General features: G+C 50.6%; 16 protein-coding genes across 20 annotated transcripts in view; 8 read left to right on the top strand and 8 right to left on the bottom strand.

Moving 5' to 3' along the window:
* The first annotated feature begins 3,856 nt into the window (after positions 1 to 3,856).
* LOC128271275 (uncharacterized) lies at positions 3,857 to 11,253 on the top strand. The gene is made up of 8 exons (XM_053008732.1): positions 3,857 to 3,952; positions 4,095 to 6,092; positions 6,174 to 8,011; positions 8,112 to 8,491; positions 8,560 to 9,545; positions 9,607 to 9,804; positions 9,877 to 10,020; positions 11,010 to 11,253. The coding sequence occupies exons 1-8, from the start codon at positions 3,857 to 3,859 to the stop codon at positions 11,187 to 11,189; spliced, it is 5,820 nt and encodes a 1,939-aa protein (XP_052864692.1). The 3' UTR covers positions 11,190 to 11,253.
* A 37-nt stretch (positions 11,254 to 11,290) lies between these two features.
* On the bottom strand, positions 11,291 to 16,174 carry LOC128275497 (apoptotic chromatin condensation inducer in the nucleus). Of its 2 annotated transcripts, none has more exons than XM_053014015.1 (7): positions 16,022 to 16,174; positions 14,048 to 15,863; positions 13,761 to 13,968; positions 13,402 to 13,690; positions 13,204 to 13,316; positions 11,842 to 13,144; positions 11,291 to 11,743 (listed from the first exon to the last, which is right to left on the bottom strand). In XM_053014015.1, the coding sequence occupies exons 2-6, from the start codon at positions 15,859 to 15,861 to the stop codon at positions 12,899 to 12,901; spliced, it is 2,670 nt and encodes an 889-aa protein (XP_052869975.1). In that variant the 5' UTR covers positions 15,862 to 15,863; positions 16,022 to 16,174; the 3' UTR covers positions 11,291 to 11,743; positions 11,842 to 12,898. The 2 variants fall into 2 exon arrangements, with proteins under 2 accessions (XP_052869975.1, XP_052869976.1); XM_053014016.1 differs by having other exon boundaries at positions 13,402 to 13,687.
* A 525-nt stretch (positions 16,175 to 16,699) lies between these two features.
* On the top strand, positions 16,700 to 19,388 carry LOC128275564 (FAD-dependent oxidoreductase domain-containing protein 1). Of its 2 annotated transcripts, XM_053014114.1 has the most exons (3): positions 16,700 to 18,394; positions 18,469 to 18,635; positions 18,692 to 19,388. In XM_053014114.1, exons 1-2 carry the CDS (start codon positions 16,978 to 16,980, stop codon positions 18,606 to 18,608), a joined length of 1,557 nt encoding a protein of 518 aa, XP_052870074.1. In that variant the 5' UTR covers positions 16,700 to 16,977; the 3' UTR covers positions 18,609 to 18,635; positions 18,692 to 19,388. The 2 variants fall into 2 exon arrangements, with proteins under 2 accessions (XP_052870074.1, XP_052870073.1); XM_053014113.1 differs by having other exon boundaries at positions 18,469 to 19,388.
* On the bottom strand, positions 18,668 to 19,729 carry LOC128275565 (calcium load-activated calcium channel). Its single transcript, XM_053014116.1, has 4 exons — positions 19,589 to 19,729; positions 19,434 to 19,511; positions 19,176 to 19,350; positions 18,668 to 19,109 (listed from the first exon to the last, which is right to left on the bottom strand). Exons 1-4 carry the CDS (start codon positions 19,647 to 19,649, stop codon positions 18,872 to 18,874), a joined length of 552 nt encoding a protein of 183 aa, XP_052870076.1. The 5' UTR covers positions 19,650 to 19,729; the 3' UTR covers positions 18,668 to 18,871.
* Positions 19,730 to 20,377: 648 nt separating this feature from the next.
* On the top strand, positions 20,378 to 22,152 carry LOC128271918 (probable 26S proteasome non-ATPase regulatory subunit 3). The gene has a single exon (XM_053009600.1). It carries the CDS (start codon positions 20,529 to 20,531, stop codon positions 22,020 to 22,022), a length of 1,494 nt encoding a protein of 497 aa, XP_052865560.1. The 5' UTR covers positions 20,378 to 20,528; the 3' UTR covers positions 22,023 to 22,152.
* A 2,607-nt stretch (positions 22,153 to 24,759) lies between these two features.
* Positions 24,760 to 28,124, top strand: LOC128273876 (rho GTPase-activating protein gacF). Its single transcript, XM_053011937.1, has 4 exons — positions 24,760 to 25,614; positions 25,947 to 26,099; positions 26,178 to 26,375; positions 26,445 to 28,124. The coding sequence occupies exons 1-4, from the start codon at positions 24,760 to 24,762 to the stop codon at positions 28,122 to 28,124; spliced, it is 2,886 nt and encodes a 961-aa protein (XP_052867897.1).
* A 4,831-nt stretch (positions 28,125 to 32,955) lies between these two features.
* LOC128274059 (dynein axonemal assembly factor 6) lies at positions 32,956 to 33,631 on the bottom strand. The gene is made up of 2 exons (XM_053012145.1): positions 33,529 to 33,631; positions 32,956 to 33,470 (listed from the first exon to the last, which is right to left on the bottom strand). Exons 1-2 carry the CDS (start codon positions 33,629 to 33,631, stop codon positions 32,956 to 32,958), a joined length of 618 nt encoding a protein of 205 aa, XP_052868105.1.
* A 3,728-nt stretch (positions 33,632 to 37,359) lies between these two features.
* Positions 37,360 to 42,132, top strand: LOC128273988 (cysteine-rich venom protein-like). The gene is made up of 6 exons (XM_053012068.1): positions 37,360 to 37,468; positions 38,136 to 38,272; positions 40,632 to 40,777; positions 41,072 to 41,272; positions 41,803 to 41,892; positions 41,970 to 42,132. The coding sequence occupies exons 1-6, from the start codon at positions 37,360 to 37,362 to the stop codon at positions 42,130 to 42,132; spliced, it is 846 nt and encodes a 281-aa protein (XP_052868028.1).
* Positions 42,133 to 45,774: 3,642 nt separating this feature from the next.
* On the top strand, positions 45,775 to 58,475 carry LOC128271092 (protein phosphatase PHLPP-like protein). Its single transcript, XM_053008529.1, has 9 exons — positions 45,775 to 45,980; positions 46,101 to 46,314; positions 47,306 to 47,597; positions 47,667 to 48,007; positions 51,195 to 51,496; positions 55,136 to 55,289; positions 55,356 to 55,517; positions 55,578 to 55,731; positions 55,792 to 58,475. The coding sequence occupies exons 1-9, from the start codon at positions 45,775 to 45,777 to the stop codon at positions 58,473 to 58,475; spliced, it is 4,509 nt and encodes a 1,502-aa protein (XP_052864489.1).
* Positions 58,476 to 59,596: 1,121 nt separating this feature from the next.
* LOC128271091 (LIM/homeobox protein Lhx3) lies at positions 59,597 to 91,377 on the bottom strand. The gene is made up of 7 exons (XM_053008528.1): positions 90,975 to 91,377; positions 61,044 to 61,218; positions 60,713 to 60,915; positions 60,454 to 60,649; positions 60,232 to 60,380; positions 59,975 to 60,166; positions 59,597 to 59,898 (listed from the first exon to the last, which is right to left on the bottom strand). Exons 1-7 carry the CDS (start codon positions 91,375 to 91,377, stop codon positions 59,597 to 59,599), a joined length of 1,620 nt encoding a protein of 539 aa, XP_052864488.1.
* A 4,450-nt stretch (positions 91,378 to 95,827) lies between these two features.
* On the bottom strand, positions 95,828 to 97,610 carry LOC128273186 (3,4-dihydroxyphenylacetaldehyde synthase-like). The gene is made up of 3 exons (XM_053011112.1): positions 97,522 to 97,610; positions 97,153 to 97,387; positions 95,828 to 97,090 (listed from the first exon to the last, which is right to left on the bottom strand). Exons 1-3 carry the CDS (start codon positions 97,608 to 97,610, stop codon positions 95,828 to 95,830), a joined length of 1,587 nt encoding a protein of 528 aa, XP_052867072.1.
* Positions 97,611 to 101,076: 3,466 nt separating this feature from the next.
* LOC128275259 (aromatic-L-amino-acid decarboxylase-like) lies at positions 101,077 to 107,015 on the bottom strand. Of its 3 annotated transcripts, none has more exons than XM_053013699.1 (6): positions 106,889 to 107,015; positions 106,603 to 106,662; positions 104,955 to 105,040; positions 102,722 to 102,956; positions 102,405 to 102,654; positions 101,077 to 102,337 (listed from the first exon to the last, which is right to left on the bottom strand). In XM_053013699.1, exons 3-6 carry the CDS (start codon positions 105,032 to 105,034, stop codon positions 101,466 to 101,468), a joined length of 1,437 nt encoding a protein of 478 aa, XP_052869659.1. In that variant the 5' UTR covers positions 105,035 to 105,040; positions 106,603 to 106,662; positions 106,889 to 107,015; the 3' UTR covers positions 101,077 to 101,465. The 3 variants fall into 3 exon arrangements, with proteins under 3 accessions (XP_052869659.1, XP_052869660.1, XP_052869661.1); XM_053013700.1 differs by having other exon boundaries at positions 106,603 to 106,659; positions 106,889 to 107,012; XM_053013701.1 differs by lacking the exons at positions 106,603 to 106,662; positions 106,889 to 107,015 and adding an exon at positions 105,175 to 105,183.
* Positions 107,016 to 111,217: 4,202 nt separating this feature from the next.
* On the bottom strand, positions 111,218 to 114,082 carry LOC128269724 (pre-mRNA-splicing factor ATP-dependent RNA helicase DHX16). Its single transcript, XM_053007118.1, has 3 exons — positions 112,781 to 114,082; positions 112,594 to 112,708; positions 111,218 to 112,526 (listed from the first exon to the last, which is right to left on the bottom strand). Exons 1-3 carry the CDS (start codon positions 114,080 to 114,082, stop codon positions 111,247 to 111,249), a joined length of 2,697 nt encoding a protein of 898 aa, XP_052863078.1. The 3' UTR covers positions 111,218 to 111,246.
* A 217-nt stretch (positions 114,083 to 114,299) lies between these two features.
* LOC128275048 (cysteine desulfurase, mitochondrial) lies at positions 114,300 to 116,275 on the bottom strand. Its single transcript, XM_053013423.1, has 3 exons — positions 116,103 to 116,275; positions 115,870 to 115,946; positions 114,300 to 115,678 (listed from the first exon to the last, which is right to left on the bottom strand). Exons 1-3 carry the CDS (start codon positions 116,191 to 116,193, stop codon positions 114,512 to 114,514), a joined length of 1,335 nt encoding a protein of 444 aa, XP_052869383.1. The 5' UTR covers positions 116,194 to 116,275; the 3' UTR covers positions 114,300 to 114,511.
* Positions 116,276 to 116,577: 302 nt separating this feature from the next.
* LOC128275049 (sorting nexin-21) lies at positions 116,578 to 118,299 on the top strand. Its single transcript, XM_053013424.1, has 3 exons — positions 116,578 to 116,657; positions 116,805 to 116,917; positions 117,094 to 118,299. Exons 2-3 carry the CDS (start codon positions 116,812 to 116,814, stop codon positions 117,945 to 117,947), a joined length of 960 nt encoding a protein of 319 aa, XP_052869384.1. The 5' UTR covers positions 116,578 to 116,657; positions 116,805 to 116,811; the 3' UTR covers positions 117,948 to 118,299.
* LOC128271090 (annulin-like) overlaps positions 117,969 to 118,326 on the top strand; it is an 11,791-nt gene continuing 11,433 nt past the window's right edge. The window contains exon 1 of the mRNA XM_053008527.1: positions 117,969 to 117,986. Within this exon, the coding sequence (XP_052864487.1) occupies positions 117,969 to 117,986 (18 nt within the window). The remainder of the gene's footprint in view (positions 117,987 to 118,326) is intronic.

Raw genomic sequence — 118,326 nt, 5'->3', positions numbered from 1 at the left:
CTCCTGCCAAGAAGAAAGGATCGTGTACGCTCTAGTGAAGGTCTGTTCGTGGTGAACCTATTAAAGTGTGAATTTGATGGGCAATGTGCGTCAAACGTGGCGTTAAATGTCCCCCCTGGTGGTATTCTTCCCATTGGAAATGTTCAAGCCGGGCGGCAAATGTCGGGAACATGACAAAGTGTCCGTCGGGGCATAACACACACTTCCGGGTCGTGGACACTCTCTCCGATCTCGGGTTGCGATCGCGCTCCACATTTCATTTGCCAACTTGTCATGCTGTTCTTCTTGTCGGCTTATGTTTATCGTACCAATCGGATTGGTGTACTTGAGAACACAAGAAACGTAGTGACGAGATGTTAATCCCTCGATCGAGCTGACTCACACAAAGCCGTCGATCGCGGTCGAAAGACGCAAAGTCGTGAACTTCTCGGCGGTCATGATCGCGCACAGTTTGCGATGCGCCATGTTTCGGGTGATAAATAGCACGTTAGTCATCGTGACAAGTTGAAGAAGAGGTTATTGTAAAAGTGTGATGTTCTTCAAAGTCGCCGTCGCCACTGTACACTTTTCTGTTGGAAAGCGAGATAGGCCGACCGTCCTGAAACCGAAGTGAACCCGTGCCGTGGCCAAACCATCTCCACGCCCGGTCTGCCTGATGTTGGGAGATTATTTTTAAATATGCAGCTCAACCGGCACAGCTCGGCTGCAGTTCGGCGGCGCCCGTAAGAGTGGCGCGGATCGACTTTCGCCGACGCCAAGTTCCGGATGGTAATTTTGTGTAGTGCCTGTCGCCGGCAACCTACTCGCGCTCCCGATGTGCAAACTTTTCCACCACGGCACGTGCAGACTCACGAGAGCTTGCATTTTCCTGGAGCGCAGCGCCAGAAGCCGAAGGGAACAGCTGCCGCGGCGCGCGATGACATCAAATTATATTAATATTGAGCGGAAACGGTGGCCTGTCACGCTCGCATTTGAGTAATTGGTTGATCGTCTTAGCGGAGCAGCATGGGCTGGGCCAGAAAGGAGAAAATTTGTTTACTCTGCAGGCTGTTCACCTCTTTCGCACCACATCGCAGGATGTGACAGATTTGCCGTGATGAAAATGGTGGCCAGACAGACTGCACAGTAAGACGTCTGGCATGAAAGCAAAAGCAACCATTGGCAAAGGCACTATGGGGAAAGGGCAGTCATAAGACGACCTAAAAGCGATCATTGGAAAGATAATAGATCTTTGTTTGATATGAAAATTGTGAGGCAGTTAACTTGTTAGGAAGCAGATAGTATCGATATGAGTTTGGATGGAAAAGTAAACTAATTACTAATGAATAATTTAGTGTTTCTAAAGTAAAATGTTGAGTTTTATCAAAGCAAAAAAGGAGGTTAAAAAAGTCTTCCAGGGATTCTTCCAAAAACCATTTATGTCCGCCTCCCCAATACCAATTCCCCATAATGCACTGGATCGTGTGAGCGCTCGTAATAATCTAAGCAAGCATGAAGAGCGATGATTTTTTACGTACATCTTTTGTACCAATTATTTTTATAGTAAAATTCTGTTTTCTGTTGAGTTATGAGTTATGATAATTTTACGGGGGATTTTGATATGCTTTCTTCGCAGGGCTGCCAGGTATATGGCAAGCGAAAACGACGTTAAGCCCCTGCTTCAGTTATGGAGAACATAAATTTGAACCCAACCGTCAACATCTAATTCTGATTTGATTCGGCTGCACCGTCCTTTCACCGTGGCGATGCATTTGCTTCGCGCCGTGAATATGGTTGGATTTAATTGCCTCGATGAGTTACAGCAGCTACACGCTACACGGACCGGAATCTCAGTTCGGAGACATTTGAGAAAAACGATGATTCTGTCAGCACGGGGTACTGTGCACTTCCGTTGCCGGGTGTTTCCGGCGTTTCCACTCGTTTTTGTGTCCGCTCGGAAGCACAGAAATCTAGCTCCACTTAACTCGTTACATTTTACGGCCCCGTCAACGACGGCACGGGGCGTTAGAGAAGCGGACGCCGATAATGAGCTGCAGGAAGCGAAGCAAAACGTTCCTCCTTCGCTGGAGGTCCCATCTCGGTTGAAGAAAATGGCCTCTAATTACACATCCTACCTTCAGTCAGTGTCGAATAATTGAAGGGCACCGTAGTGGGACAGATTAATAGAGTTCCCGCTGGACCCGGTGGATTGGCGCTAACAGCCAACAGCGATGGTCACGATGCAACTAATGGAATCTGTTTGCCACGCGGAAGCGCCAGGCGGAGAAATACCAAACAAACTTGCCATTCAGCTGTAGGCGATGGAACACAGTTTACATCTTCTCGCCCTGGGGCCCTCTAAGCTCGGTTCAAGCAATTGAGAAATTCCATTCGGTCTATTTTAAACCAACAACTTGGCTTCTCCGTCACAGTCCCGAAATAACGCTAGACACACGGGTTAGAGTACATCCATTGACACACAGGCGGGCCACGGATCGTGCTCATTGCTTCTCGGTGCAGTCCAGAAACCGCCAGGCTCCGGCGGCCTGGCGTGCTGATCGTGCCCTAATGCTACATCGGTGTTTACCATCTTAACGACCTCAACTGTACGTTCGAGGAGGTGGCCGATGTTTATACCAAGGTCCACCGCTCGGGTTTGCGACGGGTCATGCTTCGCGTTACGAAGATTCGCGCAATTACCCGACCCGTGTGTTTGTTTATCCCCGTGGCCATGAGAGGGAAATATCGTTCACCTAACACCTTCTTTGGTTTGGATAAATAAATCATAGTCCGAGTTTCGTGGCTTTTGGCCACTAAATCCCTTGGTGGGTTAGGGCCGAAAAAAGGTTTTGGAATTTCCTCGTCAAACAAGGAAGACATCGGAAGACAAGCGGAATAAAGAACTGGAACTTGAAGCAACGAAGACCCACCACCCAAAGGGAAATCCGTGTATGGGATTCGTTTTTATAATTTAACACTGTCATTGCATCCGTTACTGGTGTCGTCGTCGGATCCGATTGCAGGGTGGCCGGCTTGTTTGTTGATGGACTACGTAGCGAGGGAGGGAATGGGTCCCTCGACGGATACGCGCTCCATCGGGCCGCCGGCATGTGACACTTCGTTTACGCCGTCTGGGGAATCTTCTTCTCTGGCTTAGGGCGGTTTTTTTGTGCGGCCTCTACTCGGTCTCGGTTTGAGTTCGCCGCGCTTTCCCGGATCCCGTGACTGGACTGGAGCATGATGATTCAGGATGTGGTGCGATTTCGATCTCGAAGGAAAACTCTCCGGCCATAAATCAATGCTGGCCGCGCGGTGGTTGTGGAGTGCAAAAACGCTGCCACAGGGACTAACGCGAGTGGCCTTTGGCAACCAAACAAAGGCCAAACCCCGTCGTTTTAGCTTAACATTCCATGCAGCGCGCCATGGTTTGGGCTGCGAATGTGAGTTCAGTGCGTCAAAGGGTAATGAAGGTTAAATTATTAGTCAGTTTGCTCCGTACCACACGCCGGGCCATCCTTCCGAGGATCTTCACACGGACGGACGGGAGGCGGATGATTTGTGGTGTGGCCAACCGTAGTGAGCATCACTCAGCCAATCTCTGCTTATCTTTTCCTCTCTACAGCACCATCAGTAACCGGCACATACACCATACTGGCCGCGGCGATTGCTGTTCCAAATTGACGCCATATCGCCGGACGGACGCCTCGGACGCTGCTCAATCACGATCTCATCTCGCGCTCAAGTCTCAAGTGGACGGGGACCTCCCTTGGGTGGATGGGTTCGGCGTGAGTGCTTGGCGGGCTTAATAGAATAATGCACCGCCCTGATTCGCGGTCCGAGAGGGACTCCTGCCTGGGCCAGCGGATTCGCGTGTAATATGACCAATCCATCTAATGGCGGTGCATCCAAAGTGCTCGTGAATGCTAGTGCTGGAAGCAAGGGAGCAGCCGGTGGAAAGAAGAAATCTTTGCAGGTAAAAGTGACCCCGAGAGGAGGTCTTCCCCGATACAAATCGTTCCATAATGTGCTCCGGCACCCCTCCGGCTCCGGTTACTCGGTGGCTCGATCTATCTTTAACGCACTCGAAATGCGCCATTGCGGCATTTTATTTTTAGTCCAAAAATGTTCCCGATTCCCGTTCGTCAGCCCCGGGCGGACCGTCAGCGCCAGCAGCAGCATCATCGTCAACCACAACGTCCTCTGCCGGTGGCGGCTTTCAGTCGTTCTTCCGCTGGTTCCGTCGCGATGAGTCACGGGCGCTCGCTCGTAGCACCAGCGGATCCGAAGTCACACCGGAACTGCTTGACAGGCGCGTTCCTTGCCGGCAACGACAGCCACAGCCTCAGAGTCCGTCCTCAGCGACCCGACCAGGAGCGGCGACTCCGGTCGCTGTAAGCAACGTGAGCCGCGAGACGTCAGTAACGAGCAATGGTACGCACAGTTCTTCGCCCAGCCCGGGGCCAGTGATCGACTGTAACAACCTTTCGAAAAGTTCGAGCTGCGACAGCATTCTCAGTACCGCCACGAACGGCTTTGCGTTCGTGCCACCGAATTGCTACGAAGCGGTGCTGGCCGGTGCTCGCGTCCGGGAGCCACGCACGATCCAACCGGGACCGTACACGGACAGCTACAAACGGCGCTGCTGGCAGCGCGATTGTGCCCGAGAGCTCGATCGAAAGAACGAGCTGACGCTGCGCAAAAAGTATCGCCTCTTTGGCAGTTTGCGCGACAGTCCCAAAGCCACAGATCAGCAGGACGCCACACTTACGCGCGCCAATCAGCGGGCGGTCTACGCGGACCTTAGTCTGCCGACCGGTTGCAGCAAGGTCACCGGGGCGGCACCGACGGCCTGTGAACGGAGTGACGCAACGGACGACGAGCCGCACGTCGGTGATCCCAACTTCCGGCGACATCGGCGTACGGTAAGTGACAGCTCGAAGGATCGACGAGCGGGTGCGTACGTGCACGTGAAGGGAAAGAGGAAAGCACCCCCACCGCCCCCTCTGACCCTGGACCCGCACGGTAGCGGTACGCTGACCCGATCGTCCACGTCGACGAACTACTACGGCGGAACCCTGTCGCCCGGATCGACACTCTCGCGTAAAAAACGACCCGCACCGGCACCACCGTTGGCGTCGTCGCCAACGCTCAACGAAGCATCGTCGAGTACGAGTCTGCTGGAGGACCGGGAGATCAAGGCGATCATCGAAGGACGACCACTTCCTGCCCGGACACCGCTTGGCGACCCGGACCCGATCATCATGCCGTTCATACGACCACTGTCGCCACTGCCCCCGGTCTCCGAGGAGCGCGCGCCACCCGGCGGACTGACGGAGGAGCAGAAGCAACAGTTGATCGACAATATCCGCCGGGTTCAGGCGGTTCCCGGGCCACCGCGGCGAGATGCATGCGACGATGTGATGAAGATGGAGGAACAGTTTAGCCGTACGAACGGAACTCGGTCGCCGATCCACGACTACCTGTACGCGGAAGCGATCGCCAGCTCCCGAGGGCCAGCGCCGGCGCCAACGACAGCGGCCGCTACACCTACTTCACCGATCTCACCGAGACCGTGGTATAAGCGTCCCATCTCGGGCATGCGGCATCAGGAAAGTTCGCTGCCCTTTAAGCGTGACATCATTCTGAAAACGATCGACAAGCGGAAGCACTCCTCGAAGGGGGACTCTGGTGACGCTGACCTGCCGGAGGTTGGCTACTGCCGGAACTCGCTGGTCGCTACCGGGTTGATCGAAGGCGGAGGAGGTTCGCCTTCGTCTTCGCTCGGCGGAGGAGGAAAGTTTAATCTGTTTTCTCGAATCACCGAAAAGTCGGACGACACGAAGCGACGGGAACGGGACGCGGAAAAGCGCCGATCCGCCATCGGCATTCCGAGCATCAGCGAGCTGGATCGGGAAGCGGCCGAGATTATACACAACGAAAGCTATCGAAGCGGAGCCGGGGCCACCGAGAAGCCGCAGTCGACCAAGGAACTGATATCAAAGTTTGAGGCAACGATCGTGCCGACAGTCGGCAAGGTAACGGTCAGCAGTACGTTCGTGGCGCGGCGAGACTTCTTTGGTGTGGTGGAACCACAGAAGGTAGTGGCGCCGGCGGTCGATACAACATCCTCAACCAGTTCCTCGCCTCCGGACACAACGGTTTCTACCTCAGTTCCGGTGGGCAACACGGCGAAGGACACGAAGAAATCTTCGCCTTTACCGACCGTGGCGCCCCAAGTTACTGGCCCGAAGAACGAGCTCTCGAAAACGGGAAGCGATAAGAACCTGCTGGGTCTGTGGATGTGCCCGTACTGTACACTGGAGAACCCGAACTGGCGCATCATTTGTGAGGCCTGCGAGCGGATTAAGCCGTACGACAGTAAGCTAAGCATCCTCGAAGAACCACCGCTACACCCGAACCATCCCCTAAGGCGTCCGATTCCCGATGCGCACCGCGCGAAGCCCCAGGTAAGCGGTGAGACTGGGCCCACCACGACGACGACGACGGGTGGGGACGCATGGGACAAGAAGACGGAACAGGTGCTGAAGTACTTTATGCCAAAACCATCGCCAGGGCCGGCGACGAACGGTACGCTGCTGGTCGGTGTGGCCAACGCTGGAGATGATCGAGCCGCGGTCCTGGTGCCGCCGCCACAGAGAAAGACACCCTTTGGCCAAACGAAACTGCTGGCCTCGCCGAAGATGGGCATCAAGAGTTTGATGAGCCGTGCCGTCGGTGGACAGGGCGACACGGCGGCGGCCGGCACATCGTTCCGTAATTTCAACGCCATCCCCGAAGCCTATCAGAATGGCACCGGCGGCAGCAACAAATTTGACGATCAGAAGCTTAAGGAGAGCAAACCGATGGAACGGGACATGGGAAGCGTTGCTCCGCTGGCTTCACCAGAACCAACGGAGGACGGCGGTGCAGTGACCGTAAGCAATCATCGGATGAACATCGAAGAGATACGGAACGCCCGGATAGCGCGGTTCGGAGTGGCTCCGGACACGGACCGTGGCACTGCCAAACCGAAGGAGCAGCAAGACCAGGAAGATCTCGAAAAGGAAAAAGAACGTCTACGGGAGATGATCCGCGCGATGAACGCGAAGGCTCTGGCGGAGAAGTATCCCGTGGTTCAAAAGCCACCGGTAGCGGCCAACACGAGCACGGGTGGCAGCGCCAACACCAGCACCACCAGCACCATGAAACGAGACTCTCCGTTGGTGCAGCGCAAGAATGGACTGACCTCCGGAATACCGATCAGCACGAAGAGCCTGAGTCCACTACCGCGGCGTAAGGGCGAAAGTCCTCTATTGGCACGCAAATCACCGGCTACCTCGGGCGCTATCGAGGACCCGGGGACGAAAAAGGAACCCCTGACTGTGAGGGAACTGGCACCGGGGTTGTCTCCCAACACCGGGGCAATCCGGAAAACATCATTCCCGAGACTGGGCCCGGAGCCAATCGAGCACACTGAGGGTAAGATCATGAACCAGGACCAGCGAGCTGCTCCGTTCGGAACGATTCCGGAAACGGTGGCCGAACTTAGTCAACCGCCGCCACCGCCGCCAGCAACCTTCGCCGCCGGTGGACCTTCGTTGGTGCTGACGAACGACATTCAGGGAATTCACTACGAGCCGATGGATGAGCAGCAGTACACACGCAGTACCACGCACCAGCAGCGAGTGGGCGAGAGTGCGATTCCGCTGTCCCCGCGGTTACAGGATCGCCACCGGAAGTCACTGCTCGAGAAGCAACAACAGCACGACGAACGCGTCCGACTGATATCGGATCAGTTGCGATCGCAACAGGGCGTCGAACGGTTCCGCAGTACCCTAGCTCTGGCCGGGTACCCGGGCAGCAACATGGGCCGCACGGGTACGCTAGCACTGAACAAGCTGCTCCGCAATCTAGAGCAGGCCATCGGTGACGGTGCCCACGATCGAGCGGCCGAGCTGGCGATGGATTTGGCAAAGATGAAGGTCTCACTTTCCGTCACTCGCCAGTCTCCGCAGGGCGCCGGGTCGGAACGGCCAGGCTCAAGCGGTTCCAACGGCAGTCTGACTGATGTTAGGTAAGCAGTAGCATGTAATGTGAGCATGTAACGGTCCCTGATCGGTTATTCGTTGCAGTCTGAACGTCTACATCGACGATAAGATGTCTCACAAGGGACCGCTGCGCATGAAGATGGCCGCCTTCGGTACCTTGGGGCAGCTAAAGCAGAAGCTCTGCAACGACTATCAGCTACCGGTGGCGGTGCAGCGTTGGCGCTGGGACGATCGTCCGCTGGAGGAGGATGCCAAAACTCTGTTTGATTACGGGATTCAGACGAACGATCAGACTCTGCACGTTTACCTGGTTCAACCGGCGCCCACCGGTGGACAAGCGATTGTCGATCGACAAGCAATGCCGCAGCAAACTTTCAGCAGAGCCGAAGCAAAACTGCTGTCCGTGTCTTCCGAGTCATCCGACGGAGAGCATTCGGATACGCAGAATGACGATACGGTTCTGGGTAAGCGTCCGCGCACGGAGTATGCCACACGCCGAGCGATCTGTAATGGTTCTTGTCTGTCTTTGTAGGTGCCGCCGCGTTACCGGTGGCCGCACCCAGGGGTAAACTGAAACCAGAACCAATTCTAGAGGAACCAGCCAGTCAAGAAGGATGGGTGTGTCCGATGTGTACACTGATCAACGAACCTCAGCGGCCTGGTTGCGCCGCCTGTTCCGGGGCCCGACCGTCAGCCAGAAGAGTGCAACCGTCCATCACAGTCACGCCGGAAGATTTGAAACGATTTCTGGACGAACAACCACCACTCGGTCCCGGTCGAGTCCAAACGACGACGACGACTACGACGGTTCAGCTGCGAAATCCTCCGCCAGAAACGCGCAACGATCTTAATCGAATCTCGGCGAACCGCAAGTCGTCTGAGATTTTCAACATTCTGCTGGACGAAAGTAAAGCGGTGTCCGCGCAGCCGGGTGCGCTACCTAGCCCTGCGCCAGTTCCGAAACCTCGCACCACCACCACGCCCGGGGATCTCGTACGTCCGGTGCACATCCAGGTGCCGGAGCAGAGCCGAATCGTGATGACGGCTTTCACGTCGCACCGCAGCCCAAACATTACGCGCAGCCAGTACCGGGGGGTGGATAACTTTAATCCCAACTCGAGCGGACTCAGCAAACCGGAACGACCGATCATCAGCACGGCCAGTCCGATCGTGCGGGCGGTGCTACTGAAGCAGAGCCACGCAGAGCGGACGCAGTCCGCCGTGAATGTGCGCTTCGGGCGCAATGGGCTCGCACTGCCAGAGGACGGCACGGAAGTGTTGCCCAACCACTACACGGAACTGGTGAACCTCGACAATGCCGATCTGATCGCGAACATCGAACCGTTCGAGTGTCCGATCTGCTTCGGAGCGTTCCAGCCGTACGAGGGTATCGTGCTGCGGGATTGTCTGCATTCGTTCTGCAAGCAGTGCCTGATCAGCACCATCCAGTACGGCGAGGATGCGGAAATACGCTGCCCGTACAGTGATACCGTGTACAGCTGTGAGAGTGTGATACAGGTGCGTGTATCGTACGATCATCGGGAATTTCGAATGTTAATGAATGGCTCTTACTTGGCAGCAACGGGAAATCAAAGCGCTGGTCAGCAAGGAACTGTACGAGGCGCATCTGGCCAAATCGATCCAGCAAGCGGAAAGCACGATCGACAACACGTTTCACTGCCGAACGCCCAACTGTCGCGGTTGGTGCATCTTCGAAGACAACGTAAACCAGTTCAAGTGTCCAGTTTGCACGATCGTCAACTGTTTAACTTGTCGGGTAAGCAAAGCTAATTGAACCGTTGACCGCTCCGCTTCTTTAAACGGCTCCGGCGCACAATTCTTCACACAGGTCATACACGATGGACTCGACTGTAAGCAGTACCAGGACCGAATGAACAGTGACTGTGATACTAACTTAGAAGCAAGACGCACCAAAGCGATGCTGCAGGAGATGGTCGAGAAGGGAGATGCCCTGAACTGCCCAACCTGTCAGGTACAACGGAGCTTTTGTTTTGAATAATCAACTGTCACTTTCCGGAATATACTCGTACTAAGCGGTTTGCACATTTTTTGCATGTTTGGTGTTCAACGTTCGAGATCAAAGTAGCTTGATTTAGTTGCGGTGAAAAATTGCAACCTTTACCACTCTTACGGCGGCCATTGGACAACTGTTGGCGTGAGAAACTGGAGGATGTCGGCGTTGCCTGTTAAGCCCTCAGGTTCGAAGAATGTACCACAAACCAGTTACGACGAGCTGCTAGAGCTGGAAAATTACGTCTTGGTTGCCAACAAAGAACCGATCGAGTGTCCGATCTGCTTCGGATCGGTCCAGCCGTACGAGGGTATCGTGCTGCGGGATTGTCTGCATTCGTTCTGTAGCGAGTGCCTCGTCGACACCATCCAACACAGCGACGATGTGGAAATACGCTGCCCGTATCGGGATAACGTGTACAGCTGTGAAAGTGTCTTGCAGGTACGGAAGGATCAGTAGGCAGCGACTTAAAGTGTCTAATCAATTGTAATCATATCGTCTATTCATGCTTTCCAGCAACGGGAAATCAAAGCTCTGGTGAGCAAGGAAGTGTACGAGGCGCATCTGGCCAAATCGATTCAGGTGGCGGAAGCCTCGATCGGCAACACGTTTCACTGCCGAAAGCCAAACTGTCGCGGTTGGTGCATCTTGGAAGGCACCGTAGACCAGTTCAAGTGTCCAGTTTGCACGAAAGTTAATTGTGTAGCTTGTCGGGTACGCACCATCGACCGTGTTGGTTGACCATTTTTCAACGTTTTATTGTACGTTTCGTTGTTTCACATAGACAATACACGAACCGAATATGGCAAAGAACGACAAAACCAGCGAAGCAATGCTGCAGCGGATGGTCGAGACGGGTGTTGCTATGAGATGTCCAACCTGTAAGGTAATGATTCATCCCATCATTTATTTGTATGACGTTCTATATCATAACGCCTTCCGCACTGTAGATTGTGGTAACGAAGATTTCTGGTTGTGACGGGATCACGTGCACCATGTGCAAAACCGAGATATGCTGGGCAACGCGTGGACCGCGCTGGGGACCAGCCGGCAAAGGCGACACTAGTGGCGGTTGCCGCTGCGGCTTTGATGGAATCAAGTGCACCCCACAGTGTAAGAACTGCCATTGATGTTATGCAAAAATATCAATATTTCAGTTACAACGAAAAGAATTTATGTTACACTGACCGATAATCAGTAGTTGTTTTGTATTGTTTATTTGTATCATGTGTTACAAGTTAATTGTTATTTATTCATCAATTCATCAATCTGCTCCAATATCATCAAACACTCTTCGTGGAGCACACAACGCATGCACTTGGCTTGCTGGGATTTTCTGGTACTACTTCCGGCGAAAGAAAGTGGTGTGCGGTAATCTAGTAACCATAGGTCCGTAGCTTTGAAGAACACGGCAAACACAAGATGCACTCCGCGGAGGCAATATACTGTGTGTCATAGTGCATTGAACAACCTTCGGCAATCGCATCGTTCCTATTATAACACATTTTTTTGTGGTTGGTCGAAAAGAATCGGCGTGGGCTAACCTGGGATACTGGCGATCATGTCTGTTACCAAAAAGGTTCATCCTGGACATTCTGTAAATTCATCTTCCGCACTGTCTTTCCTCTATAGTGATTGCCGCCAGTAACTCTCCCAAACAACGGCCAAGGATGGGTCCGACACGCTGTGCATGGGAAAAGAAACATAAAAACAGAAAAAAATATTGAAGACAGGTTCGTTCGCTTATCGTTGCTATGTACCCACATGTTGGTTGCTACGTACCCGTTGTTCCGTTGCTGTGCATCCTGGATACTCTAGAAGCCGCCTACTACCGCTGGTGATCGTGTTGATGATGGTTTTACTTTGCGATGCAATCAAATATAGTGGATTTTTACAGCCAGCACGCATTTATCGAAGATATATCGTCCCGATTGAAGTTCCTGTACGGTAAACCTCGCAGCACACACACAGACACACACCAAACGGAATTCTCTCGCAACAGGATTGGTGCTCCTTCGTGTTGTCTGCCACATTGTAAAAGGTTTATGTTTAAGCTGTTTTGCGACCACCATCGCCCTATAATACAATGGAGTGGTCAACGCCTTCTCATTATCTCACTACTCCATCCGTTGGTTATTCTCTTTTCTCTCCCGCTGTCCACACTTCTGCTATCATTCGCGATTTGTATCGCAGACATGCTGATCATCATGGTGACGATCCGACAGCTTCCGGTCGACAAAAAAGGAAAGCCGCCCAAATCTTATGTAATCTCTAGAATATTCTTATCATACAATGAGTTCAAGCAAAACACAGAGGTATAGGGCACGATCGGGGACAGTGTGCATGTGTTGTTCGGGTGGGTCAAGGAACCCAAAAAGAATTCGCGCAAAAGCAGAATGTCCTTCGCTCCAACACTAAGCGGCCAACCTCAACCTTGCACACACTAACCGCATTAAAATAAAGGTTTATACATCCAAAATTAACCATTTACAGTACATAAGAATCTAGCAGAGTTGTCAAATGTTGGTTCTTTGAATCAACTCATTCAAAGGGAAGTGGAAATATTGTAACAATATCTCCTACGTAAAGTATCGAATCGGATCAGTCTGTGTCAAAAAGAGTGTAGAGTGCCAAACGAGAGTAAACAGGACTGCGTTCGGCTCGTTCGCTTCTCACACACCCCACAGCTTGCAGACCCTTTTGGAGCGAGGACACACCGCACTCACCGCCAGCCAGTGCAGTGCCGGATATGCGTATCCGCCTGCACTCTTTCGGCAATCTCCCTATGGCGCCCCAGAGCCCAGAAGGAAAAGTTTTAAAATTCTGTTGAAATGTGTGCTTATCTGTGCCGGCGACGTCCACCGTCGTCGCGGCTGCGGTCACGGGAACGTGAGCGACGCCGGTCCCGCTCACGCTCGCGGTCCCGCTCACGGTCCCGCTCACGCTCACGGTCCCGCTCCCGTTCACGTCGTTCCCGTTCCCGCTTGCGTTCGCGTTCACGTTCTTCTTCCAGCTTGCGCTGCTCTTCCAAACGGCGCTGGTGCTCCGCCATGTTCTTCCGACGTTGCTCTTCCTTGACGGCAATCTGGAAATGGTACCAATAGAATTCGCTTGTTTTGCTGTGGAGCTTAACGATGTCCGTACCTGTTCGGTCGTAAGTGGCAACCAGTAGATGCACGGCGCTGTTTTTGTTTTTCGGAACAAATCATCCAACAGCCTGATCGGTGGCTCGTTCTCCTTTTTCTTGAACTTTCTCGCTAGCAGAGAGAGAAAATGAAGACCCCAAAGGCAGGGTTGTAACCATCGGTTTTACATATTCCCGAGTTATTGCGCCAGACATACCTGGCGACATGCTGCTGCTGCGTCTTCTTTCGCGGCCAAACTCACGCTCCAACGAACGTTTGCGGTCCGCGCCACGATCGCCAGCGAGACCGTCCGCCCTGTTGCCCCGTTCGCGTCCCTCGTCGAGTCGACCACGTTCGTTCCGCTCTGCACCCTTCTCCCGGTGTCGCTCGTCCGTCAGCGTGCCGGATTCGCGATCGCGTCCCCTTCCTTCCCGATCCCGTTCCGGGTCGAACGCATCCTTCTTTCCCAGATCCCACTCGCGCACGGGCCGTGCCGGTACTTCCTGCTGAATGGTAAATAGTGCGGTTGGATTACGGAGATCGGTCTCCCGGTTTCTGGGTCGCGGTCGGTTTTACCTCATCCTTCTTGGACGCATCACGAAGCCAACCAAACTCCTTACTATTCTTCACTCCCTCCACCGTCGCACGAATGGCGCCATCTTCCAGCGTAGAAAGGATAGCTTTGTCCATCGCTTCCTCGCTGCCGAAATCCACCAGCAAACACTTTGGATTTGAAACCGGCCAGCGGATGCCGTGCAGTGCGTGCCGTGTTTCCGTAGCTTCACTGGAGGTGCATAGAAAGGTAAAATTAGCCAAAAGGTTAGCAGTTATTTACCCTCCTCACCCGTTCGGGGGACACTTACTCTTCCGTTTCGTACTTCACGTAGCACTTTGACTTGATCTTGTCGATCCAGAAGCCATTTTCTACGATCTTTCCAGTGCGCAACAACAGTCCCTTCAGTTGCAGTACCGTAAACGGACGCACCAGGTTCGTAATGTACAGAATATTGCTCGTGTGATGCTTGGCCGGGCTTGGAGGCCGTACACTGAGGTTGGCCGCCACCGCTCCCCCCACCGGCACGCTACCGTCATCGCTCACGATGCTGATTTTGCGTGTGAGCGCTATCTTTTCGCCAACCGGCGCCTTCTGCTTCGGTAGCACCGGTTCGGTGCTTGTGCTGTCCGTTTCCATGGCAACGTTTTCCATTTCAACCGATTGCGAAACGCGTCGTCGGGCCGGTGGCTGCGCAGGACGCTTGCCAACTTCTTTCTCTTTATCGTCTTCCTCCGTGCTTGCTGCGCCATCTGCGCCGGCCTCAGTTTCGGAAGAAGACTCAAGCTTTACGTCAGCAAGCGGAACCGGTTTCACGTCCGAGATGATACTTTTCAGCGAATCGGTTGATATAGTGATGACCGCGGGCTTAGTGTCTCCGCTCTTGGACGACAACCAACGGCGCTTACGCTGCAACGGCTTCGGTTTAGGCGATTGCTCCTTCGTCATATCGTCAACATTTGCCTCCGACATGCTGTTGTCGTTGTCTTTGATTTCTCCCGCCTCCAGTTCATCTTCGGCCTGTGCCACCGCCACAGGTTCCACCGTTGCTTCAGTGGAAGCCGTGGTCACCACTGGCACCGATGGTTCATCGTTCGGACGTGAGCTGAACCGAGCTCTACGGCGCGGTTGCGGCTGAGTCGTAGCTTGCTGCGACAAACAACCGGTAGCCGTTTCATTGGCAACCTCTTCCTGGTGCTTCGGTTCTTTCTGTTCAGCCGCAGACACTGCGATCGACTTCTCTTCACCCGAAGCAACTGCTGCATCATCATGCTCTGCGTTCGCCGATTCGTCGGCAGTATGTTCCATCGCACTGTGCCGGTGGTCCGGTGTTGACTCCTTGGCACTCCTGTGCTCTTGGTGACCACCTTCATCATCTTGGCCACTTTCTTCGGAATCGCTTTCTTGCCTTGTTCGAGAACGATTGTTAACGATCTCTTTGCTATCATCATCTGCGTCCCGTGAATCTGCCTGCTTGCCGTCGTCACCTTCGCCACCATCATCTTCATCTCCATTTCTATGACTTACCTTTTCTTCGGCTGCCGATGCCTTCTCCTCCACACTTGGAGCTTCCTCTTCGCTTTCCTCGCGCTTAGATTCACGAACAGCGTCCGGCTCGTCGTGTTGCTCTACTGTCTGCCGCTGTCTTTCGGGGCTGCCCTCCGGAACCGGATCTGTCGACTGTTGTTGTTGCTTCTCCTCTTCTTGTGGTACCTCTTCGGGTATAGCTTCCATCGCCACATCCGGTAGCTTTTGTGCCACTTCTTCCTGATCCGGATTGTCGCCACCGTTTTCATCGGTTTGCTCCTCGCCTACCGGTTCGTGTGTCTCCTTTTCACGACGGCTAGTGCGGCGACCTCGAGACGGTGGACGCTCTTCGACTTTACGTCGTGGTGTGCCACTGCTGCGCCCACGACCCTTTCCGGTAGCACCTCTCCGGGAGGTGCCTTCATCGTCGGAGCTGCTATTATTTCTATCATCCTGTGCAGCAGCGTACTCCCGAACATCCGGCTCCGGTTCCGGCTCGGGACTTTTCGATGGGGATCGGCGACCCCGACCCCTGGTTGACCGGCGCGGAGTAGCCTTTTCCGGTGTGCTTACACTGGCACTCGCCTTACGACGCATCACTACGACAATCGAATTAAAACAAAGTTATTAAGCTGCGTTTGGCTGTCAAACTATGCATTTGCATTTTCGACAATGTTTGGCTCTTGGTAGGCACGAAAATGCTGCCACCGGCGGCCATGCAACGCAAACCTCGCCGATGCGTGCGACGCGAAATTACCTTCTCCTCAAAAGCGTTTCCCTGCACTGTTGTTTGGCTTATTTCCACTCAATGTATCGAACCGCCGTGGTTGCGCATCCAACAATAAACGGTTTTCCGGAGGAAACAACCGAGATAGTGTTCAGTTTTCCAATCAATCGCAAACCACAATTTTCTTCACGGCACCGCCAAACTTCATGGAAAATGTGTCTTAACCTTCTGCTCGAATGCTTCTTCGAAACGGGTACGCGATAATGCTGCTCGAAAGCTATAAACAAACTGCTCGACTGTGCGATGTCAGCCCGGAAAAGACCTTTTTGCTTCGAAAATGTCGATTTTGGACAGTTAATTTTGTTAGAATCAAAGTTATGATAAAAATGAGCGAAATCCGCTGGTATATTTAAAAATAGAACGTAAACAATTCAATTTTTTCACAAAATCTCATCCTTAGATTAGGGCAGCTCAAATCAATTTCAAAAATCGTATTTGCAAAACTGGAAAATAAAAATAAATGCTTTAACATGCTTGTTTTGTTCCGCGACACACTTGCGACGCGGTATAATATCATTTTTTGTGTTATTCACACTCGGGCGTAATTGTTGCCTACATTAAATTATCTAGCTAAAAATCGTCAACATTGTGACAGCTTATATAAACAGCCGTGTTGTGGTTAAGTAACATAAACAAATCAGGCCGGCATTTAGTCGGGATCGAGAAAGATGAATTGAAAAAGTTAGCATTTATCCCGTTTCGAACAGCTTACTGTTATCTGCCACACGTTTCTCACACTGCGACGGAATAATATTAGTATCTGCTGAGACGCAAACAATTGGCGCCTCTCCAGATGGACAAATAGAAGCCAATTCATTAAGCTTCATAGTGATAAGATAAGTGCATGTCGTCGGTAAAATTGCACGGTTGAAGTCATAGCTTGTCAATTGCGAACGTTCTATTGTGGAAAGTAGTCCGAGGTTATTATGTTTCGTGCGTTGCAACGGCGTTCCACAAAGCTAGGCCTTCTGCGCCGAGCAGAGCGGTCAAACTCGTGTTCAACCTCGCGTTTGTACAGTTCATCCTCAAACAAAAACAATGACAAGAGTTTCGCCGAACGGGTGGAAGCAAACCAGGACAATCCGATATCGCGGACGCTCAAACTGCTTGGCAATGATATGCAACGGGTCAAAAAGTTCATCCTGCCCAAGAGTGCTTCCAAAGGATCTTCGGAAGAATCGATCGAAAACTATCTCGAGCGGTACCGGAGGGACAACTTTCAGTCGCACTGTGACGTCCTTGTGATCGGTGGCGGCGGAGTTGGTTCCTCGATCGCTTACTGGCTGAAGAAACGTGCCCGCGATGGCCTCAATGTGGTGGTGGTGGAAAAGGATGCGACGTATGGTCAGGCGTCGACCTGCCTATCGGTCGGAGGGCTGAGACAACAGTTTTCAATCGTGGAGAACATACAAATGAGTCTGTACGGGGCGGACTTTATGCGCCACAGTAACGAGTACCTTGGCCCTGAAGTCGATTTGAATTTCACGCCCTACGGCTACCTTCTGCTGGCGAGCGAGGCCGGGGCGGAGCAGCTGATGGAAAATTCGAAGCTACAGAACACGCTCGGTGCCAAGAACGAACTGCTTACCGCAACCCGATTGAAGCAAAGGTTTCCCTGGATGAACACCGAAGGCATCGCCTTGGGATGCCACGGACTGGAGAAAGAGGGCTGGTTTGATCCGTGGGCGTTGCTGTCCGGATTCAAGAAACGGGCCATCGAGTACGGGGCTCACTATGTGGAAGCGGAGATGGTCGGTTTCGGGTTCCGCCAACAGCCGGATATTTTGGCCGATGGAATCGAAGAGGGTTCGTACGAGGGCATCGACCGGGCATATCTGAAGATGAAGGACGGCGAAATGCGTGAGGTGAAGTTTGCCATTGCCATCATCGCAGCCGGAGCACAGTCTGGCGCCGTGGCACGGATGGCTCGGATCGGAACCGGCAAAGGCATGCTGTCAGTTCCGCTTCCGGTGGAACCGAGAAAGCGGTTCGTTTATGTGTTTCAATGCGAGAATGATCAGGGGCCGGGCATCAACACGCCCCTTACGATTGACCCGAGTGGAACGTACTTCCGGCGTGACGGACTCGGCGGAAACTATCTGGGCGGTAAGAGTCCGCTACCGGACGAGGAACCTCCCGTCGATACGCTGGATGTTGACCACGGGTTCTTCGAGAAGACCGTCTGGCCCAATCTGGCCCATCTGGTGCCGAGCTTTGAGGCGATCAAAGTGAAAAATTCTTGGGCTGGATATTACGAGTTCAATACCTTCGATGAAAACGGGATCGTCGGACCACATCCGTACTATAACAACCTGTACATTGCTACTGGCTTTAGTGGACATGGTAAGTGGACGAGCGATTGCTGCTCCCTGGCAGAAAATGTTGAAAGCGTTGATTGTTTTCTATTTCAACTCCAGGCATCCAACAAACTCCGGCCGTGGGACGGGCCGTTTCGGAGATGATCATCGATGGAGGGTTTCGGACGATCGATTTGACTCGGTTTGGTTTCGATCGAATTATCATCGATCAACCGATGTACGAAGCGAACATTTTCTAGTCGTTCTACTGTTAATACATCTACAACGTTGGTTAAACAAAACACATGGCTATCGATTAGATTTTTGAACCAATTTATTACAGGTCTTTATCTCATCTAACGACAAACAAGGTGTACCGGCAGCTAGAGCAGTATCGCACAAGAGTATCTATCGTAATCGAGTAAGCCGGGCCCGATCGCTTTTCCTGACGTCACGGCGATGTAACATGGGAGTGCGAGCAAATCTTATACACTAAAAACAGGCTTTTCAGAGGGCGGCTGCCTTACTTAAATTGTCCTGGAGTGGGTCCGAAGAGACCTCCAGCTTGCTTGCTTGCAGCCCGCGATGGTGCAAAGCCAAGCATTTTTTGTATGTTCTGTCGAATCGACATCGTGCAGAGGATGTACAGGAAAATAAAGGAGCATTCCGTGTAGTCATCGCCGGGCAGATTTCGGTGGCTCAGTCCCTGGATCCAGGAAATCGGCAGGAACGGAAGACGGGCCACAATTCGGCCGTCGAAGCTGAAGGAAAGGTGGTCAAGAAATTAAGAATTGATAGACGTTTTGGGGAGCACAACAGCTGCTTACATGCTATTGAACATGCTGAGCAGGGCGGTGAAGGCAAAACCGATAGCAAACATCGATTTCATTTTGACTAGCGACAGATCACGGTTGTTGTTCTTCAGTTTTTCTTCATCCCGTTCAATTTTCTTCTTGTGGCTCTTGTCCAACGACTCTCCAAGCGTTTCTTTACGTTTCTCCACTGCAATAAAACAATCGAGCGATTGGGCGATAAATATGCGAAGGTTTTAAAAATCATTGAGTACGAAAGTGTGGAACACGAACATTTCTTGCTTTGTTTTTCTACTTCGCCCTTCAGTTTCTGGTACTTTTCCGTGCGATAAACCAGGACCCATGTGAGACCTAAAATGAAAATTGACTTCCTTAATGCATTGCCTTGAGTTCTTTAATGCACGATGCGTGTATTCAATTAACTTTACCTTCGCCCAATAGTGCAGTGAAAATCGAGATAAAGACGATTAGCAGCGTATCAGACCACATGTTTATAGGCAAGCGGATACTGGCAGGAAGACTATTTTTGGCAAATAAATAGATTCCCAAAAGCCGACTGATTAGTTCGTAAATTTGCCTATTAATTCGTTTCTGTAAACACACTGATTTTGACAGTAGCCGTCAACGTCATTCGCTTACTCATAGAAAACATCGATTTTAATAAACGACCTGCTGAAAAGCCTTTTCGATAGCATTCATTGAAGGATTTGATAAGTGCGATGATTCACACAACGATGTGAATAAGAAGCCAAATTATTTGAAATTTTGTTACTTTTTAAAGGAAAACTTTTTAGCCACTTCAAAGTATTCCTCTGTAACGATTTTTCTGCGCTAAACCTAGAAATGCAAAACATTCATTCATTAGTGAAACACAGCAACACTCCTACTAATCAATCCGCGGTTAATCTGATTACTCACTGTAATCCTAACAGACTGTCAACCCAATTTTCTTCATGTCTGATTCCGAACTAACCAAAAAAATTTACAACCAATGATGCTGTGAAAATTAATTTTACTGTACTGCACAAAAGAAAAGCCTTTGTCGGCATACAACTCTTTCAGGCTCGGCTCATTCTTGAAGCCCCAACTAAGAATGGATATCTGGTCCGTTAAGTAACAACTCCGCCGTGTTGTAAACGCAGCGTGCGCCGTTGTCAACGACTGCTCGAAAATCCATGACTCGACACAAACCTCGTTCGGTTCAGTGTCCATCGACACAAAACACAGAAAGAATCGTTCTTCATCATCGTCAGTGTTGGGTTAAAGATCGTACAAAACTACGAAAATAGTCCGGCAAACCTTCCGATCGGTTCGGTGATAGTAAATCGTTTCCCACAAGTCGCGTGTACTCATTCGTCGACCATCAGAATGGTGACCCAAGCGGCAACAACGTCGTCTGCCGACAGCCAGCCCATCGTGGACGTAGAGATGGAGAGTGCCGAGGATGCGGAGGCAGCGAAGAAAGACGCAGAGTTGCTAGCAGTCCAGGAGATTCGTGACCATGCCCGACAGATCGACAAGGCGGTCGTAAGCAAGGAGCCACGGTTCATTCTGCGCGTATTGCGATCACTTCCTACGACCCGCAAGAAGCTGGGCCTCGTAGTCGTCCGCTCGCTGGCGGTGCAACTGTATCCGGCCGGATCGGAAAGGGACGGCATTATGGCATACATCGAGGACTATCCGGCTGGGGCACAGGAGCCAGAGCTTCCGCGTCCGCGGGCGGCAATCAAGAGTCCCGTGCCGGAGGTCGATGTGTACTTCCATTTGTTGCTGCTGGTGCGGCTATTGGACAAAAATGAGCTGCCAAAGGCAACCAAATGCTCGCAGGATCTGATTACGAAGATTGTGGGACAAAATCGCCGCTCGTTGGATCTGATTGCGGCCAAATGCTACTATTATCACTCGCGCGTAGCCGAACTGAACGGCAATCTGGAGAGCATCCGTGCGTTTTTGCACTCCCGGCTGCGTACGGCCACTTTGCGGAACGATTTCGAAGGCCAAGCGGTGCTGATAAACTGTCTGCTGCGCAACTATCTCCACTATTATCTGTACGATCAAGCGGATAAGCTGGTGAACAAGTCGGTATTTCCGGAAACGGCCAGCAACAATGAATGGGCACGTTTCCTGTACTATCTCGGGCGAATTAAGGCAGCCAAGCTAGAGTACAGTGTGGCCCACAAGCAGCTGGTGCAAGCGCTACGCAAAGCGCCTCAACAGGCGGCCGTTGGCTTTCGACAGACTGTACAGAAGCTGGTGATCGTCGTGGAGCTGCTGCTGGGCGATATTCCCGAGCGTAAGGTATTCCGGCAGGCGGCACTACGCCGTTCACTTGGACCGTACTTCCAGCTTACGCAGGCCGTCCGATTGGGAAACCTGCAGCGTTTTGGAGAGGTGCTTGAAAACTTTGGCGAACAGTTCCGCCAAGACCACACCTTTACACTGATCATACGTCTCCGACACAACGTGATCAAGACCGCTATCCGTTCGATCGGTTTGGCCTACTCACGCATCAGCCCGCAGGATATCGCACGAAAGCTTGGCCTCGATTCGCCCGAGGATGCCGAATTCATTGTGGCAAAGGCGATCCGCGACGGTGTCATCGAGGCTACGCTCGACCCCGAGAAAGGCTACATGCGCAGCAAGGAAAGCACTGACATCTATTCCACGCGCGAACCGCAGCTCGCCTTCCATCAGCGTATTTCTTTCTGCTTGGATCTGCACAACCAAAGCGTGAAAGCGATGCGATACCCACCCAAGTCGTACGGCAAGGAGCTTGAGAGTGCCGAGGAAAGAAGGGAACGTGAGCAACAGGACCTCGAGTTGGCCAAGGAGATGGCCGAAGAGGATGATGACGGATTCTAAACGGGGACAGGTACAGGAAGCGCCAATGTGTTGTGCCCAGTCGCCGGTTCACCCTAATGTAATCTGTTTGCTTTTTCCCTTTGCTACCCCGAAATTGCAAATGTTTCGCGAGAAATAAATAATGGTACTCATTGACCTAGCCTTATATTTTGTTAGTCGTTTTGTTTACGTGATCCCGTAAAGATTCGGGTGGTGTCTATGGAACTCCGCTGTAAACAGCATTAATTCGAAAAGTGAAAACATGAAGAGTAACTTAAATAATATTTCTTGCAAGGTTCAATTTCTTTCTAGCATCTATAGCGATAGTACATTTAATTTACAGTCGACATTGAATATGTAAACCGTTTGTAAAGTTTGGTTGTACCGCAGATCTATTGTTTTTGGTGCATAGTTTTCAAAAGCGTTTCTCGTATAGAGCAAATGCTGTTGTCAAAATGACAGTCGACAAGCAAACTGTGCTGTGCAACATTCAATTCAAGCTAGCGTCAGAATCGGTCTCTCGCGGCTGTGAATCGGGCAGTCGGGCTGTCGGTCGGCTGAAAAAGGCTATAGCGCACGGTATTGGTTGAATAAGGCAAAGTGCGAACGGTAGGGACACCGCAAAAGAGAGGCAAGCAGAGAGAAAAAGGGAAAAATTATCCGAGACATTTCTCGTCGCCGTGCTGCGTTTTTTCTGGTCGCCCATTGTGTGTCACCCAAGGTTGTTGACGATTGTTGGATCTGCGATCTACGAGTTTTCCGACTGTTTAGCACAGGGAAACAGGAAAAAGAAATTGCGTGCACCAAATGCGCGTAACGCCGAATGCAACGCAACGTGAAAGAGGTGAGCCGTGCCGCGACAGAGCCCCGCGAGCTTGGGAAACTTCTTCGACGACCAGCGGCGGCCACTTTTCTGTTTGAGAAAAGCGGCGACCAACGGGACTCCAAAGACTATTCGCCATAAACCGAGTGCCCCAAGACGAGTGCGAAAATAGCGGGTCACACGCCAGGCCAGGAGCGGAACTGGCGAGTCGTTGACATTGGTATAAGTGAAGGAAGAGAAAAAAACACCATTCGTCATCAACAGCGGAAGCAGCAGGGGCACTAGGGCGGTGCGTTCGGAACCTCGAAAGTCGTCGTGTGGACGGTCAGTGAGGGCTCGGGACCGATTCAGGAAAAGTCAGTGATTAGCGATAAGCGAAAAAGTAAACGCCGTGCAACCGTGCATCGATTTTGCCCCGATTGCTGCGAAAGATCGCAGTAGCCCAACCTTTGCCACATTTTGACAACTAGCGCGACGGGGCCCAAGGGTGCCGTCTTTTGTGCAACACCCGCAGCTGAACTGGCCACGGCAAAGCCAGAAAAAAACATAGTGGGTGTTTCCACCCCCCCGTGTGTTAGAAGGCCGATCCTTTGTCCTCTTCCGGTATCCGAATATTGGCCCCACGATGGTGCCTACGGACTCCATTGACTGTGCATAGATTCTGTATCCCTGTGCGTTTGTACTGTGTCGTGTGTTTGTGTGTGTGCATTCGTGTGGTTGATTTTTTCCCAAAGATTTATTTTCCCCGAGCGCAGTGGTTGCGAGGACCCCCTGAGAAGAGCCAGTGTCATCAAAAAGTGAAATAAAACTGCACCAACATAACCACCGCCACGCGCTCTCTCTCGTGTGTATCGCATTGAGGGATATTGGCGTGTTTGACCATTTCTCCGTAAATGATGGTTTCGCAAGATAGGCAAGAACGAAGTAAAGAATTGAGTTTCGTATAATTTGGCGCAAGTGTGTCACAATAAAAAAAATCGGTTGCTCATTCGGATAAAGAAGAGAACGTTTTCACTCGCTCAACCCTCTCGCTGGGCTATGACACCACCTGCCTTGCGATTCACCCTCCAGAGTTAAGATCCTGCGCCGGTGGCTTCACCGGGCAATTCGTCATCGACCGCAACCCGTCGGGGGGCTTTGGAACCGTGTGGAACTTTGTTGATATCTTTTAACGTATACCCACGTTCGGTGATCGGTACGCACAATTGTAAAGTGCACTCTGTGGCGGCGAGCGCTGCTAACGTGTTCGTATGCTGCACGCGTTTCCCGCGTGTACGTGTGTGTGCGTGCGCCTGTTCCCCGTTTACTTGGACGTGTGTTAGAACGTTCGCACGGACGCGCGCTCCCTCGCTCGTGTGATCGTACGCGCTTTTTGTGTGTAAATGGAGCGAAGGCTATCGACGCCGCGAAAAGAGCACAACGCTAAGCATCGTATTCCATGAAGGCGCGACAGACCGCGAATCAATCGTCTCAATCGGCCAGGTAGAGAGAATAAAAACAATCATTCTGTGTTCGGTTCGGTCACTGAGAGGGGCCCGCAAATGCAAGCCACAAGAATGGCCCCTATGCCGAAACTGCACTACGCGACATTCAGCATAGTTTTGTCTGCACCGTAGGAGGATCCTCTTCGCCAACGCGCGCGCCAGCCTTGGCCGGTCGCAAGTTTTGTACTTTTTCAGAAAGTAAGCCAGCGCTCGGCGGTCTATCCAGCGATCCCATCGGAGACAAGCGTCTCGCTCTGTACATTGCAAACAGTATTGGGAGCGGATCGCAGAAATCGTACGATTCCGGAGCGCAGTGGACCAACCACAACCTGCGTTGAGTGACGACAACGACCATTTCGAGCCCTGGGACCGGAGGCAGGTAGCGAGTACTGAAAAGGCAGCAATACCGACCCCACCCCCCCTGCGAGTAGAATCAAATGTGTTGCTGGAAATGATTTGTAAGGAGGACGTCGTCAATTGGTTCAGAGATCTGAAGAGTTACAATAGGATAGATACCATGTGCGTCCTGTTAAACATGTGCCTTCCGTTCGAGCTCCGCTTCCTCGGGACATACCTGGAGGAGCTGGGCCGGCGTGACGCACCGGAGCTACGGGGGGCCGAACTGAAGGTGAACAACCCCCAGGAGTTCATAGCGGACATCGCCTCAGGAGAGCCGACGGACCGGCGGATCCGGCGCAAAATGGCCCTCTTCTTGGCGCTCTTCCGCACGTGCAACCACACGTACGCCAACGAGCTGTTCAAAACGCTCGAAGGCTGGGGCGCCCGTGGTGACCTGCAGCGGTTGTTCGAGGAGGACGTCTTGCAGGAGCTGCTGCTCGTGTACACAATGGCCACCAACCATCCGGTGTTTTCGTTCGAGCAGCGACTGCATTGTGGTGAGATTTTCACCAAGCTGAAATCCTGTGAGCCAAAGCCTGCGCAGCGGTCATATCAGCAGCAGGACTCACGAGAAGATTCGCTTGAGCACCAGCATCAGCCATCGCATCACCAGCACCAGCAGCCAGTTACTCAGCATCAGCATCACCAGCAACAGCAGCAATCGCGGCACCAGTCAATGGATTCGTTGCATAGCAACAGTCCGCAGCAGTCGCCCATTCAGCAGCAGCAACAGCAACAGCACCAACCGGTGCACCTGCCAAATTCGACGCCACCGCCAGCACCGGGAACGGCCACCCTGCACCCAGCACTGACCCCGAACGCTCCGATGTCAATGCAACTTGCGCCGCAAAGTGGAGCGACCACCACGATCGCTCTCAGCTACCTAGGACAACCCGGTTTGACACAGGTAATCAAACAGATCCCCCTTCAGTTTTTGCAGATGCAATCCGTCTTTTCCAATGATCATAGACCGCGATTGTCAATGAGGTCAAAAGTCAAATCGATCACGCAGTCTTATCAATGGCTCTTTAATGGCACTCCGTTCGTGTAGTATTCGCGATATCATAGTTCCAGAGATCGCTGGAGATCAGTGGAGATCTCATCGTCTCATTCAAGATGCGAAACACGAATGATTTAGAATGGCCATTGCTCTTCGGCATCGGATTGTGGGATGTCTCGAGGCCTCTGACGGAGTGAATATTGATTTTGCGTGATTTGCCGTTTTTTTCTTCTCCGCAGATGATCACAAACGATGGCTCGCTGACGACCCATTATATGGAGCCATTGCCCCAGCCGACGCAGTTGCCACTGCAACACGATTTCACGATTCCGCCTCCCGGTTCACTTGCCACAGGCGTGCCTGCCCGGTGGGCACAATCCGTTTATCAACAGGTGAGCGATGACATTTCATTTCCAAAGGGGGGATCCTCGTCTAACAAGGTGTTTCCTTTCGATGTACCCGGCCCACAGTTATCCCACCCACCTCCGGCGTCTTCACCGCATTTGAGCAATCCCTCCTCACCGATACACAGCCGGACCGCAAGTCCGACGCGGATTCATCCTAACAGCGTGCAACACCGAATTAGCCGGAACCAACAAAACGACCAACAGCAACAGCAACAACAGCAAAGCCAAGTGCAGATGCAGAGTTTAAAGACTGTCGACGAGGTAGTACAATTTGACGGCTCCAGATTGCTGCAGGCGGAACTGAGAGCCCAGTTTGATGTGTATTTACAGGACCAGACAATGTTGATGATGAGCCAGATGCAAGTGCGGAATGGTATGCGGCCGACACACAGCACACTGCCCCGGCCGTCAAAGCAAAGCTACGTTAGTCAGCTACCGCCATATCACCATCAGCAGCAGCAGCAGCAGCAACAACATCATTCCCAACGGGGTGACGGTACCAGCGGAGGAAGTGGGAACTATCCTTCGCTGAGGGACAGGGACATCATAAATCATCAGTCAAAGTCGACCGGCAGCGATTCGGGCAGTTCGATCGGATCCGATGTCTCGCCACCGGAAACACCGGGCATGGTGTCCGTGAGTGCTGGCGGCGGCGGCGGAGGCGGTGGTGTGCTGCACGCTCGTTCTTCCAATCGGTCCAACATGCGCAACGTTAATGGGCGGCTGGAGAAGCTGAACTACTCTCAGCACCAGCAGCAGCAACAGTTTGCGGGAGGGGATCAAATGGTGACAAGCGTGGGTCAAAATTTTCTCATTACCGGCACGGTTAATGGTGCTGCGATGAGCAGCAATGGCAACAATGGCGCCAGCGGTAGTAGCGTTGTGTCCGGTCCGCTTCTGATTAGTCCTGCTGCTGCCGCACCGCCACCTCCGCCCGGTTCGACCGGAACGGGTCTGCTGTTCAGTACGCAGCCGTTTGCCACCGGTCCGTATGCAGGCGGTGCCACCGGCTACCAAACGGTGTCCACTGCGTCTCACCTGGTGCAGCAACACCGGCAGCTAACGACGGCCACTCTCCCGCACGGTAACTCGTTCCGGCCAGCGCCCTACCCACCGGCGATGCAGCAAAGCACACACGAAGGCATAGTGTACCACTATCATCCGCCTGCTGGGGCCACGGTGCCACCGAGTTCTTTACCGTTCCTCCCGACGCCTCCTCCGCCTGGTCCTGGACCGGCCAGCTCGACGGCCAGCACTCAAACGTCCCTTCCCAATTTACGATCATCCCCGTCACAACCGTCGGTGGCGGTGGCCACCTCGCAGCAAGCGGTCGTCAGCTCACTTGGTTTGTTACCAGCCAAGGGGACTGGCACTGAATATGGTGTCACCACACCGACGTTACCGTTGGTCGGGACAGCCTTTGGAACCGGGGCGGCCTCTTGTTACAACTGTGGCTCCCAGAAGCACGGTGGTCTCGATTGTCCCGAGGCTTCGATGGAAGACATGACACGCAACTCAAACTTTACGCTCGACTACAACACCACCTCGTCCGGACCGTCGTCGGTAACGGGCAGTGGTGGGACACTGGGAGTGGCCAGCAACAACAACAACAACAACAACCTTAATCCTAGCACCATAATCAGTCTGCCGCCACCAATCGATCACGCGCCGGCCAGTCTGGATCGGGACAACAGCACCAGTAGCAGCAGCAGCAGTAGCGCCAGCAGTAGTAGCGGTGTGAGTAAGAGCAACAATAATGCCAACAGCGCCAACAACAACGGAAACAATAGTAGCAATAGTAGCAACAATAGCAATAACAGTTCGCTAGATGTACCGTCGAGCTTGACGTCGGCGTCGTCCTCCTCGATGGCGGCGGTGGGTGAGCCTACGGGCGTTAGCGGTGCGCCGGCAAGTGTTGCAGCAGCAGCAGTGGGTAGCAATAGCAGCAGCACCGGCAGTAACACCACCAACAGTAATAGTAACAATCTCGTTAACGCCAGTGGTAAGTGATAATCGTGGAGGACCACAGTCCGATGCGGCGGTGTAGTAATGCGGTTTAACCGATCCGCGCTTGTGACAGCAGCATCTGTAGCCGCGGCAGCAATGATTGTCTCGTTCATTCAATCACTGCGTTCAGCTTCTTCCACGGTACACGACGACGGAACGGCAGAGACGGGAGAATGACCACCGGTTCCGACTTGATCCGATCGATGCCAACAAAGTGCTTTGCAGGCACCCCACTGCTTGTGACAATTTTGTTTTTATTTTCACAGAAAATAACCGACAGCAACCAGGGAGAGAGAGCATCTTTCACTTGATGAGGAAGATTGTTCCTTCGTGCACGGTGCGAAAGAGGGACATTTTAGGGTAATGGTACATGATAGTCAATCAATACTCTCTTGAAGGTGACCAATGACCGACGAGCGACACACAGTTGTGACGTAAATTTAACTTCGAAAAGTAAGCTCCAAAAAGTTAGAAAGCATTAGGGGCAAAGTCAGCCAGTCAGGGTTGTAGTATGATTTTGCATGGGAACCACTGCTTCGTGGTTTGTGTCGTGTTCGAAAATGGCGGCGACCAAACGTCTTGCGGGGATGACACGTGTTTCGATAGAATAGGACGGGTTGAGGGTTCTTTTAATTTCTGCGCCATAAAATGAACATTTTAGAACACTAACATGTCCTCGAAATCATTGTGAATTGTAATAATTGACCTAAACGATTGGAAAATGTGTGTGTGCATTTTTAGGCCACCATCCGGGAATCGAATGCAAGTCGTAACGAAAGGAGCAGATAGTCGCGTTGTGGACATATGAGTCCAAAGGTTCCCTGCAGAACTCAGTTCGGGGCTCCTGTTTCGTAAGGAGTCGTAATTGCTTTTTGAGCTTATTTTATTAGACTTATGAGACACACACGACGCATTACAGAGACACAGGTCGATCAGGAATCAAGATAGTGTGGCCGACAGTTGTTTTTTTATCCCCATCTTTTATCGTTTACCGTTCAATAAATTGACAGACGTTTTCTGCCACAAATCGGACACAGCGGAGCTAGCTACTCCGTCGACAGTCGACAGTTTGGAAATTTTATTCCCGAATGTTCATCTTTGGATGCTTCTTTGCACTGAGTTCGTTCGGGATAGTGCACCGTTGCTAGGCGACAAGTTAGTTGCTTTTCTCGTGATAATGGTGCGTGTGTCGATTTGACTGAAGAACTAAAAGTTCATACGAAGCATATACTGTGGAAATCTCTTCACAAAATGCAATATTTAATACAATGCAAGGCTCATTTTCTTTTCGTAGCTTCTTGGCTCTGGCTTGGACAACTATCTTCTACTGTAAACGAGAGAAAGACAGAGAGAGAGAGAGAGAGAGACAGATTTTGTTTGAGTTGACAGTGCGCGGGTGTCGTTGCTGTTGTGTGTGTTGCAAAATTGCATAAAAGCTTGTTAATCCCGTTCGTTCTTGACTTTCGGAATCACAACAAGCCGGCGATGAAATATGTGTACGTGGCTTTAAAACGAGGATCTAAAGTTTAACTTAGAGTGTAGAATGGGCGGGATGGACACACTTGGAACGCACTGTGTTTGTTACTTACTGACGCACCGATATGCAATCGCGAATGTATGAAGAAGCTTTGCGAATGTATGGCGTGTAGTGTAGCAAAAAGAAAAATGTTAACTGTAAGGTCATTTAAACGTGAGTTGTATTAAAATTAAACAAAAACCACACAACACAATCGCGCCCTATCTGCGCTCTCGTTTAGCTTCTGAAGCTAGATTTTTTGTGGACTTAATCCGGAGTAAAGCATGGCCCCGGTTGGATCCATGGGCCACCACAACCAATTGAAGTGGAGTGGAAACTATTTGCGACAGGAAACTGTAACCCAGAAAATCACGGCTGTCACGAAAAAATGTAACAAACATTCAGAGCGCACCGGAAAGGGCCGGAAATCAATCAATGCGATTAAAAGGTATACTTAAAGTAAAACGCACGGCGGCAGAGTTAGAGCGATAAGCGAAGCGGAACAACACGAGAAACGTTGGTTGATGGGAGATTTTAGTTAAATTCGTATTTGAAATTTTAGACATAATCCACGATTGCGCCGCCCACAGTATGAGCAGACACCGCAACCCGGGAGAGGTTTGCCGAAATGGTGGTTTTAAGAAAAAGTTAGTCCATAGGAAATAGTCACTTACGCCGAGCAAGAGGGTGGCGCATAAGCATAAATCCTTCCTCCACAGGTTCGCGCGCACGCAGCCATCTGTCTGAATGGTTTCCCGTAAATGTAGCCCTCCTCGTGTCGTACTGTACCGTTTGTGGGCCCGCTCCAAGTCTTGTTGGTTGTTTTTTAGCCTGTTTCTGTTCTTTTGCAACCCTCGCCAATTTGATTCGCCCGTTCGTGGTGAAATTCCAGCATCAGATGCTGTGGCACTTATCATTACCTTCGTTGTCGTTATGCTGTGTTTCCCCCAACACGCTGTTCGCTGGCGCACACTTTCATCATATACGGCGGCGAAACGAAATCCAACAACCATCCGCGTTCGGCCCCATGGAATTGCCGTTTTGTCATCTGCCTACCGATCCGTGCGTTATCTTGTTAATTCGTGAACCGATTATTTCCCCTCTTCGTATCGTCTAGATAGAGCAAATAACCATGCCCATAAGATAGGTGATTGAAAATCTTGAAAACGTAAAAAACAATGAGAACTTAACAATAACAAACAATACACATTTATTATCCCAAAGCAAGCCCAGTAGGCAGGTGGAAGTGGAAGCAAACACAAGCTGTAGTTGATCGCGTTTTGTGTTCATTCCTGTTCCGCTAGTCCGATCAAAGCGCTCCGCTGTTCGCCTTCGTGTGTGCGTGTGTGTATAGACTTCAGTTAAACTTTAGCGTTTAGACTCGACCGTTTTAGAGTTTAGTTAAGAGATACATAAGGAATGATCAGAGCAAACGACGATCGCAAACGGAACCGATTATTGTAGAGTATTGTATGTGTACCGTCTAATCCGAGTTGATTTATTTTATTTACTTCCCTAAGTGTGTAAATAGGCGATTTAATGTGTATGTACGTTTGCTAACCCGGCGGAAGGCGACGATAGATAGGGAAGCGATATTAGGTCGTATGGAAAAGGGCGCACCGGACTGGAAACCGGAACGGAAAAACTTGTCCCTTGGATATTGTGCGTGCACGCCACACGGATCGAATGTGCAAAGGAGAGTGCGTTTCTTCTAATCACAAATTGTGTGACTAAAGCAGTAGACTTATCAGAAGCAGACCCCTTGCCTAAAGGTGGTGAATGTGGCGTTCGATTGGAATGGCAATTTTATCTCTTTTACACGTACTACACACGTTCACGCGAATGTTTGGGTAATGCAAAAACGAGAAAAATGGCAATTGGCCCCGCAATGACCATGATGTAATCAAAAGATGTTAAAAAGTAACTTAACCACAGGCAGGGCGATGTGGGAAGCTTTAGGTTAACGAGCCATGAGCCGAGCATGCATTGAGAGTGCACGAGATTTGCGTGTGGCCGCGTGTCTACTATACGAAGATTGAAGCGATCGATGGTGCTGCTTGCAAATTGTGTCGGTTTTAATCCGTGCCCGAAAGTTTGTGATCGATCGAGACGTCGCGTGGTCGCGGAGATTGAAGGCAAAGGGAAAATTATTTGTTCCCCAGGAGAGAAGCAAAGTCGTGAAAATGGTTTAATCGATAAGTCAGTGTAAGTGGCGGAAAATCATATAGACTAGAAATGATTGTGAATAGTTCAAAAGGCGAATATAAAAGTGCGGCAATGCAAATGAAACGGACAAATAAAGGAAAAAATGGAAAATGATAAAGAGCATATGAAAGTCAGGCAAAAAAAAATAGAAACTCTCATAACACTCGGAAGTAGTGAATATAGGCAAGCGTAAAATAAATCGATAAAAATTAGTCTATTATTGAAACAAAAAAACAGTGTATTTATATATAAAATTATAAATAAAATAATTTAAACAAGTTAGCAAAACAGCTTCAACGGGTTATACTTTTTATTCTATTCTTCTGTTCAATTATGGAATGACCGGTTTTAGTATAGCATGACTGTAGAAGTATGAAGAAAAGAATGGTTCACAAGTGCTCATAAAAACGACCATGATTATGCATCTTCGAGTTGGTCAGTAAATCCAGTCCACGGACGATTTGAAGTATTTATTACACATTCAGCCAGGGCATAGAAAGGAAGACTGTGGTTTCTGTGGTCCCCCTTTTTGTCGGTGGTTGCGGACAACAAGCGAGACTGTGAGGTAAGACCAGAAGAAAGAGAACCACAGGTATCTGCAATGAATTGACCTATTTAAATTTAATGGTACCACGGGCCCCTTACGCTATCGAGGCGCTATCATTCAACTGAATGATGGCCCACTGAATCAAATTGTCGCCGTGATAAACGTCTTGCGCATGAATCAACCGGTAAATGGCCGTATGGATGACTTTGAAATGAATCTATGTAACTAATTAATTGACTAGTGCCCTTTGGTAGACTTTTACCTCGTCTGTGACAATGATATTTGATCATTCACGCGAACGCTTTTGTTCTGCCAATTAAGTTCGGCGAGTTCATTACACGTATAAAATGTCACCCGTAATTGAGTCATCGCACGAAATTTGAAGCAACGTAAATTAACTTCATTCCTATGGACGTTGTGGAGGGCCGTATACAATGAAAACAGATTACCTGGTGCACTCTGTGAATGTTTTGTGTGTACCAATCAGTCAGACGAGTTTATTACGTGCTTCAATTGCTAAGATTAATGGACAATTTGTTAAAGGCACCGAAGGCTATCGGCGGTTGCTAAAAGTTAACGAAATCCAATTCCCGCACCATTCGTAGGGTAAGGCGAAGAGTTTTTTCATCCGACAGCCACGCTGCGTTACCCTTGTCCGGATCGATCCTGTGCGGCAGCACCAGATCAAGTCGATGTTTGGGCGTTGCCACGACGATTCGCTGCTCCTTGACCGCTAGCTCGATGTGATGTATGCCGATGGCGGAATCGTCGCCAGTCAGGAACACATCGACGACCATACTCTCACAGCTGGCCGTGCTGGGCGATTTGCAACCCATCTGGAGGTAGATATCTTCGGTGGCCACCGTTTGGCGGTACGAAACTCTATACTCCGGTCGCTTGCGAGACTCAAACACGGCTCCATCATCCTGCTGCTGTTGCGATTCCCAGTCTTCAATGGTTTGCGGTTGCGTTTCTGTCGGTTTCTCAAGCGGAGCATACGTTGACGGTGCAATGTGCTCCGCAGGATCGCCCACAGGTTTCTTTTTTGGTTTAGCAGTTGACTCTCCGATATCACCAGGACCTAAAAGTATCGTTGACACATAAACGACACGCAGTGAAGGTAAAGTTTCCGTACCAACCGAACTGTGGCCCATCTTGCTCGATTTCTTCCTCTGATGAATCGTCGTCAGTGTTTTTAAATAATTTTTGAAGCATTTTGATATTCTCACTACCTAGGGACATTTTTGATAAATTATGGGAACGTACCGAATATTTTGACTCACTTCTGCCAGTCAACTACGTTCGCTCATATCGATAAAACAGTCAAAAGCGCGCAGTGCCTGTAGAATGCCAAACACGGTATCTAGTTACCATCGGTCGTTTCCAAGCCTTCCGACGCATGCGTTAGTGATGAAAAGGAATTTCATTCATTCATGTTTTTCATCTTTTGAATAAAATTAAATTACTTTTAGTTTCTAATGAAAAATTTTGTTCTGTTCTTAGAGGTGAATTAATAAACTTTTATTGTTTTCGACACATACTGCTACTTTTAGATAGAGGCGTGGCAAATGTTGATCGATGGTTGCCTTTGTTGCCGACTGTATTAAAGCTATTGGCTCTGCGTGTTGTTCAGGGTTTGCAGATGATGTCGTTTACGCCTCCACTGTGTCGCCCACCTGTGCCGTTAGCGCTCTTTTAGGATTGATCTCAAGCGTTTAAGTGATCGACGTGAAGAAAGAGCGGAACTGGCGGAAGGAATATATTTGAGACGATTCGCATGTTTGCTGCTGTTGCTGCTATTGTGATCGAAGCAGGCGTCCCGGCGTTTTTAAGTGTCCGTTCACGATCAATTCACCCCGATCGCGCGCTTTATGTTGGTCGTGTGTCGGTCGGTCTCATATGTTGTATTCGTCGTCGTTGTCGTCCGCGATCATCTCGATCGCGAGGTAGTGGGGTCGTGGTCCGATGGCACATATTTTGTGAGATATTTTTTCGCGCTCTCACATTTAAATCAGTCCACTTCCCGACGTCTGTCGGTTGAGACGTCGTCTGTCCGTCTGCCAAGCATCACGCATCAGCGTCTTTCGGTTCGCAACCGAAAGAGAAGAGCGTGGTTCTGTGTCAGTGAACTGTTGATCAGTCAATCCTTTACTTCGAATTTCTTTGGTTGATCATAAACCTGAAGCAGTTTGTTAAACGAAATTTCGCACAGATCGATAGTATGTTCGATGGTGTAATAGTGTGACGTAGTCGTGCGAGTACCCAAGTGTGATGGCCGTACACTGTCCAGACACTACGTAGCGTTCTTCAAGACCGCTGTTGCCGAACATTGAACCGAGGAGGATCGGATGAGGAGTCAAGTTTCATCTTGCAACTTTTCTTCAGGGTGACAAACACAATTATCTGAAGGAATGAGTCAACCGCCAACGCCGTCCGTTCTTGTCGGTCCAGTCGTCTACGAAGGGGCGTAAGCGTAGCACGCGCCGCAAGCCGTTCGATTCCTGATCGATTTGTATCGTACCTAGTGCATTCCGCATTCGATGCCAAACTATGATCATTACGCCGTTATCTCTATTGTGTTGAGTGGACTAAGATAGGTGTTGTTGATTAAAGTTGATTAAAGTGTTCGATTTAAACAATCTTCGTAAAAGCCTAACTAGTACCAGTAGTTATTTGAGAATTTGTGAAGATCATATTTACAGCCAGCCTGGGAAATTATTTTAGGAAAGTTTCAAAAATCCTGTAAGTATCAGCTTCCTGCATCGTGAACTATTCGTGGACTATGAGACATTCCCACCCAAAAAGGGCGGTAAAAGACCGGTCACCCAACGCATGATTTACCTGTTTTTAAAAAGTAGCAAATATGTTGTTTAAAAATATCCCATTGAACGATTGAATCGTGATCGCGATCAGTGCATAACATATTCGTTTCATGGCGGCTCTGTTATGTCTTTAAAGCGGAGCCATACCATCGTTCAAAGGTGTTGAACAGTCTACACGATATAATTTATTGGTCGAAAATGTATTATCGTATTTTATTCTGTTAGGTGGTCTGAGGCCAACGAACGTGGTACGTATGGAGACGCTAAATTGCAGAGAGCTGCTATCCCTGACCACTGTCACTGGGACTGTCGGTGGTGGTGTCTGCTGCATCACTCAACACATCCCAGTCCAGCTACGGGGCTGTTGTTTCCCATTGTACCGCTTCTACTTCCGCACGAGCTACTGTCGTGGTCAACCACAGCATATATTCACGGATTTGTGCGTGAATCACGGTCTGCAGGTCTTTGACGGAGGAAGAAGAATCGTCCAAAACCATTCTTGTCCGGACCGGGGCTCGACCAAATGCATTCGAGTGAGATTTAACGACTTAATTATTAATACGCGTGAGTGTTGATGAAATTTACGACCACCTCACAGCCGATGGGCACCCGTCGCGTTTCTTGGCGATCGCTCGCACCATCAGCGAGTGCTTCTGACCCCACGTTGTGGTTGATGTCGCGATCAGTTCAGGTCAAGGATGTGGCTCTTCGGCTCGCCGGCAGCACGTTAGCGGCGCATTGTGGCCCAGAATAGGGCGTATCTAAATCCGCTGAATGTCTATTTGGACTCTTGATTGAATTTATGGGCGATCATTTTTGGGTTCGGCTTATACTTGCCTTCTCCAAGTTCCTTCTTCGACCACATCAAATGAAGATTATGATGATGATGGCGAATATATCTTAATTAGTCGTAAAAATAATTTATCGCGCCCGAGATTGGGTCGCTCCGAAGAGCCGACTGGGTGCTGCGTGCAAGTCGGCCACTTGAGAAAACAGTCGTTAAAACAAAGAGCAACAAACCAGGCCAAGCCCTCCCGGTGGGGCTATCGGATCCAAAAGAATGCCCTTTTCGGTCGGTTCTACTTTGTTCTACCAAGACAAATCCTTGGTCCTTTGGCTGGATTATGTTGTTTTACGGCTACGCGTGCGCTTTTCGGGAAACTCGATCGAGACGCTGTCTTTCAATACAAAAGTTTCATTTTAACAAAATAGTTACTGCTGTTAATCAGTACATAGACTGCCTGTGCTTTTGCACTACTCCACTCACCGGAAGCAATCGCATCCTGGAGGAATAGTAAACGACCCGAAGCGAACATCAACACCGGTGCCCATAAACAGTGGTCAGAAAGTGAGCGACGAAAGAACTTCTTTGAAGAAAAAACCAGAAAAACAAACGCCGCGCGATCCAAACCGTGACTCTAATTCGCGTTCTCGTGGCTCGCGGGACGGGGTTCCGTGACGGAGTGTGAACGATGAATGCTATCGAGCCAATAACTCAACTCCCACGTGGCCCCCGCATGGGGACCTTCGCGTATGCCACCTTTTTAGCGACACCCGGGAGTTGACAGATCGCTCCGCCGTGACATTGGTCCGGTTTCTCACGCCAACCATCTGTTTTTCGCACACGGAGAAGACGCGGCGGATCCTCAGTTACTTTCGGCACCAGTGGCCACGGCGGCCACCATGTGTGTGTCTTATTTTCCGCTCCACTTATAGCATTTTCGGGGGCTCAACACGCGCGAAAGTGTTGAGAATCATGTCCTACTCGATAACCGATCAACCGAATTGGGAACGAGGTTGGCGACGCGAGGGTCGATTCTCGGAACACTGTTCCGATCCCGATCGAGTCGTCGATCGCATCCTCGCTGGAACACGACACACCTTCTGTGTCGATTTCGGTTCGGTGCGTGCGAATTAAAACACGCAAAACAGACTCACGTCGACAGAGCGGGAAGCGGAACAGATCGTTTCGATCGTTGATCAGCAAACATGATCACGATTAAGGAACGTGCGTCACGATGTTAGGGTTTTGCTTCACCGACCGTTCACCGTTATTCTTGAATCGCTCGTTAATCGTTCCAATTTCGGGCCGTTCTAATCTTTTCAGCGATCAGCCAAATCCGTGGAAGCAGCTTCTCTCAGTGCGCGATGATTGTACGGTGGCCAAAAATGGTACGACCCGCAGGCTGGCTCCTGATGTCGGTTGCGCTGTTCGTAGTTTGTTTCGATCTGTCCGGTGGATGGCGATTCGATAGAGGTGAGTAAATTTTTGGGGTCCATATTTTAGGCGTTCTTCAATCCCAGGCAGCCCTAATCATTGCGACAAAGGAAATTATATGGAATACTATTATGGCTAATCAGAAACAATAGGAAAACAATAACAGAATTTGAATTTGAGAAATAATCGATTTTTAAAATGCCGCGGAATTCTTTCTTGATTTGTCAGCGAAAGCGTTGACCCGTGGACACGAGGATCCATCTCGACCCGACGCCGGTGGTCACGCAATGTTCCCGCATCCATTAACATTCATCTCATACCCGTGCCTGGCCATGTCGCCCGTTCTAATGCCGGCTATTCCATGTTATTTATTTCCCTCGTTCAATCCCTGCCCTGGTTCCTGCTGGTGGCGGTGATGCGCGCTGGTGATTGACGTGGTTAAAAAGAAACGTGGAATCGAACCGAAGGCACATCTGCACACCGCCACCTAGCAGGACTTCAGCCTCCCTCCGGGCGATGTTGCTGTGTACGCAAATCATTTCTTCTTTCTTGCGCTCAACATCTTGAAACACCCGTTCGGGACGGCCAAAAACCAAATCAACAAAAAACGAAGCAGAACAGAAAAGAACCATAAATCCCGGATGAAAATTTTAACAGAAAGAAAAAAAAACCACTCATATAAATCTCAACCCGGTCCCGTCCACAGTGCCCAGACTGTATGGAGACAAGCTGCCGACGAAAGCCATTTCGCCGCGGTTGCGCAAAGTTCAAAGGCGGATTGTGATGCTACACGATCACTACCGCACCAAGGTGGTGCCACCGGCCGCGAATATGTTAAACATGGTGAGTAATCGAGTCGGGGGTTGGGCTGTGAGATTCTCACTCTCTCTTGGACCAGGAATAACACCCCAATCCCGCACTGTCTGTCACAAACTAAGATCATAAAGGCTTCTCCGTGATCTGTCTACAACGGTGTGAATATTCACGGCAACGTCTGGGAAGAGGTATCATTTCCGCATGATCTCATTTTCTAATAGTGTGTCACTGATGCCACTGCGTTGCATAAGGGGCTGGGCAGAAATAAATTAATTTGGTTTTCGGAAATGAAGCACACGCTGATCGTCACCGAAGACGGTTGATTTTACTGCTTGACCGTCGTAGCTCGTCGTGGTTGTTTATTTAACCCGAATGTTTAGCAGATTGGTGACCCTTGCTACAAGGCAAATGCCTCGTACAAAATGTTGTTTATTAGGCAAACATATTCGATGCTAGTTTGCTTGTGTAGTCTTACGCTCTCAACTTTTTGCCAGGTCCAGGTGATTTGTGTGTGGTTCATGTTTTGCACAAAAAAACCGAACCAGCGGTGGATTATGTACTGATCTCTGCGGGAGATTCGAAAACGTTTCTATGGCTTGTAGCAGTTTTTCTAGCCTGGAAGCTTCTAAAGCATAAATGTTGCACGGCTTGTCAAAAACCGATAAATTATTGGAAGTTCATTCAAATCGATTAGAAATTTGTCATGCATACTCGCCGACTCCTAGTCGGTGGGCCCGTTCCAAACCCAGGGGTTGGAATCGGAAGCACCGGGACAGATATGGTAAATCGGCACAATTAGAAATGATTTAGGCGATCCGAAGCGGGGCGCGGTGTTTCTTGATGTGGTTACGGGCAGAAAAATCGGAAGATTTGAATAATTCCAAAACGGGTGCTCCGAAATACGTGTTTTAAATCGAACCGGCCGGCTGGCTGTTGGTCTCATCTACATAGGATTATTTGATGGTGTTTACAGGAGAAGATAAAGAAAAGGATTTCCTATGTAGCCCCCAAAGAGCTAACAAAGCTCACACGGCTCCCAAAGACACACTGGATCGCGCAGCGCAAGGAGGAGAACAAGAAACATTATTTTCAAGCCCGCGATTTTGCGACTCTGCGAAACTCAATAACGCACCGATTAATATGCAAATCCGTATGTGACAACAGTTATTCGAGTTTCGAATGTTGCCGAGCGACAGTTCAATCGATCGATAGTCGACGCGAGCGACTGCCTCGATGGCCGAAGAAGACTACACGTGTTTAGAGGTAAATTTATTGTGATAGCTTAATTTTTCTTCCCCCGTGGCTGGGTTAATGGTTGTTACCGTGTTGGGCGCTCAGTTGGGCGCTCTAATCGATCGTGTGTAGGGGGCGAGTGCGATGCAGTTTAGCGAATCATCAGCAGAAACATAACCCACGCTAATCCCATTAGTGAATGATGAAAGTCCTGGCCCGTAAGTAAGGAAACGGAGAACCGAACCGACTGGTTTCCGAGAGTGAAAAAACTGGTTAAACCTTTTTCGAAACTCACTCAGGCAATGATCTGACCAAAGCAGCAACTCTTGAGAGACAGCAGATCAAGCGGGACAAATGTTTCACACCTTCTACTGAGTGTGGCCCAAACGTTGAAAATTATGCAAAAAAAACAAACTATAATGATGAATATCTAATGAGAGACCGTAACAGAAAACGAGAAACAGATCTTACTTACGGTGGAGATGCATCGGTCCGCCTTATGCATGAATGCTTAGCGAGAGCTGATTGGCACGATCTCAGCACAGAAGGCGGACACTTGTGTGCCAAAATAAGCCTGCGGCTGCGACTCATTTTGTCCGCTGATTTATGGGATGCGTGATCACGTGCGCAGTGTAATGGTGATCTCTGCTGAAGCTCTGTTATTTGATCTCCAACTTGCCGCCAAACCAAGGTTTTTGCGTCTTCGTTGCGTCGGTTTGTCGGACACTCCACAATGTTTCTTTAATCTCAACTGAAACGCTTCAATTACGGCTTGTCCACTTGTGTGGCCCCCTGACGACAGCGTTTTGGGGACTGTGCCAGGTGTCCTATTTGTGAGAATCCGGCCCAAGTAACTGCAACAGCCGGGAGAGCTGTTTTGCATCCAAATAGCCTGATCCGCGCTATCACTTCCACGGGCACGTGTTCAGATCGATCCAATAAAGATTCATCCATCGCGATGATCTCACTCATTACCAGTGTTTCGCTGCGTGATTTCGTGATAACCACGGGGTGATCAGCAGGATGGGTCTATTGAGGATAGTCGAATTTAGGATCTTCAACGTGACACGCAACTTCTGATCGAATTATGCCCGGTATTTCCTTCCGGGTGAAGATGATAATACAACTTTTCTTTCTCTTGGGATGATTGCAGAAATGGCACCACGGAGCGGCACGATCGGCGCAGAAATGGGCGAACCAGTGTCGGTTGTTGACCCACGACACACCCAAGGGTCGGTGGATCGACAGCTACGGAGCCTGCGGACAGAACATCTTCGTCTCGACGCACCGTGTCCCGTGGTAAAAGAAAGATTGCGATCGGCCTTTGTTGGGTTAGGTTGAGGATTTGGCCAAAGATGTGTGGCGGCACGACGTGGGACTTCCCCACGCACTAAAAGATTTGCGTGAACTGACCACAGGACCACGGCCCGCCTAGGTTTTCGCGACGGCGGTGGCGGTTGATTTTGATCGATTTCTTATTCTAACCGTTCCATGTTTGGCTCACTCACCGACCGTGGCGCCAGCGGGCCACTTAGTGCCGCCCCTTCTGAACGGTATCTTACCACACTTACCCATTCCCCACCCGTTTGACAGGTTGTTTGCGCTGCGGACGTGGTTTTTGGAGCGACAAAATTTCACGTACGGTTCGGCCAGGAACGATCTGGTTGCCGTCGGCCACTACACGCAGATGGTGTGGGCCGCCACGCATAAGGTCGGCTGTGGGTTGACCAAGTGCCCGCGGGGAGGCCCACGGGGGAAACCGTTCTACAACTACGTCTGCAACTACTGTCCCATGTAAGTACGCTTCATTCTGCGCATTTCGAAAGAAAGAGTTGGCCAAACAAGGCGAAAATGGTGCCAGAAGATGCTTCCGAAGCTCAAGGATCGTGTGTGGCCAATCCTCGAATGAAATTGCTCGATTTTATAGTCACGAATGATAAATCTTCACACGAACCATTCCGGGAATGGCCGTGAGTTTTTGTTTGCTTATTGATTCCACGATTCGACGGTCAACTAATGGCACGAGATGGGCGTTACGCGGGACCGTTTGTCCTTGGCGCTACTTGACCTAATTAATGTCGGTGTGTAGATGTGATTGAGCTTAGTTTGGCTTTGTTTTAGCGAAATGCGTTTTAAGTTAACCAAACCGAAAATGGCCCAGCCGTGTGGTCAAATGATTCGTTTCAACAGCCGGAGAAAGTTCGAAATTCGGAACAAATTCGGTATTTATCGCGAAAAGCTTTGCGGTCGGCCTGTTGAAACGAATCAATGTCAATGTTTATTTACACTTTGCAATCAACGTTTATGTTTATTTGGTTGTCCAGTGGAAATCACCAGGAGAAACTGGGCATACCCTACAAACGCGGCCGCCCGTGCGGTTCCTGCCATTCGCACTGCCTATCGCGCAGAACAAGGTGAGTTTCGCGGAATGAATTGAATGTTTCGATGATAAATTCGATTGAATGGTGCGGTTTATTTTCTCTTCAAATAGACTCTGTACGAACATCTGCACCACAGCCGATCTGTGGGCCAACTGTCGGGATCTGCACCGGACTTGGCCGGGGTGGCTCTGCAACACGGCCACACCAGAGGGCTTGGAGCGGCAAAGCAACTGTGCAGCAACCTGTACCTGCCCGGGAAAAATTCACGACTGATTTTTAATGGTGTCCGGGTGGAGAGGAAATAGGAAATCAGGTTCTTCTAGGCTGTCCGGAAGTCGTCCGAAACTCGTCGTCGTCGTCGAAGCTGGTTTGAGCTAAAGGTCACTGCTCGGGTTGGGATTAGCATTAGGATGCATAAAGATACGGGTGGGAAGTTCAATTCAATCAACCGCAACCACTGCACTCAGTTTGGCATTTTATTAGACTTACAGCTTGCGTGCTTCGTAGAATGTGATTGTGATCGAGAAAGTGTGGGGTAAAATTTTCAAAATTATCAATGTGATGTAAATAAAATTTAATGAACATACATTTATTTATGTAGTTTAATGTTGTTTTCTTCAGTTTAATGGGTACTTAAGCTTAATCAATCGATAGCATCAAAGTACCGTATTTTTCAATGTATAACGCGCACCTTTTTCCCAAGTTTTTTAGCTCTAAAATCTGGGTGCGCGTTATACAAGGGTAGTAAAAATTTTGTCTCCTCTAAACTTACAAATGTGCCCTTTTAGGTACATTTTTATGGTCGTATTCCGTGGTAAACATCTGTCAATCGTGGTAAACATTGTACCAAAATTGTTCTTTTCTGATCAAATGGAAGGAATAAACCTTTCAAATAAATGTTCAACCAATAAAAAATATAACCAAACTAACTTTGGTTTATAACCAAATGAAATCATGTATCGTTAAAGAAACACCCTGTAGTATGTCTTTTGCAATGTATACGCATTTTATCTTTAGTCTACTTTAGAATATTTATAGAAAAATATAGATTTTTTTTAGATTATTTAGCATAATACATTATTATCATTGGGTATCACATATCTGAAAAATGTACAATAAAAAACTTTTTTTCCAAATTTTTTCTCTTAAAATATGGGTGCGCGTTATACACGGGTGCGCGTTATACATTGAAAAATACGGTAGACTAAGGATGCAGGAATCTGCTTTTAAATGTCAGAAAATGGCGGACCAAGACCGTGATGGTCCAAACAGGGACTCTTCAGGGTAGTGCATTTTCCCTCGAACCAGGGTCAACGGCGAACCCTCATGGCACACACCGTCCGATGCGTGTTAAGTGAACTTCCGGTGGCATGAATCACACCACGCCGTGTTATGGGCTACTCTGTTAGAACGCGGCAAAAAGGGGCAAATACCGTCGTTTGTGTTGGTGGTGTTGGCGCCCTCATCCGATCATCACACTTGTGGCATTGACACCGCGTTCCGCCCCGCATTATCGCCCTCGCCTTCCGATGCAATGGGGGAAGACGACGAAAACGGTGGGGTTGCAATGTTCGGCGAGCCAAATGGTCCAATTCCCCTAGAGTCGATGTGCAGCATTTTCTCTACAAAGGCAGCATTGTTGTATTTTGCATTTTCCATGATTTTTTTCGGACTCTCAGACTTCGGACAAGAGTCTGACAACCAATTGGAAAAAGAGGATTAAATTTAGTATTTTTATAAAATTCATCGAAAGATGAAAAATGAAGAAGATTTCGGGAGAAGGCTCTCCATTTTCTTGTGGGCCACACAAGAAACGCCGCCGCCCAGAAGCGTAACACCGGGGACCCTTCCGACGGAGGATGGCATCGATCGTACGCTGACCTTGTATTGTGCGTTTCATTCCGTAGACCCCACCGAAGTTCCAACCCCACCGATGTTGCGGTTTGCCATTCGACCCCGGCCGGCGTCGCGCGTTGAAGTCCCCGGTAGCAGGTGGTTCAGTTTGGTGGGTTCGTGTTCTGTGCGGTAATGAAGTTATGATGCGGCCAAGCCGGCGACTTCGATGAGCGACTTGAGGCTTCGCTGGAAGTCGCTGATGCGAAACTCCTCTTCCGTCCCGGAGACACTCGCGGGGGCCGTACCATCGAGGGCTATCCGAGAGATGGTCAGTTTGTATGGTAATGCCGGATTTCTCACCATTCTTTAAGCGGTCCGGTAGTTTAAGAATTCACAAAACATAATCAGCATTCATTACGCCCGATGCAAAGATGGGGACGGACACAAGGTTGAAGGTATAGGCGCTGGTTCTGGGTCGCTGGGAAAGCGTTAGCCCCGGAGGGCCCCAGGTTCTCATTTTCACCTTGTGGGAGGTTCAGTATCGACCGATAGAGGACGACGACGTTCACGGGAAATGAGATAGATTTGTGTTTTGGAGTCGCAGGTCTCTGTTTCGAGTGAATGAATGGAACTACGCGACCGACTAGGGTCACTAGAACATTCCCACCACGTTCGTACGGCGAAGAAACAGATAACTTGCGACCGCGCGAGATGTGGTATGTTTTATTCAAACATATGCCGTCATAACTTGACTGACCGCAGGAAAGTCCGGCACCTAATTGGATATTCGCCCGTCGTGCCACCCGTTTTCTTTCGCACTAAGCTCCGAGTTGCGTTCGGTTAGGAATGGAAACGGCCACAAAACGGAAGGGGAAAAACAGCAATAAGCTCGGGACAAATGGTTCACTTAGGATATGACGAATTACTGCCAGAGTCCACGAGCGCACGGGAGCGAAACATTGTTGCTTCCGAGCATAATGCCATTTGTCGTAAAGTGTGGTTTAGAACGTAAATGGTTGTCGGAGAGTTAAATGATGTTGCTAATTTGTTCAAAACAAGATTGACCAAGTTTTTAATCGCAAAATCTCGATTCCCCTGATCCGTCATCCGACAATCCCTAGTTCCTTCAGCCATACTTTGATGCGCAATTCAAATTTCTATTTATTTTAGTTCCCTCGAGGTTCCCACATTTCGATAAAAGTGCTTCGTAATGGGGTCCCCGGCAGCCCTGTCAGTTTGGAGTTCCAGTTTTTTTTCGGGGCGCAAATGGGACCAAATAAAACTCCCTTTTTCCCGCAAAACTTCGTCGTCGCAAATTGCTGTCTTTCGCGGGTCCGTTCTTTTGTGTTCTGTTCTGTTTCATTATGTTACTGTTCACACACTTTTCTTACTCTATTCCCTTTGGCCCCGAAATGCAGGGCTATGCGGTCAACCTGCTGCTGCTAGGAAGACGCGCGGTCGTAATTAATGTCGGTTATGCTTATACCGGCCATGAGCGCTGCGCCACCCTTTAACAACTCACAGCTCGCCAGTGTTTTTATTATGCTACCCATCTATGGGCGCTTACTCTCTCTCTCTCTCTCTGTCGTGCGGTTTGTTGTGGCCATTTATTTTCACCTCTTCCACCCCCGGAGAAGAGTGCTTTATCCATGTCGCCGCACACGTACATCGCGCGGGTTAAGGTCCGGTGCAGGTGAAGCGTATCGAGAGTTCTGCATTTTTCTTTTTTATTAATTCACAGCCCGGTCGCATGCTTTTCTACCTTTCCTGCCTGCTTCTCTCCCTCTCTCTCTTTCTCGCTCTCTGTGTCGGTTTCCCTCACCTCGTGGGGCCGTGTGGACAGCCCATCGACTCAACGGCGGCCCCAAACAACACAGTCGCTAGTCGGTGGTCCGAGAGTTCGGTTCGAGAATCGGTTTTTCATCGGACATCGTGCGGGAAAAGCGGGAAAAGCCGTATTGTGTGCGCCGTGTAGAACCGGAAACAGAACCGGCGTGTGTGTGTGATGTGCTGTGCTCCGGAAACAACACGAAAAAGTGGAAATGCTTTCGGATTAGTCTTCGAGTGTCCGAGTTCAAAATGGTGCTGAGTACAAGTACTCCGATCGGAGGTGGCGCTGGCCGTTCGTTTAGACCTCGCACGCCGCGTGCCGGTGGGAAGTTGATTGTGGTCAGTGCAGATATTAACTACGATTCGGAGCCTCCGAACAACAACGATGGCAACAATAATCACGTGCTCAGTGTTCCCGGTGATGATGGCCCGGTGGCCACGGCCGGGGCGGAGTGGCCAGTCGTGGCGGGTGGTGATGAGGCAGACGGAGGGGCCAAGCGAGCCGCATACCGGTATGCGGATGCGACGCGACAGCCAGTGCCGAGTGAGCGGAGTGGCCCGGAGACGGTTTCGAGCTCGTCGGGGGTCATTATCGGTAAACCGGTCAATTTGATGCTGTCGAAGATGTCGCTGCTGTGGAACACGAGTGGCTGGCTGCGGATCTACTGTGGACCGGATCGTAGTGAAATTACCTCCGAGGATCGCAGTCGCATGATACATGTTGTCACGACGGCCACCACGCTCGACGTGGTCAAAGATATGAACCTGCCCGGTGACTACACACTGTGGGTAAGTTGCTCAGTCTCGTGCGGAGAAAGTGATCAGTGTGTTGCGACTTAGAGGCGGTAACAGCAATCCGAGGGTTGCACGTGGGACGAAAACTTCCAATCAAACATGAATGAGCTGCCAATGGTGCTTCCGTTTCAACACTGATTGATTGGTGGCGAGTGTTAAAATCAATTAATAAATGGGAGGCCCTAGAGGGACTGTAAAGCGGATCGGATCGGAAGATGGTTTTTGAGGGCTTTCTAATGAATAATGAAAACTGAATTAATTTCTTAAATCACTTATGGTTCTTTCGACCCTGCTACACAGCGTTTGGTAACGCCAAGAAGCACCGTAAGAAGGCACAAGATAAGTGGAAGAAATGAAGAGCCTACGATCGCGCTAACAAGCTGATACCTTTTGTGGGAACCATTGGCATCTGACATTCCAAAGCCTGCTGGGCTGCACTCATATTTGATGGCTCGTTAGAGGAATTGGCAAACGATCAAACTTTCAATAACGATAATAAACAATCCGGTGAAATAATGCGAACCTGTTTGAATAATTACGACCGAGCCAAGGTTCAAATCACTTAATTAGTTCCCTGACTCTATAATCTTGGCTAATCCAAGCCAAGCTTTTGGTTGAAATTTGCCAACTTCTGTGTACACACTAACGAGCCGCGTTGATAGAAAATCGACCATTCTGTAACCATTCACGTCGGGTTCCATCTCGGGGTTCAGCGTTGTGACGAGAGAATTACTGGGCCGCTCTGGTCTTCCGCTGACAACACAATGCTTCACAATCCGTATCAGCAACGCATCGAACGTGCATTGTTCCGGACAGCGGAGCAAAGTGAACAAACATTTCCCGGAATTTGCTCTACCGGCCGGCGCCTTGAAAGTGAAATTGCAAGTGCACCCTGAAGTTGTCCACCTGTCAATCTTCTTCATCTGTTGCTTCCGGAAAATGTTACGCTCTCTCTCTCTCTTTCTCTGTTTCTGCCTCATCATAGGTCCAAACGGGCGGTGGCAGGACGCGCCGGCTGGAGGAGAACGAGTACCCGTTGCTGGTGCAGGAGGAATTCCTCCGGTCGCTGGGGTACTTTGACGAGTCGCGCCGTGCCCGGCTCGGTATTGACCCGGAGTTGAAGCATCTGATCCGGTTCCACATAGGCCCGGCCGAGATACCGATGTGCAAGGGCGTGCTGCGTTCGGGCACGGTCGAGGTGCTCAAGGGGCTCGTGTTCCCGCAGTGGCGCCGCCGTCATCTGGCGATCGTCGGCAGCAAGCTGATCCTATACCCCGGTAGGTGAAGACCTCAATCAGGGTGTGATCTTGGCGCGGCCTCACGATGGACTTCTTCTCCCAATGCAGGTAATGCGTCGTTTCCGCCGGAAGTGTACGAACTGGCCGGAGCGAACGTTTTCGAGCATGCACCGTGCGACAATCGGCTCGTGATCAAAATCGTACCGAAGGGCATCGACAGTGGCTCCAGCTCCAGCGCCAGAGACAGCCTGGACCCGGGCTCGTCGATCACCAGCGTCGATTTCGCCGACGGTTCCGGTACGTTTGGCTTGTATCCCGGCTCGAGCGCAACCGGTGCGGGATGCTCCAGCCATCCGGCGACGGAGTCGGCCAACGATCGGGACACCGTGCTGTTTCTGGGCTTCCGCGAATCTTGGGAACGTGACCAGTGGAGCATTTGGCTTTCGGTGGTAAGTAATTCCCCCGTCGCTTTCTCTTGGAACGCTCGGCGAGTTCTACAGCCCGGCCGAGTTGGGAAGGTCGCGCCGCATTGGGTAAGGTGCATTCCGCGTGCAATGGTTAATGCGCTCGATGTGGTTAGTGCTTTCCGTGCGTTTCGGATCGGTGCGCTCCGAAGACGGTCCGAGAAGGGATGGAGAAGGGCTTGGGGAGCGCGTATATAAATACGGCCCGGCAAAATGTATATAAAAATGGACGCAATCTTCCTCGGAAGAACGAATCCGGAGTCGGTTAACGGCCGAAACGAAGCATGTTATGCTTCGCCCCCCTATTGTGCCCACTAGAAAAGGGGCCTTTTCTTGACCAACTTTGGGACCATTATTGGTCAATTACTCGTGTTCGCGCAAATTGAGCACTATTCTTTCGCAAAAACGGCGTTTTGCAGAGTACATGAATGAAGTCGTGCAAAAGGAAATTAATTCCATAGGCCAAGATGGTACCTTTCGCAATGGGGTTTTTGTGGACACAACCCGATGGCCGATTTGTTTGCAAGCTGATCGTGTAAAACACCTGTACGGGGTGTAATTCACAATATCGTAGTGCATGATCTCGGACACTTTTTGTTAGTTTGCATTTATATGGCTGTTGTTCGGCTGGCTAACTTTCATCGAAGAAGTTGCTCCAAGCTTTTGATTTTAACAACTGATGTAATTGTTTGCACTTTATTGCCACCATTTGCCGCGACCGCAGTCTAATGATGAAGCAGCAGCGGAAAGCTAGAAACTGATTCTCATTAGTAGAAACAACAATTTATAAAGCGTAGTTTTAGTGCATTTTCTCTTCTCCAGATCGCTTAGCATAAATTAGAGTCGGCGGGCACATGTGAGCATATAAATCCGAACCCAGCCAAGTTCGTTGTGGAAAATTGGGTTCCGAACAAAGGAAAAGCCCCTTATTCTATGTGCTCACGTGAGTCACTCTCTGACGGGCTCGCTTTGGCTCCCCGAAGACACGGGGTCGCTCGTTTCATAAACCAACGGCTGAAGCCAGTACATAGCGTTAGATACGCTTGGGAGCCTTCGGAGCTGGTGCTGCGGCGGTCCTGAACCGTAACGTCCACGCTCACGAGCCTTCCGATGATGATCTATCGTAAGATCTTTCGCCGGACAGTCGGCGGCCTCCAAAGACACCCCAATTTTCCACCAGCCCAACGCGAATGAAAGTAAAACTCGAAGCGTTTTCCGCATCCGCAAATACATGCGTGAGGCACTGGCCAGCTCTTTTTACTCCTTCGGAGAAAAATAAATAATCCCTCGAAGAGCGGAAATGGGTAAACATTTGCTTTCTCTTTCACCCACATCGAGCGTGGTTTTTTTCGGGGTGATCACCGTGCGTGACGAGCCGTCCATCGCCGTCGGAGATGATCGCAGGGGACGTTGAGCTTGATTGTGTCATAAGATGTGCAGCACATGATACCGTCGTGCGTCCTTCGCCGGGTTTTTCTTTTCGTTTTTAGTTGATTGATGCCGCCCGCGGTGCCATGTGCCGCCGCGGTGTTGTTGCGGTCGACGAAAGTTCCGAAGCATGGCTAGACGGTAGTAAATTAAATAACTTTGCCGTGCCCGAACCGAAGCACGCAAACAACGCGCGAGTGATGCGCAATCCCGCTCCGGCTCAGCCCGGCTGACAGAGCCATTGGCAAATCGGCACCTCTTGACAAATCTACGAACCGAACATGTTGTCCCAACGATTCCGAACACGCTACAGAGCTTTCGCTGGCGTCTTGTAGTACATACGCTGTTCATAAGCATAATGACAAAACTGCCCACATTTCCGCAAGCAGTGACGAGCCGGCGAACCGCAACTGCTGGCAAGAAAGGCTCATTGTACGCGCGCATTGCGTAAGGATCACGGCCACCCTTCGCTACGCTAATCGAATCAGATGGCGAATGGCTAATAATTCATGCTAATGCTTCCTTTCGGCGCAGCACAATTAACCACCAAGATGGCACCGACGAGTCGTCGCCACGTGGCATTGTTTACATTGGGTTGGGTGACTGTTTTTTAAATACCACGACCGACCGTTTGAGACGAAACGAAATTCCCTTGGCGTGTTAGTGGTTCGGCATCGGTGGCTCGACAGTCGGTGGCACCGTAACAAGCATGACTCATGCATGTTGTACTAATTAGGACACAACAGCATTACACAATCGCGGCCCGGACGGTACGTGCCACATAAATGATTTAATTCAAATAAAATCTCTCAGAGTTGCTCCAGCGCACTGGATCCAATTTGATCTCGGATTAGGCATTATTGCACTAAAGTGCTGCGTTCCAACGATCGAACTCCAATAGTCCATCCGTTAATCTTCCTTTCGTGGCACAGCGGAAGAATGTCGACTAGTAAGACCTATTATCCTTTATCAGTGACCGTGATACAGTAACTGGATTGGATTGCTCTCACTGAGCTCACTGAGCGTTCCATACCGAGGTTTGCGGTTGATATGGTCGCATGGAAGACGTCGTGTCAGTGCCTGGCGGAAGGAGCACCTTCCGACCACTCGCCTTCCGATTTGCCGAACCAGAGGACGGAAAACGGTTGGGATGTGATGCGGTGGGCCAACTAATTTTATGTAATAACGTGTACCGTACTCCTAAGTGTGGCCCTATGTCGCGCCCGGCGCACATTTGGTGCACTGGTTGCGCGAAAAGCGTGGCGCCAGAGGAGGAGTGTCGTTTATGTATCTTCCGGCTGGGGGGGTGCCTGGGTGTGTTTGCAAGGGCACGCGACTCTTGGAGGCCCTTGGGACGACTTCCCGGCAGTGTGCACTGCCGTGTGAGGTCGATGTTCTAGTCCAGTTGCCAGACGGATGTCGTCGGCTGTGCACGGGCACTTGAAAAATTGTGTCTCTTAAAGAGTGAAGAGTGTTTTTTATGTGGCCACCGCTATGGTCCTTAGCAAGGGTAGCGCAAAAACGGTGGGTGACGGCACATCCAGTTTGAAGTCAAACAAAAGTCGTGTCACTTTCTCCGATCTGGACACGATGGAGGTGGATTCGCTCGAGATAGAGTTCGACAAGCTGGATCCGATACCGGGCAGCGATCGGGGTGAAGGTTTTCGAAGAAATGTGTGTGAAATCGTCGTTCGGACGATTTATGGCCGTGCCGAACTGATACGACCGTTCCCGTGTTTTGCAGGATAATCCAGACCGTAGCACCAACCACCGGTTGGATCTGGATGATTCCGGGCTACAGCAGATACCGGACATCTTCCTGCAGGCCCCAAACGCCGTCGAAGAGCTGCTGGCAGGGCGCAACAAACTGCAGGAGATTGCACTCCGTGCGTTAGGACAGTTCATCTACCTGAAGGTGCTTCGGCTGAACGGAAACGGTCTGAAGGATTTCCCCGACAGCCTGTACAACCTGCGGAACCTCCGGCTTTTGGATCTGAGTGAAAACGAGATACGCAAACTGCCGGACAGCGTGAGCGGGCTGAAGAGGTGAGTAAAATGTCGGTGTTATACGGTCTGGAAAGTGTTATACTGGCGGCTCGCCAGAGTGGCTCCTGCAAGTATGCAATGTGGTGTATGAATTTTGAACCGGTTCAATCGAACCGCTTCAACCGCAGTTTTCGACTGCTTGTCCGAAGTTTTGTCGAATCATGAATTAAAGTTCGCCTACAGGCTCTTTTGGGCCGTCTTTCGCTCCAATCCCCGGACCGGAAATGCGCTGTCCAACGTACGATGATTTAAGTGCTATTGCGTGAAAATCATCACCACTCTAGTGGCTCAAATCTGCGAAACATCTAACGAACGATACTGATCAGCGGCAGCACCCAATACTCAAAGCCGTTACGCTTATGAGTGAAGGCGCCGGGTTCAAGGAAACGAGGGAGCCTGTTGGCGAGTGACGCTGGTTGGTCCGCCTTCTCGATACGATCTTCCGCGGTGCGCGGCAATAGAAATTCACGACTAACATCACGCGGCGGCTTGTATGGAAAAGCGTCTTCAGCGGCGCGAACGTCGTACCCAAATCTCAAGGTGCCGGTATTAGGGTTTCGAGCGGGGAACACATTAATTACGCATGCATGCGCGAAGCACACGTTCTGCATGGTAAAGCTCCGGCTTCGGCTCCGACTTTTTGCCCTGACCTACCCGGTTGGCGTCGTACGATTCGTTACAAAAGTAACAACAGGGCAGGGGCAGGTCCCCAGAACTCGTCCCTCGAAGGTGACATCGATCTTTGTCCAACGAATGCCAGCACCGCCGCGTTCTTCGTTGTTACGAATGCGAACTTCCTGTCGGTGCGCACCCAAGCGGAGAGAGCCAACTTCAAATTAGTCACTAAAAACGACGCCGTTCGCGCTTAGCCAAGAAGTCCATAAAGACCGATTCGCCATAAAATCTACTACTCTTTCGCGCACGCTCTTTGTCTGCTCGGTGAAGGGCCCGGTAAGGGAGGGCACAACTCATACGGGCCACAGGTCAGGCTTGAAACGCGCAGGAGTTTCACTCGCGCGAGCACCACGCGAGAAGAAGATACCGACTGGCGCGCCAAGTTGAGGTTTCTGCGCTCTCTAAATGCAGGCAGCTCGGGTAGTAGTAACCGAGCAGGCGTCCAAGAAGCCCGATCGAACCGGCGTCCAGCTAGGCGCCCAAAGTCAGCCAGTCGTGAACGGTTCGGAACAACAAACACGGCCACGTTGGGCCCTGTGTCCGTCGCGTTGCGGGTGTGGAATTCGTACGCCGCAGTCAAGTGGCACAGTTTAGTTTCCCGCGAAGTTTGCACCGCTCCGGAGGTACTTGCACGAGTGTGTCCCGTGATCTTTCGTAAATTGGATGACTGACGGTTTGGTTCTTCTTAAGTTTGGTACCCGTACCCTGAAAGTGAGCGTTGTGTTTGTGTGCAGTGAAAGTCCGCCCTGTGTTTTTGGGGGACAGACTGCGGTTGCAACCGAAACTTGCCACCGAAAGCGTAGTGCTAATCGAATTACGCTCCCCGCATTGAAGAAAGTAAATCAAACGGTGAAGTAAACACGGCCGCCGCCGCCCGTTTTAGAGGGCTGAGGCCACAGGTGTTGCAATTCGATGTGGTTGATGTGTTGTTGGGCATGAAGTGAAAAGTGCAGAGAAGCGCAAAAACGAGGTGTGAATTTCGAAACATCCGTTGCTGGCGGCTGCCACTGTTGTTGCTGCTGCTGCTGGGGCGGCCTCTTGGCGGCAGAAAGGGAACGTGGACGTTCCGCGTAAAGCGTAAAGATCCTAAACGATGATAGACTATTGACCAGCGAGGCGCAACCAGCAGACTCTGCCCTGAGCGTCGAGGGACCTTCGATTGTGCGCTTCGTTAGAGTGGCATCAGTTGAGCAATTGATGAATTGTTCAAAAAAGTTCAACGATCGGTCAAGCGAGGAAACGGTGTTGGTCTCTGCCGAGTCGCGGCCCTAAGAACTGATTCTACGCGGTAGTTCTACGATAGGAAAAGGCGGGCAATGGACACTTCAAAGGCAGGTGCTGCTACTTTTCGCATTTCGCTTGTCGATCACTCGCTGACCACCATTTTGGGGGCTACCGTTTGACCGTGACGTACTTTCGGGCGGTAAGTATGGTACGAGGTGTGAAGTTTTACAGTTGCACAGCTTCAACATGCTGGCTGCATTGCGTACGTCGCGCCTGCGGCCAGAGCGGTTTATCAATGCGAGAAATCGGTTTCGAAATGGCCAATAATACGCCCGACGTGGCGTGGACCGGCTCCGTTTATTTTTCGATTTCTTAAGCCGCGTGGATCGTTTGCTTGATCGTCGGTTTCCTTCGACGTTGCATTCGGCAAGCCACCAAGCCTTATCTATCTTATTGTATTAAAGACCATTTGTACGGTTCAAGACCCGCGGCGTGTTCGATCGCAAATCTAAGGCGAAAGTCACGTCCATCATTAGACGCCCCACACGCGAATGTTACTTTCATTCCACTGTTCCACACCCGAAAAAAAGACCGACTCGTTTGCTCGAAAGAAACAACGATCAACGAGCAACGGGCACGCACCAGAGCTATGCCGGGGATCCGACGGCTCCGAACGGCGGGGAATACATTAGTTACAGTGTGCTGACTTCTTGTTTCGGAATATTTAAGCACCGCGCCACCGCAACGCAGCATAAAGAAGCCCAAAACCCGGCCATTAAACCCCGACCCGTTGGTGACCTGATCCGCGCCCGTACTTCCTGTGACATCTTTGTGATCGTGATCGCGATCAGAAGCGCTCTATTTTGGCTCCATTTTTTCCTCACACGACGATGCGACTTGATTTGCGACTGCGCCGGGGGTTGGGTAACGCGGAGAGAAAGAAAAAACTGGTCGATACAATCCGCGCACGGGGAACATGCGAAAAAAAGGGCGGCCACGTGCATAACGCACCACGCTTACGTCGTCGGTGCAGTCCTATACAACTTCTTGTGTGTCGGTTGCGGTGCTCGATTTTCGTTGCCCGTCGTTGCCGAAGACTCCGCCGGGAATTTGGGGCGCTGCGAAGGGGCAGAACCTTTGGCTTCGAAGGGAGCGGCGCGGGGTGGGGCCACCCATTGTTTATGGTCACGAGAGCGAATCCACATTGATTGAAAGCGATCCACACGGTGCACGCCCGCCGGCACGCGGGGAACAGATATTCGCGAAGCCAACGATCTCGTAAGTCGTCAGTCGATTCTTCCGGACGGCCGGAGCTTAAGGTCCGTCGGAAACACGGGAAACCCAAGCATCGCCTGTAGACAGTTATGATCAATCGGACCAAGTCCCGTCGGTCGGTTGGTCGGTCCGAAAGAAAGTCAAGCTCAAAAATAGATCCCGATCGTGTGCGATCGAGACGGGAGAGAGAGAGAGAGTTTTTCCGTGCTCCGTATGTGGTCCAGTAGTGTACCGCAAGTGAGGCATGAAATGGACCTTTTTTTGTTTCTACGACTGCGAAACCATTTGCATAACGACCCCAGCGGACCGTGAAAGGATGGCGACTTTACGCTTGGGGAACGACGATGGTCGGAGGGGCCATACTTTTCCTGGCCACTAATTAGCGGCTTTGATTGACAACGATGGGTCGCAATTGCGAAATGGTTGCGCCAATGGTTGCGATAAAACTTCCGTTTCTCGTTTCAGCTTGGAAGAGTTCAGCATCGAAAGGAATGAGCTGCGGGAGCTGCCCGAGGCCCTGCAAGGATTAGCCAGTCTGCGGATCTTGAATGCGGCCTACAATCAGCTCGAAGAGCTGCCCTCCTTCATGGTGAACAACATGCGCCCGATGAGTCTGTTTGTGAGTGCCGTGGTACCATTAACTGTGTGTCTGTGCGGGGTTTGTAAGTGAATTCCATTGTTTCAGCAACGGAACGACTCACTACGGAACGGGCATCATGGCACGCAGGCACAGCTGCGGGACGCGTTTCAGAAGGGCGAGGAGCGCCCGACCACTGACCAGCCGCTAACGAAGGTTAACCTGCGCGGCAACCAACTAAAGGGAAGCATCATTCTGGGGAACTACGGGGTAAGTGTCCTCGAACCGGTGGTCCTCAAACGGAACTAAAGACGTCCCGTTCCGTTGCAGCTCCTGACGCAGCTGGATGTGAGTGAAAATTCTATCGAAGTGATGGATCTGTCCGCACTGGACAAGCTGGAGACGATACAGTGTTGCCGGAACAGCTTACGCGAGCTGACCCTCAGTGGGCGGAACCTACACTCGCTGATTGCCGGCAATAACAGTAAGCGAAGGTGGCCCCAAGGTGCAACAATGGTTCTAGCTTATTCCTCTCTAATTTTAGATCTTACCAAAATCTCCGTCCGGGCAACGCCAACCCACCTGAAGCATATGGACCTCAGCCACAACTGTCTGCAGGAACTGCCGGACTGGTTGGTCGGGTGCCACCAGTTGCGGACCCTGTACGCGAACAACAATCAGATTCACACGATCTCGGAGCATCTGCTTAACAACGAGCACGCCACGATCCAAACGCTCCATCTGGCGTACAACGCACTGACCACCTTCCCACCGATGGTCAAACGGAAGCTCCCGCTCCAGAAGCTCTACCTCCAGTGCAACCTGATCGAGGATCTGCCCGAAAACTTTTTCATCGCTTGTGAGCGGCTGACCATTTTGAACGTGTCGAGCAACAAACTGATGACGCTGCCTATCATTTTCGGTTCCAACTGTAGCCTGGAGCGACTGTACGCGACCAACAACTCCCTGACGGATCGCGTGCTCGATTCCTTGATCTGCCTGCCGCGGTTGCGGGTGCTCCACCTGGGGTACAATCTGCTGACCACGATGCCGGAAACGTGCATCAGTTGTTGGGGCGATTTGGAGGAACTGGTGCTATCGGGCAACAAGTTGCGCCACTTGCCGGACAATCTGGCCAACGCGGCTAGCTTGCGGGTGTTGCGAACGCACTCGAACCAACTGCAAACGGTGCCGAGTTTGGGACGTACCATAACGCTTCGGGTGCTCGATCTGGCCCACAACCAGCTGGACAAGGTGAACATTGCGTCGCTGGTGCCGAGGAACCTCCAGTTTTTGGACCTGTCCGGCAACCGTCAACTTCAGGTTGACGCGCAACAGTTGAAGGCTTGCCGGAATCACCGGCCGATGGCGCTGGTGGATGTGTCGGGGAAGAATCGGCCGTCGTTACCGACGGCACCGCTCCCGTACCAGGAGCAGGAGGATTACGAGCCGTGCTGGAAGGTGGGTTTCGCCGAGACGAGCGGCTGTCTGCCGAAGCTGTGCATCGCCCAGCTCCGGCTGCCCGGGTTCTGCAACTCCGAGGGGCTGTTCGGTTTGTTCGATGGCGAAACGAGCAATGCCATCCCGAACCTGCTGGTGAAGGCTATCCCGAAGATACTGCTCGAGGAGCGCACGGTGAAGGAGACTTCGAATGACTACATGAAGTACACGCTGCTGTCGGCGCACCGGGAACTGAAGCAGCGGGGCCAGCAGGAAGCGGTTAATGTGACGCTCTGTCACATCGCCCGCAGTCGAGTGCCGAGCGAGGCCATGGCCTACCTACCGCAAGCGGTGGCCGCCGGGCGTAAGTTCATCCTTCGGGTGGCCACCGTGGGCGAATGTTCGGCCGTGCTGATCAAACACAACCGCTGTGTGCTGCTGAATAAGGGAAGCCCTCAGCGGAAGCTGGGGCTGAGCGCGAACTTCCCGGTGACGGTGCCCGACCCGGAGGTCCAGGAAGTGGTGTTGAGCGACGCCGACGAGTATCTGGTGCTGGGCAACCGCAAGCTCTGGGAAGTGATCACCATGGAGACGGTGGCGGACGAGATCCGCAAGGAGGACAACATTCTGCTGGCCGCGAAACGGGTGCAGGACATTGCGCAAAGCTACGGAGCGGAGGAGAACCTGAGCGTGATGATCGTGCGCTTCAACAACCTCGGCACGGACGTGGACTTTCTGATGCGCGAACTGCGCCAAACGATACGCAAGAAGCCGTTCCCTCCGAGTCTGATCTCGGGGTTTTGTAAGTGTGGCTGCTGCTGTGAGACCAACAACAATTGCTGTCACTCGGCGGCGACGGCGGCCGCGGTTCAGTTCGTGCGGCATCCTTCCGGGCGCAGTGATCGATCTTCGCCCAGCGGACAGAGTGATCAAACGAGTGGCAGCGAAACGGTTCTACAGGGTGGTTTGCGCCCAAAACCGGACCCGGCAGGGACGGTATCCGACCGGGGGTCGGTAGTCAGCCGGCGGCCCAACAATGCGTATCTGGCAAACGAAAGGCGCAGCCTGCGGGGTGGCGTCGTACGGGCGGTCCGGGCCAAGATCGAGGAGGAGAAGGAAAAGGACATGGAAGAGTCGGACTCGGCCATGTCGGAGGAACAGTTCAAGTGCTGGGAGTACATGCTCGAGCAGAACACGCAGCTGCTGTTCGACAAGGAACTCAACACCATCTCGCGGGGCTTCGTCTCGAAGCGCCAGGCCCCGTTACCACCGTCCGATTCGGGCACCACCAACTCCTCGGCGTCGACCGCTTCCGTGGCCAGCAATCTGACGAAACTGCAGCTGAAGAACCTCTCGACGAGTTCGCCCCAGTTGGCGCAACTCGGTGAGAGTGACAGTGGCCTAAACTCTTCGATGGCCAGCGGCTACAGCACGATGCTGATGACGACCGCCCGGGCCACACCGTTCCTGTCGAAGCAGTTCGGATCGACCCGTTCGTTTCATCCGGCCTCCTCCCAAAGCTACTTCAAACCGATCCAGTACAACACGGCCAACGCGATCCGGCCGCGGCCCATCAACACGGGCCCGAACGCGGCCTACTTTGGGTCGCTGCAGCGGCTGATGCCCTACAACCTGGAGTATGGCGACATGGCGACCGTCCCGGAGCGGTACGGAGGATCGAACGGAAACGTCGTCGTCGAGGGCAATTCGACCCTCGAGCTGGACACCATTGATCCGGACGGGGGCCGGATGCGCCAGTACTGGGGTGTGGCCACCACGGAGCTGTAGAATAGACCCGCGATTTCGGATTTCATAGACGTACACGACACGGCCGGCTCGTTTATGGTTTTGTCCGCCCCGAACGGGGTGCGCGTGTGTGTGGGTGTGTGTGTGCGTTCGTGTTGGACCGTCCGGTTCGGGGGCGGTTTGCCTTTGTTTTAGCAATAAATTAAATAAATATGTACACATTTGAATAGGATACCGTTACACGTCCCTGTCGCTCTCTCTCTCTCTCGGAACACGTTTACACGTTACACGCTGACCTACTTAGAACTGTTAATGGCTTTAATGTACGACACTGTTGAGAACTGGGGACCTTCGGGGGGAGCGATAGGATTTGGGTGGATGGCGTTCCGGAAGGACGAACCACCCGCCTGTCGGGGGGATCTCTGTGTCGCCGTTCCGTGACACAAACACACACATACACTAGGTGTGTTGGCTAATGTTTGGATAATGGTTTCTATTCCTGCTTGTCCTTCTCGCTCGACGACGGACAAGCTAGCCCCGACAAGGGTGTCTTATCATAAGATTTCATACACTACGAAGGATGAACGAATTTTGATTCTGTTTTTTGTTTTCTTTTCTTCCTACATAAATAATTTCCCGACATTAAGGAACAGATACGCGGTTGTAAAAGTAGCCTCTTCAAAGTTTACCTCAAAGAAAAACACCCGTTTTCTGCGTAAACACAAACGTTCGCTGGTACGGATCGGGAGAAGCCAGCGGTTTGGCCTCTGGGGCGGGTAGAGCGCGCGATACCCGCAGTTACGTATGGTTTGGACTCAATCTCGCACCGGCTGGGGCGCCGGGACTCCTTAGGCCCCGCTCTTCATGTTCACACTCTTTCTCTAGACTAGTTGTTCACTCGTGGTATTTGTTGGGCGGGACTTGGGTGGCCACCAAGCCTGCCTGCCTGACTAAAAGAACCTGTAGACTTAACTCCTGACTCGAACCATTTCTTCTCAACTCGCTTGCTCGTTGCGTATGGCACTGTGTAAACTGTCGGAACGTAAACTAATGGCCAACTTAACACGGCAAAAATGAAGGACTCATAAAACCAGTGGCTGCAGAGTGTAACGAGTGCTAAAGAAGGGCAAAGTGGGACGTTTCTTCGCAGCACGACGGATCGCTTAGTGCGACCCGTAGTGCAATCCGGAGGTGCCGTTCTGCTGTGCGCCGATCGGCGGCGGCTGAGATTGTTGGGTTGGGGCCGGTGTCACCGGAGTGCCGGTGCTGCCGCCGGTGCCCGTGGTGCCTGCTGCGCCGGAAGGAAGTTGCGTCTGCGGTGGACAGTCGCCGAGCCAGGAGTCGGGACTCGGCGGAAAGTCCGGATAGCCGGTCGCGGGACTAGAATCGTTGCTGAGGTCGGACACTGCGCTACCGTGCAGCCCAGGGGGGCGAGCTCCAGGGTGCAGTGAGCTTAGGGGTTGACCTGTGAAATGGAACGGGCCCTCGCGGTAAGATTGGTGTCGCTCGCATCGGCATCGTAATTGGAAATACTTACTCACCTAGTGGCGTGTAGACGATATTGTCCGGGTAGGATCCGTACGGGTGGCCGGGTCCCATGGGCGGAGGCGAGTGGCTAGAGAGGTACGGCGGAGGACTCCCGTTGCCGTGGATGTAGGACCCTCGGGCACTGTGCGGAGAGGCCCCATCTTCCAGACCCATATTGGACGTACTGTAGCTATCGTTACTAAGGTCTGTGGAAGGGCACGAAACCGTGAGTTAGCCTTGCTCCGCGTCCGAGTCCGGAGGTGACACGTACCGTGATGGCTGAAGCTGTCGAGGTCAATCTTGAGCTCGTCCTTGTCGAGCAGCTTATCGGGAGGCGACGAAGTTCCCTTCATCGACCGGAAGTACTGACTCCATCGCGTCCGTCCTGCGTCCTTCTTGAGTCTTTTCTCTTTCGCTCGTCTGCGAATTAGATACATTTTACATGAGAATTCGTCGGACGACCGATCTAGCTTTTAGCGCGTGTTGTTGTTACCTGTTTTGAAACCAAACCTGCACCACACGCATATCGAGACCGGTGTCCTGGGACAACTGTTCCCGTACATGACGAGCGGGTTTCGGACTGCTATTGTAGGCGCTTTTCAGCGTTTCCAGCTGTTTGGCGGTTATGGTGGTCCGTGGCCGCTTATTGGACGATTCTCCGTCGAGTGAACCATCGGAAAGGTAGAGCCCTGAAGGACGAAAACGTTGCGCCTTAGAAGAGATCGACAGCAGGGTGTAATCTGCGACGTTACCTTTCGCCTTGGCTGCCTCGTAATCGGGCTTGCAGATGAGTTTACAGTCCTCCATCAGGTAGTACTCGTCGCCCGTGTTCAGCTGCCGGGAGCACATGGAACACAGGAAGCACTGCAGATGATAGACGTTGTCCTGTGCCCGGCGGACGACTTGCGTTGGCGGAATGCCCAGATCACAGGCAGCACATTTCGTTCCGTAGCGCCTGTCGGACCCGCACGGGTTGGGAAGAAAACGCAGAGATTAACACATAAACAATCCGACTCGGCTCGGCACGCACACCGCACCCCGCGGCCATTGGTCCGCGTTGGGTCCGTGATGTTAAATACTTACTTGAAGAAGTCGTCCTTGCAAAACAGCTGCCCATTGCGGGCGAAACACTTCTCGTTCAGCTGCACCCGACACTCGCTGCACTGCAAACACTTGGCGTGCCACGTCCGATCGGACACCTTCAGTATGAAGCGGTCTAGGATGAGCTCGTGGCAGCCGCCACACTTTGGGATCGTCGCTGTAAAAGCACCCAAGAAAAAGGACCCGTTAATCGGACGATTCTTTGCAGTAACACGTTTGTTTCGTTAATTGCAGTTGTCTCTTTTGTGGTCATAAACTGGGAAGAACTTTGCCAAACTATTCATTGTTTGATGGAGCTCAATACTTGTTTTTGGTGCATAAAAACAATGGTCAGCAAGATGATAATGAACATATAGTAACTCAGTTTGTTGGAAATAGATCAAACAAATCTAAAATAAATTTTATTCACTCTTTTAATAATTTCTTCACGCACTTTTGTATAATTATTTGTAAAAATATTCACTGATTTTTCGAGGTTAACAATTAGCGATCGCTTATTATGCTTGCTAGTTAATGTAATCCACACAACCACCAGGAGGGACCTCATCAGTGGCACCGCAACATTTTAAACTTTCATTTCCATTTAATTCGGCTGATTCTGTGTTCCACGAAAATCGTTCCATTCCACGAAATCGAATCCCGAAAATGGCACATCGTTCACTTACACAGCAAAACCTCCGGTAATTCGTCGAGATTAATCGGTGGCACACGGTAATCCGGGCTGCGGGCTCGCTGGTGATCCTTTTTAACATCGTCGATGTTGTTGTTGTTGTTGTGGTGGTTGGCATTATTGTTGTTGTTCGTGCCATTCACAGCGTTACTGAGACCGCACAGGTAGTCTCCGGTGTTCATCATCAACTTTAGCATTTCCATGTTTTTTGGTTTGGCGATTCAAAATTTGACTACTACTGAGACTCTTTTGGGTAGCTTCCGTTCAAGGTTGCCTTGTTTTCACTTCACGTATCGAAAGGAATTCCTTTGATTCACCGCACATCGCACTTTAGTAACGCCATGTTTCTTTCCACTGCACAATCCCATCAAAGTAACCCTGTGTGACACCAGCCACTAGAGCACTATCCATTCTTTTGTTCAAAGCCGTTATCGCCGTGTCCTGCGATGTCCTGCGTCACGGATGGTTCGACCAAGGTGCGGCACATGCTTTTGGTGGGCAATAAATTTGCCTTACACGTTCACAAACGACGAACCGGAGTGGCGATTTTTCATTCAACTTCGACACGCGAACAACAAAAACGCTCCAACTTCCCACATTCGAATCCTGTCGGAGTGCGGGTTTCGTTGCTTCGTGAGGGTGTGTGCCTGGATTTTCTGCGGTACGAAAACTCTTCCGTCGACACGTACAGCGTGGCGCGGGCACGTGCACCCTGATCGATCAACCGCCACGGCCGGACTAAAACCGAAACGTTTGATTTTTAGTACAGCTCGTGGGGGTGCGTTTCACCCTCGCAGCAAGGGGTTGCGCGGTTCGGATTGGTGTGCGTGACGCACACAGTGACGCGCTGTTTGTGTGACCGCGATGGAGAAACGCTCTGATTGGCCGCAGCGCGTTCGCTTGTGTGCGTTCCAAGCCGCGAGCGGGGTGTGGTTTATCGTTTGGTGGTATTGTGTAACGTGCGCATCCTTTTCGTCCTTCGCAGTCCTTCACAGTGTGTTGGTAACGTGAAAATGAGGCAGCAAAACACACGGAAGAAAATCTTGTTCCTTCTTTAAACAGTCCGCTTGACGCAAGTGTATCATGGAGGTGTTTTTGATTTTACATTTCATTTCCACGCCGGCCTACTACGATTTGCTGCCCAAGCACACGTGTGTCTTTTTATTATTTCGCCAAAGGTTCTACTTTATTGCGTTGGCTGGTGCTTGCAACCTTTGTTTAATTTCGCAAAACCGTTTTCGGGTGCGGGAGAAAAACAACGGAAAATCCTCTCGGCACTTCCGAGCCCGAGCAATGGATCCCGTTAATCGGAGCGTAAAGTCGCAGCGGCGTTTCTGTAGGCTGTGATATATTATCCTTGGCATATTTTCAGACGTCACCGGGCACCGTCGGGAGTTCTTTGGCCGCCCGAAAGCGCTTTTCGCGATTTTTTATCCTCCGATATTAATCATCGTCGTTCGCAGAAGGCGCCCATTTTGGATCGGTTCTCGTCAAGGCATTGGAGGCTCTACCGACGGCACAACTGGGATCATATGGCTCGCGTGCGGTGTAGCTTTAGGCGTTTTGAGATGAGCGCCACATCCATCTTCCACTTGGTTACGAATGGAAGTGGAACTGATACAAAATAGCCTTTTTGGCCCACTGAGCCTACGAGCCACTGGGACCCAGCGGGCCGTCTGGGGGATAATTTTGAAAGCTAAAAGCGATGGGTTGCTTCATGCGAGAACGGGAATTGGGTGAAATTTATCTCTTCAAACTGATGGAGCACATACAAAGGCGAAAGCGCTGGGAGATGTTTCTCGTTTTCTGACTCGTTGTTGCCATAGTGTCGGAGCTAAAACCATCGGCTTCAAGTGGCTTAGATCTTTTCCGTAGAAATGCTTTCGGTATGAATGAAGTTGGTAGACTTATTAGTCACGCAGATTCTTTTATAAGATTTAATATAAGACTTAAGTCTTACATAAAGAGAATACTATTGGAATGAAGTAGAAAAATGGCTATGCTTCTCAAAGTGCTCAGATATTTCTCAAAAGGATTCGATTAGTTGACTGGACGTAGCATCCAAGGCGGATAAATACGGGGACTTGTGACAAGAAAAATCTTTCCCGTGGACAAAGTCAATTTTGCATGAACCGCATTATAGTTCAGCGATTGCCATGTTGGCCAACATAAGAATCGATTATTATATTGGTTATCCAACACCACTAGCGCCGGACCGAACCCAGCACTATTATTCAAATCGGTATTATTTCATAGTCGGAACTACGGCATCCGGTAGAGTGTTTTCCATGAATTTTCAAACTTCGAAGCGGCGTCCAGAATAATAGACGGGATAATGCTTGGAGTTGTGTGCCGATGGATTTTCTTCTCCCGTTCGGGGTGTCTTTGAATCGTTTAATAGCCGCACTACGAGCGGGTGTGTCCGGCGACATGGTTAAGCCATTATTGTTATTATACAAGCTTAATTTATTCATTTCACTTAGACTCCCATTCGCCTAGAGTGCTAGAGTTGGTGCTGCAAATGTGGTGCGGTCCAAATGAGTTTTTCTCAGACGCTTCGGGCGTCTGGGCCACGATCAAAGGATACCGGATGTGCCGGCAAAACAATCTGTTTAATGCTCGAGAATAGCAGAACTCTTTTGCCGATGAGATATGAGTCGTGTGAGTGTTTCTGTTGAATAAATTGAACCGAAGGTGACAACAAGTCAACCATGATGGACCGACCAGCACCGATCTGCACTGAATAAAATCAGCAAAACGTCCCAGATTGCAGTGAGCCTCTGAGGAACCCATTTATCACTGCGTACTTATCGGTCTCAATGCACCGTAACGAACCCGGGGCCGTGGAGTGGCCGAAATGGACCATTTCGGAAAACGAAAAGTTTGCCAACAACCCACCGGTAATCCGGTGGTGGTGGTGCTTCTCTGGAGCCGTTGTCATGCTCGTTGAAGGATGTAATAAAAACAGTTCAAGCTAGGCTTTTAAGTGATTATCACCCATTTACAACATTTGTCAACGGAGAACCTGGAAAGGAGGGATCTTTGAGATAGAGGGACGCCGAAAGTTGGTGCACTGGTTCCCTCCGAGGGGAAGGATTTATGGTTACTGTGATGGGGTTTATTGCGCAAACGAAGGAGCGCTCTGTCGATTCGACAGGATTCGGCCTTGGCTTGAAGTAGGTTTAGTGCAAAAGTTCACGCTGCTGAGAAACGAGTATAAGTGTTTGCGTTTTCAAAGGATGTGTTCATTAATGTGTTCCCCGAGATACGGCCGATGGATCCTTATCCACTCGCAGCCAATCGACCGAGGTCACACCGATGTGCAATCCTCCTAGCTTTGTGTGCTCCGAAAGGAAAATACGTCAAATCACGTGGTCGGCAACCTGCTAATCGATGCATTAGGGCACAGGGCCAACCGTCTCGGGGAAACCGATTCTGTTGGCGAAATCTGTTCCACTTAAACCCGTGTCCCCGTGACCATCTGTCAGAGTCCGACCGGCCGCTTGGCACGCCCGGGTAACCTTCAACCGCGGCCCCGGTGCCTGTTCCCTAAAACGCTGTTTCAGCTCAGGGTCGTGCCGTCGGAGGATTCGCGCTAGGACCCTCCTTTCCCGGTCGGCACCGTCGAATTAAACGCATTAACTCGTTGCGCTACGGTTCGGTTGTCCAAACCAAACCGACGCGGCAACTATCATTTCGTGCGGGTAAACAGAAATGTCAGCGAAAGTGGACAAAATGGTCCTGCGGGAAAGGCATCCGGGGGCCGATCGATCGATCGAGGCCCGAGAAACTTATCCTTTAAATACCTTATTGACATTTATACGGCCGGATTGCGGGGGTTCGCTGTTGAGGGAAACACTACTACCCAACCCAACCCGGCCGGGTGATAATGTTCGGTCTGGAGGGTTTTATTTTGAAAAACCGATGAACCGTGAGGTCAATTGTTGACTGGCTGGTTCGCGGGGGGGACGTCGAGCGGACCCCTAATCTTTCGCGCACCGAGGAGGATTAGCGGAGCAGTTCATAGGCGGCGGAGAAGAATTTATTCATTGGAAAATTTATTGGTACCGGTCTAAGGGCCGGTGCATTAGCAGTGCATGGTAGGGAGTGGAAAAAGGATAAAAATCTCCGCACGTTGACAGATTTGTTGGTCTCGAGGGGCGTGCATTTGCCGTTTTATTTCCACAGCGACGTGTAAAAAATCCATCGTGTAAATCCATCAACAGAGCGGGTCGGGAGGCGAACTAGCTGGTTTAACGAGTGATCCGGGTGGCCACCGAGTGACTTTTTTGTTCCGGTTCTGCGGATTTTTTTGCGCCCTACGATCGGTCCCCTTTCTCGATGTCACTCGATGCACGACCGTCGGAAAAGTCAATTACATTACCAACGTATGTTGTTCCACAGCCAGGGGAATAAAAAGGTGACATAGGGGACCGGGAATGCAAAAGCTCGGGCGAGGGAAGCGGGAAAAAGGTCACGGCGCACGGCGTAACGATCACCATTGAAACCTATTAGGCTCATCTGTTTAATTGATGTTAAATATTTTGTAGACACTCGCCGGAGCCGGAGCTTGGCCGACTTGGCAGACAGTGATAGGTTGTAATCGATTGCGGGGACAGTTTAAACACACTCGCTCCCAACCCTTTCGCCAGGGGGAAGGATTTACAGGCACGATACAGGTGCGCTCCGAACCAATAGATAAATGTAAACAGTGGCACTTGAGTGGCCATAAACGTAGAACACGGTCTTCGTGATAAAAGCCAAAAAATAAATCCATTCATGTCGTCGTGACATTCGGAGGTCGGTGGCCGGTTCAGTCCGGTCCGGAGATAGTTTGCCAAAAACCGAACGGGACAGCCTGGATCTCGGCGTGTTAGTTCGGCGATAAAAATCAATTATTCACCAGAATCTTGCTCCTCATTATTTGGCCCTTGTCCTGTGCGCTCACTAAACTGTGCCATTAATTCCGATTACCGTCGTCCCACGAACACGCCCGTGTGACACGCACGGGCCAGACTTAGAACCGTTTAGTTCTTTCCGGGGCCGGGACCAGGACGTTTCGCTCTAGTTCGTCGCACCAGGGAATCTGGTAATGAAATAATCCAATAAAGCTATCTTAACTTTGACTTTGCTCCGTTTCCGAAGCCCAACACCCACGGTCTCGAGTGGTCTGCGATGGAACTAGCCGGAACCGGAGCGAGCATAGTGCATAGTGCCTTCCGGTGCGTTCCGGGGCGATATAATGCGTCGATAATTAGATCAAATTCCCTGGTGCGCTCCAAGCAACGGTGTCAGCGAATCGTGCCCCAGGTTGACTGTGTGAGGAACATGTCGGAAAGTTTTACCATTTTGCCTGTCGAAATGCGTTTTCATTAGAGTGCAGAAATTTATGAAAATTGATACCTTCACTCCCTTCCGGGTTTGCATTCGCAAGCAAATTTGCGCAAATTTAACTTTCTGCTCTCTGGTCCAACCATTTTCGGCACCCGAAGCCGTGACGATTCGGCTGGTTCATCGACACTTGGCTCATGTGGCTCTCTAGTGTTGAGGGAGGTACAACATTCACGCACACGCGACACTCCTCTCCATCCGGCATCCGTAGACAAAAGTTAACTACAATGTTACGAATCCTCCCGCCCCCAGGAGGTTAGACAAAACAGAGAACAGGAGCATTGCGAGTGCCTGGTCCTGGCCCGGCCGCCTCTAATAGCTTCCCTGGGACACGGCCGTAAAGTGTAGCAATGAATTTTTATTTCAATTTTATTTCGGTATAATTTCAGGTCCTCGAATACGCTCCGTTCGAACCTCTCCCCCGACGCTGAGCGCTGATCGGGTCGATTGTGTGCTCCTGCGCGCCCGCCCGGGTATGGCTTCCGTATCCGTTTGGGAGCGACCGACCGGGTATACGACGGTCTTTTCAAAAACACAACTCCCAACGCGGGATTTCTTCCGGCAGCCTCCAGAAGACTGTTTGTGGCTTTTGTGGCCAAATGCCACAGCACCCTCGTCGGCACCAGAAGCCGACGGCCTGGTTGGGGACAAAGATTGTACGAGTTTGAGCAGAAATTTGAAAAGAAAAATGCCGGCAACGCAGAGCTCCCGATGGGGGATAGCGATGGGTTTGTGATAGCGATGAGCTATTAGTAGTCCGCCTGCTTGCGCCGAAGAACGAGTCGAGTCCAGGGGTTCCGATGGGGCTGGAGATGGAGTAGAAAATGGCTTCCGGGAAAATGGTTCCTGTTTTCTTTTGTGCCGTGCCTTTGAGTGCCAGGGCTTACCAGTCGGAACCAGGTTTACCCTTACAGGGACTAAACGAGAACAGTCTTGGGATCAGCACTCAGCCTTAAAGTTTTGGTAAATTTCAAGCAAACGTTATTAAACAACGAATGCGCACTGAAGTACAGAAAATTCAAGTTTTACCAAACTTCACATTTTTTTGTATTTTCCTACCGGACGGGCCTCTAGGTGGATAGCGACGTCCTGTGCTCTACGCCCACGTACAGACACATCACATTTGAATTCGGAGCATTCGTATCTATTCATTCGTATTTTATGGGTTCTTTCTTTCTATACATCTGCCTCTGCCACTTTTCATAACACTGGCACCGTGGCCAGGCGGAGGGGCGGAATGACTCCGGTGTCCGGTGGGTGGGGGGTAGTTCTCCACTATACTCGGGCAGCGACCGCCTGGTCGTCATCCGAAACGGCACACTGTCTCTTCATAGCTCTCGAACCGTTTTTGGGGTTTCTTCGGCGAAGGATTCGCTCGCTTCTGCCATCGGTTTCGCCGCTTGGACCGTTTCTGGCCGTTTTTTTTTTCTCTAGGGTCGGAGTGTTCGGAAACGTCCTAGGGGAGTTCATTTCAAACATGGCGTGGTGGCGGGCTGCCGTTGTCCACCCCGCCAGCTACTTTTTGCCCTCCCCATTTTGGAGTCCTTTGCGGATCGGACACAGGACACAGTATTCCGATCGAAGAGGCGGACTCACCGACTGTCTGTGTGTGTTTGTGTGTGGGCTGGGCTGGGCTGGGCAGAAACACAACACGGGTCGACCAAAACATGGACCATTTCCAATCCCCAACGGTTTGCGCTCCTCCGCGTCGAAGGATCGGGTGGCGGGGGTCGTTTATATCGAAGGCCGCCCTTGCCGCTTTAGATGTGCGTATTTATGAGCTGTGTCCCGGCCCTCCCGGAGTGCCCCGGAAGGGGGTGGGAGGATGGAAAACCGGAAGTGGACTGCGTCGCATCCGATCCGAGACTTTATGCGGCCATTGGCTGCCGGGTGGGTCGTTGGCTGCCGGTTCCAGCAAGCCAGCTCGCAGGAGTCGGAGCCAGCTTTCGGAGCCTTTCATGTGCGCCACACTCCGTTTGATGTCTTTGTTGTTGGTCACCATTTTGTGCCACGTTTGTGCCGGTCTTGTTTTCATTTTTTCGCCTCTGCACGACGATAAAAATCGAACATGAAGGCGCACCCCGATGTGCCCGTCTGCCAGGTCCCACCAGACCCAGAGAGTCCCCGACCCTCGGGGGACCAGGGAGCGGCGGGCGTTGCAGTAACATCAATAATTTTCCGGTCTTTCTGCATTTTCGTTTTTTCGTCTGTACGTGTTTGATTTTTCCCTTGTTCCCCCGGTCTTTGAGGTCAAAGGAAGGTAAGTAACTTCGACAACGCGCGCCGCGTTTGATATTTGTGAAGATTAAAGAACGAAGCGTAAGGTTTAAAAAAACAATGCAATCGCTTAGTAGTAGCCCTTAGATGATGAAACGATTCCGAATGGCGCTCCGATTCATCCCGCTGATGAAAGAAACCGTGCGACGGTTGGGGAAACTCTCCGGGGAGCTAATGGTTGAGTTCCGTGTTTGCCCGCCATTATTTGACCCGACCGTCGGCAATTAAAAATGCGGCCAAAATCAAGGTAGTTGGTTGGCGGAAAAGGTAACGGCGCTGTTGGATAAAAGAATCCCCCCCACAGAACGGACCCATTAGGTAATGGATCGCTATAAAACGTCCCGAAATGAATTGGAACGGACAATGCGTGGCAATAATTGGGACGATGGTGGTCACCTAATGCAGCTCGCGCAGCGTTTAATAAGAAGTGCACAGAGGAGGCGCGGACCACGAAGATGTCGCACAACTGTCATAAATTTATTTTATATCCCAACCGATTAAAAGAGGTCAACAAGCGGGAGGTGACCGCAGCACCACGCCGGCCCCGCCGACTTTTTCCCGGCGACGACTGCGAGCTTCGGAGGATCCGAGAAAATTGTGTTTTCCTTGATTGCTCACGGTCATGCTCACTCTATGGCCGGACACATTTTGGCGCCGTTGGACAAGACATCGGACAGCGGGTGTCCTACGCCGGGGTGAGTGATGCCGGCCACCGAAGGGCGAAAAAGGTGAACGATTTCAAGCTTTTCATTTATTTAATTTACTTCGTGAAACTCGTGGTCAAGACCCATCGCACTAATGGAGTAGATTCTGTGCGCGGACCGGGCCAAGACTACGAGCGACGACGACGACCGAAAGGCCTCCGGAGCTCAGGTGGGAAAGTTTACGGACAAAAGCACTTTCCGGAGCTCCTGCCGTTTCCATTATCCTATCCAAACCCCACTATCCGCAGCCCGGGCCCGGGAAGGATGCGGAACAGGGAAAGGTCACCCGCTACCGCGACAACGACTCCGACTCCGACGGCGATAAAGGCGAGGGAGCAAACTCGTAAAAAAGTACGATGACATAATGGGAGGACTGCTGAACCAGGGAGGACCAGCGAATCCTGCTGCCACACACACTCACACACACAGGTAGGATCAACCTTTCAGAGGCCAGGGCATCTGGCGAGATTTTGGCACCACCATCACCGGTGGCCTGGCCGTCGGAACACCACACCTTTTAATACGATTTGTGCAGCAGCTTTTCTTGGCAGCGCTGAACTTTGTTCTCCGCCGCTCTGGCGTTACTGTGTGTTGTGCTCTGTTGATGAAATGAGATTACCCGGTGGTGGTCTTGTTCCGGGCGAAACAAAGGCTGTTTTCGGAACTGCCACCCACTCGGTCCCGCGCTTCAATCGTGTCTGCTCGCGGCGCGGAGCTAACATCTGCTCACCTGCCACCCCCGGGGGCCGGGACAAGCGAAACAACATCCTTGCCCCCTTTTTTGTCGGATCGTAAAAGAAAATGGTGGAGGAATGGCGTCTCCATTGTTGTGCGCTCGGTTAGCTGCTGTGTCCGCTCCAGCGTTGGCGCTCCAAAAGTTGGCTTTCATCGACGCCAACGCAATGCTAGAGAGCCGAGTAGATTGTTGCTGGTGGCACTGGTGGTGGCTGGCACACGGCTTTGGATATTTTTCAGGCCCCCGAGAAGCGAGGCAGCCCCGTGGTAGCGAAAAATGTTGCAACATTAGATATTTATGCCGAGCAATTGTGTTGAATATTTTAGCAGCGCTTAACGAGCAGTGTTTTGGTGGACGCCGACGTCCGCCGACGGGGCCAAGCAAGCCGAGCGGCGTGCGGTGTGGGGCTTTGTTTTAAGGAACCATCACCTAAGGGCTAAGCCTCCGGACTTATCGGAAATGGCGGCGTTGTCTGGGCCGGTGGTAGATTGGGATTTTTACGTCCGGACGCTCGGTTCCGGTAATGGGAGCTACCTCGAAACGCCAGACGTCCCGGCGCCAATCCTCGGGAAGGACATTATATCAGAGCTAATTAATTAATTTATGTATGAAAGGTAGTGAAAGCGCGTCATTCTCTGGTCGTGATTTTGTGGCGCATCACCGTTTGATCTCCCACCATCCCCAGGGTGCCAAGGGGTACTACGATTTGGGCTAATGGCTTCCCGGTTTTTGGGGTGAAATTTAATGCTGAGTCAAACGTTAATTGTACTAAAAGTGAGGTTAATTGTTGCGCAGCGGTGGCAGTATCTACTGATACTATTTGAGCGAGCAAATGAAGTGTCTTGCATCGCAAATGTCAATGTCACATGGCCTACTAAATCACATCACTAAATTGCATCGGCTACTAGATGATGCTATGTTTGAAATTAGGATTAGTTGGTTGGTTGGAAATCGTTGGTTTTCCTCGCGAACTATTGATCAAGTGTCGAACCGATCGGTTTCCCGGATGCTAACCGCACAGATTTATCAGCAACAAACACAAGCTTAGGGGTTCGGTACGTCATAGATCCCTTTTTGTTGAAGGCAGTTTTGGGTGAAACGATTGAAAATATTTGCCGACCCGCGGGAGGGAGTATCAGAAATTAACTGACTCAACTCACATTCTTTACCCTTACGCCACTCCCGCCACCTGTGCCGAAGATTGCAGCCGTCGCTGTGTATATTCCACGGTACGTGGTCCGCCACATCCCACCACTATCCGTTTCACTTAACGCGACGCGGAATATGTTTGCTGTGCGAATGTGCTTATGCTGCGCAGCATAAATTATCTCTCCCAAGCGGGAAGCACCGCATGGTCCCGCGCTAGCGGAAACCGAAAGCCTTCAACCGACCGACCGTCGGTTCCGTCCTTTCCTCGCCGGAATCAGCATCACGATCTGGGCGCCCGTTCCCGGGGCTGCTAAACGGCGTATAATTTGCTGTTTCCTTCCTCCGGAAAACCCAACACACGCAAAGCGACGTCAGCGAGGGGTGAGCGGAGCCCGTGGCCTGGACAAGTTTCCTCCTCGGTCTCCCAAGGGACCGAGGGGACCCGAGGTTTGACGTTTCGGGGCTGTGCCCGAAGGGCTTCGCCCTGACGTGACGGCGGCGGCGGAGTCGTGACAGCGGTGGCAACAAATGGCCCGGGATCGAAGAGAGGGTGAATATGTTTGTTTTAACATAGCGATGACTCCGGGAGCGCCAGTGCCGTCCACCCGGCGGGAAACCGACCCGGCGGAACTAAGTTTGACATCTCGATCTCTCCGTCAAAGCACCGGGAAGCACCAGCTATCGCAACAGATTGCCGTATCCGCTTACAAAGCAAACAAAACCCGCAGGATGCCGTCGGGGGTCTGGTACTTTCGCTTGACACAGCGGAAACAGGAAACACAGCGGAGCGCGGAGGGAAGCCTACTGCCAGCGCCGGCCCTTATTTGAGGAGAATTTCCCGAACCCCGGATCCGGCCGAAACCGGCACCGGGGGGGTGAACTGCCGGCGCACGGAAGGTCCAGAGTTGGGAGATGATAATTAAATTAATCATATAAATTTTTACTGCAGAAACCAGAGCGTAACAATAAAATTGTTTATTTATATTTATGGGTTTCGCGAAGGGCTTTTTTATTGATTCTAGATACTTTCGGCAGCGTAGCCCCTGGGATGTCTGGTTGGCACGTGGTTTTTTGGGTTAAAAAACCGCCCGACGGTAAGTGGCCAGACGGAGGGCAGAAGGTTGAATAAATCGAGGCCTGGACAACCGGAATCCTTTACGCAGGAATCTTCGAATGCTGAAACGTCGCACGATTAACATCAGACCGACGCTGGCTGATAATGAAGGCCCCCGAAATGGCCAAACACGAGACTCGTGGGAAGTGGCACTTCGAAGTATGTTATTAGATATCACCAGATAATCGCCGGCCACTTGCGCAGACACGAGACCTGTGTGCTGTGTGTGTAATTACTGTAGCAATTGTCCCCGTGGTTGCGATTCCGAGTGGGTTACAGGATCCTATCCGTCTATCGGAGCGATCCGATCGCAGCCCGCAAGCGTAATCGAAGGGTGAAGTAGAGAAAAAACGCACGGACTACTCTCTGGGGGCTATCCTTCGAAGGGCGTGGAGTGCCCGGACTGGTGGAAGCAAATTGCAACGAGACAGGTCGCGTGCTGAGCCGCGGCTTCCACGGGGCTTCTTCGGGGACGTCCTGTGGCGTTCGTTGTGATTCCCCTGTGAGGCCTGTGCGGGATTTGCTCGGTCGTCAAGGACCGCACGGAGGTAGATTATATTGAATTAGTTTTGATAATATTTCATATTTCCGTGCACCGTGCCCATAGGGAGGTCCCCAGAGAGAAGGCTTGATACTGTGGTGCCGTGTGCCTCGAGTTATCGATCGACGAGAGTTGCTTCGTAAGACACTTGCCGGTTCTCGAAATAGGCACGAGACAGCACGAGGCACGAGGTTGGTCAATCTTCGGGCACTTGTAGGCTGTCACCGTGAGATTTCTGCCTATCTTCCACTCGTCAGCCTCTTGCCACTCTAATCCGATCCGATCGCTGAGCTTCACGGACCGGCCACTGTTGGCGGAACACAAGCGCCGTACCATTGTGGTGCCCGTGACAAAGGGATATCTAACAAAAGACCATCACAAAACACACACACGCGTGCAACGTTTACCGAGCCGACGACGAACGGTTTGAATCGTTCCGCGCGTCCCTATTGTGTGCGCGGAACAGAATAATAGGTAAAATCGTAGAATTAAAAAGCAACGAATGGACCGAGCATCCACGTCCCCCAACAATGGAGGGCCGAACGATCAATGGTTCACCAGCGACCACCATCTGGCGGTCTTAGTGCGCTGGCCGATTGTAGGTGCTGTTTCCGGAAGGGCCGTGTTTGTCCCGGAGGATGTTGCGTACAATACGTCGAACATGGAGAGAGAAAGAATAGAACCCACGGCCCGCGACCATCAAAAGTGGACGCAACAACTAATGTCAGATTTGGTGCTCGATCGATTTAATGAAAACGCGCCAAAATCCGCCGCTTTCGTCATCTTTTGCGCTTTGATTTCCGGAACGTATTTCCTCATTGTTGGTGACCTTTGAATGGCACAGTTGGACTGTTTGTGAATGAAACGCTCTCGGCTCGGCGTCCCGACGATTGGAAGGAAAATTTGTTTTCCTTTTCGAATGGAAATCAAAACATTGTACCAGCCTTTCCAGCCGGGGAGCCGAAAATTACTTTCGCGCCACGTGACCTTCGATAATCGACGCTTAGCGACGTTTGTATAATGGAACTTTTCACAACTTTGATTATACGGATGCCGATCGGGGCGCGATAAGCATCGGGAACCTATAATTTGGCACGACAATTTGAGAGTGGTCGTGGTGCAAACTTACGACTTAATCTCTCTCCGGATCGGCGAGGATCTGCCCGAGTCGATGTGTGGCTTCGCAACGCACGCTTAATACAGTCATTCAGAGGCCGGGCACGCACGGTAATAATAACCGAAGGATCGAATGCTGAATACGGGGACATCTACGGACTGTGTACCAGCTGACAGTCGGCCGTGAAAAAAGGGCCGAAAAATGGGTCGAAAATCCGCGCCACGCGTCACCATTGATGGTCGTCCTTGCGCACGCCTTCGCACAGCGCGTTGCCAGCTTCTCGGTTGGCCACGTGGCGAAGGTGGAAGGTGTCCCTCGGCTGCGAGTACCAGTTCGTGAGTGATTAATGTGAATCGATTATCGCCCACGGGAGAGCGAAAGAGAGCATTGTGGGCCCTTGGCCACGTTCCCAAAACTCTTTACTTCTCTGACACGCTTCGATAATTTAATTACGGTTTCTGAGATCTCGCTCCGCTGTCAAGTGCCGGGATGACAATCAGCGCGCGGGCACCATTACGGGCGGACGAAGAAAAGACGGACCGGCAAGCAATGACACACACTCTTTCTTTCTCTCTCTCTCTCTCTCGTTCTCTGCCATTAGTGCCCTGTCACGGAGAGTCACGTGCAAAATTTGTCCACCAAACCCAAAACAGGGCTACAATAAGGACCGGGACCGGAGGGCGATCCGTGTCAATGTTTTCGCGGAGATGGTGGAAACAAGTTAATCCTTCGGATGACAAGCCCGGATGGCGGCCACATCGAAGAAGTGGAAGTGGTCGTTGGCAAACACACAGTAATGTATTTGCCGAAGGATATTGGTTCCCTTAATCCGCACGCAGGATGTGATTGAGCGATTGTAAGACGTTCGCTCCTTCGGGCCGCAAGACTTCTTGGCTGGCCTGCATAACGAGCTCGGCCCCGGCAATCCCGTACCATAATCCCAATTAGTACCATGGTCGGAGCCTCGTTGGAGCCTTTCAAAGGGTCCCCAGCCGTTGAGGTTGCAGTCCGCCAACGACAGTTTCCCGGGGATGGCCGTCGGCGGGGGTGACTTAATTTGTTTGGACCTTATCAAGTTTTCATGATCGTCCATTTGGCTCCGAGTTGACTCGGCCGTGCTGGTGCTAGTGGTAGTGGTCCCACAGCCCATTACCCGAAGCACCCGGAAGGTCTCCGCTCTCCTCACAGGTAAGATTATGATCGGTGATTATTATGGGAGTGGTACCCCTTTGGGCGCCGGCTGTTGGAGCAAGCAAACGGGGGGTCAACATTAGGCCCGAGGATGGTGGCAGAGAAATGACAAAATAACAATCTTACTGAGGGCCAAAGGGTGGGCCAAAGTGGGCTTTCGCCTTTTGGCGCACTTCATGGCGATTCATTATTTATGTAGATGATTTTATTATAAATATACGATGCCGTGTTGGCGATGTTCCTGGGCGCCCTGGCCTAATGGATCCAGTCCGGGGCCCGGGCCTCACTTAGCCATCGAGTGGCCATTTGCATTCGATTACATTTGTGTGCAGGAAGTGCACTATCTCGTGGGCGGCAGGACCATCACTCGGAATGCACTCGATTGCAATTTGCTGCGCGCTTATTGACTTTACGATTACTGAGAGCTGCATTTGAGAGGACCCTGCGGGTTCCGGTAATGTGATTTTAATTAGAGCACTAACGGGGGCCACTAATGTGAATTGCAGGCTGATGATGTCCGATATACTCGCCCGAAAAAGGCGTCGGGTGTTAATACTGATGCCAACATAAAATGAATAACCTAAACGAAAAATAGAACTCCACCGAACAGGATTACTTTAAGGTGGCTTCCGCTTTAGCTCTAGCGGAAAAGAAACGACACATAAAAGATGTCTGAGATTCGCGGACGCGGACCAAAATTGCACGTTCATCGACTCGACCGGTCCCTCGAGAGCTTCCCAGGTACAGTGAAAGAGATCAATTTTCCTATAACTCCCTGGAAGTGCGGAGTTTTCCCGTTTTTCTCAGTACACTTTTTCTGCATTCATTTCCTTCCGAGCCAATCAGTGCTCGGGCTCGGAAGCATGGAACCTATCTGCTGTAGGAACCAGAAAGGCATCGCAGAAAAGATGCGCCACGTCGAGTACTTTAAGATATTATGAACACCATCTCGAACCTCGATTGAGATATTCAACGCGAGCGCGAAAGTAATCTAAAGCCAGGATCTGTTCGAAGCTCGACGGGGTTAGCATTAACCGAATTGAGCTTTATTAGTGTGGCGCGCTATGGTGCTGCTGCTGGCGTGAAAACATTATGTAGCGAACATAAATTCACCAATTAACCAATCGACACGCCAAAACGGGGTTTGCCAACGAGGGCCACTCGACTCGAAAGGGTGCCCGTGGACCATGCTTAATGGGAAATTTATCGGTTTTTGTCTGTTATAATGTAATAAAATTTAATACTTATCCCATGGTGCACAGTTCACACCTAGCGCACTCGAACCCGTTCCGGGTCGGTTTCAGGCTGGTGGTTAGGCTATTAAATTACGTTTAACTCGGTTAAACCAACTTACTACGGGTTCCGCTGTAGGAGCTCACACGAAAAGACACAGCACGGCGTTGGGCAAGTTGCCCAACGGTGCGATCATCTTCGGTGAAATATGAGATCTACTTTACACACATCAAGTGTTGTGGAGGGCCTCGGCGTGGCCTCGGCTGGAAGTCCTTTCCATTAATCTCTCCCTAGTTTTTCCCGGGGCCCGCGACTGTCACTCGGTCATGTTCGTCCCTCCCAGTTGCGCAGGCCGCGCAGAAGCCGGGAGTTTGTTAATTTTATTGCTTCGTCTCCTTCGTCGCTTGTTCCGGCCGTCCTGGCAAAGGAGCGCCGCGGGTTTCGAGTGTGCACATGTGCAATAAATAGCTATCACCACCAGGGCTTCACCCGTCCGCTGTCAGGCCTCACCGCGGGAGGTAGCGTCGCTGTGCGCCGCTTCGATCGTTTGTTTTTATTTATCCTTTTTCGCCCTCGCCGTACCGTGCCGAAACGACGCCCCCCTTTGGAGTGTCCTGGCGCTACGGTTAGAGAATGACAGTACATAAAACATTATTACGCACTCACGGGTGTGACATTTACACGGCGGGATACCCGGAAACGGTTTCGGTACACAGCGGATGTCCTGGTGCAACCGGGAAGTCCCGGTGTGTGTGTGTGTGCGCGCACAGGACAAACAGGAACTAGATAAAAGAACAACCGATGACGGTGGCACCGGAATCGGTGGCCCGGGGGCCCCCTGGAAAGTTGGAGGGAAATGATTTGCTTCTTTTTGTACTGTTTGTCACTCGCCGCTTCCGCCTCTTCCTAGGTGGCGGTGATTGTGCCGTTTATAAGCTCGAGTTGACTCCGCTGAGCAGTGTCACAAGAATCTGCCAGAAAACTGCGCCCCGACGGCGATGGAGACGCACGGTCGGGGATCCCGTCGAAACATTGTTCGGTTGGCGGCATCAGGCGCTGTGGGAGTGCAAGGTTCGTTTTTGCGCACTTTTTGGAAGCAATAAATTAATACATTCGGTTTTGCCGTTCCTCCGCGGCACTGTGGGCTGTCGCAGCTGGCTCCGCTGCGGTAGGCAAATGTGCCGTGTCGCCATGGCGACGGGAAAGAGTAGAGCGAAGTATCGTAAATCATGGTGCTGAGCCCGGAATGAGGTTGGGAAAATGATTTACTGCCATTAAGGTTATGTTGGTTGGAAGTGAAAAATGATAAAACAGGAATATTAACACAACAACGATTTACAACTAGTAACATGAGAGAGAGAGTGGGTGGATCATTTAATTACCTAACATTTTAAGAAGCAAATAAAAGCCATGTAAGGTCATCAGATGGTCCGAACTGTAAGGTTGCTTTCGGCGCATCCTCAGCGAGACCCCCGTGACAATGACCTACTTTCCGGATAGCCCGCCATACGGCCACCTCGCCAGACGGCTGACCGGTGGGAAATCGGACTGACCCATCGATCGATCAGACCGAGGCTGGGCTCACGTAAAAGGGGTAGGGCACTCTGCCATTATTTGAACCGCGGAACATGGACCGGGGAATGGGAAACAATCCAAACATTACAACCGTACCAGGTCCGGAAGACACAATGAGATACTTTAATGCAATTTATTCAGAGGACAGCCAACGATTGGGCAGCAAAAAACACACTCACAAACACGATTGTGCCGATCCGGGTGTGTGGGTGTGATACCGTCGAACTGCCACCCACCGGACCGAAGGGGTGGAAAATACCACTTCCGCCACAACGATCGATTGGTTTCATCCACACCAGACACTGGGTTGCGGATCATAATAAAATGTGTGGCACTCGTCGGTAATGCCGTTTGTGCCGGTTTCCGGCACAGGGTGTGTCTTGAAGGTGTGCGCACGACGCAGACACGTTTGATGAATGGGTTTTCCGTAATGGACGCCGGTGCGGCCCGTTGGGTGTTCACATTTTGCCCACAATGACAAGGTCGATTCATGGCTGGTGGCACAAGCTGAGTACGCTTCGACCACGGTTTTGGGTTCTTTTGCCCCAACGAGTTTGGTTAAAAGCAATCGATAAGGGTAACAAGCGAACATAACCCGTAATCCTTGCATACGTTCTTATCGATATTTATACATATTTTATTATATTACTATTTAAAGTTTTCAAATGTTTATGACCAGAGAAATTAATTTCATAAAATACAAAAAACATAAGGTTATTAATGAGGTTGAACCTTCGAAAATCTATCCGTAATGTGTTCCATCCAGACCAACGATAGCTCGCGTTGTTGCCGTAGAGTAATGGGAGAAAATTTGACGGCATTCCGACCCTCTTTTTTACTTACGGACCCAGTTCTGGTTCAACAATCCGGCCCCGTATACACTACTGATCGTGTATTCCTCTCGTGTGGTCCACAGTGTGTTTTTCTGCAAACCATTTTTCATTTCGTTTCTTTCGGGCAACTTATTTCACAAAAAAGGTGATTTTCCCCCCCCTTGCCGGTCAGCTCCCCAGTTAGTTTGCGCCAACACTTTTGGATCCCTTTTTCACTTTCGCTGCTTCGGTGGGGTGGTGTGGGGATGAGGAATGAATCTTTGTTGGGCATTCGGTCCACCCGACGATAGACACCGAAAGTCGTTGGAAGAGTTTATTTCATTGTGCCTTCGGTCACGTCGCGGTCAACGCTGCCAGGCGCCCGGTCTGGCCCGGGGCGTGGTTTATGAGCGGACTATGCTGCAATGTTTCTAACGCTTCATGAAATATTCATACCCGATTCGGGGTTTGAGATTTAACTTTTTTCAAGCCACGAAACCGGCATCCGAAGGTCCGTAACCGTTTGGTTTGAAAGTGCCATAAAAATGGAACTGTATTGTTGTGGAAGCCGGTCCTTCGTGAAAAAGTTCCCATGAAGTATGTTTAACGTTTTTCTTTGGGAAAGCATCGAAAAGTTGAATCTACAGCGAAGTTGAGTTGAAAATACAGTGTGAGTGTTAGTTTAATTGATTGGATCAATGATATCGGATAACGAGTGTCGCTACCAACAAAAACGGTCCAAGTACCATTCTAATTTAACTTTGCTTTGGCCAAATTCAAACCCCATTCAACAGATGAAAAGTAAAGCAGGACTACAGGATCATGATCGCATTCATTTATGACATTAAACAAACAAATCTAGCTCCCTCTAGGCCCGGACCCGTCGTTCAAACAATCCCATCGCCCGGAAGACCTACTTCAACTGAGCATTGAGAGTGCTTAGCGCCGAAGGAGGCAAATAGAAGCAAACATTTTCACCCACCGCCTGGCCTTAAAAAAAAACCCGTTTCGCTTCTCACGCACTCGTCTCGAATCCATCAAGAATCACTCGCGGACCTGCGGTCCCGGCGGGCTGAGCATATTTGCTTCTTTATCAGCACACGGTTGTTGTTTTTTTGTCGTCGCCCACGATTCAATTATTTACTGGCTTTTTCACTTTCCTCTCCATCGCCATGCAGTACAACAATAACCGCACAACCGCGTGGCGAGGGTGACGCAGACAGAGTGACGGACGGGTCGTTGGGCTGCGTGTGTGTGTGCGTGTCGCGTAATAATGGGTTGATTCCTTCCGCTATTTTGTTCGCCTGCACGGTGTCAAGCATCCGGTGGAAGGATGTGGTTCGGGCTCTTTCGACTTTTGGTGGGTGTGCGGCTCGTGGCCGGGCACGAAAATGCATTAGGATATCATAATTGGAATAAATAACCACAGATGGTGCTCGACGGTACGTTAAACGTAGACGGCACGTCGTCTTCGTCACCATTAAAAGGGTCCTTTTTATGGGTTTACCCTTCTAACGCAAGGTAAAATATTAATGTCCCCTGATTTACACTCATCTAGCCCGTGGGGGAGTGGTCGACGTGTGGTCTGAGCAATTTGTTCGCGTAAATTAAAATCAATCCCAAGCTGAGCCATAAGCGGCACGCATTGTTTTGCGTTTTTTTTTATTGTTGCAAAATGTTTAGATCGAAGTTCTCTTGGGACCTTGAATGATGGGTTGCTAATAATTAACAATCAGTGGTTCATTTATTTTTCTGCCATAACTTTGCCGATAAACTGCGTCCCGACGTTGGGTGGGCCTGTTTAATGGCGTACGATCGTCCCTTAACACACTTGTTGAAGATATCGATCGATTCGAAAACTTGCCCCAACGCAGCGTTGCCCCTGGCGTTGACGCACTCGAGCACCAGGCCTTCGTAGGTGGTAAAGTTTGGCGCGAATCCTTTCACCATTTCTGTACCGGTGCGCAAGAACTCGAGAGCGTCGTCGTAAACCTGTTTGAGAGGATATCGAATTAAGTACAATTCCCTATGCATCAAAGTAGGCTGCCCGTCAGATGAAGCCGATCTTTACCACGGTGCAGGACTCAACTCCATCGCGGCATGCAGCGGCTAGCTGTAGCAATGCATAAGCCTGTAGTTGTTGCTGGCGGATGGCTTCACGAAATTCTATGGCCTGCTCGTAAACGAAATCGTTCGTCTCGGTGAAACAGAGCGAATCCGAGATCAGCCCCGACCCGACGATGGCTTGCACTTGCGGGATCATGTTCCGTACGCACGCCACATTCCTGGGGCTCGGTCGCAACATGGCCATGCCGGAAGATTCCAGCCCGTAGGCGGTGAAGACAACCTTTTGGAAGATTGCATCGTACCGTTGGTGAAGTGCGTGCTTCACCGACTGCAGATCACTCACGGCGAGCTGCGCAAAGTTGGCAACCTGCACGGTGAACTCTTCTACGGTTTGTTGGAACGCACTGGGAAGATGTGGAGATTCATCCAGCGCCGTTTGGAGCCGCTCGCTGCCCTCGGTGACGACTCGAAGGAAGAGCTCCCACCCAGTGTGCAGCGCTTCGTTGTAGAGCTGATCGTACTTGTTGATGCGCGAACCGACCGAGAGCAGGTCGCGCAGCACCGTGGGCTCCAAGTGGTTCGGTATTTTGGACATTTTCAGATACACTTTCACCGTTTCAATATCGGCAACCTGTTGAATAACCATGGTTTTGGCCGCCATCTGAACGGCGACCACCGTGAGGAAGCTGTTGAGTAGCTGAAGATCGTAGCGGTCCCATTGCGAAGGGTCGAACAGTAGACTGTCCAACTGTTCCCGTGCCATCGCCGTCAGTTGTTCAAGCTCTTGGCTCAACGTCTGGTTACGATAGTACTCGGGCAGAGGAGAGGAGTCCGTCTCGGTCAGACAACGATTGATCACATGAAGGGCGTCCACGAGCGGTTGCTCTTCGAATGCACCTCGCTTGCCCAACGCATCGGTGATATCGTAAACGGCCAACGTCACATGGCCCAAAGAGGCACCGAAAGTGGCTAACGTTCCACGCACATCGTACAGCACGTTTGGGTCGAAAACGACCGCCTCGATCGCCTCCTTACTGACCCGAAGCACATCTTTAACGTAATCCAGAGCCGGCAGATAATCCAGCGGTTCGAGCGGTACGGCACCACACTCACGAGTGCACTGGAAACGAACAGACCAGTAATTTTGAAAATGATTCCATATCACCCAGAAAGTAACGACCAACCCACTAGTGAGTACACCAACAGAGTAGAGACCAGCAGCAGCAGCAGCTTCATCGTCGGTTGCGTCGGATCGCAGCGTCTTTTTCTTTCTCTCGTGCCCAACGTCGGCAAACTGCACGCGGTTGGCTCCGAGATCTTATATAGTTGCCCCATCGCTAGCCGGGTCTTTGGGTGCGTTTTGGGTACCATTTGGAACAACAGATAGTTGTGAAACATTACACAACCGATTTCCCTTAGGAGTGCAGTATCGAGAATAAAATACTGTGTGCACCTGTGCAATCTAGAGCATACGTTCACTCGGTAACAAACATGTCCATCATTCATTGTTTCCATCGCACCTCCCAAGAGCGATTTGCTTCGTCATCTACTACGCGCCAGGATGGCCAAGCCTCCGGTCGACCAGAAAGCGATGAACAAAAGAAGAAGAATCACAAAAATCGATGCCAAATTCGGTCCAGTCCAGTGTCACGACCGTGTCTGGGGAAGCACGCAGCCCAATGTCGCGCCGATAGATAACACCGAAGCGATAGACCAGCATTAAGGATGGACTTTCGTTTCCAGCGAATGGGCAATGGCACCCGATAAAACGAGTACCTTAATCCGGCGAGCCTTATCATTGTTGGCTAACGCCTCTAACTCTGTGGGTCGTGTTTTGGACTCTTTTTGAATGGAAATATTCTATTTCTGTCATCCCTATGCCCTATTGAGTGGGAACGACAGGACGTGAACGAAGCGTTTCTCAGCCAGCCTCAATCGTTATCTGAAATAAAATTATCGCCATGATTCGGGTGCTGAAAATGTGGATCAAGGTTTTCACGTGTTTCTAGCAATTCTTAGTCGAGGGATCTCCTCTACTCCGGATTCAAACATCAGCAAATTAAGGGTCCACGGTCCACGGTTTGATATCGTCCAAGTAGTCGCCGGGTAGGGTTTCCCTCGTTACGCTGGTTCATATAAAAAATTAAATGCAAATAAGATTTATGAATTGGGTAAATATTTACCCTCTTGTCTCTGGCTCTCTGAGTTAACGAAGCAACAGCAAACAGCACACACACGCGCGCACGGGAAGCTCACCTTGCGAAGAAGAAAATGCAGTTTTGGGTTCGGGGTTGGGTTTTCAGCACTCGTGCTATACACACACAAACCCCCCTGTCTAACATCAAAGCAAGCAGTATCCAAATGTTTGGCCAAGTGCTTGAACCACCGAGTTTCTGTGGTTGCTGCGAGTATCATCAAACGGGCGGGCAGACCAAGAGAGAGAGACAGCGCATTCATTGCCGCTCTGATCGTAACCATGGAGTTGATCCATTTTCCGACTACCAAAGCCTGATATGGTTAGGTATGGGCCACCATTGAGTAATACCACACGTACCAGGTAAGGAGGTGATGAGGATGGTGTAGGATTTGGTTTTCCACGGGATCGGGCTCATCGGGAGCGGCTGACGTTTTCCAATAACTGTCAGCCGGTCCGGTGACACCGGTGGCTTAGTTTTAATAATACATTCCGTTCATTTAGCGAAACCCGTCACAGTGTTGGTGAACATAGCCCATCCTAGCGCACGTTACTCTGGCGTCTGGCGGGTTTAACAAAACCTGACGGGTTCAGTTACTTTCCGGTCCGGGATGAAATGCCTGGAAGGATGTGGGCACACAATGCGCTCGGCAGACTAGTGTGCCAGGATGCCCCAGGATTCCCCTCTCCGTCAGCGTTACATGCGATGGCACGGTAGAACGGTATCCACATCCACAGACAAATAGCTGCGCATGCGAACATACACAGTTTGCACAACAGTGGCAAAGGGGGAGAGCCGCACGCCGGGTCGAGCGCCGGGAATCCCCGCGGCTGTGTCGAGAGTGCTTGGAAAATTCAACATGGCGTTGACAACTCCCCTCGGGAAAGGCGCGTCTGCTCGTTGATTGGCGAGTCTGTGGCGGCCACACAGTTCTCTAAGCACTAGGCAATAGTTTACACCGGAAGGCACCGTGACGCATCGAATAGAATCATATTCGCAACGAAACAGCGCTGGAACCGGTTGAGGAAAATTTTCATTCGCTTGTACCCGTCCGCCGGTCGAGTCCATCCAGCCATATGGTCGATATCTTCAACCATCCTTTGTGATTTATGCGTCCCATTACGGGGTTTGATGGCATCCATGGATGAGCGCGACCGGAGAATCCTTCCGAAAATCCAGACCATCATAGCCAGACACGCGATCTGCACTCCCCACCGAAAAGTGAGCTGAAAAAAGCGATGCAAAAAGCAGAAGCACCGCGCACACGACAAATATATGCTTATGCACGGTACACACCCTAGTTAAGTGGCAGCACTCCCCTTCCGTGAAAATGGCCCATTTTTCGACACTCGACCCTCCCCGCGTGTCTCTCTCGAGGCGAATCCTCGACCGGCCTCATTAACACCGGCAGCAGTGGTGCCCTCGGAAAGGTAGGCTCTCGGTGCCTCGCGATGCTACAGTGCGTGCCGTAATGTGCTGCACACGTGCCATTAATCTTTGGCGTGTTTCCTGAAATGCGCTGCTCGCCCATTCCTCGTGCACCACACTGTACGACGCAGGGGTTCGATTTATAATCATTACCCCACCAGCGCAGGACGATGCGTCTTCCGGTGGCGGCACCTTATGGCGTGCGGTACGGTATCTGTTTTTTTTTTGGAAGTGCACAGCGACAATTAATGACCTCCACCGGACGCGGGCGGTGTCCGGCAGAAGACCAACGGAGAAGCCCAGCAAAAAAGGACGTCCGTCAAATGGGGGGGAGACCATCAGAGTTTAGTGCGCGTCTGACTTCGACCCACGCAAGGAATTTGAAGAAGTCAATGGACGGCCGTAACCATATGGCACACGGCACCGTTTAGCTTCGAAAGGGGATCGCACGTAATGTGATCGCGTGCGGTGCACTGAATGTCCTGCACTTTGTGAAGCGGTTTTTTACGTGGGTCCTTCCTCCCCCAAGCGCATAAGTCACAGGTCCTGTGGCTGGTAGGAGGGCCAAACCGTGTCGATAGTGGTAACAAGCGCTAATCTCGAGCATCTCAGATGACGTACGAAGAAACAAAAAATGCAACAGACTGTCGTGCGCCGTGTTTTGTTACAGGCAATCGTAGGGACCGTTAAGTAGGCCTTGAATTTGGCTGGAGCCTTTCTTCAGAGGAAACTTGGCGGATATCGGTTGCACTTCGAAGCTTGTACTTAATGGCCACGTCCAAGGTCTTTATGGCTTGTATCTATCGTTTCAAAAAAGAACCTCATCAAGTTAAAAGACAACAAAGAAGGTCTTGGCATACAAAAATTGGGTGTAGCTTTAGGAAAACAGTAACATGTGAAACGATTCATTGTCAGTTGAGGCAGGCTTTGAGTTATTGACAGGCTTCAAGGGAACACTAGACGGAAAACAAGATGAAGATGTAGTCGCGGCAACCTCTTTTAAACAGTGTTTCGAAGATTTCAATAACAATATTTATTTTCTTACGCATTCGAATCAGAAAGAAGTAAATCGCACCCCTCATCTACATTTTTCACCAACCTATGGCCTATCAAAAATCGATTAGAAACTTTTACCGTCATCTCCGGCACGCTCTCTGGCACCAGTGGCCGTTTTCGTCCCACAGCCCAACCGCAACACGGGGAGTGTATCATGTGAAAACTGTGTCGGTTTGTCTTTTTAGCCAAGCTTAGCCAGGCACAGGGCGGACCTGAAAAAGTGCCCGAGGGCACGTGCTGGCGGAAAAAGCCTCATCGGCACGGCACAATGGGTGCCCTCGAGAGTCGATAAATATTATGTTTCAAAACATCATTTGCGCGTGCCCCGTTCCCGTGTCCTGTTACCGGGTCCTCCGGCACACTTCTTGGGCGTACGGTTGTTGTATCCGTTTCTGTTCGTTTGGAGTTTCCTCGCTTTGGCAGGTCACACGGTTCCAGGCTTCTCTCGGGGCGACTAGCCCATTCACACACGACATGTGGCACAAAGGGCAAGAAAAACACGCCAAATCATGTTCGGAAGCGGCCACAGGGCCACCACAACCAGAGCCTTGGGAGAAAAAAGGGCCAAGCGCCAAGGGAAAGTTTTTCTTTGCTCCCGGTCCGGCCGTTGACGATGTAAAGTTGAAAGGATTAACGGAAAGCTGCGTATCGATAGCCCCCGAAATCGTCACAACCGCAAACCGTAGGAAAACTATCGGCCACACATCCGTCAAGGGGCATTTTCACACATTCAATTACCGAGGGAAGTGGGCGTAGGGCCCCGTAAACGCCCGCGGGCGGGCGAAATGCGACCGGTGTGCCACGTGCGAACGATTTTTTCCCCGTTTGCGCGCGAAGGACGAACAGGCTGGGCAATTTGAAACAACTTCCGAGTGCACTCGAGTGCGTTAATTCTCTCGGCGTGTTTGTTGATTGCCGGGCGGAAAAAGGCGGCCGTCTCGGTCTAGGTCCGTGGTTAACGCACACACCCGCACCCGCACCCGCACGCGCACGATCAATTGTTGGGGAGGACCGAAACCGGAAGCTAATGAATGCAGTCGGCCACGTGGCCGACCGGCCAAGGTGGCGTTGGTTGGGTAAATGAAAAATAAATGTTCCAAACACTTCGCGGAGCCGTGCGTCTTCTGAGTGAATGCCGCGAGTGTGTTTCAAGGGTGAGTCCCCAGGGAGAAAGCCAGGCTGACGGGGTACGCAAAAATGTGGTTCCGTTCCGCGAGCGACACATACACACCACCCTTTAGCCCCGTTTTAAGCTAGACCGTTGCGGATCAGGTGGATTACGGCGTGATTATCGGCGCAGGTTTAGTGACTGGATTTAGCTGCCACGCCACGGAAGACGTTTGGATTGCGAATCGATTAGATCACCACCGTTGGAGACTTTGGAAGGTACCACCCGGATTACGTTGGGCTGATAAGCTGGGGCCGAAGGCTTTAACGGTGGATAAGAGTTTCGGTAGTGAAGCACTAGTTTCTTATCCTTAATTGTGCAATGGCCATTGCTGGACTTCCGTTGTATCGGAACTATCGGGCCCCATAAGTGGCCGCAGACGATTGGGAGCTTTTATTAGATTTTCTAATTCCATGTCTACTGCGTCAATTGACGAGGCGTCACTTTAATTAACATACTGCCAATCAGTTCGCTGGCCCGACCCGTTGATAGGAGCCCGACTTTTAATTTTCCTCCTTCGGCAATTCATCTTCTGGCGCACGATAAGGGTGACAGAGGGACAGAGATTGAGCTACCGGAGGCCGCCAATTGACCAATAAATCAGCCACATAATTAAAATGGTTCGTGGCACGTGAATAACTGTGACTTTTCGATAAGCCTATCGTCCTAATTTCAATGTTTTTTTTTTTACCGCTGGTCAACTTTAGGTGCCAATTGGTTTTCTGGTACCAAGCTGTCTACCGCCCTAGCGCCCGGGTGACAAACGATGACGAACCGAAACACATGTGAGGATAACCTGCTTCCGCCTCGATCGGCCAATAGCGATTGATGGGCAAACAATATTCGTGACAATTGTGACAAATCGCACCCCCCGCACTGGACTGGAGGCAATCAGAACCCGAATTGCCCTACCCCCCAACAAGGGGTTTTTGTTCCGATCGATATTTCGATACCTTTCGGTCAGCGTGTGGCTGAGCTGCACGTTTCAGCAAATTATCGAGATTAAACAACACTCTCTCAATAGGTTCCGGTGAGGGGGAGGGGTAGGCTTTAAAATCCATCAGTTTCGAATGACACGGGGACAGCAAGTGCATTGTCAACCTGGGGACAACCCGTGGAATGCAAATATTGCATTGCAGGGACCCTCCGCGCCTCAGAGAGGAGTTTGGCCCGCCGCTCCGTAAGATGGCGCTCCGATGCCTGCAATCTGGCCATCAATCAAACTGATTGGTTGACGATCCGCGCTTTCCAATATTGGTCCGGGGTTGGGGCGACAGCCAAGGCGCCACGAGGCGCACTCGGACAATCCGCACGGGACGATGATCAAACAAATCCACCATGGACCGAGTTTTGACAACCCATCCCCATCGGGCGTGTGCTTATCGGGTGGCGCGAATTGTGCCACACATTAGCCTGAACATCCGTGGACGTATCCACTCTCCCCGCAGAGACATCAATTAGTGAGGTTATATCTCATCGATCACGGCAGGGCGACGCTATCTGATAGACACCGCTGACCGACCGCCGGGCGGAACGTTGGGCACGTTCCCGGAAATCAATCTGTCCTTCGACCAATATATGCCGCGCCGCGAGCAAATTCAGGTGCCGCCGCCACAGGTGCCACACGGCTGTGGCTCGACAAATAGTTTCCTCTGAACGTTTTGCAACACTCGTCTGGGTCCGAATGGGTTCCACCGATGGTTCCAGTAGCAATTTGTTGAACTTTCATGAAGATTAGCTCCCCAGGACACTTCCGGAGATAACCCGGATGGAAGGGATCGGACCGGGACCGGGCCTTTGATGGCACGCGCGTAGTGATAACCCTGTGTGCGTTTGTGCTGGCCACCGTTCACCCATAACTCGAGAATTTATTGCATCCGATTTGACTGGAGCGCTTCAAATTCGCCGAGGACCAAGGACGGCATTTTTTTGGAGCAATCCCGAGACGCTCTACCGAGAACTCAGTTCCCCATTCGACCGGTTACCAAAGTGAAGATAGACGTGTTGTTCAATTGGCGGGCCTGCTGCTGACAAGATCGTTTGATAGAGGCTTCCCCTTCGGTGGCCCTGTTGGGTGGCTCTTCTGGCGGTCGCTGGAGCAAAAACTGTAACAACATCATCGTACAAAGCCCACCGTGTCCTGGCGATGGCCGATAACCGCAACGGAGCCACCACCGGAGATCCACCGGAGATTGAGGGCGCGCCTCACAAAAAGTGGCCACCTCTGTCGGTGTCCAGATCGAGTGGTGAGGTGATCGATATCGTTACGACACACGGGAGGGAACACACGATCAGATACCAGCTCTGTTCGAACGTAACTTTGTACTTATCTTACCCGATGCGTGGTGGGCGTGTAAGCTACTATCAGCAACCGGTACGATCGGGGACGATAGGGTACGCACCCGGTGGCCTCCGGGTGTTTGTCGTCATCCCTGGCCTGCGCGATCGCGGCCACCAGACCACCCGTTTGGCGATTTCTTAAACCACATTCGCCGCCACACGGGAGTCACTGGGCCGTGGCGGCTGTTTGCACAGCTCTCGATGCGAATCTCCACGCAACACGCTGCGGCTGTGAAGTGTTTGCCCCTGCGCGATCCGGGTAATCCGGTAGGCAAACGGTTCGGGCAACTCTCGTGTTGGCCAGGCCTATCGAGGCGCATGTGCCATAATCTTATTGCGCACCTCGCGGCTTCTTGCGGGGCGGCATTATCTCGAGCAAACAAAAGTGTTGTCGGTTCAGTGCCGGTCGATTATCGGTACATCGGGGTGCACATTTGGGCGTCCATTCTTTACGGCTGCGATGACGGCCAGTTTTGTAAATCTTGGATTGAATAAACCATACATCCCTGTTTGGACACTAAAAATAAATTTTAATATAAGTAGAGGGATACTCAAAGTTTCGAAACTCGGGCGAAGGTTCAAAGGATGGGTTCAAATGAACGGCTTGTTAACTGACAAAAATACGCGTTAACAACCGAAATTGCCGCCGCCGGACCATTGGCATGAAGCGTGTCGAACCTGACGGGCAACACCGGTCCGGCGGCGAACTTATCGGTCATTAGCGGCTGTCAAACCGTTGGCCAAAAGTAGCGGCAACTAGCGGCAAATGCCCGCGCCAGATCTGAGGGCCTGAGTTCGGACAAGTGAACCTGTCCTGTTCGTTGTCGCTTACTCACGGTCCGTCGATACCGTGGGCAAGATAAGCCGGCCCGCTGGCCGCAGGTGCCGGCCCAAAGTGCGATATCAAGCGCCGTGGCGATGCAACCTAATCGAGAACTTGCGAGCTGGCCCCAAAATTGTGAGGTGCGCGAGCGTATGCCCCCCTTCGGTAGTAGCCGTCACGGCCGATTTGACCGTGATTTGAAGAAGCCCCATCGGGCGGGATTTGATTTTTATGGCAGCGCTTAGCGGAGGCTTCGTTATATTGGCCCCGCTCCGGTTGTTTATGGGTGGCTATCGCGCGCGCCAAGCCCGACGCTAGAGACTCACCTTCGAGGGCCTTGTTACGTGCTATCAGTGCCAATAGCATTTCGGGATTTGGATGATGATCCCCGAGCTCCCCGGCCCCGGCCACACCTGGGCGTCCTGACGCGCCGTGAGCCGTGAGACTGTTGCTAGAGCCGTGTCCGTTGCTGGCGCTGCTGTTGTTATGCATTCCGTTCGATGATCCCAGCGATGGACTGCTGCCATCGAGTATGGCCGCCACAGTCGAACCTCCCGGGATCCCGATTCCGATCCCGTTCGCCATCGGTTGACCCAGCAGCGTGTGGGTGCCGCCGCCCAGTGTAGAGTGTGCCAGGGGAAGCATCATTGCGGACGGCAGTGTCATCTGGGACAGGGACATCGCGTCCACACCGAGGGTAACACCGGCACTCGAAACACACACAGACATTTGCCCTTTGTTTGGCCTCTTTTTCGGAATCCGAAAACCTATCTCCAACGACCGGCCACCACTTTTGACAGGTCCGAGTTCCACTTTGACTCACACTTTTTAAAACACACACACTCGCGCCCAAAGTTCTGTATCGAACCGGCAACCTTTGGCAACTAATTCGCCCGAGCGCACCTTCGCCGCGTTGCTTACACACTGGCCCCGAGGCTGGACACTCTAGTGGCCAAGTGACACGCAGCACCACCACACAATCCGCTCTACGTAATCAGCGTGCCTACTTTGCTCGGCCGGAGCATACCCCGGCAGAAGTGTATCGGTAGAAGACCGATTTATCGCCGTGCTGTGGCGTGGCACTATTCCCGGACCCGAAACCCGGTTCACAACCTGAGGCCTCTGCAGCAGCAGACACTGTGCCGATTTGCTGCTGTCAACGAAGTGCCACCGAACTCTCCACTGCACACTGAAGAAGCGCACGGCGGCGGCGGCGGCGGCGGTGGCTTATCACTGTCGGAGTGCCAACCGCCTAACCCACCGGCGCTGCTGCCCTGTCCGCTGTCAGCCCCGATCGAAGCCCCGCGTTTAGAAGTGTTGCCCCTTGGTGATGTTGTTCTAATTTGAGTTTTTTTTTCTAGCGTGTGGCGCGGCGCTCGGTAGCAGCAGCAGCAGCGGCGGCGGCGAATCTAATCGCGCCCCAAGACCTCATTGTTATTACGCGCCCTTTGAGCACTCACTGACTAGGGTTCTGGCTAATTATGTGCCTCACTGGTAGCTGGCTGCGCTGAACCGGCCGACAAGTGGGCGCACCTTGTAAGAAGCGAGAAATTCGACACTCGAACTCGAGGCTCCGCTCCGAAAAGGGTTGCCGGCGGCGACCTGCACCTCCGGATGGCAATTAGTATGCTAATGGTTACACTTCTTGGGCTTCAAGCACTTCTGGCAGCATTTTCTTAGTGACCACAAACGGCAATGGCAATCTCCTCTCCCCGGGAGTTTCTTCCGTCGGGGGAGCCTGAATCTGGTCACTTAAGCACTCGGCGAACCGTTTCCTAACCACAAAACAAACGATACCACACAAACGACGGTTACGAAAGTGAAAATATCGTGGCCTCCTCCCCCAGCCCGGCCTGGAGGGATGTTCCCGCGAGAGTCCGTCGAAAAAGTTTTGTCAATTAAAAAACATTTTCATTACCGGCCGGATGGCGGCAATAATCGGCGGGTGGGGTGCTCCTTTTAATTGCCCTCCCGAGTGCTCGATGCGCTCTTCCTTCTAAGCCCTCTCGACGTACACACAAGGACGAAGCGTGTCTGTCTGTCTATTCTAGGTCCACTGTCCCGGTCAATCTGCCCATGTCTAACTGACAGCGACGACTCTCTCCAGCGATACTCCAGCGGTCCCGGTGACGGTGCAGCAGTTATCCGTTGTAACCCAGCGCGAAGTGCTCGGAACTGCTGCTGGCCGTCATTTTGTGTGTGGATAATGTGCCTCAACCCGCAGTCCATCCGGTTGCCGGTGATATGGGGTTTCGAGAGTGGAACATTCCCACGTCTGCGCATTCCACGTTTCGATTGAAATATGTGTGCGTTAGCCATCTTGGACTTGGATGCCCTCCGTGGGGGACAAAACGACTTGACATCGTTCTACCCGTCATTTGGTGGTGGTGTAGGAAAAGCCCGGAACCTGGAAAGGGGTTTTTCAGAATGATTTTCCACACGGCGTTTTCCAAGAAGATGTGTGAAGATGAGGAGGCGGTGGGTTTTTAGTACAACTCACCAATACACTGGCACTGCCAACACAGCAGGATACGCAGCAGGACGTTCGCTCCACCCTCCGTGCCGTTGCCAGGGGCGATGGCACACACGCACACACACACACACGTACGCGCATTAGCGTCGTCAGGCGTAGTTCCGCACCAACACACACAAGACGTGTGAGGAGCATTAATGACACTCGCTTTTCCAACCGAGCACAACGTGAATTTCCCGGATGCGTTCACGCAAATCCGCGGCCGAGGAAACGGATGTTCGCTCCACATTAGACACTAGGCAAGTCTGTCGGGAAGTGTCGCTAAACCTTCTAAAACCATCCATTATAGCCGCTCACTCGGCACCATATAGCGGAGGGGCCAGGAGTCCGATGGCAGTTTGGGGTTCGCTGGCGTTGCTTAAAGCCCGAGCGAGTGCTCCGTGAACCCGTACCCGACATCGGGATGGTTCGAGTGTGTTTCTGGGAGGAACAGTTTCAGGATCTATCAACGAGTCCATTTCACGGGCCCATCGATGATAGAGAAGGCGGCGGCCAGCCCAAATGGCACTGCAATTCACTTTGCGTGCGATGCGGCGAGTGTCCGATGAAACGCATTATCGAACCCATTTCGGACCGGGCGGATGCTGATTGATAAGCGGTGGCCATCGTTAGGAGCGTGCGGTGTGGAGCGGAATCGCTACCGTCGGCCGCATCGGGCGGCTTGTTTTGGAAAGTAGCGACAGGAAATGTCAATCAGTTTGGATTTGGCTGCACGACGATATGCAATCCGTGTTAGACCGAAGGTCCGAAGGTTGTGCGATAGAATTATTTTGAATTAGGATGATTAGGACGCGACTGTAGATTGTTGGCCCACTCGGAAGCTTCGTCTCGATGCAGAACAGCGTCGGTTTAAATGTGTTAGATTATGAAATTTATTATACTCATCATGAAAATAAACTTGCCATTAGTGGATTTTTTTCATTATTGAGCTGACGACAAGAAAACTGGTAAGAATCTTTTATTCGCGCGATTTTTCTTCGTTTCGCATTTTAAGATCTTTTTGCATGCCTTCATTTAAACAAAGTGAAGAACATACTTCGTAGCCCTACGACCCAAAAAGCACCCCGGGAATCCAACCGGAAGAAAGCGAAATGTGGCTTCGAAACGGGCGCAACCAAGATGTGCCGGATAAAACTCCACTAACATCCCCAAATGGTCGGTTCCAGGCCGGTGCCGACGAAAGTAATGACTTTTGTTCCGAGTGTAGGGGACAGATTTCCTTCGCCGGTCGGAACAGTGCTGGGCTGGCAAACTCCTTTTGCGGGGAAATTCACTATTTGCGCAGGAAATGGAAACATGTTGACATGTTACCATACCTGTGCTTCTCTGGTAACTGCGGCGGACGGTCCCGAGTGGGCGTTATCAAGGGGTTTGTCAAACACGGTCGCGGAGAACACCGTTCCGGTGGAACGGAAAGCGTACCGTTTTCCGTTTGTTCGCGTTTCACATTTATGAAAAAGTTCACGTTACTTTCGCCCACCCCGGGGCGGTGGCTTCCGGTTCCGGGAGGGATTCCATTTTTCTTCCTAGCTGGCAACAAGAGCACGGAAAACGGAACGCGAAAGAAAGCATTTCGAGCAGTCGAGTAAACAACCAGAAAGAGGAACTCACCTTTGGCCAGGGATCATCTCTTTTTACTGTTGGCATAACTATTTGCGCAACGGGGATGCATAACTCATGTCGTTTGCTTAATCGAGGCCCCCGATCGGAGGCGCTCAGGACTGGAGGGCGAGATAGGTTACATCTTGAAGCGGCTCTGAGGTTTCACGGGGATTCCGCGCCTCCGTGGCATGTTTCCCTCCGCATATGGTTTATCGTCCGGGCGCTATGGTCCATGTTCTGGGAGATACCTTTTTATGTGCCTTTGCCCTTCAGCCTATGGAACCGTGGCTTCTCCTTTCGCCTTGCGAAACATTTAACTTAAACCGGGAGAAAAGGGACTGTGCTCGGAAGGGGGTTTCCGGTTTGTTGTTGCCCTCCGACCGGTTACAACTTGGCGTGCCTGGGGTTTGATAAATGTACGGGTGATTTTCAAGTTTATTGTAGCACTGCCGTCTCATCCGGCGGGCCATCTTACCGGGCCAGTTTTCGGAGTGTAAAGTTTGATTTTCCTCGCTTTTTCTTACCGGAACCGTTTTCCGTCGACTGACGGGGGGTTAAAACAAATGACATTCCATTTACCCGGGCAACGCAACGAAAGTGGGCTACATTTCGGTGCCCCGTCAAAAGTAGGAGCAAAGTTGGATTCCTCTAACCGCTGGTATGCTGAGTTTTGTTTCACTTCTAAAACCAAAGTGGAAGGTTTTATTATTTATCATTTGCCTTTTCGGTCGTGAAAAATGACGCTTCAAAAAAGCTGCTATTCGTCGTCAGAAACGTTCCTGCGATACAGCTTTTGATGGACGTTGTCAAGCGGATCGATCTGAGGTGATAGAGCTTCTTGAGGGTATGTGAAATTTACTCAATATTTACCGTTTTAGTCAAACACCAAATGGTCATCTCACAAAACAAGCGACTAACTATATTAAAAACTAATCTGGTCAAAAGAAAAGGAAGATCCAACTAGCTTCATTATTCACGTTGGTAAATGATCGTTGTATGGTTAATAATTAATGTGTAATAAATCTACCCCCGTGACCCTTAAATCTATTTTGCTTTCTCCGTCGACAGGATAACACCGGCTAAGCTTTCGGTGATTTTGCCAATTTCCGTGCTCTTTTCGTACAGTTTCGGTTCGTGTTCCAAGCTCTGCAAAATAGGCTCTTTCCTATCGGCCAACTCGTTGCGATTCTGATCGACCCCGAACAGAACGTCTGTCTGCGACCGGACTTCGTCCCATGCGTAGTCGATGTCGTGCATCTGCGGATCGATACCGCAGATCATGAAACGGATGATGAACTTGCCCTGGTACGTGGCCGGGATCATGAAAACTTTCTTGCGTTTGGTGATGTTTTCCAGCAGTTGCTTCGAAAGGGCATCGTCCCCTTTGAGCCGGAAGCAGACGAGGGCCAGTGTGGAGCAGAGCACCTCAAAACGATCATCCGTGCGAACGTAGTCCTCGAATCGATTGGCAAGCTGGATGTGGAAGCGGATCAGGTTGCGAATCTTCTCCGCACCCATCGTGCGCAGCGTGATCCACACCTTGAGCGAGCGGAACCGGCGGCCGAGCTGTATCTGCCAGTGGCGATAGTCGGGCGCCTTGCTGTGACCCTGGAACTGGTGTTGCAGGTAGATTCGGTCCACGCTGAACGATGTGGTGACCGATCCGGCATCCTTGAACCACATCGCGCAGCAGTCGAAATTTACGAACATCCACTTGTGCAGGTTAAAGTTGAGGGAATCGGCCAACTCGGCCCCCTTCATGATGTGGCCGTACTCCGGCAGACAGAGGGCTGCCCCGGCGTACGCCGCATCAATGTGTAGCCAGATGTTGTGCTCGTTGCAGTACGGTCCAATTTCGGCCAGATTGTCATAGGCGCACGTTCCCGTCGTCCCGAGCGTAGCTACGCAAACCACAGGGAACAATCCGTTCGCCACGTCCTCTTCAACCGCTCGAATGAAGGTGGAACCTCTCAAAATGGCCGTGTCGTCAGCCGGCAACAAGCGCATTTTGATGGCTCCCAAAATTCCCGACTTCTCGACGGCACTGTTGCTCTGGTCACTGGTGTACGCCACCAGTCGGCCTCGGATCTCCGCCTCCGTAAGTTCCGGATGCTCAACCTTCAGTCGCCGAACCGCCTGCTCTCGGGCGGCCAGCACTGCCACGAGTATGGACTCGCTGGCCGATCCTTGAATAATGCCACCGCCGTTTCCTTCGCCGCAGTTGAGAAACGTTTTCGGAAGGTTCAACAACTGTCCCAGCCAGTTCATCATGATCACCTCGAGCTCCGTACAGACGGGGCTACAAATCTGTAGAAATGAAGAACGCTCGAATGCTAATGCTCACGGTCTACGCCCGGCACGACACTCACCCAACTGAATCCTACAACTCCAAGCCCAGCCGCTAACGTTTCGCCAACGATCGACGAGTACGAGGTTTGTGATGGATAAAACGCATGGAAATGGGGCGACTGCCAGTGCGTGAGGCCCGGTAGAATGCACCGCTTGAAGTCCTCCATGATGGTTTTCCAGTCCTCCGGTTCGTTTTGGAGCCGTCCGGGAAGCAGATCGTGCAGATAGCCTGGTTCAACCGATGGGAGAACATCCCTGCAGAGGGCGAAGAGCACAGATAATATACGTTTTAAGTACCTTATCGCTGTTTTCATTCACCGGGTTTTGGGATAAATTTTCATTGTTGACCACGGTGGCCATGGTTTCAAACTCTAAGTCAAATCTCGCACCTGTCTCGGATGTTCTCGAGGTAGTCGGCGACAAAGTCAATAGCTGCTCGGCCGAACTCACGAAACTCATTTATGTCCATGTTTGCCATCCTGAACGATCTCTATGCACTCAGTCTACAGAACACTGGCGAACTTATGGGACATGCACGCGGACTTCTAACAGAACCGCACTTTTAACGAAGGTATCACTTGAACACACTGATCGCTGGGGACATTAGCCTAATGGCTTGACTGTGCACTGTTTAGTCTAGGCTGCTTGTTCCACTGTTCCACTGTTTTCCACAACCACCGAAGATCGAACGACCAGCTCGCGAAGCAGTTCGTAGGAAGCAGTCTGCACAGGATCGTACGTTGCCGGAGACTGAGGATCCTCTGGGCGCGCTGAGCTTTATTTATGCCAAAGCCCCTTCCTTCAGCAAACAACGCTCGGACCACCGGGGCCACGCCGGGGCCCAGGGAGAAGAAATGTTGTTCAAAAGTCCCGGTTCTCCGTTTCGCGGCCCCAGCAAACAACAATAATGAAACTATCAACAACCCATGTGCCACCTGCCCGGGAGCCCGGTTTACGGTCCCCAGACAACCGGAAGAGACCCCCATTGACGCATCCGCGTGGCTTTCGTGCCTCTGCCAAGAAAGTGGAGCCCCTCTGGCTCTTTCGCTTTCACGCTCTCTCCCTCTATCTCGTTTGATATCCATCGAAAGTTGGGGCCTCGCAGTTGCATTCTGAAGAGACCCTCATTCATCTCGAGTGGGCATTAAGTTTGTCTTCGGTCGGTTCACCGTGTCGAACGCCTGGCCGAAGGCCCGAGCCGCGATCTTGTCATCTTCACCAGCCTCCCGCGGGAGATGATGATTTTATTTTCGACAGATTATGAAATATGCTTGAATAAATCAACAGAAACGACGTCACAAGGATGAGAGAGAGAGAGTGAGAGAAAAAAGTCCTTAAAATTCGGCGCTCATTAAAATGTTCGCTCGAGAGGGTCGAGAGCGAGTCGAGAATTACCGGAAAACTTTCTACGCTGGGCACCTGCGGCCGGCCGCCCGGCAGCGGACGTGAGAGACACACCGTCGACGCCGTGTTATGTAGTTTTGTATGCTAATTGATAAATCCTCAGCGTCATTATACGCGATCACCAAAAAATGGGATCCCCACGGTCGTGTTGTCGTAACAGTAGGTTATGGGAACTGTGTGCTGGTTCCGCTTTGTTGTTACTATAAATTCAAATTCGAATTGTAGTCTCAAAACTATCTGTACATCAAAGTGTGCCAACCTATAGCAGAAAGCAATATTCAACTATTAAGCGGTTGCTATTTAATTGATCCTTTTGCCACCAATGCTGCGCGCCCATAGTGCAGCGATCGATCGAGAGAAAAGTTGGCGCAGGATGATCACGACGTCAGGCAATGGCAATTAGTGGGCAGCGAAGAGGCCAGGCCGAAAACCCTTAAAACACCCAAAATAAAATCGAAAGTCTGGCAAGTGAGCCAGTCCAGCGGTGGATCCGAGGGATGTTTAACGGTCGCACCGGTAATTTGCTGTGTCATGGTCGTGCATAAATTATGTCCTAAGGTGTTAAGCAGTGGCATAGTTCTGCCGATCGTCCGAGAACCTGCCGAAGCCCTCGATCGTTTAACGGTAATTTCAGACGCGATATGCCGTGTGTGCGATGTTTCTGTAACCTACTGATGAGCGAATAACTTATCTAACAACACGAGCACACTCGGCCCTGGTCGCTAGCTGCGCCATGCGGAAGTTGCATGAGAGCGAAAGGTGAAAATGGTTTAATTAGGCATCCCATGAGCGTTCGATGGGATGAAGACGATTCCATGATGCAATCGGTAACACGAATTGAGTCACATTCTACTCAACGACTGACCGCGCATCGACCCCCAGGAGGTGTAAGCAGTTAACGGAGTGAAATGGTAGTTTTTGAGGCCGAGTTTGCACGGGCAGACTCTGGTGCTTGAGTGCCGACAAAACATGCTGTTCAACATAGCGACAAAAATAAACAATCAAAGCCACGAGCCCCGTACTGACTTGCGGCCTCTGTAACAAAACGGCAGACAGCAAAAAGCTGAAACATAATAAAAAGGAAAGCGACAGCACGAGCCATAAATAAATAAATAAATAAATAAAATCTTCAAACAAGGGCAAAAAAGGGAACGAACGAATTAAGTCATCAAAGTCGTCCCCAAGACTGGCCCCTTATAAGAGCCATTGCACACGCCGAGATCGTAAAGTGCATTAATCGATCCCGGTATGAAAAAACTACCGTTCGGGACAAATAAAAAAGCTCCAGCAATTAAACACTTTGGTTGGTTGGTTGATTGGTCAAACGGTCACTTTTTCGCGTCTGAATTATTGACGAGAGGTCCAATTCGGAAAATTGGTTCGTCGTTTTTTGCGTTAATTTTCTTTCAACCACATCGCCGCCGTCGAAAGAAGGTTCGAATGGCGGAAAAGGAAAAAAATGCAAAAACAAAACAACAAATCAATCGCTTTCCGGTCTCCAGGCCCTCACAAGCGCGTTCGGGGGATCGAAAGTGCCCGTAGGGAGTTTGCATCGAACGTGGCGCGCACGTTGATGTAATTGCATCAGGCTGCTGCACCGTTCCCGGAGTGCATCGTTTCGGGAGTGCATTCGAGGTTTTCATTTTTCCTACGAGTCGATTTGCCAATTCGCTTCCGATTCCTTGGGGAACACCGGAGTGCAGTCATGTTTTTTTACGTCTCTTTATTGGCTTTGCGGGCTTTAGGAAGACTCTTTTTTGTACGATGCGTTTGAAGTGGATTATTATTTTTTGTTACCTTGAGCAAGAGCAGGAAAATTTTGATACACCATCACGCCATTTGGACTCATCAAAGATTAAGTATCGTTTAGGGAACGTTTAACAATCAATTATGAGCGGTAGCGACATTCTTGGAAGTGCCAAATTGAAATATGTGGTGCTTTGCGGCATGATGGATGATGCTAATAGTTTTTGACTTGTCTGAGTGAAGGCGATGGCAAGTACAGACGAACAGAGAAGCGACCTGTCAGACTCGGAAATACCTCCACGAATCAACGATGAAACTGTAGAAAGGAAACCGAAAAACGAAGGATTAAATCTTGTGCACAATAATGAGCTTGAAAAATCGTTTTAATTAATTAATTAATTGGAATAAAACATTATTAACTTATCGAGCATGCACCGTTAAACTCCTTCATTAACCGTTAACCGTTAAACGTCTTCATTTAAATTGAAAAAGGTGGTTAAAACAAAATTAACCACAGAATAAAACTCACCACGGCAAGTGAAATATTTCTTGGGTGTGTTGTGAAATATTTCTCATTGACACGGAACAGTTCTAAAGGTCTAACCGATTGCATATTTTAGGCGTAATTAGAAAGCTGTCGAAGGATATGCTTCTATTAAAAATTATTGGAACGAAATTGACCGCGAATTTAGACTCATAAAGGGGTAGAAATATAAAAGAAAATGATGTGTTCGAAGGCATCACTAGAATCAAACATTTTCATCGTCATAGGTTTTGTGGATGATTAGGTTTAACATTTTATTCACCACTTTCACAGTATTGTTTTTTACACATCGAACATCAACACGATTGCACGATATCCATAAGCTTACGACGATAAAACGGTTTATTGTATTGGTTGCTTGGTATTGCCACGCGATTGAGCCCATTGTTTGGAGGAAGGATCCATTTTCCGTCCAGAGCCGATTGCCTCATCTGGTCCCGGTGTAGGTTGGTTGGTCTCGAAACACTAACCAGTGAACGGCCGATTCGTTTGATGATAAATAAATTAACCTCATACAAGTGTAAACTTAACGGCAAAAAACAGTAAATACATGAACTGCGATGGTTGCGACGATGTACGGTCTATGATCATGCGAGTAGCGGTGGTTGCCGAGAATCAACGATTCCTTCTTGAATCCGTTTACTGTTTCTGCTCGGCCATCAACTCATCGGCCGCGGCTGCCACTTCCTTCCACGAGTAGTCGATATCGGAGGTTTCGGTGAAGCGCGAGCAAATGGCCATACGCAGGAAGTACACGTCGTTAACCTTGGACGGTACCAGGTGAATGTTGCCGCGTCCGTTAATGCGCCTCAACAGCGCCTCGTTCAGTTCGTTCGACCCCTTCAGCTTGAAGCACGCCAAGCCCATCTGTACTTCGCCGAAAATCTCGAATCGCTCGTCCGCACGGCAAAGCGCCTCGAAGTGCTTGGCGAACGCACAGTGGCGCCGGATGTGGCCCTGCAGGTTATCGACACCGTACAGGCGAAGCACAAACCACAGCTTCAGTGCACGGAAACGACGGCCGAGCGGAATCTGCCAGTGGCGGTAGTCCGGGGCCGATCCCTGCATGTCGTGCTTCAGGTAGAGCGGGTCCACGTTGAACGCGTTTACGACCCAGAACGGTTCCTTCAGCCACATGGCGCTACAATCGAAGTTAACCAGCATCCACTTGTGCGGATTGAAGTTGAAGGAGTCGGCCGTCTCGACGCCCTTCATCAGATAGCGGTACTCCGGGCAGATGAAAGCCGAGCCGGCGTACGCCGCATCAACGTGCACCCAAACGTTGTACCGATTACCGACCGGACCGATCTCGTCCAGTCGATCGAATGCGCACGTGTTGGTCGTGCCGAGGGTGGCCACTGCGTAGAATGGGATCAACCCGGCGTCCAGATCCTCCTGGATGGCCCGCTCGAGGGTTTCTCCGCGCAGCTTCAGATCGGCATCGGATGGTAGAGAGCGCAGTTTAACTCCTCCGAGAAGCCCCGCCCGTTCCACGGAGGAATGGGATTGAACTGAAAGCGAGATATGGGTGCAATTATTCTTCTGATGATCTACAGCACAGCTAGCGTTGTTACTCACTGGAGGTGTATCCAACCAACTTCGACACGATCTTGTGATCGTCCCAATCGGGATGCTCCTCCTTAACGCGCTTCATCGTCTTCGCCTTGGCACCGAGCAGGGCAACGAGTGTGGCCTCACTGGCCGTACCCTGGATAACGCCCCCGCCTTGGCCACCCGAGCACGCTAGGAACTCTTTCGGCAGGTCCAGCATTTTGCCCAACCAATCGAGCATGACAACTTCCAACTCGGTACAGGCGGGACTGGCAATCTGAAATGTAGGTTGTGCATATGACGTGAAAGGATACTTTTTCAACACCCCTTTGATGCACGCTTACCCACGTGAAGCCGATACAGGCGATCGCTCCACTCAACATATCAGCCACGATCGCCGGATACGAGTTGGCAGTGGGGAAGTAAGCGTGGAATTTGGGACTGTGCCAGTGCGTTACGCCCGGCATTATGACCCGCTCGACGTCGGCCATAACATCTTCCCATTTTTCCGGCTGCTGAGGAGCTTCGTCGGGAATCAACGGACGCAGATATCCCGGTTGAACGGTCGGCAGAACACGTCTAGAAACGAAAGATAGAGTAACTACATTTAGTATACACTGTGTAGGGTCTATGCGGACACGCAAGTTGAAGGTCGGTTAGCAACTAAGCGCGGGAACCTCAACTGCCTCAGGTGTCAGATTCGGGTCATGCGCAAAGGCAAACACGTGGAAGCTCTGAGTCTAAGATCGTCGATCGTTCGCCGAGACCTCCACCGCCGTGGTGTGGAGGAGTTTGAAGAATTATTTTGCAACCCAACGAAACCTTCACTCAGTTGTCAAGAAACGAAATCGCAACGGCGGTGGTGGCGATGGCAATGGCACGGTTGCTAGCGATCAGAGCACGCGGCCAGCACTAATTGCCCACGAAGTGCCGAGAGCCTTTGCGCAAGTCTACTCAAGCCGGTAAGCGGGGCACCTGCAGCAGGCTGAACACGGTTGGCTCGGTTCGTGTCGACCTTCATTTTGATTTTGGTTCTCTGGTGGCCAATCGACCGTTGGGGCTCCACCGATCCGTTACGATGACATTAATAACCGAAAAAAGTGACAGACAGGGCTTAATTCGTAGGCGGGTGAGGAAGGCTGCAAAGGGGGCCATTAAGTGAGGTTAGTTATGAATTCACTTTGCTGCCACAGTGGCTGGTCGCTTTCACGGATAATCCAGTTTGTTGCATTAAACATTCATCGCGGCGCTTACACATTGGGCACCGAGAGCAAGTTTGAAAGCTAGCATTGGGACGGCAGTACCGGATGTAAAATTGACTGACCCTTCATGTTGGCCATTTCCGCTTGCTGACGCACATGAAACGTCAGCTGTAACGAAAATTATTAATGATCATTAACGTATTATGCAACGCTTGTAGTTTCCTAGTATGATGGGAAACATGATCAGTACATATAACAATTATGATCAAGTTGATTGAATCATAAGAACAAAAAATGGCTTAATACTGGCGCCTCAATACTGTCAAAAGAAGGCAACTCCGACTGGTAGTGCAAACTCGTTCTCTCATGATTAATAATTCATCTGATATTTATATTGCTACAGGTTTTCCGCTACATTCCGGTGGCCATTCTCACCACAATGTTTCTAATAAGGCTCTGACGAACGGGTTGAAGTCGCGGTGGGCTATTCGCTGGTTCACTCCGCGAAACGATCATCGAGACGATCATCGAGACGATCAGGTTTGTTTCCGTTGACCTTGAGTGTTCGTCGTGATTTAATGTTATGCAATGAAGCCCACGGACAGATCCTATGGTTCACTAATCGAATAGTTCCGCGACGGAATGGACAATTTTTTTGTAATTTCAACCACTGAGTAAGTTATCCCAATAGAAGGATCTTGGGTGACACACAAGCAAATCAATGTATAAAGTTCGTCGGCATCGTTTTCACAAATAAAAATTAGTGTTGGTCACAGACGTATGAACAAAGTGCCAAAGAGTTAAAGTTGGATTTCCCATCAGCATGTGGTTTCGATTTCGATCGAAGCAACCTCGCCTCGGTAACCTTGAACGGTGATTGTCAATAATTTACACTCGGGCCCTCTCGATTGAACCACGTCACGGTTCAAATTGAAAGTGTGTTCGGTGCCGTTTTTCGCTAGCGTTTGAACATGATCAACTGATCGCATCGCTCGAAGGGAGGCATCATAAAGTGCATTCAACCGCAAAAATGTACGGCAAGCGAGGAAGTGTTTGGTGGTCGCCGTAGGGCTGCAGGGTAGATTATAAACGAAGAGATTTACGCTAGGTCAGGAATATCAGTTCCGTGAATCACCGGGACCGGTTCGCTTCGGGTAGTTCCCAGTTGTGTTTATGGCTTTACGATGGCCCGGGGTAATTTACACGCCGGCACATCAAATGACGCACACAAAGAAATACGATTCGAACGTGTCTGTAACACTTTCGGTACACCGAAAAAAACTCACATTCGTTTACACTTTTTATATCCCGAAGATCCGTGTGAATAGAAAGACGAACTATAACGCCGTACAGCTTTACGTAAAATTCAACTTACCTATCGCGAATGTTCTCCAGATAGTTGGCAATGTAGTCAACCATCTCCTTGGCAAAATCTTTAAACTCCGGGGCCTGCATCTCGGTCTGTGAGAACGTTGTTTAACGAAACAAGACAAGATAAGTATGCGTTACACAAGCGCTTACAAATCAATGATTAATGATGTCCCTTAAGATTATGAAAGTTTGTTAGTTCATGTTAGTAGTTTTGATATACTCACGACACTTGGAATATTGAACTTTTTGGTGTCCATGGTGCTGTTAGTAAGAGGTGCATGTGGATTAGATCGGTTAGAAAGGAAATGGTTAAATAGTTTGCTAGTCTGAAGGCCGTATAATATTTACTCCTTTTTCGCTTAGAACAGGCATCTTGAAGCTTATAGCGCTTAAAACACTGCACAACGGTAAAGTTTATGAACAAGTTGGTTAAAACAAAATGCAAACGAAATTAAAATAGAACAACGATCCGCACAACAACGTTCCTGACGCTCGCTTGGCGGGATACTGAGGACATCGCGCTATCGGGATGGCACATCCCTAAGTAATCAGAAAAGTGTTGCCATCGAACAAATACGACCCTAAATTGGCCGAACAATAACCAGAGTTCGCCTGGCTTTAATTGCGTTAACCTTTCTCCTTCGGTCCCGCTCTGCCGGAGGAGAGATGGACATGCTTCATATTTTGAAGCGACAAAAACGAAACGATGATGTTCGATCAATAATTCGCAGTAATTGAGTTACTTCACCTCGGGCACGTACAGTGCGCCTTATCGGCGTTGGCAAGACGGGCCCACACCGAAGAAAGACACCTTAAATCGATGCTATCAAACCTTCTCAATGATGGAGTCAACGAATTCCTGTATCAGGTTTTTTAGCATCCAAGAGATTGCATTGGGGGTATCGCTATCGTCTGAGCTATTAATGGTTCAGCGCGCAAAGATGTTATCAATTCCATCTACCGCCTAGCGACAAAACGCTCTGTAGCTTTGCAGTGGTCAACAACGGTCGTTGCGGTCAGCATAAAAAAGTGCACAACTTGACTCTTTCACCATTTTCCTTACATGATACGAGAGAGATTGTTGCTATAAACGTAAAGTTAAATTGAAAGTACATTGAAAGAATGCTGGTTTAAGGAAACGGACCCATAAAACTTGTTTTAAAATGCGGATCTCAGATCGGAGCATAATTGGAAAACAACCAACTGCTTAGCAAGTCGATCGTAGGCCTTCGCCAAGACCTCGAAATCTGCACGCGAACCTCAACGGGTTGAATTGACAGGACATACGATCACAACCAGCAATTCGTCCGCTTCCCAAGATTGGCCAAGGCAAAAAGCCAATCTCTTTCATAGCAGAAACCACAACGGCCGCGTTCTAAGGTCACGTCGGGCACGTGAAAGCGAACGTATACGTGGTCGTGATCTGAGCCGTTTTGAAGGCTGCGTCCGGAAGTGGTAAGAATCAGTATGGCTAAAGAATTCGGTCAGACATGCTCTGATCAGCGCGGAATAACTGATTGCCCTTGTCCTTAGCTGGTTACAGGTTGGAGTTGTGCCCTTCAATTCCTGGACGATACTTTGTGCACTAAATCCGTCACCATAAGAAACACTGTACACTACAGTAGCTCATTAAACACTGCACAGGTACTTACATTCGTATAGAACAATTGGTTAATCGACACACTGCAACACACTGGTCAGTCGACACACTGCTGCAAGAAATGGATGTTGATTTATTCGAGCGTGAACAAAAATCACTTTCCCCTTTCACTAATGGAAGGATAATGGCAGAACGTGGTACTCCTTTCCTCCTGACCACAGCCAGTAAGTCACAGTCTCTCGGCACACCACTTACACACCCTCACACTCGTGCGAAACGTGATAAGTGGTCGCAGCGGAATGGGCACTGATTTTCGCCTTTCCGATTTTCCCGCTTACCGTGGAACACTGGACACTTAAAGAGGGGCACTCCAAGGGTTGTGGTTCGAGTACGGTTTATGTTTCACTCGTCGTGTGTGTCACCGAACCATGTAGCGCAGGGCTGTTGCTACTACACCGCTCGTTGTCGACTGAATGGATGGGAGTGACCGAGACTAGCTTTTAAAGTCCGACCGAACGAATCTCACGAATCGCGCGAGTAGGAACCGAACTTACTCATAAACGCACTCTCGCAACCGACTGTTGCGCTCTGCGTTTCGTACCGGTTAACCGAAATATTCAAATAATGGTACGGTATGGTTGTCTCGAAGGAAAATGAGCTAAATTAAAGAACCGGTTGTTGCGCGTCTTCAGAGAACGCATTTGAAAGAGTTATTAGGAAACTAGACACAGTGATCGCTGTGCCGCTTATCGGTTAAAGCATAAGCAATGCTTGTATCGCAGCGGTTGGCAGCATAAAACATTAGAAGTTTGGTGGTCGTTTCCCAAATCACAGTTTTCGTGAGACTCGCTCTCATTCGTCTCTGCGGCCGCTTCGACATGGTCACATTCTCATCGTCACGCAATCGTCTAGCCGCCAGACGTCGGTTCTAGCTCGAGGACGAGGGTTAGCATAATATGTGCCACGAGCACTGCCCTTCGGCCAGTCGGCAGCATGGGAATACATGGTTGGGCTGAGAAAATGCCGTGAACAATGCGGTAAGCGGCTTGAAGGATGGCTGCTAGCGAGGCGTCGAGAGCCACTTCTCGTGATGCGGGTTGTAAATACTAAATCCATATGAATGAGGGTGGAAATGAAGCTAAAGATTCCGATTCATGGCCCAGGGCCCGGAGAGTAAGAAAAAGCCATAGTATAAATCTTCTTAAAATTGTTTTGGCCATTTAGCGAACTTTATTTGTGGTCATTTCACATCTTGAAACAAATGAAATGAGTTTATTTTGTAAACTGTTCGTATATTTAAGGTACATAAAAATATTGGCTCATGGATTTGGCCCACTTTGGATTTGTTGGAATAAGGAAATTTCACAAGCTCTTAATTTAAAGTCGTTCTTTTAAGCCTCGTTGGCTCATGATAGTCTTCTTCTTCTCGATCTGGAACGACTTCTAGGGGTTCTACGGACGCGAGACCTTGAGCCACGCCGAACGCGCAGGGGAACAGGTTCTTCGACCACCTGAATCCGTTGCTCTCCTGCATCGACGATTGCTTCGGGTTTGACCAGGGACATTTTAATGAGAACATTCTCTACCCAACCACCGGTCAAGCGCAGCCATTGATCCAAATATTCTGTTCCGATGGCACTGTAGGTAAACGTCAGAACGGCGATGGTCGTAAGTGCTGTTTCCATTAGAACTTCTCCCCCGGCGTCGTGAAACAGCTTATTGGTGGCCAACATGGTTGACGTACACTTGGCAAGAATCAGCAACGGATGCCAGAATTTAAAGCGAACAACTTCAAACACAACCAGATTGAGAATCGTTTCGACGGCTGTCTGCACCGATGATGGGAGCTTCCGTCGATAGCGTAGGTTAAAGATGCGCCATTGCGACAGCCACATTGCACTGGAGCCAAGATTTAGTATACTACGGAATTTATAGTGACGGCAACGGGCTAACTCCGAGGACGCCGGAACTGCCGTAAAGAATACTCCATTCTCGAGCGCGTAATGAAGCAGTACGGCGAGGATAAGGGACGCTGTTGAGGTCATAATGTTGTGAAGGTTGACGAAGCAGGACCGTAAGTTTGTGGGGCATCTAGTTTGTACGAAGGATACCTGCAATAGGAACGTGCCACCAAATGATGCAATATGAAGCAACATATCAAGAGTTACAAACAATTACCTGCGGTTGGTTTGTGTTACGGATCGGTTTTTAATCCTAGAAATGACAATGTTTAGTATCGCAACAGCCGACAGGAAACGTAGCCAAGCAAATCCATGCACAGAGCTAGAAGCCCTCACCAATCTTAAATAGAGTGCACGCGTACTTGACAAGTCTTTAATCGCAAACAAAAGTCCTTTTACAACCAACGCCTGGAACGAAAAGAACGTACAGCGATGTCAATTGAAACAGCTTCAAAAAATGCTTTACTGTTGAAGGTACCACAACTTTCTCCAATGAGTTTTCGGGCAAGCTTACTATGATTGCTTTCAAATACAAGCCCATGGACGAGAAAAATTTGCATGTACCAAGGGCGGCGCATGAAAGCATGAAATGTGACCGATGTTGTCTTCTCGATAAGAATACTAACCAATATTTTTCTCTTGCAAATCCACCACAATCCGTACTGAATTGGTACCCATATCAACCGCAGGGATAAATCGCAGGCGATTATGTTACAGAGAACCTGAAACAAGCATAAAAGTCCCTAACCAACTTAGCAACTGTTTCGAATTCTCTTGGGAGTTGTTAAACGGCTTGACCGCATTTTATTTCGAAGAAATTTACCTTTGTCAGCGCTATCAGAACCATTTCCAACCTTGCCTCCGCTCTTGATGCGCCATACGCACGCATTAAAATAATACCGTAGGAAGGGACATTCTTCTCCATGATCCGGCTGACGGTCAGGCTGGTGGCGATCAGAAATATAACCGAGGCAAGATCCGGCCCCAGTACGGGAGTGCTCGATTTGTCGTGGACGTAGTTTAGGGCACTCGCGGACAGCAAATGTATGGTTAGAGGAGGCAGGAGATTAATGATTCGGAAACACCAGGAACCTTGTTGGTGGCCGTCATTCAAGAACTCCATCTTGAATGGGCTGAATCGCAACCTTTGCAAACTCTTGTCGAAGCTGTTTCGATTTCCAGCACGCCACAGTGAATAAACTGACGGAACTACTATGCTTAACTTGCGAAGCCTACTTGGTCGAACGTTACCTCGCTCGTAGCAAACGTACCCTGTAATGGCATGCTAGTCATTAGGTTAGAAAATCAACTATAAACGTCTGGAAGGTCATTGTGACAAGCCCAAGACTTTTGTGGCCGATCGAACGGAAAGCCGTTTTGTTGGCGTTTTTCTTTAAGCAGAAAGAAAACTCCATTTCTGCATGCGTCCCTGGGGGCGTTGATGCCGGAAACGGCAACGCACAGCCACAGTGCTTGATTTGGCCAATTGTTAATGCTCCTCCAGCCGCCCATCGGGATGTCTGGAACGTGCAAAATGCTAGAAAGGCGAATGAAAGTTGCGCTGAAGGGTACGGAAACTGAAATCTCTGCGAATGGCGTCGATGTGTTCGTGGCGCGGACTCCGAGTGCTCTCGAGTGTGGTCGGAAGGATGACGATGCGGGCAGTGCTCCCCTTGGTGCGAGGGAGATGAACACGAACGCTGATGAATGGAAGAGAAAATAAAACCACACGTGACGGAACGGGACTGGCAAGAGAACTAGAAAATCGACTTTTACTACCAACGTTCTTTGAATCCTTTGTAGTCAGGGAAAGGAGCTTAGCAGGCGATGGCGGACGAGGGAGCACCGGAAAATCACTTTCAGTAGGAAGAAGAGAAAATTGTGTTTACTCATCTTCTTTTCTCTCGTCGTCGTCGCCACCGAGGTCGTCCGACCGGAAGCTGGGTCGGAATGGTTGTTCTAGCGAATCTTTACGACGATTGCCGTTTCCACTTGTTGAATGGCACCGAGACGAGGGATGCCCTTAACATACCACATTTAACATGAAGTAGGCATTCGCTCGAGAACCGGGTGGGCCCTGGTGGGCTGGATGTTACGATGAGTTCGCGATAAAACGAGAAAAATAGGTTATACGAACCGAGGTGGAGAGATTGATGGACGAGTTGAATCACCGTCATCATTATCCTCTCGGAGAGGAAGAAACCGGGAGGACACTGAGTGGATTAGACCGTTGGACCGGATAAAGAATCTACCGCCTACGGATGTGAATAGTTCGTTGATTAGCATATTTGTGTATTTATGCGGGCCAACTGGAAGGAGCAATGCCAGGAGCAGAAAGGTTTAGGAAATTTTTTTGGTCAAAAATTAATGTTGGTTCAATTCAATAATTTTCCAAAAAAATCTTATCTTTTTACTTATTTAACAACTTTTATCCCCAAAAGAATATAGAACGACGAACAGTTGAGTTTTCAATTGTTTTAGTCCTTTTTATTAATTTCTAGGACCGTATTTCTACACTCCCAAGATCTCCACATACCGCCGAAGTAAAGTTCGAAACGTAGCGTTAAGTTCGGAAAGACGTGTTGTCTTGCATGGGATTGCATGGGACACTTCACACCGATTGTCGACGTCAACGCCGACGTCGTTGATGGTGGGAAGTGTCCCATACAATCCCATGCAAGACAACGCGTCTTTCCGAACTTTACTTCGGCGGTGTGTGGAATGCTTCAGCTAATTTACGGTTCCGTCCGGGTGGCTCGTCCCACCGTTTTGGGCATCTTTTTATTGGTAGAGTCTTCCAATTCCTTCGGTTTGTAGTAGTGTGGCGCCACTTCGAGTAACCACTTGCTATCGATCTCGATGACGGAGCGCATAAACTCTTTCGTCGTAAAAACCAGCTCATGATAGAGCAGCCAGCGGGGCAACTCTTCAAATAGTGCCGAGTTCGGATGTATCATGACCCCTTGGTTGTGTTTTACTGTCTTATAGTTGCCTCCCTTCGAGAGGCGCGCCACGTGATAGAAATAACCCGCCGTAATTGCCTTCCGTATGTTGGTCGTTTCCGGCAACGACGAGACCATCTCAATCTCGACACGCTGCATCAGCCCGACAAGCTGTTCCCGTACGTCGCGGGCCCGCTTCATGGAGCGAAATTGAATGTAATTTTCGTAGCACCATTGCGTGCTATAGTCTGACTCGACCCACTGATTGTACACCTGCATCAAGCTTAGGTGGTCACCATGCAGGTGGTTAAAATTCTTGCGTGCCGTATCGGCGTGAATGATTTTATCTTTTGGTCGGTAAAATACGGCCCCATTGACAGACAGCATAGCGGCGATCGTAACGACATCTTCAGAACACTTGTACTTCTCGCTCGCCAGCAGCATCTTTGCCATCATCGGATCGACAGGGAACTCGGCCATGCGGCGACCCAGTTTCGTGAGTTCGCCATGATGATTAAGGGCGCCCAGTGCGTACAGCTGCTCGAGTGCCAGTACGAGCGTTTCGTGTGGCGGTGGATCAAGAAAGTCGAAATGCAACAGATCGTTGATTCCGAGAGCTTTCAGCATCAGAACCGCATTGCCCAGGTTGATCCGTTGGATCTCCGGCACCGTGTTGTCCTCCAGTTCGTTCTTGTATGCCCAAGCCGTGTACAGGCGGAAGCATTTCCCGGGCGCAACACGACCCGCTCGACCCGCCCGCTGGTTGGCCGAAGCCTTCGAGATCGGTACCACCATCAGTGTTTCCATGCCAGTGCGTGAATTGAAGTTATTCTGTTTTGCGAAACCCGGATCGATCACGTAGATAATGTTGTCGATCGTGAGCGACGTCTCCGCAATGTTCGTCGCAAGCACCACCTTCCGTGCGTTCGGTGGGGTTGGTTCGAATATCTTTGCCTGCATATCGGACGGCAGGTTAGCGTAGATCGGTAGAATGAGCAGTTCCTTCAATTTCGACCCGAGCCGTTTCACGCGATCTTGCAGCATTTCCTGGCAAGCTTCAATTTCTTCTTGACCTGCGGAACAAAAGGCAATGATTTGTGAATGGAGAGCCAAAGCTAATAGAACAGTCTCGGTACTAACCCGTTAAAAAGACCAGAATATCACCCAGCGGTTGTGTGGCGTGGATTTGAAGCACCGACACTACGCAAGCATCAATGTAGTCCGCTTCGGGTGCTTTAGTGTAGAATATATCCACCTACGGAATACAGAAACAAAGATCGAATAAGATATTTCTTTTCATCCGCCAACAAGTTGTTTTATAGCGTACCGGATATCGTCGCCCGGGGATTCGATAGATTGGAGCTTCGTCGAAGAAATCGGAAAACTTGTCCGCATCGAGCGTCGCGCTCGAGATCAGTAGTTTCAAGTCCGTCCGAAAACGTGCAATGTCCTTGACCAGCCCGAAAAGAATATCCGTGTGAAGCGTACGTTCGTGCGCTTCGTCAATGATCATCACACTGTACGAACCGAGATCGGGTTCGGAAAGAAACTCCCGATGCAGCGTACCATCGGTCATGTACTTTAGCACCGTACGCTCCGAGGTGCAGTCCTCGAACCGGATGCTGTACCCGACTTCGTTGCCAAGTTTAACACGCATCTCTTCGGCAACGCGAGCTGCCACCGACATGGCGGCCACACGACGTGGCTGAGTGCAGCCAATCTTTTTACCATCATTCGTGAATCCGGCCTCGTAGAGGTACTGAGGGATTTGCGTCGTTTTCCCCGAACCCGTTTCACCCTCGATGATCAGAATCTGGTGATCGCGGATGGCAGCGATGAGATCTTCTTTGAAGGGATAGATCGGTAGCGACTTTTTCGTTTCTGCTATGCTCATCTTTTTCTTTTCCGCTTCCGTGACTTCCGGTTTACGGTCCTTGTCCTTGGTGCCTTCCTGCGCCAAGGACAGGGCTTGAATGAAATCGATCTGCTCATCCAAAAGCAACTCATACTCTTCCTGCTGAGCCGCCCGTTCCTTGGCGTCTTTCGAGCCAAACTTGTACACCGCCGAAGCGAGCTGTTCCGCTTCCCACTTCTTCTGCTCCGAGTTTGGCAACCGTTCCCGTTCGTCCACCTCGATGTACTCCTGCTGTTCACCCTTCTTGATGTCCTTCGGCATGTGGTAGCGTTGAACCCGCTCCAGTTCCCGGGCCTTCTCATGTTCCTTGGCGATCTGAAGCAATCTTTTCTTATGCTCTCGATCCTGCCGCTCCCGCTCGGTAATGTCCGTGTCCGCGAACAGGTACTCATCGTCGAGGATGTCTGCTTCGAGTTCAGCAACTTTGTCCTCCTTACGTTTCTCCAGATACTCCCGGCGGGACTGGACGCGCAGCTTCGGCAGCAGTTTCTCTTTGTCTTCCGCTTCGAGCTTCAACCGTTTGGCGGCCTCTTCGTAGGATCGTTTGCTGGACGAGGATTCTACCACCTTTCGGGTTCGATCTTCATCGCGTTTTTTCAATCGCTGCGCAAACTCATCCCGTTCTTTCAGATCCTTCCGACGGGACTCTTCTTCGCTATCGACACTGCTTTCCTCCGAAGTGGAAGGCTTCCGACGATTACTCCGATTACTCATTATTGTTGTTGAATACCCACCAAACGAGAGAAAGTAGTAAAACTATTGTTTTGTTTATGTTTATGACGATTTCGAGTTTGGCAGCTTTGTTGCCGAGCTGTCAAAAACTCGACCCGCGTCTTAAGGGATACGGGTCTAAAACGGACCATCGAGCAGTATCGAGCAGTATCGAGCAGTTGCTCTGGTTAGATCGTCGATTTCCTTTGGAGAAACCGAATGAAGGTTGAAAAGCAATTTTATTACTAAACATACAATTTGTGAAGATAAAATGTGATCAAGTCCACATAACAGACTTGTTTGAAATCAACAAACAAGAACAAGCAGAATCCAGTTCTCACTAACGCTACGCGCCGCCGGGTGTGTGTCGTTCCGAATCAGTTTGGTGGTACGATCGTAGGATTATTGCGTCACTTAACGCGCCTCGCCACCCTAATGCTGTGACCACTTGATACTCTTCAGATCCACTCCTTCTTGCACCATTTCCCACAGCGGCGACATCTCGCGAAGTCTCGTGACGTGTTTAATACACTTTTCCGCTGTGTAGTCAACTTCCTCGACCGTGGTGAAGCGCCCGATGCCGAACCGAATCGAACTGTGCGCCAAATCTTCGTCCGTTCCGATGGCGCGCAGTACATACGATGGTTCCAGTGAGGCGGAGGTACATGCCGAACCACTCGACAGGGCCACATCCTTTAGTGCCATCAGAAGCGACTCTCCCTCGACGTAGGCAAACGATAGATTGATGCAGCCGGGATACGAATGCACTGGGTCACCGTTGCGGATGACTTGTGGCAACTCGGCAAAAACTTTGTCCATCAGACGCTTGGAGAGAAACTCCGTCCATTTAAGATCGTACTCCATCTCGTGGCTCGCGATATCACAGGCTGCACCCAAACCGACTGCAAGCGGCGTGGGCACGGTACCACTGCGCAATCCTCTTTCCTGTCCACCGCCGCTCTGGATTGCCTCTACGCGTACACGCGGCCTTCTGCGTACGTACAGTGCCCCGACGCCCTTGGGACCGTAGATCTTGTGGCCGGAGATGGACATCAGATCGATGTTCATTTTGTTCACGTCGAGCGGAATTTTGCCGACGGCTTGGGCTGCATCGGTGTGAAAGAAAACCTTCTTGCTCTTACACAGCCGACCGATTTCGGCCACCGGTTGCTTCACACCAATTTCGTTGTTCACCGTCATCACGGACACGAGCGACGTCTCGGGGGTGATCGCTTTCTCGAGCTGTTCCATGTTGATCAATCCGTTTGCTTCCACCGGCAGGTAGGTCACGTGGAAGCCTTCCCCTTCGAGCGCCCGGCACGAATCCAGCACGCACTTGTGCTCGGTTTGTGTGGTGATGACATGTTTCTTCTTTGCGCCATAAAACCGGGCGACACCTTTGATTGAAATGTTGTTCGACTCTGTTGCACCGGATGTGAAAACGATCTCCTTCGGATCGGCACCGATCAGTGAGGCTACCTGCGATCGAGCCTTTTCGACGGCTTCCTCCGACTCCCAGCCGTAGGCATGTGTTCGCGAGTGTGGATTACCGTAATAGGCCGTCAAGTACGGCATCATCGAATCCAGCACGCGAGGATCCTTGGAAGAAGAGGACGAAAAGAAATCTTTATCACGCGGATCAACTCACGTATCAACCGTAGCCAAACATGATAAGAAAGTTAACCGATTAGCGAAGGTCTTTCGCGATGGTACGTCATCGTGGGGATTCTCCTTCCGGCAACAGGCAAGATTACTGGCTAATCGCATAAGCGAGCGTTGCGGTCACTTACCAACGACGTCGTGGCTTGGGCGTCCAAATATAGTGGTCTGCCATCGAGTATCTCATCCTTGATGCTGAACTTTTTGTCTATATCACAACGATACCGAAAGAAAAGAAAGCACAAATCATACACTGTGACAAGCAGGGCGGCGATAAGATTGTGACTAGTGCGGCGCGGGCAGACAACTACTCGGCACTAGTTTACACAACACCACGCATAACCTTGAACCGTAGCAAACTTACCGGAACCGTAATTTCGCGTAGTAACACTAGTGGCACGCGAAAGTTGGCAAGCCACGGCCGTCAGAACTTTGCGTGTGCCGTTGGACAACATTGTGAGTAATTTGTTCGCCGGTGAAAGCGATAAATATTGCCCAAAATAATGCGATTCAATCCACTACGTCTTGTCTCAATCCGTTCCGTCGAAGGATTGAACGATGTTGTTATTTGGATTTGACAGCTGTCAGGGTTGTCTCGCAGGGTGGTCGGATTCAAAACTGCGCGAACGAGGTTTTATTACAAATTAATTGGACTGTTCCAAAATGAAAAAATGGTTTTCCTTTTGAGTCATTTAAGATCGATGCTTAGATGAATCACGAAATCTGATCTGGCAATTCGATCGTTAGCATTTCATCCTATTCAAGTGTAAGCTGCACTTTCGAGCAGATTGCGATGTCAACAAACCGTGTTCCGAAAAACGTCAGTCCTTTGTGTAATTAAATTTGTAAACTCAACAAAAGAGTTTGCTGCGGGGGAGAATTGACGAGAATTCCATTTCCTGGACCATAGAACCGAAACGTAAGTGCGTTAATAATTAGGTCGGATACGGGTCTGGTCACCTGATCGATTTGCGTTGCTGGCAAAGTGGACTAAATTCGATTTGTTGTATCGTTTCTTTGTTTATGCCTTTATTTTTCAATCAACTCTGCACTCTGTCCAACTCAGGTCAGACATGGAGAACGCGGATCCGATCGAAGAAGATGTCGATAGTGCAACAGAAGTGTTCGATGAAAGTACGTTGAGTATAAAAACTGCGGCCAATGATACTGTCGTTCCAGGTATTGAAAATTTTCTTCCATTGTAAGGTCCATTGTGAAAGATGGATTGGCTAGTAGATTTCACCACAAAAAGCACTGCCAGAACTCTTACACGCAATACACTTTCGACACGTCTTCAGTGACACCAAATGGTGTCTGAGTCACACAATTAAACCAGTTTTCGCTCTTGGTTGCAGCTATTTGGCAGCGTTATCATCGCCGACATCAGGCGGACGAGCAGACGGGGAGGACGCTTCACTTTGAAATAGTATCTGCCCGTGTTCTTCCTGAGCCACCCGCCGAGGGAACTGTTGATGCTCCGGCGGGTCCAAACGTCACCAAAAAGTACGTCGTATACGTCGTGAACGTCCGGAAAGATGGCTCTCCACGGGACCCATTTCCGACCAGCATCGATCGGCGGTATACCGACTTCCTGAAGCTGTACGAGGGGCTCCGAAAGGATCATCCAGCTCTGCTGCAGTCGTGCAGTTTCCCGAAAAAGGTGCTAATGGGCAACTTTACCGCCAATCTGATCGGTGAACGCAGCTTCGCCTTTGAAGAGTTTCTCGACCATATCATGTGCGTGCCTTTGCTGCGTGATTCCGAGCAGTTTCTAGAGTTTTTACAGTATGATAAGCTAGAGAGAGCGTGTCAATTATTGGACGAACGGCGAAACGAGCTGGCCGTGCCGCTACTGGAGAACTGCTTCCGATTGCTGAACAAACTGTTTCTCGATAAGTCCAGGTGTGTTTTGCTGCTGCTGTGTCGGCTTGTGGCCGCCTGCACCACCTCACCCATACCCCATTCGTCCGCCGAACAGTGGGCCGAGCTTGCCTTACGACGGTACGAGCACGTGTGCGACACGGAGTTGCTGGCGCTGTACATTCCGCTGCTACAAACATGCCTTCATCTGTGGTGGCAACGCGGCCGAGATCGTAGCCTGCTCGAGGAGCGCTTGAACGAGATTGCCAGGAAGGGCGTAAAAGTTAAAGGAGGCCCAACGCTGGCACAAGCCATTCACGCACTGGATCCACGTGCCGAAACGATTTAGATCGTGAGGCGAAACCAACGCATGACTACAACCAGCACTGTTAGCAACCAACCATCACAAGTGCATCATCACATATTTTTGTATTCTTTTTAAAAACCTGACAAACTTGTGCCGTGTTGTGTTTGAATGCTTTTCGATGTTTATATTTGTTAGATTTAAATTTGGTTTTACGAACGGTCAAGGCCGGTCATGTAGGGCGCTATAGGTGATAAATAGACTTAAGTGAATTCGATGTACGTTTAATTGCTTAATGCCATAGTCTTTCAAAATGAGTGATGTAACGTTTCGTGAGAGGAGTAACAAATCGATTTAAAGGTTGCTTTGTTTTTAATTAACACTAGATATACCACCGTTTTCAATATACCTATTTATACCAGAC

Source organism: Anopheles cruzii, chromosome 3 (genome assembly GCF_943734635.1).
Source record: "Anopheles cruzii chromosome 3, idAnoCruzAS_RS32_06, whole genome shotgun sequence".
Taxonomy (NCBI): domain Eukaryota; kingdom Metazoa; phylum Arthropoda; class Insecta; order Diptera; family Culicidae; genus Anopheles; species Anopheles cruzii.
Note: the sequence above shows the minus strand (reverse complement) of the source record. Positions and strands in the feature narration are given on the sequence as shown.

Excerpts from the sequence above, each read along its gene's own strand:
- LOC128271275 (XM_053008732.1), top strand. The coding sequence starts at position 3,857 with ATGACCAATCCATCTAATGGCGGTGCATCCAAAGTGCTCGTGAATGCT. Across the intron at positions 6,093-6,173 it reads AGAAGGTAGTGGCGCCGGCG|GACACGAAGAAATCTTCGCC; the intron begins GTCGATACAACA and ends AACACGGCGAAG. Across the intron at positions 8,492-8,559 it reads GAATGACGATACGGTTCTGG|GTGCCGCCGCGTTACCGGTG; the intron begins GTAAGCGTCCGC and ends CTGTCTTTGTAG.
- LOC128274059 (XM_053012145.1), bottom strand. The coding sequence starts at position 33,631 with ATGTCCCTAGGTAGTGAGAATATCAAAATGCTTCAAAAATTATTTAAA. Across the intron at positions 33,471-33,528 it reads GCAAGATGGGCCACAGTTCG|GTCCTGGTGATATCGGAGAG; the intron begins GTTGGTACGGAA and ends CGATACTTTTAG.
- LOC128275048 (XM_053013423.1), bottom strand. The coding sequence starts at position 116,193 with ATGTTGTCCAACGGCACACGCAAAGTTCTGACGGCCGTGGCTTGCCAA. Across the intron at positions 115,947-116,102 it reads TACGCGAAATTACGGTTCCG|ACAAAAAGTTCAGCATCAAG; the intron begins GTAAGTTTGCTA and ends GTTGTGATATAG. Across the intron at positions 115,679-115,869 it reads CCCAAGCCACGACGTCGTTG|GATCCTCGCGTGCTGGATTC; the intron begins GTAAGTGACCGC and ends TCTTCTTCCAAG.
- LOC128271091 (XM_053008528.1), bottom strand. The coding sequence starts at position 91,377 with ATGTCTGTGTGTGTTTCGAGTGCCGGTGTTACCCTCGGTGTGGACGCG. Across the intron at positions 60,650-60,712 it reads CGAGGCAGCCAAGGCGAAAG|GGCTCTACCTTTCCGATGGT; the intron begins GTAACGTCGCAG and ends TTCGTCCTTCAG. Across the intron at positions 60,167-60,231 it reads CGACAGCTTCAGCCATCACG|ACCTTAGTAACGATAGCTAC; the intron begins GTACGTGTCACC and ends GCCCTTCCACAG.
- LOC128271918 (XM_053009600.1), top strand. The coding sequence starts at position 20,529 with ATGGTGACCCAAGCGGCAACAACGTCGTCTGCCGACAGCCAGCCCATC.
- LOC128271092 (XM_053008529.1), top strand. The coding sequence starts at position 45,775 with ATGGTGCTGAGTACAAGTACTCCGATCGGAGGTGGCGCTGGCCGTTCG. Across the intron at positions 48,008-51,194 it reads GGAGCATTTGGCTTTCGGTG|GATAATCCAGACCGTAGCAC; the intron begins GTAAGTAATTCC and ends CGTGTTTTGCAG. Across the intron at positions 55,518-55,577 it reads TCATTCTGGGGAACTACGGG|CTCCTGACGCAGCTGGATGT; the intron begins GTAAGTGTCCTC and ends GTTCCGTTGCAG.
- LOC128273186 (XM_053011112.1), bottom strand. The coding sequence starts at position 97,610 with ATGGCAAACATGGACATAAATGAGTTTCGTGAGTTCGGCCGAGCAGCT. Across the intron at positions 97,388-97,521 it reads CTCGAGAACATCCGAGACAG|GGATGTTCTCCCATCGGTTG; the intron begins GTGCGAGATTTG and ends CGCCCTCTGCAG. Across the intron at positions 97,091-97,152 it reads GAGTTGTAGGATTCAGTTGG|ATTTGTAGCCCCGTCTGTAC; the intron begins GTGAGTGTCGTG and ends TCATTTCTACAG.
- LOC128273876 (XM_053011937.1), top strand. The coding sequence starts at position 24,760 with ATGATTTGTAAGGAGGACGTCGTCAATTGGTTCAGAGATCTGAAGAGT. Across the intron at positions 26,100-26,177 it reads CACAATCCGTTTATCAACAG|TTATCCCACCCACCTCCGGC; the intron begins GTGAGCGATGAC and ends CCCGGCCCACAG. Across the intron at positions 26,376-26,444 it reads GTTTAAAGACTGTCGACGAG|GACCAGACAATGTTGATGAT; the intron begins GTAGTACAATTT and ends GTGTATTTACAG.
- LOC128269724 (XM_053007118.1), bottom strand. The coding sequence starts at position 114,082 with ATGAGTAATCGGAGTAATCGTCGGAAGCCTTCCACTTCGGAGGAAAGC. Across the intron at positions 112,709-112,780 it reads TCCCCGGGCGACGATATCCG|GTGGATATATTCTACACTAA; the intron begins GTACGCTATAAA and ends TGTATTCCGTAG. Across the intron at positions 112,527-112,593 it reads TATTCTGGTCTTTTTAACGG|GTCAAGAAGAAATTGAAGCT; the intron begins GTTAGTACCGAG and ends TTTGTTCCGCAG.
- LOC128275565 (XM_053014116.1), bottom strand. The coding sequence starts at position 19,649 with ATGTGGTCTGATACGCTGCTAATCGTCTTTATCTCGATTTTCACTGCA. Across the intron at positions 19,351-19,433 it reads AGAAAAACAAAGCAAGAAAT|TGGAGAAACGTAAAGAAACG; the intron begins GTTCGTGTTCCA and ends GTTTTATTGCAG. Across the intron at positions 19,110-19,175 it reads CTCAGCATGTTCAATAGCAT|CTTCGACGGCCGAATTGTGG; the intron begins GTAAGCAGCTGT and ends CCTTTCCTTCAG.
- LOC128273988 (XM_053012068.1), top strand. The coding sequence starts at position 37,360 with ATGATTGTACGGTGGCCAAAAATGGTACGACCCGCAGGCTGGCTCCTG. Across the intron at positions 40,778-41,071 it reads TCGACGCACCGTGTCCCGTG|GTTGTTTGCGCTGCGGACGT; the intron begins GTAAAAGAAAGA and ends CCCGTTTGACAG. Across the intron at positions 41,893-41,969 it reads TGCCTATCGCGCAGAACAAG|ACTCTGTACGAACATCTGCA; the intron begins GTGAGTTTCGCG and ends CTCTTCAAATAG.
- LOC128275259 (XM_053013699.1), bottom strand. The coding sequence starts at position 105,034 with ATGCAGGCCCCGGAGTTTAAAGATTTTGCCAAGGAGATGGTTGACTAC. Across the intron at positions 102,655-102,721 it reads CCTGTATCGGCTTCACGTGG|ATTGCCAGTCCCGCCTGTAC; the intron begins GTAAGCGTGCAT and ends CCTACATTTCAG. Across the intron at positions 102,338-102,404 it reads GTTGGTTGGATACACCTCCA|TTCAATCCCATTCCTCCGTG; the intron begins GTGAGTAACAAC and ends TCTCGCTTTCAG.
- LOC128275564 (XM_053014114.1), top strand. The coding sequence starts at position 16,978 with ATGTTTCGTGCGTTGCAACGGCGTTCCACAAAGCTAGGCCTTCTGCGC. Across the intron at positions 18,395-18,468 it reads TACTGGCTTTAGTGGACATG|GCATCCAACAAACTCCGGCC; the intron begins GTAAGTGGACGA and ends TTTCAACTCCAG.
- LOC128275049 (XM_053013424.1), top strand. The coding sequence starts at position 116,812 with ATGGAGAACGCGGATCCGATCGAAGAAGATGTCGATAGTGCAACAGAA. Across the intron at positions 116,918-117,093 it reads CAATGATACTGTCGTTCCAG|CTATTTGGCAGCGTTATCAT; the intron begins GTATTGAAAATT and ends TCTTGGTTGCAG.
- LOC128275497 (XM_053014015.1), bottom strand. The coding sequence starts at position 15,861 with ATGCGTCGTAAGGCGAGTGCCAGTGTAAGCACACCGGAAAAGGCTACT. Across the intron at positions 13,969-14,047 it reads GTGAAGTACGAAACGGAAGA|TGAAGCTACGGAAACACGGC; the intron begins GTAAGTGTCCCC and ends ATGCACCTCCAG. Across the intron at positions 13,691-13,760 it reads ATGCGTCCAAGAAGGATGAG|CAGGAAGTACCGGCACGGCC; the intron begins GTAAAACCGACC and ends TTTACCATTCAG.